Source organism: Nansenia antarctica, assembly GCF_963989245.1.
Source record: "Nansenia antarctica genome assembly, chromosome: 17".
NCBI classification, from domain to species: Eukaryota; Metazoa; Chordata; class Actinopteri; order Argentiniformes; family Microstomatidae; genus Nansenia; species Nansenia antarctica.
The window spans coordinates 8,042,305-8,186,483 of NC_137687.1; the positions used below are offsets into that span (position 1 = coordinate 8,042,305).

A 144,179-nucleotide genomic window follows, 5' to 3' on the forward strand; every position below is an offset into this window, starting at 1 on the left:
TGAGTTTTGCCCTGACAACATAGATGGCTGAAGTAAGCATACTGAGTTATTTATTTTTTTCTATGAAAGTAAACACATTAAATGTATGTCAGTTATGCCTAGGTGTTTTATTACTAACAGAAATTAAACAAAATCGGGCTAGCAGACAATATGCAAAAGCAAATAACATGGATTCAAATTGTTTTTAACGCTTCGTAAAAGAATACTTGGCTAATTCTGCACGTGTGTGTATGTAGGCCACTGAGGAGGTGTCTAAGAGCCTGGTGGCCATGAAGGAGATTCTGTACGGCACGAATGAGAAGGAGCCTCAGACGGAGGCGGTGGCCCAGCTGGCCCAGGAGCTCTACAACAGCGGCCTCCTTAGCACCCTCATAGCAGACCTACAGCTCATCGATTTTGAGGTCTGTCTGTTTGTCTGTCTCTCTGTCTGTTTGTCTTTCTTGCCTAAGTAATGGGACAGTGAAGGAATTATTTGTGCTTCTATACTCCAAAAGTTTTTTTTTTTTTTTTTAAACAATTACTATGAGTTTAAAAGTGGAGATTATCAGCTTTTATTTTAGGGATATTTGTGTACATATTGGTTTCATCATTTAGAAATGACACAACACTTTTTATACAGTCCTCCAGGACTTTCAGGGCACCAAAAGTAATGGTGCGTAGGATCAGGAAGGCTAACTCCAGAGCCACACTGGCTACCTCTACCTCAGCAGCGCATGTGTGCTGCGGAACTGCTGCGGCTCTCAGGCGTGCGGCGTCCACACAAACAGTGTGTATGTTGCGGCGCTGCTACTGCCAGCCCTATCTTTCTACGTTGAGTTTGCCTTTGATAATGGCCATTAATAAAATATCATATACATCAATATTATTTAATTTCATTATACATTTAAAATAAATGTAATTTACATTTAATGTAGACGGGGAAGCGTGTGCTCAATTGTAAACTTACAAAAATATATATAATAAAACATCTAAAATACTGCTAATAAAAAAAAGAAAAAATGTGGGTTTTCTGCTAAGAAAACTACCGTTTCTATGACTACCGTATACGTAGTACCGGTATACATACTATAGTATAATAGTGTCTATACGGATTTGTAATTCGAAACGAATAGCAGAAGTGTTGAGTTAAAACATTTTTTAATAATAATTATGACATTACGAATTGACTCCAAAGCAGTTACATGAATGTATTTTCTATTGGAACATAAATTACCATGACCAGCATTGACTTTTGTGCAAAATCAGACACTACAAAAAGTGCTTTCTTTACTGCAGCCAGTGTAAATAAAGGCGCTACAAACAGAGCCTACCTGTAAACAAGACATCACTTGTCCCTCAGGAAAACATACAATTTGCTGTAGTGTGATTGTCTCAAATAGCACTATTTGCATTAGAAATTAAAATGTGCAAAACACTGAAAATAGTGCAATAGATGAGGGTATTTTGGGGAACCAAAAAAACTCTGGACATTGTAAACCGTAAAGGCCAGGTCAATTTTTTTAACCCAGCGAAAAGCAAGAGGTTCCGCGGTGCATTGTTGAGTGTGTTGCGTGTCTTGAGTATATGTTGAGATACATATATCTTTCCCGTACCTACTGTGGGGATGCTGCACTGAAATGTTATGGAGCTAATAGGCCAGTCTGTTTCAGACCATAACTTGTTGCAATTGCATTCAACCTTGAATAGTAACTTGTAGTAACCAAAACAGGATTCAGAAAACATTGCTTCAGCTTTGAATAATTAGCTTTTTGAAATCTAAAAATCTAAAATCATCCCTCTTCAATTGTGTCATTTTTGTCAACAGGGTAAAAAGGATGTGGCTCAGATCTTCAACAACATCCTGAGGCGTCAGATAGGGACACGGACACCCACGGTGGAGTACCTCTGCACCCAACAGAATATCCTCTTCATGCTGCTCAAGGGGTGAGGGGGGGTGCAAAAACTCAGGGTCCTATCATTATAAACCACTAGTGCTTGTTTCTGTGACTGGTAATAAATGCACAATAAATGATAATCCTATTCCAATGTCCTCACAGGTACGAGGCTCCAGAGGTTGCTCTAAATTGTGGGATCATGCTGAGAGAGTGCATTAGGCATGAGCCGCTGGCCAAAGTCACCCTGTGGTCGGAGCAGTTCTACGACTTCTTTAGATATGTGGAGATGTCCACGTTTGACATTGCCTCAGACGCATTTGCCACTTTTAAAGTAAGTTGTCAAAATGGGCCACCATATCTCAGAACTGAGGATCACAAGGATCTTCAGTGTATTAGATACCGGTACACATTTTTTTACAGGAGTTTTTTTCCAATTGGTTTTATGTGGTATTTACTAGGAAATAATTTGGTAACAAATTTGGTGCCTTTGCGTTGCGTTTTCTGTGCTGCATGTGTTTGTTTATTGCGTTCGAGTTTACCTTGCAGCACTCTGGCGGAAGCTGATTTAAAGTCTGCTTTGACAGTTTATCAATATCTGCCAACCTGAAAATAGTTAAATAGCGCATCAGTATCAGATTTATGTTAGCTCTCTAACATATGGCTCTTTCGTCATTCATCAGTTAACCTCATTGACGTTAGTTATTTGCGGAAAGTAGCTACAAAGGGATGGAAGACCCATTGAAATTAGTGACTCCTTGCTACAGGTCAAAGCAATAAAATACCTCTCAAAAAAACAGAATTCCGTTTTTCCTTCAGGTGTTAAAAAATAATAAAAAATGATGTTGCTAGCTAGCTTAGGCAACAACTCTGTCTCAAATAGTAGTACCTGGAAGTACTAGTAGTATCGGAAAAGTGCTACAGGAATGTGGGAGAGGGTCCTTTAAATTGTGAGCACATTCTTCTATCACTTTGTTTCAATACAAGCCAGACCGGCTAATTAAAAAATTCTCCAGATCTCTAAAGGAGCCGTGAGAACAACGTGATTTGGAGGTATGGCTATTCGTTTCTTTGAACAAGGGAGTGCCAAGCGCCTCCAAAATCATTCAGTTTGGACATCCAGCAGCGGGCTGACATAAACCTTGCATTTTCTATGCAAGGTTTTCAAATGGTGTGATCACAGCATAAGAGTGGAGATTCTAATCTCTACATACTGTATTGTAGAACCATTCCCTGTATTTCTACAACATTTAGGGGCGGAATCACAGGACAGAAGGTTGTGTGGTGAATGGAAATTGTGTGTGAAAAACTTTTTCTAAGAATTGTTGAACAGAAAGTAATGACATTAGGGATGTGCCAACCTCGCTAGACTTGTATCCGTACTTGTATCTGTTAATTAGGACTTGATATTTGTAATCGGATGATACCCATGATCGGACAACCAGGGGCCTGTTCCACTAAGCGAGATTATCTTCTAATCGGCGATAATATTCTAATCGGCGATAATTTAATCTTGCGTTCGGTTCCATCAATGTGGCTCAAATAATTCTCTGCTTGGTTGCTAACCAATCCTTCTGAGTAATTCTGGTCGCGAGCAGGTTTAGAGGTTGGTTTAGGTAATGCGTGCGTCAAAATTGTCTCACAGGTGGAAACTATATCCCGAACGACAGTTCCGTCAAGTGTCTTTTAGGAAATATTAGTTCCCACTTTTTACGAGATGGATAGATAGATAGTTTGACTGTGTGATAGATACATAGATCATTTGATATTTTGAAAGTGTGATCGATCGATCGATAGATAGATAGTTTGATTGTGTGTTAGATAACTTGATATTTTGAAAGTGTGATAGATCGATAGATAAATAAAAAAGTGTAAAAAAGAGGTACGTCTATGACCTTGCACTGCTGTTGTCACAGCAGTCTGGCTGGCGCAGGGGTTAAGGCAGCCAGCTAGAGTTCCAAAGGTTGCGAGTTCAAGACTTGATTTAAGTGATGTTTTTTTTTTTTTTTTTTTACATTTAACCGAAGCCTTCATGCAACTCGATTTACAATAGATATATCTGTCTAAGTGAATCATCTATCCATCAGTAATCATAAGAAAAAATAATCTATCAGTCATCACTCAACGCTTGTGTCAGTCACAGAACAGCATGGGTTGCTTGCACTGTTTTATTGCGTCATCAAAAAAAACGAACACCGAATGTCCTTTCGCTATTTTTGGCCGAATAATTTCGGTGGACGAACTTTCGGTGCATCCCTAATGAGATTTAAATACTTGAACTGAAGGCACAGGTGGTTTTTTGATGCGCAAGTCAATCAGGACGCATATTAGTGAGCTCCTGTCACTATTCCTCCTCACAAAATGCAGCAGGCACATTGCACATATCTCCCATTTGTTTACAGACAGCTCAACAATAAAGTAGTTATTTTGAGATGGAAAGGAGAGTACTTGGCACACCCCTAATTTATATAGTTTTTTTGTTATACCTTTTTGTAGAAAAACCTTTGTCAATTCATGTTCTCCTGATTTGACGTCTTATGAGTGAATGAATGAATCTATGGGATGATGAACATGCAAAATATACATTATTATAAAACATTTAGATTCGATAGCCATAAAACCAGCCCCACATTATTTACGGATAACGTCTGACGACTGACCATACATTTTGTGTAGCCACATCAGGATAGGTGAGCAAAAATAATGCATTGTGCCACATGTGGTTAATGTGAATGGCAGAACTGATTAGAATAAACCTTGATTATTTTTGCAACGTTCATGCATGCAATGTGGGGCTGGTGTAAGTGCCCTATTTAAGCACTTACAAAACACTTCTGAAAGAAGAACAAGTAATCCATAAGTTATTTCTTTGTAATTACCATTTGACCATGTTATTTCTATAACTGTGCTCATTGATTTAAATCACTTTTATGTTACTTTCCAGGATTTGCTCACGAGACACAAAATTCTGAGTGCAGAGTTTCTGGAGCAGCATTATGATAGGGTGAGTCCTCATTGTGCTGAACTAAATAACTGAACTGAACTAAACTGAACCTTTGCACTAACTAAATACAATGAGATGTACACTTTCAGTACTTTTCATTAGTATTCAATAGGGATGTAACAATGCACTCAACTTCACGATACTGGGTTCACGACACGATTTTCACAAAAAAAAATGTTTTATGAAAATGAAATTGCAGACAAATTAGGACTGACAAATATTATTTTATTTATTTCTCAGACAAAAAAATTCTCAGACAAAATACGGTATTTTCTTAAAGAATCGCCTATTTGTACCTCTTCATAACTGACAAAATAAGGAGTTATTATACTGTATTGTTTGTTTTTGTTGACATAATGGGATGTGTTCAGCTTGGCTCAAATCATATTTTCAAAAAGTATTGCTGCTGATATGTAGTTCCACAACTGAAGACAGGTCATAGAAATGATCTATTTGCATGTTATAACGCATTTTTCCCTTAGTTGACATTTTGATGATGACCCTGCATTCAGAATCACTTCTTTAACTGCATTCCCAATGTCAGTGTAGCTAGTTTAGCTGGGGGTACTCCATCAACGTTGCTAAAGGAAAATCCAGGCTTATTCATATTTACCTCCAGGAAAGCCGATGAAGGTTTTGGAATGGCCATCACAGTCCCCAGACTTGAATAGTATTGAAAATATGTGGAGAGATCTCAAACATGCTGTGCATGCAAGAAGGCTGAAGAATATTTCTGAGCTAGAGGTGTTCTGCCAGGAAGAATGGGGAAAATTCCCAAAACAAGAATTGAAAGACTCTTAGCTGGCTACAGGAAGCGTTTGCAAGCTGTTATAGTTGCCTGAGGAGTTACAATACAAAGTACTAGCTGACAGGGTTCCCAAACTTTTGCACAAGGCCTTTTTCCTTGTTTTATTAAGCAGTGAAGCTCTTCCTATTGTCAATAGTATTGAACTCATCATTTAACAATGCTCCATTCTGAATGCAAAGCCTGTGTCCATCACTGTGGGAAGATCACACAAACTTGAGTGAGTTTGCAAACAAGATGCATACTTTTCTGAAACACAATGACATGTTTACTATCCCATGTTCTTTCTTCTTCCTCTCCAGTTCTTCAGCGAATATGAGAAGTTACTCCACTCTGAGAACTACGTGACTAAAAGGCAATCCCTCAAGGTAAGGCTTTGGGTCTCGATCTGGTCATAGTAAACAGGTTTTATGTAGTACAGTAGTTTTATGCTACTTTTAGAGGGCTATAAATAGCTGTGGTCTCTGCTGTTGAGTTCCTGGAAATATCACCCACAAGTTGACCAGTATAGCACCACCTTGTGGATGGAGTGGGTTTTGAATATGCTTTGTATGTCTTGGGTAAACCCTAACAAGCTATTTCAATTGTTGCAAATGTCTGTTTCTTAAAGGGGCGTTGTAGTCGTTATAATTTGAATTTCCAAACATCCCTGCGTATCTAAAAAGTCACTACATTTTGGCTAGTTACTTTGCAAAATGAAACACTGCTAGATAAGATAGATGAGAACTTCATCTCCATAACCTTCTTACATTTTAAATGGACGGTTTCATTTAGTATTGGCTGTCATCTGTACCTACCTGAAGCTGTCACTGTGTGCACTGCTAGTGCTGGCTAAAACAAGAGGGATGTCAAATGTAAACAAATGATACTATTGGTTAAAACAAAAAAGGCTAGAATGCGAGGGACACTTTTTAAACTGCATGTTTAGGGACAGTCAGCATACTTTTCACAATTTCACAGTGTTACTTCAACCTGTGGAAATACTTAAAACTGGAACTTTTGTTTTTACAACATGGCCCCTTTAACTTGCAATCTCTTGTGTTCCAGTTCTGTTATCAAATGTAGCACCCAAACTATGTAATGGCAATTAATGCGTAATGTTGTTTCTCTGAAACCATTTAGTTGCTTGGAGAGCTGCTTCTAGACCGTCACAACTTCATCATCATGACCAAATACATTAGCAAACCAGAGAACCTCAAGCTGATGATGAACCTTCTTCGAGACAAAAGCCGTAACATCCAATTTGAGGCCTTCCACGTCTTCAAGGTAAGCAATTGTGAAAAAGAGTAGATGATGTATTAGTGAATGCGTGTAGTTATATTGTAAGATAAAGTATTACAAAACTTAACTTAAGTGTTATACATTGTACTATATGTGAAGTATTTGATGAATTGCATATGCATTCATTTTAAACATTTAGCAGAGTAACTGACAGCAAGTGCTTTCAACTTTACATTTACATTTGTAAATGTAAGCTGAACCTCTTTCAACTGAAGAGGTTGAAACAACCCCACTTGCAGCATTTCAACTGACCATCCATTTTCCTCTTCCACCAATTAGGTGTTTGTGGCCAATCCAAACAAGACTCAGCCCATCTTGGACATTCTCCTGAAAAACCAGACCAAACTCATCGAGTTCCTCAGCAAGTTCCAGAACGACAGGACGGAGGACGAACAGTTCAACGACGAAAAGACGTATCTGGTCAAACAGATTAGGGATCTCAAGAGGCCGGCCCCACTGGAGGCCTGAGGGGGAGGAGCCTGGAGGCCTGAGGGGGAGGAGCCTGAGGGGGAGGAGCCTGAGGGGGAGGAGCTCCCGGAAAACATTTGGATAATGGACCAATCAGCAGCTGCTGTTCTGGTTTTTGAGCATTTGAGGAAACAAAAAAATAATCATCTCCATATCAACCCATCTCGAAGTCTCCAGCTCCTCTGCTGTTCAACAGACATTTTTTTTTCCTCCAGATTTAAATTTCCTTGAAAAGAAGAAGATAATAGATGCTGTTGTTTTTTCTTGCACATTAAGAAGACATGTGGAACATATTCCTTAACAGCGAAACAAGAGAAGTAATTAAAAACAAATAGTTACAAAGAAATCCATTACATTTGAGTGCTATGCAGACTTCCTTAAACATGCACACCCACACACATTGCTAGAATCAGCATATTACCTTGTGATGGAAAGGTACTGGCAAGTAAACATTGGGGTGGTGGTTGCATGCCTTGTGAAATCTGACAGATCCATCAGAGTACTCTGCGCTGGCTCAGATGACCTGCCCAGTCTGGCCCTATGTTACAGTGCCACAGACATTGAAATGCACATGCCCATGTTCCAGCGACAGCTCTTACCTATGCCTTCATCTAATAAAGCAACAATAATGCATTTTAAAAGGGGATAGGCCCTTAAATGGTATCACATGGAACCATATAGCTACAGCATGTTTTGACACAGCGTTGAGCGTACGTGTATGGGGAAATGCTGAATAGTAATTTGGTACAGCTTGAGTTGGGGTTTCTTTTGTTTCCTGGCACAGGGTGAACATGTACATATGCCTTTTTTTTGCATTGTAGATTTTGTTGAACATTGACATGAATTTATATATATATATATAAACCTTAAACATAGATTCTTGGGTTAATTGCGATCAAATTCATTTTAAAACTGAAAAAATAGAACATTTGCATTTCATTTTACTGCTGTTTTTTTTTTTTTTTGTGTACAGAACTTTCCATCCAGCTCATGTTTAACATACTGTATTAATAATTTGTACAGAGGAGGAATGTCCCGGTATAAGCCTGCGTCTCTTAATCCTCTTTTTTAATTTACATTTGAGTATCTCTTACAGACTGCATAAACATGCTGGGAAGCCAGGACAGTGTGGGCAGAGTGGGAGGGGGAACGAGTGCTAACAGAAACATGAAGACTGTGTTTGTGAACTTTGTGGGGAGCCTAGCAGCGCACATCTCCCAACTGGAATACAGGAGATTGGTGGGCATTTCAGGGAATAAGCATTTTCCCCCACACATTCACTCTGTTATATTCTCATTTCACAGCTTTTCTGGTGAGGTGTGTTGTGTTGCACCATATGTTTCAGGGGTGAATGTCACAATGTTGGCAACTTGGCACGTTCTTCACTTTTTTCTCTTACCGGTTGGTCAGTGAATACATTGGGGGGTTTTGGATTGTTTACACAGTGAAATCTTACATACTGCTTAACTGATATGTTTACTTGCAGTGAAGGGCATGGTCAGAGTTGATCTAAGTGCTTTTACCCAACAGATCCATATCCCAACAGGCGACTTAACAGCCAGTCTCATAGTGCAAACAATGAACAGTACTAAGCAAAATGCCCAGTATTCCTCAATGCACATTTAAATTGCATGTTGTTCTACTGGCTGCATGATACTCTACAAAATATCTTGTACTGGATTTTTTTTCAAATATAAAACAGACATTTTAAGATGAACTAATGTAATGATATGTCTGACATTGACTCCAGTTCCAGCACACATGAGTCTGTGGGCTTTTAGAAGTGTCAAAAGGCATGGGCCCTACAATCAAAACAATTGAAATAAAGGAATAAAACATTTGGAATAAATGAACATATGGTCAATGTTTGTTTTTCCCTCTCTATAGCAGGGGTGGGCAATTCATTTTCACAATGGGCCACATGAGAAACCGGGACTATTGTGGAGGGCCGGACCAGTAGGCTGAACTTAATTCTGCTCAATATTACTTTTATGTCTTTATAAAAATCAGTAAATTATATGATTTTGACTAGCTGCTACTGGTAAGAATACATGTTACGATAAGGCTATAAAAATGGGATGCAAAGAAAATCAAATATTTAGGAATCTACCTCACCGGAGATATAACAACATTATACACCGACAACTATCAAGCCCTTGAAAATAAAATACGAGAAGATCTTAATAGATGGAAGATAACACCTGAATCCTTAATGAGTAGAGTAGAAAGCGTCAAAATTATGATCCTTCCACAGTTTCTGTTTTTATTTCAAACATTACCAGTTCCCATTCCACATGGTAGCTTCAAAAAATGGAATACAATGCTCTCAAATTTCATTTGGAACTACAAAAGTAAACGGAAAAAACGTAGTATACTAACTCAAACCAGAGAAAAAGGAGGGTTTAATTTCCCTGATCTAATGTCCTATTTCCATGCAACTCAAATAGATACAATAATGAAATGGATGAATAACTCGGTTCGAACCAAATGGAAAGACATAGAAAAACAAGTAATATCAATATCAATAGGAACACTACCTTTTCTGAGTCTAAAGGATATTCAAAAATATAGTGGGAATAACAGATGCATAGAAAATACCCTCATAAATTGGAAAACTATTCATAAAATGTATAAATGTGATGACAAATGTATTTATTTGAGAGAGATAGCCAGTGATCCAGACTTTTTACCTAATAAAACAGACAAAATATTAGAAGAATGGGCTAGGAAGGGACTACAGGTGTACTCACAGATGGTTACAAATGACATGATAGACTCATTTGAAACCTTAGTTAATAAATTTAATATAAGTAATAGCCATTTCTTTAAGTACTTACAAATTAGAAGCTACCTTATAACACAGCAGAGGAGACAGGAACAAAGATCACATACTAATGGAATATCTGAGCAAAAATAGAAACAGTGAAAAGACAAAAATCTAAAAACTTTACAATCATGCAAGAAATCAAGACACAAGAAGATAACACTAAAGAAAAATGGGAAAACGAATTAGCAATAACAATTGCGGATGACGATTGGAAAGAAGCATGCAAAAGAATATTTAAGACAACACAATCAAAATTCTGGAAAGAATTTGCTTGGAAAATAAATATGAAGATCTTCCTAACACCGAAAATGTTGTCAAAATATAGGCCAACAGGCAATGCAGAATGCTGGAGGAAATATACGGAACGAGAAGCCAATCACACACACATTTTCTATACATGCCCTAAACTGAAAAGGTTTTGGGAGGCAGTTCAAGTAAAAATAAAAAATACATTTACCTTACAAAATCCTATACATCCAGTCAATATTATACTCGGTCTTATTCCATTAGATATACACAGGGAGGGAGAGAAATACACAATAGGGCAACAGGAGGCAGAGGGTCTTCTCAGCCCCGTTGAGGTTGCATAACAGCCTCCATACTAAAATGGCACAATTGTTCAAAACGGGCTCTGCCACCACCGGTAGAGCAGATTTGGTGACATCATCACCCCTGGAGGAACCCCGACAGGAAGTCAGCTCTGGGGAATGTTCAAAAGTGGAGTCTGAGACCAAGTCTGAGACCTCTATCGGGAGGAGCTCGTCCGGAGAGTCTCTGGTGGCGGGTGTTTTTTGTGGAGGACGCGCTCGCCCAGTTAAGCGTGACCTCTAACAGAAATAAATCATAATCAATTTTAAGTTCAAATTCAAACAAAAAAATGTCCAGCAATTCTTGACGTTCTTCTCCCCGGGGCCGAGGGGGGGGTCCCCGTCTTGCTGCCCTCCGGGAAGAGGTGGTTGCCGCTGCTCTCCACGGCGTTATTGTTCTGGTTGGGCGAGGGGGTGGGCGAGGGCGGGGGAAGCGTGGCGTTGCGGGGGGAGGCGGAGTTGCGCTTGGTAGGGGCGTCTGGTACTGGTGACGGACTCAGAGGACTTAATGAGGACGTCCCTCACAGCATGAGTTCCCCTCCTCTTAAACTCTGTGGTGGACAGATCTCTAATGACCTCATTGGGAGCAAGATTCAAACGCTCCGGTGACGTCGACCGGGTGGAGGAGGTGTCCACTACCTTGCCCAAAATACCCTTGACAAACAGTTCAGCACTGAGTCCAGACGATCTAGAAGAGGATCTAGAAGAGGATCTAGAAGAGGATTCAGAGGGCTGTCCGAGGTTGTCCAGCCCGTTGGACATCCCAGCAGGAGGCAGAGGGTCTTCTCAGCCCCGTTGAGGTTGCATAACAGCCTCCATACTAAAATGGCACAATTGTTCAAAACGGGCTCTGCCACCACCGGTAGAGCAGATTTGGTGACATCATCACCCCTGGAGGAACCCCGACAGGAAGTCAGCTCTGGGGAATGTTCAAAAGTGGAGTCTGAGACCAAGTCTGAGACCTCTATCGGGAGGAGCTCGTCCGGAGAGTCTCTGGCGGCGGGTGTTTTTTGTGGAGGACGCGCTCGCCCAGTTAAGCGTGACCTCTAACAGAAATAAATCATAATCAATTTTAAGTTCAAATTCAAACAAAAAAATGTCCAGCAATTCTTGACGTTCTTCTTCGTCTTCAGTCAGTTTCAATTTAGCCTCTATTTCCTCTCTCTGTATTTTGTCCAATTGAAGAAAAGCAGGCTCCTGGACCTTCCCTTCCAGCCGGTGGGCGTTCTTCTTCATCCACTCCGCTCCCAGGAGGGTGGACTTGCCACGGTCTACAAGACAAAAACATTTTAAAGTCCTCTTACAGTGGTCCATAGAAACAGTTCTACAGCCAGTGGTGTAGTGGCACCGTTTTCATATAAGGTTATAGTAATATACAGTACTGGCAGGGCTCGACAGTGCGACTGTTTTGGTCGCATTTGCGAGTGAATATATTTCTGTGCGACTTGGAAATACATTCAATAGCACCAGTGCGACTAAAAGACTGCTGAACTACTGTCATGCGCAGTCAAACGTATGTGTATAAGCGATGAGGGAATGAAAACAGTGAGCAGAAACGCGTGTCGCAGAAATGCTTCACGCGAGTCCTATATGCGCTTAAAATGCGCATTATGGGTATATGGGATACAGCTCTCATAGTTCGTAGCGCTGTGTTTTGTTAGCCGCTAGCTGCTAGCTGCTAGCAGCGTTTGCTTCCGGTTTCATTACAAAGAGGTTAACCCTATATGTGCCTGACGTCTAACAACATTCAAATGACTCTAACTTCATATTTTTTCGGATTTCAATGTATGACACATCATTTGAAAGCTTATGATCCGTAGTGCCAATCCACAACACGTCACATTTGAAAGTGTTTATGTAATTTTTTTACATTTGAAAGTGTTTTTTGTTTATATATATTTATATTATACAATATACCAGTCATATTCTGGAATGTGTCTAAATGTTAAAGTTCCATAAGTATAAGCAAAATAAAGTAACAGTTAGTACTTTATAGTAGTAGCATAAAAAAAAAAAAAAACACGAACCGTAAACCGTGACCTAAAAACCGAGGTTCATACCGAACCGTGGGCCAACTGAAATTAATATTCTTACTTCCCCTTTACATTGTGTGAGTCTCCATTTTTATTACGGCCAAGAGCCGGTTATGGTAATTTTGATATGTTATGATTATGATAATTTGTTGTCGTTGACGAAAATTGCGCAATTTTCATTGTGCTACTGAAATTCTTGGTGTGCTACTAAATGTTTCAACATGGTAGCACAGTGCTACCTGGGGAAAAGGTAAGCGTCAAGCCCTGGTACTGGTGAAGAGAAACATACCCAAGTTGTCGTCTTCTGTCCTCTTTTTCTTGGCGTCTTCCTCTCGCATTGTTGCGGCATAGCTGTGGTCATTTCTTATGGCATTGCTGCCCACCACACTGTCAGACCGCTCACACTGAAGGAATAAAATGCATGGTGCAATCACAACTATTGAACTAACAAAAAACACTATTATTTACCATTCAGCATCATGCTCACCTCCTGTTCCCTCTTCCGATTCTTGGGGACCCGGCTGCAGTGACCCGTGGAGCAACACTCTGGCCTCATCGGTCCAGTGGGCAAACCTCTGCCCGTGGCTTTGAGTGAGATAGTGACAGAATAAAAAAGTAAGCCAATGTATAACAAATGCGGTTTCGGAAGTTACATTTAAAGTGAAGTCTTACCCCTCAATCTGGAACCGTTCCATTAGAGCGATGCACCACCATCTCCTCAGGTGTCCCATATCCCTCTAAAAAAATTGAGAAAAGAAATGTTAAGTCAAAATGGTTCTGTGCGCTTGGGCAATGGGTGTTTTCAGAGATATATATATATATGCTACAACAGCCAAACCGTTATGGTTTAGAATGTTAATGGTAACAGATTTAGTTTCCTCCTTGACGCTCCTCACCGTCGGAGAAGAGAAACACTGACCTCTGTGAACTGAAGTGGAGCGTCAGTGGTGAGACAGAGTGCATACTGTGAAAGGCAAAGATCTGCTTATTAGGTTATGACCATTTCAAATGAACAACATTTTCAATAGAATAGAAAGGAATTTACCATCAATATGAAGACGCCACAATCAATCCCTGCGTTTTGGCGAGGGAAACCCTGAAAGAATTGGACAAGGTGTTAATAGCAATATAACAGTTATGTGGTCAAAAGGATAATAAAGACATGTGCAAGTGCATGAGATGCAGGACAAAAGTACCTTGATGTCTCTGCCGTACATGGTTGCCCACTGGCCTGGGCCGATGCGATGAGCTAGATCACTGTCAAAATCCAGCATAAGAGTATTTGTGTCAGACAAATTGACTCTTAACTATATGAAAAATGCTACAATACAAGAACACCTAACAATGTCAACTATGACACATAATAAATGTCTCTTTTCCCCCAAATATAGCACCAGAACATGGTATATATCAGCAATTACTCTTGCAATATGACTTAGTGAAAGAATGACAAGAGAATTCATATTACTGGGTTTCCTTACATTCAACATACTATTGCATGCTTTAAGAAAGATGAATGTTACGATAGCCACTGAACATGGTGTAAACAAAATAACTTGAAAACAGCCTTTGAACGAGGCTTTGAACAAGGCTTCTTGGAACAAGCCGAACATTATAATTCATAGTATCCTGTTGCAGACATGTTGTTTGCTAAGAAAATGAGTTATAAATTAAATTGTATTAGTTGACAACCCTGGTCAATAAGCTGTCTTACTGTATTATTAGAATACTATGAATTATGTAGATTTCCCTTATATTATAATAAGCCACAGAACAGGGCTGACTATTGTCGTTATGTTACAAAACCTAAAGATGCCATGGTAACAGCTGTCGCCAAAACCATCGGGGTTTAGCGAGTCCACCAAAAGCAGCTCCTTTGCTTTAGGTTTGATGATCTGTCAACCATTTACAAAGCAGATAACATTACATGCTCTCCTAAAACAGAAGAGAAATGTACAGCACAAGTTGAGTACATTTTTACTTTGACTGTTGAGAGGATTTGGATTACACTCACACAAAGCAAATAGTGATCCGCTTTTCCTGGCTGTCAACTCCAGGCAGGGATGACGATGGCATCCTTGTGCAGGAGGTCCTTCTAGCATTTCAGAAGTTATTTTGCATTTTTTTTTGGCTTGGGTGGTATCTATTTTTTAATTCCTTTTTATCGATTTCCAAATACCATGCTATACATCAATATGTCAATGTCAAGCAACACAGGTCACAAGTAAAAGGAACTTACAGGAAGTCCAGCCATTGGGTCCACAGTCTTGGACTTCCACGTTGGGACTACGTGGAAGTCCACAACGTGGATGTCTTTTCCCTATATTGACAGTTTTTTCCCAAAAAAGAAATGTTGTAATTAATTAGTGCAATATCAAGGGAAAACTGCACTACTTTTTGAAAAAGACGTTACAGGTGTTAATGAATGACGGCATACATCTGCATAATTTATGTTTTAACAAATAACAAAACCTTACATGTTTTTGTGTGGCCTCTTTGATGACTCTAAAACATGCGTTTCCAATCTGCAACAGAGTAATATAAGTAAGTAACTTGTGCCGATAAGTTACTGTGAGGACAAGCAATGACAAGAATTCCAATGTACCTGTTCTGGTTATATATGGCAATTCAACTTTCTATTCTATTCTATACGTACATTGGACTCCATGAGCTGAGGAAGGCCCAAGCTCCAAAAGTCCTCCCGCACCAGGCAGACATTCCCCTCCTTCACAATGATCTCCATTGGAGATCTTTGTGGGTCCAGTACATAATGTAGCTTCAAGTAATAGATATAAAACATACTTTAAATCAATAGCAAACATACAAAAGATGATTGCGTATCAAGTAGACATTTATATCTACCAGCATGTCCTGGCTTGGGGTCCTAGCGCACAGATACGGAGGGACGACTGGTGGCTCAGGCTCTCTGGACTCTGATGGAGAGGATACAGTATTATGCAAGTATCACATACATACAGTTACTGCACATACACACTTAGTGTGTGTCCTTGTATTAACAATAATAATACCTCTCAAATTAGGCCTGATGAACGGCTTCAGCTGGGCAACGTTCACACCCTGCTTTAGCTGAGGCCCTTTGGTGCTGGACAGCATCACCACACCCTTGGGTGAGATGGTGGATATGATGTGCGGCCCAAACCAATTGGCCTCCAGTCGCCCTCCTTTCCGTCCCTCCTTCCGCTTGTTTGCCCGTAGGACCTCATCCCCAACTTTGAAGTCAAAGGATTTGACCCCCTTTTTGTTCCGGGCCTCGTAGGCCTTTTTCTGCCTTGCCTGGGCAATTTGGATGTTCTGGTAAATCTGATTTTTTTTTTATCATTTAATTAATTGTCCCTTAAAACATATTAATATTTTATAGCATATATTGCCATTGTATGCATATTTGTTATTATTAGATATTATTATGCATAAATTGCCATTTTTACATCACCTTTGCATGTAGATCTGTAACTTCGACAGTCTTCGCCTGTACATCCTCCTCTGGCAAATCAACCACAACCACAGCTGAGTCGTCACCCTCCTCAGTCTGTGTTGTGTTGATGACACCTGGGCTGCGAGGGTGCCGTCCGAACAGTGCCAAGTACGGGGTGTACTTGGTTGATCGCTGTAAAACAAAACAAAAGTACAATCAATAGCATTTCACCATCTTTCTATATTGTTTGAATTGTTTTTTGTTTCTTTCTATGTTTGTTTGAATTGTTTACATATGCAGTTGTTACACAATAGTAGGCTACCTGCTTAGAGGTGTTGATGCTCATTACGACGCCCCTCAAATGGGCATCCCAGTCGTTCTGTCCCTCCCCACAGTACTTGGCAAGCGCAGTCTTCACGTTGCGGTTTGTCCGCTCGTCCTGTCCATTGGCCTGGGGGTGGTAGGCTGACGTGATGCAGTGTTTGACACCCAGAGCCTCAAAAACACCACGGTTGACCTGCAGATGCATTAGTGTATGCAATTAAATTAGATTAAATTACAATTATCAAATGTCACACATCACATACACTGTGTCTTATATACATAACTGTACCTCATTCACAAATTCCCGTCCTTGGTCGGTAATGATCCTCTCTACCAGTCCAAAGTCAAGAAGAATGAAGATGTTATCTTCCTGGACACCTCATTGGCTGTTTTGGTGTAGAGGGTTTTTGCCACAACCCACTTGGTGAAGAGGTCGGTTGCAGTCAGAATGTATCTGCAATGAAAAATGATTGTTCTCCATTAGCTACAGCATTGCAGCAGCTATTCCTCATGGGGTCCACCAAAAACTTGCTTCATAACTTTTATTGAGTTATCCAATACATGATGTCAGCTTATCTCACTAGCTTTAACCAAAAGGGGTTACACATACTTCTGCCCAACATTCAAATCAAAATCAAATCAAATGTTATTTGTATAGCGCATTTCTTACAAGATGCAACTCAATGCGCTTCACATAATGAACATTCTCAGTCAATCAATCAATCAATCAATCAATCAATGCTGACAGAGCCGCAAGCAGGCAAAAGTAAAAACCTGTACACTATGTAGCCAGGAAAATTCCCTTGCAGCCCTCTACACATAGAGCGACTACTAGCCAGTTTGCCTACCAGCACCCAGCGGTGGGCCCCCCCCCCCCACGGGGAGCCCCCGCCGCCCCACACACCCAGCCCGCCCCACCACCAGCACACCCAGCCCAGCCAAGCAAGCACAGACCATAAAAGGCCCCGCACAAGGACGGCCAAGCAGGTGCCCCGGCTGCGGAACAGACCAGGCACACGGGGCAGCCGGGGGGCCCCAAGGGGAAGCCAAGGACCACCGCCACAAAGCAAGCAAGCAAGGGCAAAAAACCTGTACACCATGTATCCAGGAAAAGTTCCTTGCATATTATCGGCGTACACACTGTCCATAAATTTAGTGTTATATCTGCATCGTTCTGCATCCAGCATGGGCACAGGTCCTGCCAAAAGAGAATCTTAAGCGCAGTTATGATGCAACAACACAATAAAGATGACAGCAATACAACCTGATGGTGGTCCAGGTACATCCTGGTACCGGTTCCAGTACTGCTCTAGGTGCTACTGGGAGCTGACAGTGCCTCATCAGCACCCAGGTCCTTTTTCCTGTCAACACAAATCTCAAAACACGAGTATGGTGTAATGGCCTAGTGATCCTAGTTCTATAATGTCCAATGTCTCCCTTAGTAGCAAAAGGCGACATTTAATAAGTAGGTTTTGAGGTCTCGCTTAAAAATGTCCTGAGTTTTAGACAACCTCAGGCCCTCAGGTAGGGTGTTCCACAATCTAGGAGCATATATGCTAAAAGCTGATCCTCCAAATCTCTTTGTCCTAGCCTCTGGCACTATTAAAAGTTCCGTGCCACTAGACCTTAGGGGTCTAGCTGGTGTGTATCTTATGAGCATGTCCACCATGTAATTGGGCGCATCGCAGTGGAGTGATTTATAGACTAGTAAAAGGATCTTAAAGTCTATTCTATAACTGACAGGGAGCCAGTGTAGTGATTTTGGATATAGGTCTACAGTTTTTTGGATCAAAGGGATCTAGGTTACTTTTCTTCAGGGTGGGTCTAACCAGGGCAGTTTTAAGAGCCGCTGGAAATATCCCTTTAAGTAGGGAGTGATTTACAATGCCTAGTATGTCATCAGACACAGATTCAAAAATGTCCTTAAAAAAGGTGGTAGGAATTAGGGCTGCACGATATGGACGAAAATGCATATCACGATATTTATGCCAGATATCTCGATATCGATATTAGTACGATATTACTAGTTTTAAATGTAGAAACAATGAAAAATAAGCAATCTTCAAAAAAACTAACAGCATAATACCAAATGGACGTGGAAAAGTGCAATTTTATTGCTCAGAACAGACCACTGTCAAATGCGTCAACATGAACACCATGTTAAACATGCTCCAGTCTGAGTGCAAGTGCTTGGACAACAGTGCAAGGCAGCATCTCTAAAACAGTATAAATATGTACAGTTACACAACATTAGTGCAAAAAAAACTGGGTTCGACAGTAACGACAGTAATTTTACTTGCCCGGACCTAGTAAAACATTCACCGGGTTTGTTTGCGCGAGCCCGAACCCCGAAGACGCTGCTTCAGGTTGGCTGTACGTTTAGGCAAAGCGTAAAAACGTATGTTTTGATTGACTGAGCTGTACATGCTGGGGGAGTTTTATATCGTCAATATTGTTGCCTTTCACAATATTCATATTGCGCATGCGAACATCGCGATGACGATAACGATATATCGTGCAGCCCTAGTAGGAATAGGGTCAAGAGGACACGTAGACGGTTTAAGCTGTGACACAATTTTACCTAATGTTTCAGTACTAATCATGGTGAACATGCTCATAGTCATGTTCTGTGGTGGCGGATCTACAGTGTTACACAAACCTAGTCTTTCCTGAGTAATACACATTCTAATATTTGTTATCTTATCCCTGAAGTGGGCTGCAAATTCCTTTCATTTGGTGACAAAGGCTGCGCCGTCTAGTGTTCTAGGAGCAGGGTTTACAAGGCAATCAATTGTCGAGAACAAGACCCTGGGGTTATTCTTGTTTGTAGATATTATATTTGAGAAGTGATTTTTCCTAGCATTTCGCATTGCCAAGTTAAAGGCAGATAGATGTTCTTTAAAAATATTCTGATCAACCTGTAATTTGCTCTTTCTCCATCTGCGCTCAGCTTTCCTACATGTTCTCTTTAGGAGATTTATTTCACTGTTACGCCATGGTGCTCTCCTCTTGGCTCCAACCTTTTTTAGTTTGGTAGGTGCCAGGGAGTCTAGGGCCATTTTTACTTTATTGTTAAAGGTAATTACTAAGTCGTTTTCATATAACGTGGGAGTTGTGTGATTACTGTTCAATAAAGCTTTGAAATTCTCAGCCACTGCAGGGGTAAGATAACGTTTTTTAACAACACAGCATTCAGCATTGCTTTCAGCTTTACGTGTTACAATGGTAAAGAAAATACAGAAATGGTCAGAGAGGGCCAGGTCGCTGATACCTGATATTGAGACCTCAAGACCCTTTGTAATCACAAGATCAAGGGTATGGCCATGATTGTGAGTGGGTTCATTGACATGTTGGATAAAATCCATAGATTTCAAGAGGTCAATAAAATCCCTAGCCCTCAAGTCAGCCTCATTATCAACATGAAAATTAAAATCTCCAGTGATAATAATCCTATCATAGTTGGGATGGATAATGGATAGGAACTCAGAGAAGTCAGGTAGGAAGGTAGGGGCTGGTTTCGGCGGCCTGTATACAGTTACCGTTAGAATAGGTGGTTGGCATGCCATAACTGTGGCATGATATTCAAAGGAGGAGAATATATCAAAGGATATGCTCTTGCAGTTTAGACTATTTGAAGCTATGGTAGCTGTTCCTCCCCCCTTTTTTCCATTTCTGATTGATTGGAAAAAACTGTAGTTGGGGGGAGATGCTTCAATAAGGGCTGCTGCTCCATTTGTATCTAGCCAGGTTTCTGTGAGTAGCATACAATCGAGTTTTCTATCACAAATGAGCTCATTTATGATAAATGTTTTTTTGTTCGATAGGGACCTGATATTCAAAATGTCCATGGAGATGTCATTTTGACACTGGGACTGACTCGAGGGAATACTTAATGAAATGGGTAATAAGTTTCTCATATTTGCGCCATGTATTACCTTATTTGTGGTGGTGGGAGTCCGGTGGGAGACAATAGTCTGGATGGCATGTTTGGTGTTAGAGGAATGGATCGGACTCATCCCACATCAGGTTCGACTGGGCACCGGCCAGGTCCAGGGCTGGACAGCGAGGTCCATGGACAGGGACAGCAGGCGGGCACCATACCTGTTTGGGTGAAACCTATCTCTCGCAAACAGCTCACTACGGTTAAAGAATGTGGTGAAATTGTCTATAAATGGGATTTGCATACGACAGCAGTATCCCTGTAGCCAAAGGTGAAGACTTCGAATTCTACTGTATTTGGTCTAGGCCAACTCCAGGTCTTAGTGCAGCCTTCTCATCCTCTGCATCGAGAGGTTGCTGGTCATGGCCTTCCTGTTTTTCATAAGCAGGCGGTAAAGCAGCAGACTGCACCTCCGATAGATCCGCATTTCCTATGCGTTCAAGTACTTCCATCATTTCAGTTTCATCGCAACTGTCAAGTTCCATCCCATCATCACATTGATTTTGATTGGAATCAGTTGGTGGGTCTTGTAGCATGTCTTCAACGGTTTCATCAAAGATTGTCTCATCAGCTCTGATTGCAATGTCTCTGTAGTCGGGGTGTGTGTCAATGAGTTTTGACAGACCCGCTACTACATCTCTCATGTTTACAGTGTTCAACTGCTGGTGGGCCTTGTAAATCACGGTCCACCAGCACGGAGGACGTAGCAGGGCTATCTGTGTACAATCTGGAAAATACTTAAAAAACAACTTTACAAGCAGTACAAACAAATTCATTAGGAAACATCATATTAATTGACACACAAGACGAATGGAAACACTTTAAACACCTCCTGCAGGATACCAGAGGCTCTGGTCCTCTCGTCCGGATGGTCCTCCTGCAGATGCAGTGCACACTAACGTCCATAGTGTACACTGACTGGGCCGTGCGTGGACACCGTATGGAGCTGGGGAATGGTTTCAGGTGCCCAACCTGAAAGCAGGAAAAGAGGTGCTCACGCATAGCAGACTGATCAAATTCCATGCTTGCTGGGTCCTCACCTCTGCTGCGTGTGAGACTGTTCGCAATAGCAAACAGCCCACAGTCTGAGCTGCCTCTCTGCTGCTGGACATCAGGCCACTGCAGAAGGACCTTGGGACCTGAAAAAGAGAGGAGACCTGTTATTTGAGAAATGAACTCCTCGGTCGACCCGTGACCAGAGGAGTCATAAACGTTAACAGTACCTACCCTGCAGCCGATGTTACTTACCGTAACCCAGTGATTTGAACAAACATTTAAAATCTGAACAAACCCCTGGGTTGATGCAGGCACGGAGGAGAGGAGGGAGAGGGACGTTGTGGCGTAGAGGCCTCCTACATGGGGATGTTGAGCCTGTAAAAGAGCCTGAGCATGGTCAATGGAGAGATCATTCAGCCAACAATTGGGATTCAGAACGAAAGGCCTAAGCACCTCCAACCTGCTACGTAAAGCTGGACAGGCCCGCCCCAGCTTCCAGAGGGGGGGAGGTTGGAGGGGGGGGGGGGTCGGGAGAATCACAGTGGCCCTTGCCGGGCCTCGTATTTGGCCACAATGTTCTTGGTGCGACCCAGCTCCTTCCGCAAGTCTGCCACCTCCATGCACAGCGCCGAGTTCTCCTTCTCCAGGAAGCTGGCCCGGATGGCGATCTGGTTCTCCTTCAGTCACCGGGCGTCCCGTGACCTCTTGGCTGCCACATTGTTCTTCCTGCGCCTGGCCCAGTACCTGTCGTCCTTGAGGCCCTCCGGGATGAAGATCTTGCGTGCCTTTTTGATCATGGGCTGAGGCTTTAGCTCCTCGTAGGAGAACTTACGTTTGCGGGGGTCAAACATCTCCTGGCCTGGCACGCTGGACAGGGCCAGGTCCGCCGGGTCTGGCTCGTAGCCCACAGGGACCTGGATGGAGTCTGGGTCAATGGGGCTGGGTGTGTTACGAGCTGAGGGCAGTCATGCTCTGGATGGGCTTTGGAGACAGTTCGGGGGGACCATGGGACCTGTGTGAATGAAGGAGGGTTTGGTGGGTGCAAGTTGTGCCTGTTGCAGAGAGGGCTGTGGCTGCTGTTGGTTTTGGTTATTATGAGTGGAGTTTGAAGGGATGCCGTTCTCTGATAGAAACTCCTCCAGGTCCATATACTCCAGCTGAAAGTTGTCGCCGTCATAAGGCAAGGTCTTGTCCCACAGGGTTGGCCCCAGGAAGGCCGACTGTGGAGTGTTGATCCCGCTGCCTTCGTCATCCAGCTTTTTCTCCTTCACCTTCTGTTTTTCAAAACCTTCTTCATGATGAAACGGCAGCTTCATTGGCTTCTCCAACAGGGACTTCAGCACGCCATGGGTCGGAGGTAGGGAGGTTGAGTTTAGAGGTCTGGCCATTTTCTCCATGCGTCTGGAGAGCGGTAAGAGAATGGTTATAATTCCAAAAGGAGACCAACGTCGAAAAATATGTCAACACACCGTCAAATCCTCCAAAAGAGTTTGACCCAACCTGGGAGTTGCCACAGATAAATAAATGATATCCACGCAGACCGAACAGATATGATTTTGCGTTGAACACCGCTTGCAGCTAGAAGGCGGAGTGGACTGGTTGTGTTCTTCTACAGTTTTGACATACAAGCTGTTGCCCTTGTCCAGTATGCTGTCCATGCTGTCCAGTTCAGTTACGACATCTCTCATGTTTACAGTGTTCAACTGCTGGTGGGCCTTGTAAATCACGGCCCACCAGCACGGAGGACGTAGCAGGGCTATCTGTGTACAATCTGGAAAATACTTAAAAAACAACTTTACAAGCAGTACAAACAAATTCATTAGGAAACATCATATTAATTGACACACAAGACGAATGGAAACACTTTAAACACCTCCTGCAGGATACCTGAAGCTCTGGTCCTCTCGTCCGGATGGTCCTCCTGCAGATGCAGTGCACACTAACGTCCATAGTGTACACTGACTGGGCCGTGCGTGGACACCGTATGGAGCTGGGGAATGGTTTCAGGTGCCCAACATGAAAGCAGGAAAAGAGGTGCTCACGCATAGCAGACTGATCAAATTCCATGCTTGCTGGGTCCTCACCTCTGCAGCGTGTGAGACTGTTCGCAATAGCAAACAGCCCACAGTCTGAGCTGCCTCTCTGCTGCTGGACATCAGGCCACTGCAGAAGGACCTTGGGACCTGAAAAAGAGAGGAGACCTGTTATTTGAGAAATGAACTCCTCGGTCGACCCGTGACCAGAGGAGTCATAAACGTTAACAGTACCTACCCTGCAGCCGATGTTACTTACCGTAACCCAGTGATTTGAACAAACATTTAAAATCTGAACAAACCCCTGGGTTGATGCAGGCACGGAGGAGAGGAGGGAGAGGGACGTTGTGGCGTAGAGGCCTCCTACATGGGGATGTTGAGCCTGTAAAAGAGCCTGAGCATGGTCAATGGAGAGATCATTCAGCCAACAATTGGGATTCAGAACGAAAGGCCTAAGCACCTCCAACCTGCTACGTAAAGCTGGACAGGCCCGCCCCAGCTGAACATCTGTGATGATGACATCTAGCAGCTGAGATGGTGCCTAAAAAACATAATGATGTTGGGTTAAAGGGACTGTCATGTTACAGTACTATGCCATTGGAATTTTGATTATTTAAAATGAATGAAGCTAGGATTTTTAAGTGTACCTGAAGTGAGTCCCAGTCCGGCTCAGAGTTTAGCGGTTCAGGGTCATCAGAACACACTGGCTCCGGTGGATGGGACACAGCTTTCTGAGTGGGCGGGCAGGCTCGGAATCCTTAAGTCAATCAACAAAGCTGGGGGTGTTTTGGGGTGGTGCCACCAAAAGGACACATTGTCCTTCAAACTGTTGGGTGAGGGATTGAGATAAGGGGGGGGGGGGGCTGGGTGCTTCCAGAGGGGGGCGAGGTTGGAGGGGGGGGGGGGGGGGGGTCAGGAGAATCACAGTGGCCCTTGCCGGGCCTCGTATTTGGCCACAATGTTCTTGGTGCGACCCAGCTCCTTCCGCAAGTCTGCCACCTCCATGCACAGCGCCGAGTTCTCCTTCTCCAGGAAGCTGGCCCGGATGGCGATCTGGTTCTCCTTCAGTCACCGGGCGTCCCGTGACCTCTTGGCTGCCACATTGTTCTTCCTGCGCCTGGCCCAGTACCTGTCGTCCTTGAGGCCCTCCGGGATGAAGATCTTGCGTGCCTTTTTGATCATGGGCTGAGGCTTTAGCTCCTCGTAGGAGAACTTACGTTTGCGGGGGTCAAACATCTCTTGGCCTGGCACGCTGGACAGGGCCAGGTCCGCCGGGTCTGGCTCGTAGCCCACAGGGACCTGGATGGAGTCTGGGTCAATGGGGCTGGGTGTGTTACGAGCTGAGGGCAGTCATGCTCTGGGTGGGCTTTGGAGACAGTTCGGGGGGACCATGGGACCTGTGTGAATGAAGGAGGGTTTGGTGGGTGCAAGTTGTGCCTGTTGCAGAGAGGGCTGTGGCTGCTGTTGGTTTTGGTTATTATGAGTGGAGTTTGAAGGGATGCCGTTCTCTGATAGAAACTCCTCCAGGTCCATATACTCCAGCTGAAAGTTGTCGCCGTCATAAGGCAAGGTCTTGTCCCACAGGGTTGGCCCCAGGAAGGCCGACTGTGGAGTGTTGATCCCGCTGCCTTCGTCATCCAGCTTTTTCTCCTTCTCCTTCTGTTTTTCAAAACCTTCATCATGATGAAACGGCAGCTTCATTGGCTTCTCCAACAGGGACTTCAGCACGCCATGGGTCGGAGGTAGGGAGGTTGAGTTTAGAGGTCTGGCCATTTTCTCCATGCGTCTGGAGGAGGCTGAAAAAGAGAGGAGACCTGTTATTTGAGAAATGAACTCCTCGGTCGACCCGTGACCAGAGGAGTCATAAACGTTAACAGTACCTACCCTGCAGCCGATGTTACTTACCGTAACCCAGTGATTTGAACAAACATTTAAAATCTGAACAAACCCCTGGGTTGATGCAGGCACGGAGGAGAGGAGGGAGAGGGACGTTGTGGCGTAGAGGCCTCCTACATGGGGATGTTGAGCCTGTAAAAGAGCCTGAGCACGGTCAATGGAGAGATCATTCAGCCAACAATTGGGATTCAGAACGAAAGGCCTAAGCACCTCCAACCTGCTACGTAAAGCTGGACAGGCCCGCCCCAGCTGAACATCTGTGATGATGATATCTAGCAGCTGAGATGGTGCCTAAAAAACATAATGATGTTGGGTTAAAGGGACTGTCATGTTACAGTACTCAGCCATTGGAATTTTGATTATTTAAAATGAATGAAGCTAGGATTTTTAAGTGTACCTGAAGTGAGTCCCACTCCGGCTCAGAGTTTAGCGGTTCAGGGTCATCAGAACACACTGGCTCCGGTGGATGGGACACAGCTTTCTGAGTGGGCGGGCAGGCTCGGAATCCTTAAGTCAATCAACAAAACAATTTTAGAATGACATCTTGTGGTAAAAAAAATACAGTTTCACATTACATTACCGTATTTTCCGCACTATAAGGCGCTCCGGATTATAAGGCGCACCTTCAATGAATGGCCTATTTTAGAATTGTTTTCATATACAAGGCGCACCGGATTATAAGGCGCACTGTCGTTTTTCTTTTTTTGACTGGGGTTGCGTTATGCATCCACTAGATGGAGCTGTGCTAAAGGGAATGTCAACACAACAGTCAAATAAAGTCAAATTTATTTATTTATTAAGCGTTCTTAAACGTTGTTCAACGTTCAAACGTTGTTCAAACGTTAATGTGCATATTACACACAGGAGAGGCAGATGTGCTCACACACCAGTACCAGGTTCTGTCCCTCTCTCACACACAGGAGAGAGTCTCTCTCTGTCTGTCTGAAGGACTTCCGCATTAGCGATGTTAGCATAGCAATCTCGTTGTGTTTTAACTTCAGTTTAACATGACTTCCCCTGGTCGTAACGGGCTGGCTGACGGCTTAAAATGACCATTATGACCTTATGAACCTACTCAGCAACATCTTGTGTTTCTACTCCCGTCATAGCCAATGGTATATGTCCGGTAGTGTGACTCTTAGTGTGATTAGCGGTGTTAGATTAGCAATCTCGTTGTGTTTTAACTTCAGTTTAACATGACTTCCCCTGGTCGTAGCGGGCTGGCTGACGGCTTAAAATGACCATTATGACCTTATGAACCTACTCAGCAACATCTTGTGTTTCTACTCCCGTCATAGCCAATGGTATATGTCCGGTAGTGTGACTCTTAGTGTGATTAGCGGTGTTAGATTAGCAATCTCGTTGTGTTTTAACTTCAGTGTCACAGTGTCACGTTCACCAAATGAGGGACAGACAGTTAGCTAACCCAGACAGTAGTCAGTTGACACACAGTGACAGACAGCAGTCAGTTGACACACAGTGACAGACAGCAGTCAGTTGACACACAGTGACAGACAGTAGTCAGTTGACACACAGTGACAGACAGTAGTCAGTTGACACACAGTGACAGACAGACACTACACACTACACAGACAGTGTAGTCTCACTACACAGACCTCCTCCTCACTACACAGACCTCCTCACTACACAGACCTCCTCACTACACAGACCTGCTCACTACACAGACCTCCTCACTACACAGACCTGCTCACTACACAGACCTGCTCACTACACAGACCTCCTCACTACACAAACGTGGAGGGGAACTCTTTGTCTTTGTAGACCTCAAGCTTCACATTCCAAAGGCATGGGTGTTCTACAATGACATGGAGACAGAGGGATGAGATGTTCATTAATTCAATTCAGTCAAACATTCAAACTTTATTTCAGTAAACACGTAGTAAAAGAAACAGTCTGATACCACTAAATCAAACGTTAGTGCATAACTCAACATTGTTCAGTTATGTATAACACGTAAAGCTCACTTTTTCAGTTCATTCCTCATCCACGAATCCCTTGAATTATTCTTCTTCAGTGTCCGAATTGAACAGTTGGGTGAGTATGGCATCCATTCAGAGCACATGATAGCATAACAATAGCATAGCATTCGCGGAGATTCCAAGATGGCGGCCGTAGTTTACTGATTACCGTAATGCTGCAAGCGGTGCGGCTTTGTAGTTTACCAGTCGTACTGAAACATTTTATTATTATTAAAAAAAAAATATTGGTCATGTAATTTTTACATTTTTATCCATATATAAGGCGCACCGGATTATAAGGCGCACTGTCGTTTTTTTTTTTTTTTGACTTTTAAGTGCGCCTTATAGTGCGGAAAATACGGTAACTTTAAAATGTGAACTGTATGTTACACTTACTCTTCCGCAGAGGCTTCACTGAGGCATAGGGGGTTTTGGTTCCCAGTTGTTGGCCATCCAAGGTCTCCAACTGCACCAAATTGTTGTCCCCAACCTCAGTCACCCTGAAGAAAATATGTATTACAGTGTTTCCTCCAGGAATTTTTACAATGGTGGCGGGTAGTGCTGACCGCGCACGCGCATGAAACGCGCACGCGCGCTCAAAACAACGACGTAATTTCAGCCAAAACTCAAGGATGGCCCAAAAAAATAAAATGTTTTCCTGTACTTCTCCCGTGTGTCTCTTATTGTCTGTGTCTGCATGTTTTTCCAGCATGTAATTCCGTTGTCAATAAAAACAAAAACACTGATCTGACGTTTTTTTTCACAACGTTATTACTTGTCACTTTAAGCCCAGGAGGGAGTTAGCGATTAGCGATGTTTAGCTTAGCTTAGTTTAACAGAAGTATCTTCACTTTTAACATGACTTCCCGTGGTCGTAGAGGGCTGGTCGACGGCTTAAAATGACCGTGTAGACCTTATCCAGCTATAGTCTTGTGTTTCTACCCCGGGCATAGCCGGTGTTATTCACGGACAAACACTCCTGTTAGAGTGGTTCTAGTACACTGGACATAGGTAACACATAGAGAGGCTTCTCCTCTCTCTCTCCATCCTACACTACACTACACTACGCATCCTATACTACACTACACTACGCTAGCTCGCGGTGTTCGGGTGACAGCCAGGGCGCGTTCGTAAATACGCTCTGGAAATCTGATCAGCACTCACGGAATGCCTCTTGTCCAATCAAATGACTTGGTCCCTTTATGACGTTGAACCCAGTGTGCGCTCCGGGGCTCTCAGAGCGAATTTACGAACGCAGCCTCAAGTTCAATACTCGTGACACACACAGACTGGTCCAGTTTCAGCGCTTGTGGGTGTGTCTAGCGCTGTGAAGGTCTGAAAAGCGGCCTAATTTTTTATTTATTTTTTGGGTTGAGAAATCTGAATGGTGGCGGAGGAAATTCCATCGTGGCGATCCGCCACGATGAAATGCATGTAGAGGAAACACTGTATTAATAATGGCAAAATTGGACATCACACATCACCCTCTCATTCTGAATATTCTTAAAAGTCTAACATTTACCGGTACTTAGTTGGCCAGTCTGGGTCCATTGTTGTTTGCTCTCCTCTTGGCTCCAACCTTTTTTAGTTTGGTAGGTGCCAGGGAGTCTAGGGCCATTTTTACTTTATTGTTAAAGGTAATTACTAAGTCGTTTTCATATAACGTGGGAGTTGTGTGATTACTGTTCATTAAAGCTTTGAAATTCTCAGCCACTGCAGGGGTAAGATAACGTTTTTTAACAACACGTTCAGCATTGCTTTCAGCTTTACGTGTTACAATGGTAAAGAAAATACAGAAATGGTCAGAGAGGGCCAGGTCGCTGATACCTGATATTGAGACCTCAAGACCCTTTGTAATCACAAGATCAAGCGTATGGCCATGATTGTGAGTGGGTTCATTGACATGTTGGATAAAATCCATAGATTTCAAGTGGTCAATAAAATCCCTAGCCCTCAAGTCAGCCTCATTATCAACATGAAAATTAAAATCTCCAGTGATAATAATCCTATCATAGTTGGGATGGATAATGGATAGGAACTCAGAGAAGTCAGGTAGGAAGGTAGGGGCTGGTTTCGGCGGCCTGTATACAGTTACCGTTAGAATAGGTAGTTGGCATGCCATAACTGTGGCATGATATTCAAAGGAGGAGAATATATCAAAGGATATGCTCTTGCAGTTTAGACTATTTGAAGCTATGGTAGCTGTTCCTCCCCCCTTTTTTCCATTTCTGATTGATTGGAAAAAACTGTAGTTGGGGGGAGATGCTTCAATAAGGGCTGCTGCTCCATTTGTATCTAGCCAGGTTTCTGTGAGTAGCATACAACAGTTTTCTATCACAAATGAGCTCATTTATGATAAATGTTTTCTTGTTCGATAGGGACCTGATATTCAAAATTGCCATGGAGATGTCATTTTGACACTGGGACTGACTCGAGGGAATACTTAATGAAATGGGTAATAAGTTTCTCATATTTGCGCCATGTATTACCTTATTTGTGGTGGTGGGAGTCCGGTGGGAGACAATAGTCTGGATGGCATGTTTGGTGTTAGAGGAATGGATCGGACTCATCCCACATCAGGTTCGACTGGGCACCGGCCAGGTCCAGGGCTGGACAGCGAGGTCCATGGACAGGGACAGCAGGCGGGCACCATACCTGTTTGGGTGAAACCTATCTCTCGCAAACAGCTCACTACGGTTAAAGAATGTGGTGAAATTGTCTATAAATGGGATTTGCATACGACAGCAGTATCCCTGTAGCCAAAGGTGAAGACTTCGAATTCTACTGTATTTGGTCTAGGCCAACTCCAGGTCTTAGTGCAGCCTTCTCATCCTCTGCATCGAGAGGTTGCTGGTCGTGGCCTTCCTGTTTTTCATAAGCAGGCGGTAAAGCAGCAGACTGCACCTCCGATAGATCCGCATTTCCTATGCGTTCAAGTACTTCCATCATTTCAGTTTCATCGCAACTGTCAAGTTCCATCCCATCATCACATTGATTTTGATTGGAATCAGTTGGTGGGTCTTGTAGCATGTCTTCAACGGTTTCATCAAAGATTGTCTCATCAGCTCTGATTGCAATGTCTCTGTAGTCGGGGTGTGTGTCAATGAGTTTTGACAGACCCGCTACTACATCTCTCATGTTTACAGTGTTCTACTGCTGGTGGGCCTTGTAAATCAGACGTCTTTTCTGCTTCACCCTGTATAACTGGGATGAGCTGCGTGGTCTTGGTAAAGTATTTACCGTGGTTTCCACCTCGGATGACACACACACCACAGCGCCATGTATAGCTGCAAACAGCCAGCAACAACATGTGGATTCTTCTTGTAATTGCTGCGATTGCAATGCTTGACCTGGTTGCTTCACTTTGACACATTCTTTTCATGTAACTGGTGGAATGTTGTAAGTTACATTTTCTGAAAGCAGGATCATTATGATACCTGTGGCGCAAAGTTTGTTTATGCTTACGTCTGAAAGCAGGATCATTATGATACCTGTGGCGCAAAGTTTGTTTATGCTTACGTCTGAAAGCAGGATCATTATGATACCTGTGGCGCAAAGTTTGGTTATGCTTACAGGTCTTTGCACACCAATGCGTGCGTTTACGCATGCGTATTTTTTAATCCGTCATTCGAAAAAAACGTTACGCACAGAGACCTTGCACACCAGTCCGTTGCGGAGTCCGTTGCGTTTTTTTACGTTGCGAACTTTCGCAATACGCAACATGGAGTCTTCAAGCAGTGAGGATGATTTTGTGCTCCTCTCACTTCTTGTAGGATGTGCACCTGTCCCTTGGCTGTGGTTTCGCTAGATAGTAGGTAGACTTTATAGGTGTAGGTATCTACACCCCATACTGGTAGACAGTATAATAAAGGCAACCTAGCTACCCAGAACACAATCACTAGTCTACGAAAGAATGAATGAATCTTTTATTTCGAACATGATTTAAAAATAAAAAAAATAAAACGAAAAACTAATAATGACCACTAGTCTAATCTTTCGTAATCAATACATACCATTCCCGATTCCATAATACTCTGCCATATTCTGTCTTTGTACTCTGAATCTTTGTAATCACGACTCTGTTTTTCATAAAGAGCTTTGTGCTCTGACACAAGTAGGATAAGCTTCTCGGAGGCCATCACTTTCTCTTATTTTAGCTATCTCTTTCTCTTAACTAGTCTCACTTTACTTTACCTCAGTGGTGTCTTTCACTGTTTACCTCAGTGTACATTCGTACGGTGGCCAGAGTTGGCCAGAGTAAAAAAAAACTACTCTCAAAACGCTTTTGACGGACGCGAAAAACGCAGAAAATCGAACCTGTTGCGTTTTTTTTTTTGACGGACGAATTATTACGGATTGGTGTGCAAGCGGGGTTGACACAACATGAGTTCTAATTTATTTTTTTAACGGACGTAAAAAACGCACTTAAAAAACGCATTGGTGTGCAAGGGCCGTAAGTCTGAAAGCAGGATCATTATGATACCTGTGGCGCAAATTTTGTTTATGCTTACGTCTGAAAGCAGGATCAATATGAAAAGTTTGTTTTTGCTTCTGTCTGAATCCCTGGTCAGATGCATATCGTGATGTAATGTAATATGTAACGACACTATATAATAGTTTGCCTAACTGGCCATCGGATTTGGGCTCCTAATATCTAAAAAGCACTACGGTTTTCTTATTTTATCGGATTAAAGTAGCAAAGACCAGAAATTTCCATTGACCGCCAGTCAAACTTCTCCACTTCTATCACCCAAAAAGGGGCGTGGACAAAGTACCCGGATGCGTTTGAATTGCATAGAGAGTTTGAATTTTGTCAGCTGTAAAGCGGTGTGTTTCCTAGAACATGTCAATGCAATTGCGTATCACATTATTGCATTACAATTTGAATATTGACTCAAATTACGCAGGCAAAAGTGGCAAATGAATATGCTATTTTGGGATTGCATAATCATTTGCACATTAGAATGAACTTTTGAATTTTGTCAGCTACAAAGCAGCGCATGACTTTGAAAATTAAATGTCAAATGGCTTTGCATTATAATTGTAATATTGACAGCGAATGTGCACATCAGGTACATGAAAATGAAAATCATTAGAATTGCATTTGAATTTGAATATTGTCTGAAAGAATGCATGCAAAAGTGGAACATGCAATTGCAATCTCATATTGCATTAGCATTTTAGTTAAGTCAGCTATATGCTTCCATATCCACTAAGAATGTCTTCAATACAGCACATAATATATTGCCAAACATATATAGACCATACACAGATCACCCAAAACAGCCTATTTTTTATACTCTTTAAAAATCCCGCACCTTTACCCACCTCTAACACAGAGCCCCCGCCACTTGCACACACACGCATGCGCACACACACACACACACACACACACACACACACACACACACACACACACACACACAAATCGGTAATGTCTTACCTGTCAGGCTGGTGAAAGTGAACGTTTTTGTGACGATCTGTGTAGGACCGACTTCACTGAAATAAAAACAATTTCCAGTATGTCACTACAGGTGGTCAGATACCTGGAGTAAAATACTTTGAACATCCCTGCATGTTTATACATTATACATAGCACATTTATGCTACCAGAGATCATTTCAAAACGGAGATAATCGAGGCTGCGTTCGTAAATAGGCTCAGGAAATCTGATCAGCACTCATGGAATGCCATTTAACAATAACAACAAGAAATCATGAACATCCAAATGCATGGAAAAACAGCGCAACTGGGATACACGTGCTCCACCTGACTGCTAGCTTAGCTGCGAGCGTGGTGCAAACTAGCAGGTGGAAAACCCTACCTTCCTCACACAACACGGTCTACTAACTTTGGCAGAACAACAGACGTACAATAACACAAAAATAATAATATTACCTGTAGAAAACAGTGCAGTTCTGGACACGGGACTTGCAGGATCACCAGGCTAAATTCTAAAATGATGTTACACACGGACATTCACGTTAGTGCCATCAATGTTAACAATAGAAAACTCACATTACCAAACTTGTGATATGTTCCAAACTCAAATACTATAAGTGGGGGAACTCAAAACAGCTATCTTTATCATCAAACATTCAAATAAAACATAGGTACATTAATAATCGCTTAAATGATATGCGATCTCAGACCCTGTAGAAAACATGACCTTACCCAACAGAGTTTCCAGATGGTCTGAGCGAGATCACGTTGTGTCCCGCGCTATTGCACTGTACAGCTGTATTTACATTAAACCCCTAGAGGGCGCAGTTTAGCTCTATTTTAGCTATAATTCTCGCATCAGCCAATAGGATCGCGTATTTTCAAAAAATGCAACCTATCTATTTTAGTGATTGGTTGCTGATACAAGGGGCGTTGTATATTTTTTACCGAGAGAAACAGATCTATCCAACGAGCCCAGGGTTGCCATATTTCAGACAGCAGCCGTTTCGGTAAAGCTGTGCTTAAAGTACTAACTTTTGGCGAATTTATGAGGATTTTACGGACACAAGCACCACAATCAAGTAAAATAAACAACCAAATGTGTTTTTGTCGACGTTTTATTGTCACTAATATGAAAGAAAACATGTTTAGGAGGCAAAAGAGCACCTCATCTCAAAATCGAACGGAAAAAGGGAAAATTGCGTTCTACCGATGCAGTCGATACAGCAGCTCCATAGTGACATCTGCTGGTCAGGTCATGGTATGGCGGCTGTATCGACTGATTCACAAGTCAGGAATTTGGGGCAAAATACAATAAGCCCACCGTTATCTGTGATGTCTTGGTCAATAAAGGTGCTGTGACAAACTGTGTCGATGTGTATGTGGCCATATATGTGGTCTTAAATGTTGGTGTGTCTAGTAGACTATAATAAATACATATGATATGTGACAGGGCATGGTTAAAAAGTCATGGTTAATTTTATTCCAGATTATGAAAGGGTAGATTGTAAGCTTTAAAATGCTGTGTCATACATTGAAATCTGAAACAAGTTGAAGAAGTCATGGATATTTGAATGTTGATATCCCCTGAACCACTGTACTGAGATATCCAGCTTCAAAGTCTGCACATGCATTTATCATTATAGTCCATAAAGCATCTAGTGGGACTTAGTTCGGCATAGTTCCTTCCCATCACATCTGGGCATCAAAGCTGTAATAAAAAAAGGCCTCAGACTTTTCTATCAGGTATTCTTATTGCACAGTGACAAACTATCAATCTAATTAACTCGCAGAACAAGTTGTATACTACTGCAATTTTAAATAGTACAATGTTTGTGTAACATTTGATATGGCAACGTTTTGTCGTATCGTGTTAGTGCATTGTTCTCACTGATCTGGTAGCTAACCAGCAAGCCAAATGTTGTCTCACTCTAATCTAAAAAACGATAGCTTGCTAGCTAGCCAACAATGAATGGCCGGTCGATTTTGTGGATATGAAAAGTCCCGCTAATATCGTTACGTTGAAGTTGCACCAATCAACTAGCTAATCACCTACACAATTGAGTGCATAGAAAACATTACATTCCAAAACGACTCAATTCATTGCTTTCACAGCGGTTTAAGCAGCTATAGCCAGAATAGCGAGAGGGTTGCATAATGGACTAACTAGCCAAGCTATGGGTGGCTAGCGACACCGTGTGCAAATACAATACCAATTGGTATTATTAAAGGGGAGGAATAATCAACAAGAAAAGCATTTCCGAACTTTTTTGAGGGGTTTATATATATATATATATATATAGAGAGAGAGAGAGAGAGAGAGAGAGAGAGAGAGAGAGAGAGAGAGAGAGAGAGAGAGAGAGAGAAAGAGAGAGAGAGAGCACTAGCCAAGAGGATGTTGAAGTAGATTTATTTTAACCATCTGAAAGCATTATTAAAAACACTTATTTCCAATGCTAATTTCTATACTTTTTTTGTATTTGAGGGTATATTCATGCATTCAGACACTTGGACCCGATGGATCCAGATGGTTTTTTAGTGCCTTTGTTATTTAGTTATTTAATTTTAATTTTGCCATTTAGCAGACGCTTTTATCCAAAGCGACTTACAATTACGAATTACAGGGACATTCCCCCTGGAGTAACTGAGGGCTAAGTGCCTTACCCAAGGGCACACTAGTAGTGGTGTGGCTTCAGGCGGGATTTGAACTCACAACCTTCCGATCACAAGTCCAACTCACTATCCACTAGACCACCACTACCCCTGTTATGACAGCAGGTGTGATCACTCAACTTGGAGAAAACAGGAGACTTCGCATGAAGTCATTTCAGAATGTTTGGGCACCCTGAGACAATAACATACTCAATAACATACGTACAGTGCCTTCGGAAAGTATTCAGACCACTTCACTTTTTCCACATTTTGTTGTTATAGACATCACCTGGTATGACTAAATGACTCCTATGCAAATCAGAGACACTATAAAAGCAAAATGTCTTTGCCTGTTCTTCTCTGCTATTTCAGAGTATTTGTTGTTGCTGGTTGTGAACAAAGAAATAAACAATAAATTAGGCCTAGCCTACATCTTTCTTACTCGTCTCTAACATACACACACACTGACTGCCACTTGTCCATGTGTGACTGCCATCATACAAAATAAAGTGCCAAAAGGCCGAACTGCCCAGAAAGCTGGAGTTAAAATGTTTAAGGAAGGACTAGATATCTATTGTATCTATGTGAAGACTGATGTCTGTCCTATTTAGAAAAGATGCTACAGAGCAGCCAGCAGTATCATTATGCTATACATACTGATAATATTAAACTATGCATTTTACTTATTAAAATATATTTTCTGTTGTCTCATTAATTGGAAGAGTAGCTTCATAAAGCCAGCTTGGTGAAAGTGCAAACATGCTAATACTATTTCACTATATTTCAATAAAGAGGTTAATACCATTTAGTGTTCTGGAATGTCTCTGAATAGAAAATATTCAACACATAGAATAGAATACAACGTTATTGTCTATTTGCATGGAAATGTTGAATGTATGATATACACATTGACACACGACACTATATAATAGTTTGCCTAACTGGCCATCGGATTTGGGCTCCTAATATCTAAAAAGCACTACGGTTTTCTTATTTTATCGGATTAAAGTAGCAAAGACCAGAAATTTCCATTGACCTCCAGTCAAACTTCTCCACTTCTATCACCCAAAAAGGGGCGTGGACATGACGGGAGAGCAAAGTACCGGGATGCGTTTGAATTGCATAGAGAGTTTGAATTTTGTCAGCTGTAAAGCGGTGTGTTTCCTAGAACATGTCAATGCAATTGCGTATCACATTATTGCATTACAATTTGAATATTGACTCAAATAACGCAGGCAAAAGTGGCAAATGAATATGCTATTTTGGGATTGCATAATCATTTGCACATTTGAATGAACTTTTTAATTTTGTCAGCTACAAAGCAGCGCATGACTTTGAAAATTAAATGTCAAATGGCTTTGCATTATAATTGTAATATTGACAGCAAATGTGCACATCAGGTACATGAAAATGAAAATGCAAATCATTAGAATTGCATTTGAATTTGAATATTGTCTGAAAGAATGCATGCAAAAGTGGAACATGCAATTGCAATCTCATATTGCATTAGCATTTGAATTTAGTCAGCTATATGCTTCCATATCCACTAAGAATGTCTTCAATACAGCACATTATATTGCCAAACATATATAGACCATACACAGATCACCCAAAACAGCCTATTTTTTATACTCTTTAAAAATCCCGCACCTTTACCCACCTCTAACACAGAGCCCCCGCCACTTGCACACGCACGCACGCACGCACGCACGCACGCACACACACACACACACACACACACACACACACACACACACACACACACACACACACACACACTCAAATCGGTAATGTCTTACCTGTCTGGTGAAAGTGAACGTTTTTGTGACGATCTGTGTAGGACCGACTTCACTGAAATAAAAACAATTTCCAGTATGTCACTACAGGTGGTCAGATACCTGGAGTAAAATACTTTTAACATCCCTGCATGTTTATACATTATACATAGCACATGTATGCTACCAGAGATCATTTCAAAACGGAGATAATCGAGGCTGCGTTCGTAAATAGGCTCAGGAAATCTGATCAGCACTCATGGAATGCCATTTAACAATAACAACAAGAAATCATGAACATCCAAATGCATGGAAAAACAGCGCAACTGGGATACACGTGCTCCACCTGACTGCTAGCTTAGCTGCGAGCGTGGTGCAAACTAGCAGGTGGAAAACCCTACCTTCCTCACACAACACGGTCTACTAACTTTGGCAGAACAACAGACGTACAATAACACAAAAATAATAATATTACCTGTAGAAAACAGTGCAGTTCTGGACACGGGACTTGCAGGATCATCAGGCTAAATTCTAAAATAATGTTACACACGGACATTCACGTTAGTGCCATCAATGTTAACAATAGAAAACTCACATTAACTTGTGATATGTTCCAAACTCAAATACTATAAGTGGGGAAACTCAAAACAGCTATCTTTATTATCAAACATTCAAATAAAACATAGGTACATTATTAAATGATATGCGATCTCAGACCCTGTAGAAAACATGAACTTACCCAACAGAGTTTCCAGATGGACTGAGCGAGATCACGTTGTGTCCCGCGCTATTGCACTGTACAGCTGTATTTACATTAAACCCCTAGAGGGCGCAGTTTAGCTCTATTTTAGCTATAATTCTCGCATCAGCCAATAGGATCGCGTATTTTCAAAAAATGCAACCTATCTATTTTAGTGATTGGTTGCTGATACAAGGGGCGTTGTATATTTTTTTTGCGATCATCATCTGGTTCCTCGCTGCAGCGGCCAAGGACAAGGCCAAGCTGCAGCGGGTGATACGCTCGGCGGAGAGGGTGATTGGCTGCCCTTTGCCCCCCCCTTGAGGCCCTGTTTAAAAGTAGGGCTTTGGGGAGGGCCAGGAAGATCATGGCTGACCCCGCACACCCAGGACACGGTTATATTGCGTTCGTAAATAGGCTCAGGAAATCTGATCAGCACTCATGGAATGCCATTTAACAATAACAACAAGAAATAATGAACATCCAAATGCATTAGAATCTAAAAAACGATTGAACTGTCATTCTACCGCTTTAGTACACTGGTACACTGGAATTTTTATTTGGACCCGGAAATTGCTAAACGTCAGACTTAACAACCAAATTGCTTTTATTACTATTTCTAATGTACGGATCCACAGAGTAACATTCTTAGGTTCAGGTTCTTTAGCCATTGGCATTGCAGCAGGATACAAAATCAACAATAATAGGATAAAGTAAAAAGTAAGGTAATAAATAAAATAAAAAAAGTAGAATAAGGTAATAAAGTGATGAAGTGATGGTAGTTGTACTACAGCAGGACCAGTCGTACTGCAGTAGAACAGTAGTGCAAAATGCTGTCCAGGTTACAATGAGATGAGATGCAGCAATATCATACAATATGCAATAGGCAGGATGCAATATAGTACAGATATGAAGCAGTACAGGAAGTTCAAGCAGTAGTAGTGTTCAAGTAACCAGGTAGTGTGCAGGTGTAACAGAGTTGGGAATGTATGTTTAGCTGTGGTGAATGTAGATGAGTTTCGCCGTGCTTTGAGCAGCCCTGGTTGTTGTTGGAGCCCCCCTTTGGAGTTTGGGTGTACTGCAGGTCTGCACGTTCGTTTGTCCTTCTCTTGTTGCCGTACTTGCGGTGGTGCGTCAGAAAATGGCCGCCAGCTTAATGGGTATGTGCGCATGTAAAACGCTCCTCGTGTTTTGTTGTTTGTATGGAGAATCTTGTAATGTAGGGTGAAAATGTTGGTGTAGTACTGTGCTGTTTGTTTTTACATGTATTGTGATGTATTGTGATGATGTGAAACAGAACATTTATTGTATGTTGTTTTGAACGTGCAGATTCACAAGCAGACCAGAGAAGAATTGTGTTCTATATGTCTTCTCTGCAGGTATGTCGCTCCACATGTTGTTTGTAATTGTTATTTGTAATGTTTGAGGGAAGTTTGTGTTCTTTCTGTGAACAAACTGTCCTGATGTGAAATGTACATAGACGGTGGACCGAGAAAATGGCCGCCAGCTTAATGGATTCACAAGCAGACCAGAGAAGAATTGTGTTCTATATGTCTTCTCTGCAGGTCAAATAAACGAATTAAATGAGAGAAGTTTGGCTGTTTGACCATCGTTACACTGGTGCCGTGACACGTCGATCTCAAGATCAGCTGAACGCCGATCTCCGTGGATGCTGCGTGGATGCCAGGTCTTAGTGTGATAGATCAAGTGTGGTCAGAGTATTATAGTAAATGGTCATTCAGTCTGAGGTCTGTGATTATATCAGTTTAAAAAGTGCTTTGATTGTTTTGGTTTTTATGTCCTGCTGTAACTTTATATTTTTTTTTAAACATTATTATTATTATTATTTTTTTCATTCAGTAATATTACACAACGCAAGTCTGTACCACTATGGCTCAGAGGCCAGGTTTTAATGATGAGATTTTTGCCAGTCCAGTGTTGCCTATGGGGAGGGGTGCATGGGGGGCATGTCAGAGCAGAGCAGACAGTGCTGTCATAGACATTGACAGTGACATCGACATTGACAGTGCTGTCAATAGTAGGGAGGTGGGGTGTTCCCAGTTGTTTACTGACAGTGGTAGAGGCACAGGGTCAGGTCAGGACCCAGGTTGTGCTGCTGTCGGACAGTTTACAGGGGAGGCTCCTCCCACATCCACACCCAGTGTTAATGACACTGAAGCTCTTCATCACCTTTCAGACATGATGGGTCAGCTAGGTGCTCAGATTGGCGAGTCCATTGTAACCAAGTTAATTTCAGCTGGTGTAGTTCACTCAAGTAGTATGAGCAGTGCACACCTCAACTGCACATCGCCTCCAGATCCTGTAACTGATCCTAATGTTGTTAGACAGGAGGTTCCGTGCGTTACTGTGAATGTAACATCAGACAGGGAACCACCAATGTTCCGAGGTGATAGTTCTGATAAGTGTTCAGTCCAGGACTGGATTGACATGTCTAAAGCTTATCTGAGAAAGCAGAAATGTCCAATGCATGAACAGGCTGAGGAGATACTGGCAAGGCTGATGGGTAAGGCAAAGGATGTTGTGAGGGTTGGTTTGCGAAGCGATCAGACACTTGATGTGAAGCAGAACCCTGATCTCATCTATGATATCCTTCTCAAGTACTTCAGTGATGTGTCATCATGCCTCCCGTTGTCAGATTTCTATGCCACTCTACCCAGACCCAATGAGAACCCTGTAGACTACTGGTTGAGGATCAACAAAGCAGCTGATGTAGCTGGTGAGGGCCTTCGCAGACAAGGTAGGAGGATGGAGAACGTGGGTGAAGAGGTAGCACGGATGTTTGTCAGGCATTGCCCGGACTCTGGACTATCCCGTATTCTGGAATGCAAGGCTATTGAGGAGTGGAGCTCACGAGACATACAGTTGAAGATTGATAATTATCAGAGAGAGCTGAGAGCCTCTGGCAGGACCGGTAGTTCTGTGCCATTGAAGAGCCATGCCACCGCCCTCCACACTGTGCAGTCTCATCCAGAGCCTTCGATTCAGTCTGTGTCTGAGCAGTGTTCCACCCAGTACCCCCCTGCTCCTGCCCATAGTCCAGTGTACCACACACAGTGTCCGCCTTCTACCCTCATTCCTTCCCAGGACCATGCTTTAGGCCAGCTTCCGTGCCCCTCCTCCGCGACTGCTGTGGCCCAGAACACTCAGCAATCTGAAGACAGGATTCTTGCTCGCATTATGGAGAGTCTGGAGCAGATGATGGGGAAAGTGCAGCAGCGTGACAGTGCTCCTCGTGGCGGAAGATACCAGGGTGGCGCCCGTGAGAAGGCCTGCCGAGTCTGTGATGACAGTAGACACACTACCATCTCACACTGCATGTCAGAGAGGCTGTGCTTTGTCTGTTTAGCCCCAGGTCACACAAAAGTTGAGTGTCCCACCAGGTCGTCCCGAGCACCTCAGCCTCAGGGAAACTAGGTGGCCTGTATTCAGAGGGAGAAAATATAGGTCGCCAAGTAAACTCCCATTGTGAGGACGAATCTAGTGCTGAGACAGTGTATATAGCTCTCAAAAGCTCAAGTGATAACTCTGAAGATATTGTTTATCAGAATACGCATACAATTAGTGGTAGTGACAGCCTTTTCTACACACCTGTGACAGTTGGTAATACAGTGACTCTAAATGCTATGCTAGACAGTGGGTCTATGGCTTGTACAATGAGTAAGACGGCAGAGGGAAAGCTTAGAGAGGTTGGAGTTGCTACAGAGCATAACCAGTTCAGTTCAAATGTGGTGCTTGTTGGCTGTGGTGGTCGCCGTGTCAAGCCTGAGTCAGCTTTCAACGTGGAAATGGAGGTGTATGGCTGTAGGATTATGGTTCCCACTCTGGTAGTTGAAGGCCAGCATGATGAGTTGATACTAGGCACCAATGTTATTAAATATATCCTCCGGCAGTATAAGCAATGTGATGGCTACTGGAAGGCTGTGTCTACGCCCTGTCCTGCTGGCGATCCAGAATCTGAACAGTTTCTCTCGATGCTCGCTGGTCTGAACCGTTGGCGAGGTGACGTCATACCTGACAAGATAGGCACAGTCAGGTGCAACTCAGCCGTGTGTCTTGAGCCTGGTCGGGAGTACCTGATGTGGGGCAAGCTACCCAAGTCCACTATTGTGTCTCCTGGTAGCGCTGTGATGACAGAGCCCACATCGTGTCGCTCAGCTCCAAGAGGGGTTCTGGTGGCCAGAGTTGTTACTCCTTTGTGGGGAGACGGATGGGTTCCATTGAAGCTGATCAACTCGTCCGACAGGCCCGTCTTGGTAAGACGCAATGCTAAATTGGCCGACGTCTTCTCCTGCATTGCGCTCGAGGACATGGATGAGACCGGACCTGCTGAGGTCCCACTACTCAGTTGCTGTCAAGTAACCCCGTCCAGTGAAAATGCGGCCCGCACTGTTGATGAGGAACTGAAGTACATGGGATTGAGTGGGCTCGACATACACTCTTGTGACGTGTCTGAACAGTGTAGAAGCAAGATGGCTGACCTGGTTGTACGCTACAAGGACATCTTCTCACGCCATCACCTGGATTGTGGAGAGGCAAAGGGCTTCATACATCGCATTCACCTCTCAGATCACAGGCCATTCCGGCTCCCATTCAGACGAGTGCCCCCCAGTCAGTATCAGAAGTTGCGCCAAGTACTGAGTGAGATGGAGGAGAAAGATATAATCAGGAAGTCAACCAGTGAATATGCATCTCCGTTGGTTCTTGTATGGAAAAAGAACGGAGATCTCCGTATCTGTACAGACTTTCGCTGGCTGAACAAGAGGACCCTGAAGGATGCTCACCCTCTCCCTCACCAGGCCGACTGCTTAGCTGCACTTGGAGGTAACTCCTTGTTTAGTACTATGGATCTAACCTCAGGGTTTTATAACATGCCACTACACGAGGATGACAGAAAGTACTCTGCCTTTACAACACCTATGGGCTTGTATGAGTATAATCGCCTCCCGCAGGGCCTCTGTAATAGTCCTGGGAGCTTCATGCGTATGATGACTAGCATTTTCGGAGACCAGAACTATCTGAGCTTACTGGTTTATCTGGATGATTTATTGGTGTACGCCCCTGATGAGAGGACAGCTCTGGAACGCTTGGAGATGGTGTTCAGTAGACTGCGTGGTCATAACCTGAAATTGGCCCCCAAGAAGTGTTTTTTTCTCCGGAAATCCGTCAAATTCCTCGGCCACATAATTAATGACAACGGTGTGTTGACTGATCCCAGCAAAGTTGAGAGCATCGCAAAGATGACAAGTGCTGACCTGATGGAAGCGGACGGTGTAACCCCCTCACAGAAACGAATCAGATCTTTCTTGGGGATGATCAATTATTACCAGCACTTTGTGCCTAGCTTCTCCGCTATTGCAAAGCCTCTCTTCTCTCTGTTGACGGGCCAGAAGAGAAAAGGGAAGGTGAAACAGTCCAAACAAAGGTCACAAAGCAGGAAGTTGAAGGTTACTGACTGGACCCCCGAAACGGAGCAGGCTTTCCAGAAGCTGAAAACGGCGCTGGTTGAGACGGCTGTCCTGGCTCACCCTGATTTCAGCCGTCCCTTCATGCTGTCAACGGACGCGTCCCTTGATGGCATCGGTGCTGTCCTGTCGCAGATCCAAGAGGGTGAAGACCGAGCGAGGCCAATCGCATTCGCCAGCAAGTCCCTCTCTCTGTCTCAGAGAAATTACCCAGCCCATCGGTTGGAATTCCTAGCCTTGAAGTGGAGTGTCTGTGACAAGTTCAGCCATTGGTTGAAGGGGCATGATTTCACTGTTTGGACGGACAATAATCCATTGACTCATATCATGACGAAGCCCAAGCTGGACTGCTGCGAGCAACGATGGGTGGCTAAGTTAGCGAGCTATAACTTCGACATCAAGTACGTGCCAGGCCCACAGAATGTTGTCGCTGATGCCTTGAGTCGTGTGCCTTTCGTCAAGCAGAGAGTCAGTCACAGATTACTTGAAGAGCCCTACAAGAATCTCCTCTCCGAAGTCCAGGATGTGTCGAGTGCTTCTGTACAGGACGCCTTCCGGTCGTCCAATGATAGTGGTGACACTCCACGCCAGGCAGAGAGTTACGCTCAAAGTGTCCCATCACCTCTGCATGTCCACGCTCAGTCTATGGAGATGGATGAAGTGTCTGTTGTTCTACAGTCATATGACGATCTGTGGGAGGTCGGAGCAAGAACGCGCGCTGTAGCAGTCTTGCACCATTTGCCTCAGTTAGTCCCAGGTGGTCAGGACTCACTTCCTGCTTACAGTGAGAAGGAACTCCGGGATGAACAGCTCAGAGACAGGACTCTCTCTCGAGTCTTGTACTATGTGGAGAGACATCGGAGACCCTCCAGGAGAGAGAGAGATAAGGAATCAGTCACAGTCATGAGGTACCTGAAGCACTGGGAGAAACTTGTTGTGAGCAATGGGATACTCTACAGAGTCTCGAGGGATCAAGTCGTGAAGTCAAAACGCCGCCAGTATGTGGTTCCTGAGTCTAAGAAAGTTGAAGTTCTGAGAGGTGTTCATGACCATGCTGGCCATCAAGGTCAGTTCAGGAGTCTTGGCTTGGCCAGACAGAGGTTCTTCTGGCTCAACCTCAACAGAGACGTAAGAGACTACGTCCGTAACTGCCAGCGGTGTATTGTCAGTAAGACTGTTGAACCTGCTGCGAGGGCGCCTTTGCAGAGTATCACATCAACCAGGCCGCTTCAGCTGGTTTGCATTGATTTCTGGTCAGCGGAGGACTCAAGGAACAAGTCAGTTGATGTGTTAGTTGTTACTGACCATTTTACAAGAATGGCCCAGGCATTCCCCTGCAAAGATCAGTCAGCCAAACAGGTGGCGAGAGTTCTATGGGACAAGTTCTTCTGCGTCTTTGGGTTCCCAGAACGTATCCACAGCGACCAGGGAGCTAGCTTCGAGAGTCAACTAGTGAGTGAGCTGCTCAGAGTCTCCGGTGTCAGAAAGTCGCACACAACCCCGTATCACCCGATGGGTAACGGTAGTGTGGAACGTTTCAATAGAACTCTCGGTAACATGATCCGAGCGCTTGAACCAGAGGCAAAAATCAACTGGCCGAGGCGTTTGCAAACTCTGACGTTCATGTACAATAGCACAGCGCATGAGTCAACTGGCTATGCACCTTTCTATCTGATGTTTGGGCGTACTCCTCGTCTCCCTGTCGATATACTCTTCCGGACAGTCCTGAATGATCCAGCTGTGGTCAGCTACGACAAGTATGTGATGTCTCTCACGAAGGATCTGAGAGAAGCTATGGTCATAGCCCAGGAACATGTCATAAAAGAACAGCACCGTCACACAGAGCTCTACAACAGACGAGTAAAAGGGCCCACCATTGACGTCGGAGACCGTGTGCTGTTGGCGAACAAGAGAGAGAGAGGAAAGAGAAAGGTGGCTGATCGTTGGGAGTCTACTGTATACACTGTGGTGGATAGGAACTCTGAGACTCACACATATAGGATACAAGACACTGTCACTGGACGAGAGAAGGTAGTCCACCGTAATCTATTGTTGTTGGTGAACTTTCTGCCGGTGTATGATACGAGTGTGATCTCTGACCCAGTTTCATCCCTGTCTGCTGTTCATACATCAAATGAGCCAAGTGACATGTCCGTGTCGGAAGTGGAACAGGATTCCTTGCCTGGGGAAGTGAGTAGAGGAATCGCGTTCGAGTCGGAGAGAGTGGATTCCTGTCCTGGGAGTGAGGGAGGGGAGGTTGAAGACATGGAGTATGGGGGAAGAGCTGTTCGGGAGAGGGATGTTCCCTTGACTGTTCCAGAGCCCAAGGATCCCAAGGGAAGAACCCTGGAGTGGGTCACCCAGTTACCATTCCCTGACCACTCACGGACAGAGGCTACTAACACTGTAGTGTCTTCAGTCTCGTTTGCCCCTCAGAGGGTTCCCGAGCAGATGGCTGAGGAGCAAATGGTAGATCAGTCCATTAACTCTGATTCTAGATTTGTGGTTAGCGCTGATGATTGTACTGATGTTTCTGGTAACACAAATCAGACAGATGATGCTAGTGACACACAGCGTACTGACACTTTAGCTTCTGTCACACAGTGTGAACATCCTAGTACAGTCACACAGGTCAAGTCCAAGTTTGGTCGCCTTATCAAACCAGTTGACAGATTGATTTATACTATGTCAGGACAAGACATTATTCAAGACACTAAGTCAAACATTCGAGCTGTTTGCAGGTCAGTGTTCCAGGCTTCCCACAGTTAGATAAGCCGAAGCTCAGTTCAGTGCATGTATACACTGTGCACACTGACATCCTATGACATATAGGTTTGTTCGTTATTCTGATTGTTTCATAAGAGGTTGTGGCCTCTTGAAGGCTAGTAATACACAGTGAAAATAGGGTCTTGTGGGGTGTAGAACGCATCCTACCGCCAGTAGTTGGTTGGAGAGGTAGTTTACCTCTCTTTCCACTTCATCCTTATAGGATACTTTTCAAGTTGGCTGTCCTGTCCTTTGGCGGCCCTATGTAATAGTGTAAAAAGTAAAAAGTAGTATTTAAATGTATAGTTGCTGCTCAAGGTTGGCGAAATTCAGGGGAGGTGGGTGTAACAGAGTTGGGAATGTATGTTTAGCTGTGGTGAATGTAGATGAGTTTCGCCGTGCTTTGAGCAGCCCTGGTTGTTGTTGGAGCCCCCCTTTGGAGTTTGGGTGTACTGCAGGTCTGCACGTTCGTTTGTCCTTCTCTTGTTGCCGTACTTGCGGTGGTGCGTCAGAAAATGGCCGCCAGCTTAATGGGTATGTGCGCATGTAAAACGCTCCTCGTGTTTTGTTGTTTGTATGGAGAATCTTGTAATGTAGGGTGAAAATGTTGGTGTAGTACTGTGCTGTTTGTTTTTACATGTATTGTGATGTATTGTGATGATGTGAAACAGAACATTTATTGTATGTTGTTTTGAACGTGCAGATTCACAAGCAGACCAGAGAAGAATTGTGTTCTATATGTCTTCTCTGCAGGTATGTCGCTCCACATGTTGTTTGTAATTGTTATTTGTAATGTTTGAGGGAAGTTTGTGTTCTTTCTGTGAACAAACTGTCCTGATGTGAAATGTACATAGACGGTGGACCGAGAAAATGGCCGCCAGCTTAATGGATTCACAAGCAGACCAGAGAAGAATTGTGTTCTATATGTCTTCTCTGCAGGTCAAATAAACGAATTAAATGAGAGAAGTTTGGCTGTTTGACCATCGTTACACAGGTAGTCATAATATATATTATTTATGCAGTGGGTATATGAATGAATGAATGAATGAATGAATGATCTTTATTGTCATTGTAACAGGTACAACGAAATTTAAATGCAAACCCTCGGTGCTAACAATCAAACACAGTCCTAAGATAATAAAAAACAAGAATGAGACATAAATAGGGGGGATATAAATAGGGGGATAAGTGATCGGTAGGAATCTGAGAATGTATCTATTATGTAAACTTCTATACTTCTATACACTATATGGTCTATTCACAGGGGGGAGTTAGCATGTAACTCTGTACTTTTATAAACATATAAACATATGAACTAGTAACTTATATACAGTATATGAACGTTTGGGGGATAGTTAGATGATATATATGATAGTTTGGGGGAGTTCAGTGAGGCCGGTAGTGTCTCAGTAGGTAGAGCCGGCGTCTAATGACTGGTCGGCAGTTTGGCAGTTCGAATCCCATCGGGGGTTCATGGTATTGTGAGCATATTTGAAAGAAATAGAAGCCGCACACTCAGATTCGAGATGCAAAAAGTTTGGTTTATTAGAAATGTTTTATATACAAAAAAAAACATTTTATTTTGCATCTCGACTGGTGTCTGCATGTACATTCACAACGATATTATCTTTAACACCCGGTATGACCTGAATCATGACGAATTAGAATCTGTTTGGGTTGAAATCATCTTTAACAAAGCAAAACCGGTGCTGGTTGGTACTATCTACAGACCTCCCGATCAGAATGATTTCTATGATATTCTTGAGGGGTGCTTGGATGACGTTGACTGTGTGGAAAAGATTCTTATTGGGCATTGGAACACGGACATGCTAAGAAATGAAGCATCCGTCTTCAAATCCTTCACTAGGTTTTCTGAATTACACGGTCTCCGCCAACAAATTACCAAACCCACTAGGGCAGGGGTCTTCAACCTTTTCAGCCCAAGGACCCCTTGGACGAGAGACAACCAGAACAGGGACCCCCACATGTAATAAATAAAAAAATAAAAAACATTTTAAGGCCTATAATAACTTTATTTACACCTTATTAACCTATTTTGTCACGACCAGAGGTAGGACCCAAACGCAGACACAGGTGAACAGGTAAGAGTTAAATAATAAAGGTTTATTTCTAGTAACAAGGCTGATGGGAATAGGCAGGTGGGTCGTCAGGCAGGCGGGAGGTCAGGCAGGAGGAAGGGTCGGCAGACAGGTGGGGAATCAAGCAGGAAGAATGGTCGGCAGGCAGGTGGAGTAGTCGGCAGACAGGCAGGGGGTCAGACAGGAGGAGTAGTCGGCAGACAGGCAGGGGGTCAGGTCACAAGGGAAAATTAATAAGTAACAGGCTAATTACTGGGTTATTAACCTATATGTGTTTATGATTGATAAAACGTTCATGCATAATTATTATTGGTTATTATTATTATTATTATTGTTGATGAGGCTTATATTTTCTATTATTATTATTATTATTCAACAATTAAACATTTAGCTTCAGGAAGTCAGGTATGCTTACCTCAGTGCGATGACTGGCCCTGGTGGGTGGTACACAGCTTGTCTATTCTGGGGGAGATGGAGGTTGTCAGGCAGAGCATCATGTCATCCTCAGGCTGCAGTCTTGAACGGTATTTGCTCTTCAGGTGGGTGAGGGAGGAGAATCCACTTTCGCAAAGATATGTGGTTGCAAAAGGCAAGAGGCTCACCATGGCCTTTGCTGTCAGTTGTGGGAAGAATTTTTGGCAATGGATCCAGAACTGGATCAGTGGCTTTGACTCGTACACATGCTTGTGTGTACTATCTGTGGACAGGTCGATCAGCTGATCTTCCTCAGCGGCTGTCAGATTTGAGCCGTCGGGTGCATTCTCTTTGAAAGGAAACTGTATCCAGGTCTTGTCCTTTCTCCAGGACTCAGTCTCAGAAAAATATTTTTCGAATTGCCATTCAAGTGCCTCCAAGTGATTACCAATTGCGCGTTTCACGTCAGGCGAGATCACAGCGGAATCCGTCAACTCCTCCACTGATGGAAACATGGAGATGTTATCTCCCCTGACGCGCTCTCTCCATCTTTTCGTTTTTTTCAGGAAGCCTTCCATCTTATCATACAGCTGAATGGCGTGTGTATTGCGGCCCTGCATAGAACTGTTCAGCCGGTTCAACTCTGCGAAAACGTCCGCCAGATATGCCAGTTTAAAGACCCAGGCATTGTCGATGAAATGCGCAGCCAGCTCCGCGCGGTTTTGGCCAATTAGAAATTCGTGGATAGCTGTGCGTAATTCAAATACTCGTGCCAATACGGATCCACGGGAAAGCCATCTGACTTCTGAATGGTAAAGGAGCGCTGTGTGTTCCTCTCCTGTAGCGGCGCATAAAGAAGCGAAGAGGCGAGTTTGTAGGGCACTCTTCTTAATAACATTTACAGCCTTTACAACAGTGTCCATAACATCGGAAAACTCAGCACTCATTTCTTTAGCGGCGAGGGATTCTCTGTGCAGCATGCAGTGAGTCCACATCACTTTGGGGGCGACTTTTCTGACAAGCGCCATCAGTCCACTCTTTTGCCCAGTCATAGCGCGCGCACCGTCGGTACACACCGCGACACACTTTGCCCAACTTACGTCATTTTCACCGAAAAAGTCATCAATCACTTTGAAAATTTCAGCACTTGTTGTGCGTTCAGGAAGCTTCTTACAAAACAAGAACTCTTCACACATTTCGTCTTGGTCAACAAAGCGCACAAATGCCAAGAGCTGTGCGTCTTTGGAGATGTCCACTGATTCATCCAATTGGAGTGCAAATGCCTCCGCCGTTTGTAATTTCTCAATTAACTGCACCCTCACATCCGATGCCATTTCACCAATTCGCCGAGCAATTGTTGTGTCTGACAATGGGATAGTCTTCAACTTTTCTGCATATCCATATCCATCATTCCCAAACATGGTCTTGCACATATCAGTGGCCGCAGGCAATATCAAATCTTCTGCAATTGTGTATGGCTTTTTACACTGGGCAACGCGAAGAGCAACTTGATATGAGGCTTTCAAAGCAAGCTCACCGACTTTCGCAGATTTTCTTATCATTGTCTGTTGGCCTTGGAGAGAGTGCAGACGAGCCTGAAAGTAGTCCAGTGCTTTATCTTGTAAGTGGCCATGATTCGTCTCAAAGTGTCGTTGCAGCTTTGATGGCTTCATGCTTTCGTTTGAGAGCGTCGCCGCACAAACAACACACACCGGCAATTCCACTCCTTCGGTTTCTATGAAAGTAAATCCAAACTTTAGGTACACTTCTGAATATTTTCGGGACTTTTCTCTTTTGCGTTTATCTGCCCCTGGGGCAGGCGCTGCTGGGGCCGAGGTGGAAGGAGTAGGCCTAGCCGTTGGATCTCGAGCTCGAGGTTACTTCTCGTTACTGTTACAAATTTATCCATCCTGCTTCACTAATTAATAGTAGTAACTAATAATGTGAAGTTATAATATCATTATCGGACTCGGACAACTTGCGCAGGTTTAGCTCAACCAGTTTAATCAACACTCAGCTTCAACAGTGCCTCGGGTCATTACCCATAATGCAAATGGTAAATAGTACATTTTTATTGTAAATAGTTTTTTGTCAAAAGTAGCTTATTATTGCCTATTAATGCTTGTAGTTTACTCAATATAACTTTTGTTATATTTTTTAATTGTCACAAATTATTTTGGTGAAAATTGTTAATTATTCTGAAAAATTTTGGCGGACCCCCTGCAGTACCTCTGCGGACCCCCTAGGGGTCGCGGATCCCCGGTTGAAGACCACTGCACTAGGGTGTGTATTTCTACTCAAACCACCATAGATCTCATTCTAACATCGGATGAGTCCAAAATCTCCAAGAGTGGGGTTATTGTATGTGGGCTAAGTGATCATTACATGATCTTTTGCACTCGTAAAAAGCATAAACCCAAGGCTGGCAGTCATAAAACTGTAACCACTAGATCCCTTAAATCCTATTCTAGTGAGGCCTTAAACCATAAACTGGAGAATCAAGACTGGTTAGATGAACTAAAAAGCACACAGGTTGAGGAGGCATGGCTAGGTTTCAAAACCAAATTCCTAAATATTATTGACAGTATAGCCCCCATGAGAACCACCAGGGTTAAAGCCCGATCGGAACCATGGATGAATTCGGACATTCTAAATGCTATGAAAGTCAGAGACCTAAAATGCTCTGAAGTTCAAAAATGCAAATCAAAATTAGTGAAACACTTAAACGAAGATCTCAAAACCCACTTTGAGAAAATTAAAAAACAATGCAACAAACTATGCAATCAGGTAATTACCATGACCAAATCTGCTAAGAAAAAATACCTCGATAACAAAATCGAAGAAAACTTAAACAAACCACGTGACCTTTGGAAGCTACTTAATAGCCAACTAGGTTGCAGTTAAAAACTCAAAACCAGGTCTACAAACATCAGCATAAAATCTGGAGATTCTCTCTTTACAGACAAGCTGGATGTGGCTAAGTGCTTAAACACTTTCTTTACAACCATAGCCACTAAATTAGTTAACAATCTACCACCCCACTCAGGGCGTTATGGTGTAGAGCACATCCGTGCGTTCTACAATAAACTGGGTGTACGCAAAGATGATTTTAAACTCTCCATGGTGTCAAACGATGAGGTGTTTAAAAAACTGGGCGCTCTACACTCAGAAAAGGCCACGGGCCATGACAATATTCCAGCCAGATTTCTAAAAGACTCAGCTGCCTCCATTACCCCAATCATCACCCACATAATAAACCTCTCCATCAAACAGGGACACGTCCCCCTTGACTTTAAAATAGCAAGGGTAACCCCACTGTATAAAAAAGGAAGCAAATTAGACCCAGGCAACTACCGACCTGTTTCTATTCTTAATTCTATCTCGAAACTTATGGAAAAAATAGTTTATGAACAGGTTGATAGGTACCTTACCGAAAAAAATCTGATGTATGAATTTCAATCAGGATTCAGAACATCCCATTCCACTGACACATGCCTTCTCTATTTGAACGACCACATCAACCATGAGGTGGACTCGGGCAAGTACTGCGGCATGGTCATGCTGGACCTCCAGAAGGCCTTCGACACAGTAGATCACCACTTGTTAGATAAACTGAAAGCAATTGGGTTCGATAGAACATTGGTGAGCTGGATGCAATCCTACTTAGAGGGGAGGGAACAGGTGGTTAGTGTGAACGGAACACTGTCCCCCCCCTCCCAGTGACCTGCGGCGTTCCACAAGGAAGCATATTGGGACCTTTACTGTTCCTAATATATGTGAATGACATGTCATCAGCATGTGATTGCAATTTGTTCCTGTTCGCGGATGACTCGGCTCTGCTGGTCTCTGACAGGGACATATTGCAGGTGGAAAAAGCGCTAAGCACTGAACTGAGTAGAATCTGCATCTGGCTAGCTGACAATAAACTATCAATACACCTAGGTAAAACTGAAACCATCCTATACGGATCCCCATCTAAACTCAGAAAGGCTGAACATTTTAAAATAAAAGTGGGTAACATTAATATCACAAGAAAAGAGGATATTACCTACCTGGGCTCCATCTTAGAGGCAAATCTTTCCGGAGATAAAATGGCAGCAAAAGTAATCAAAAAAGTGAACCATAGAACTAGATTCTTGTACAGGATATCCTCACTTGTCAGTAAAAACACACTGAGGACCCTATCAGGAGCTCTCATTCAATGTCACTTCGACTATGCCGTAACATCATGGTACTATAGAACCACAAAGGCCCATAAAACAAGACTCCAGACAGCCCAAAATAAACTGGTTAGGCTTCTGCTAGGCCTCAACCCTAGGACACATCTAACCGCTGCTCATTTTTTGAGCCTTGATTGGCTACGAGTAGTTGACAGAGTGCAGCAGCTTGCACTGGGCCTGGTCTTCAAGATACGCTACACCACAAAGACACCCAAGTACCTGTCAACATACTTCCAAAAAGTGAACAACGTCCACACATACAATACCAGAGGAAGCTCCACGAACCACGTTCAACCGCGTTGCACCACAAACAAGGGGTTAAACTCGTTTGCAAACTATGCAGTAAAAATGTGGAACGCCCTTCCTATAATCTTAAAGGAGTGCAAAACACTGCCCACCTTCAAAACCACTCTCAAAAAACATTTACAGGAGGCTGCAATCCGTAACTGGACCCTCTAAATCAAAAATCAGATTAAAAGACCCGAACTACCCACTGTACATACTTTGTGTTTTGTCCCCCGCCCCCACCTGTGGTGTATGTCCCCACCTGTCCTACACGCTGTACATACCTAATGTTTTGTTGTATTGTTCTTCCCATGATGGATGTATATTTATCTTGTAGATAGTACTAGTTATTTGTCTGTATTATCTTGTAGATAGTACTAGTTTTTTTTTGTCTGTCTTACATGTAACGATGAATTGAGAATCAAGGACCCCAATTGAAATAAGCCAGTGGCTTTCTTGGGTTTTTATCCTGTTAGTTGATCTTGTATGTAATATGTACTTTCATGTACCTACTTCTGCAAATCTTCTAATAAAGTTTTCAATCAATCAATCAAAAACATTCCAGCGCCTGCAGGTGGCAGTGAATGACCAAGCATCAAACGATGAAGAAATGTAACCCATTTAACCACAACTCGTTTAGGGGAGAGTGCGCCCTCTTGTGTCTGGGGCTGTGTTCGGAATGGCATACTAGCATACTACTCATACTAGATATGACGTAGATTTTGAGTATGCAGTGCGTTCACACTGTAGATTATGTGAAATTTGAGTATGCAAGAAATGTATACTAGATTTTCGGTCGGCTGGTATTGGCATACTTATTATGAATTTAGTAGGCAGTATGCAGTATATACTAATTGAGTATGCTAGTATGCAGTATGCTAGTATGCCATTTCGAACACAGCCTCGGTCTTTCCCCTCAAAAGGGGATAAAAAAAAAATACGACAAACTTCCGGTAGCTTTTGACAAAACAGCAACATTGTAGCCATATCAGTAACAACAGAGACCGACATACGACAAGGGTATTATTATAGGGATCCAGTGGAGGAGACTCTTTGATCTTTAACAGCCATGGTGAAGATCACTTTCCAGTCCGTCACGGGACAGAAAGTCGCCAAGGAGCTGCGTGATGATGGCGACAAGACTGAAATCCTTATTCCCCATCCGATGGTAATAAACGACATGTCTGCTGTGTGTCTTGAAACATGAGATCGCCTACCTACACGATGCATGCACATCGAGGGTCCTCAATGCATGTTAATGTCATGTGTGTCACTGCCTGGTGATGTTTTGTCACCCATGCCCATGGTTGTCACACGATGATCTAGTCATATGCATGTCACCCTGAACACTACTGTGTGGTACTAATGCACAGCCATCGCCATTTGGTTGGAAACAAAACGACGATCCTGTGCGGGTTAGACAGCAAAAAGCTATTTGTCGAGATGTCGGCACATTGCCAAATCATGACGTTAGAATTATAAGGTTCTATCTCCATTTTTGCCAAAATTGAGTTTTTTTTTTTTTTTTTACATAATCTGATCCATTAGGTGTTTATTAATGCCTGTGTGGCGTTATTTTAAAAATGTTGACATTTTTGAGTTAGTAATTCATAAAATACAATGGTTCCATCTCACAGAACATAATGGAATGTAAACATTTTGACGCTCAATATCTCTGAACTGCCCTAAACGGAGATAGAACCTTATCATTCTAAACGGAGATAGAACCTTCTCATTCTAAGCTCACGAAATACTGAACAATAGAGCCCAACTGCTCAATCTATCTATTTAAAACTATAGTAGTGGATTGTCTTAGACAACAAAGTCATCAATTCTCACATCAACAACAGCCTGAGATCAATCAAAGATAAGATCAGGCCTAATCAGTGATGCTCATCTGTGATGTATCTCTCTGAAGATATTATTAGATATTCCAAATGAAAACTGCAAAATAAGAATAAATGTTAGGCAGGATGCAGACAAAATGGCAGATGCTATCTGAGTTAATATTTCATAGACATGCTGCACGAGTCCTCAACGTCTGATTGTCTGCTCTAGTAAAACTGAACTACATGCCACTAAAGCAGAGATTTGTATAAATTAGGCTATAGATTACTTCAAAGCGGCAATCTCATTGGTGCATCAAACATTTTTTTCTTTTAAAATAGGTAAGGTAATGATATATAATTGGCTCTGGACATTGCAATCCATGTACTGTAGGCTATGTAGTAGACCTAAATGTGTCACACTTTTTTCAGTCAGTGCAAGTGAGAATGAAGGGTAATTTAAAGGATTATCTTCTCCCTTTCAACACAGGTTATCATAACACCAAGGTTTTTCTTTCCTTTAAAGATGTTCTCTTACAACCTCTCAAATATTGTCTGCCACTAAGTCTGTCATTTACTTTGGCACCCTTCATAGTAATAAGGTAGAAAGGATATTCGCTTTCAGTATGTTCATTCTTATAGTGAAGGCTACTATCATGTGCCTTGTGCCAACGCATCACTCTGCCAATGTCTGTGTGAGTGTGTGGCACAGATCGGGTGTGAGACTGGGGGCGGTGAGCATTAGTCACTATTTTGATAGTCCCACGGGCCACTTAACCAACCATTCCTTTCTTAGAATCCACACATTTTAGCAAGGAAATAGAAACATTCATTGTGATCTCAAGAATTGTAGCAAGTCTTGTCATTTGACAACATTTGGCTGTAACCACAGCTAGTACCTTACAGTCTAAACCCATCCTGATGTGACCTTAGAATATTGAAGTCTGTTGTCAACTGAAGTGTGCGACGACAACGCAGTCTTTGACCTATGCTTCCATTGGTTTGGTTTGTAATGTGTGAACCTGTGTGTTTCTCATTTAGGATGAGGAGGAGTTGGTCCTGCCACTGCGTTCTAAGAGGTCTCCTCTGAACGGGCTGTGCTGTCTGACCTTTGGCCTGGTGGTCTTCATGTCCGGTCTGGTGCTAGCCTCCATCTATGTCTACCGCTACTACTTCATACCTCATGTAAGACAGAACGTCTGTGGCTGTGCTGTGGAATCTCTATCATCTAGATATTGTTTTCTGCCTCACATCTTTGTCATCACTCTTGATTAGCTTAACTTGAACTTTCCAAACTTTCTGCGTAGTATAGTAGTACTGACATAAATACATGAATATATGACAGCACATTGGTGATAAAAAAGAAAGTCAATGATTATGCTGTTCGTGAGCTTAGAATTATACGGTTCTATCTCCGTTTAGGGTAGTTCAGAGATATTGAGCGTCAACGTTTTTACATTCCATTATGTTTTGTGAGATGGAACCTTTGTATTTTATGAATTACTAACTCAAAAATGTCAACATTTTAAAAATAACACCACACAGGCATTAATAAACACCTAATGGATCAGATTATGTAAGAAACTAAATTTTGACAAAAATGGAGATAGAACCGTATAATTCTAACGTCACAAGGTGTGCTGATCTTTCTTCTCTGTGTACCCAGATGCCTGAACAGAACCTGTTCCCGGACTGTCGGGTTCTGTATGAGGACTCTGTGTATGCCCCTCTGCGTGGCCGCCAGGAGCTGGAGGAGACTGTGGCCATCTACATGGATGACAACTATGAGCAGATCAGCGTGCCTGTGCCCCACTTTGGGGGCAGTGACCCAGCTGACATTATCCATGACTTTCACAGGGTGAGGTCAGGATTGGCACCCTGGCTGGTCTCAATCATTATCATAATCAGTACACACACACACACACACACACACACACACACACACACACACACACGCAAGCAAGCAAGCAATACGTTCCCCCAGAATGAGACTGAGCTGGAATCATTTGAACAAGTTGAGTGCTCTGTAATCTAAGTCTCTCTTTGTGTCTTAAGGGACTGACTGCCTACCACGACATCGCCCTTGACAAGTGCTATGTCATCGAGCTCAACACCACCATCGTCATGCCCCCAAGGAACCTCTGGGAACTTCTGATCAATGTTAAGGTGGTGTATAGCCTGGCTCTCTAATCTCTCTCTCTCTCTCTCTCTCTCTCTCTCTCTCTCTCTCTCTCTCTCTCTCTCTCTCTCTCTCTCTCTCTCTCTCTCTCTCTCTCTCTCTCTCTCTCTCTCTCTCTCTCTCTCTCTCTCTCTCTCTCTCTCTCTCTCTCTCTCTCTCTCTCTCTCTCTCTCTCTCTCTCTCTCTCTCTCTCTCTCTCTCTCTCTCTCTCTCTCTCTCTCTCTCTCTCTCTCTCTCTCTCTCTCTCTCTCTCTCTCTCTCTCTCTCTCTCTCTCTCTCTCTCTCTCTCTCTCTCTCTCTCTCTCTCTCTCTCTCTCTCTCTCTCTCTCTCTCTCTCTCTCTCATAGAGGAACAATGTCTTATTTTCCACATTCCTCATCTATTCCCCCACCCACCTATCCCTCCGCAGAAGGGAACCTACCTGCCCCAGACATATCTCATCCAGGAGGAGATGGTGGTGACCGGGAAGGTGCACAACATGCGCCAGCTAGGCCCCTTCATCTACCGCCTCTGTAACAACAAGGACACGTACCGTCTGAAGCGCCGCAATCCGCGCAGACGTGAGTTAAGGGGTTGGGCACGGGGCCAAGATGTCTGGGATTTGGGCTTAGTCGGAGTGTAAGGCCCGAGTCTGCTTGGGCTGCGATTATTTGGAGGGTTTTCTGGAGTTAGAGTAGGAAAGGCGATGGATAAGGTTGGGCAAAAGTCATCTCAGGTTGTATTCAGGAGTTTACAACATAGTGGGCATTACTGATAGAAATGTCATGAATAGAGCTGACATGAACTATTACTCTATGGGTGTCTGTTTATCTAGTATCTGTAAACTATGCTAAACTAAACTGCATTTTGTTGTATAGTACTTGTACTCTGCGATGACAAAGTTGAATCTAATCTAATCAAAATCTCTATATCTCTTTCCCCATGACATATAGGCATCAATAAACGTGCAGCGCAGAACTGCCACCGCATCCGGCACTTTGAGAACACGTTTGTGGTTGAGACGGTCATCTGTGACGCAGCGTAAACCTGGGGCTGTCTCCCTCTGGCACGGCCTCCTCTCTAGCCACTGTAGCCTGTCTGCCCCCATAGATGTACTTTGAATTATATTTGAGTTGCACTTTAAGTATGTTTTTTTCCACTTTCTTTTTTTAAATCTGCTGTTCATTTTTTTGCATGTTGCATTAGACAGACATTATTTTCCTTGTTGCAATAATATATGTTATTCTTGGTTGTTTTGGTTGAATGGATTCACATTTTCCATGTAGCAGAAACGTTCAGCCAATTATGAATTATATTATGAAGACTTTTTAGCCACTTAAGGGAAATGTGTGCCTCTGTTGTCAGGGGAGGTGACCGTTTCCATGTGTTGTCAAGGTGACTCCTTTTTCCTGCTCTTGAAATTACTGCGCCTCCTTGTTCATTCTGTAATACAACCTTGTGCTTAGGTATTGACACCTTCTTATACCTTGTATAGCCCCCCCCCTTCCCTGTGCACACTTCTCTTGCTCTTATGTCTGATGTCAGTGTCTGTCATTGGCCCCCCTTCACTCTTCCCCTTGCTTCTCTCTCTCCCTCGCTTTCTGTCTTTCACTGACCTCTCCATTCTTCTCTTTAGTTCAGTCAATCTATTATGGAACATATGCAAATGAATGCATAGGTTCTTAACAAGTGTCACATCCGAGTGAAGTAGATCAATTAGGCATTAGTCTGTGCACATCTGGGCCTCTGCGAATATGCATGTGTGTTTACAGCGATCATGTGCTCAAGACCTCTGCACTTGTGTATATTAAGTAAAACACTAGCTCCTCAACAATGACATTATTTCCTGGCAAGCTGGACCTTTCTTCTCCCTTTGAAACCTTCAAAGAAAGTTTCCTCATCCTTTTTGATGCCCCCTCATTCTGTCAATCTACCTTCTCTCTTTTTGGGGAGGAGTATCTCCCTTTTTTGTACTCTCTTTATCGACGCTTCTGTGAATCGTTTTAGAATTCTTTATTGTTTTTGCCCCTGCATGTGTGTTTCTCAATAACGAAAAACTGCACTCTTAGAAGATTTTATAAGACCACGTTTAAAGCCTTAGTCCAGAGTCAGAGACTGGACTAAAGTAATTACTACTGAAAGGGATCTTATTATATCATATGTTAATATATACCTTAAATATTTTGTCTGCTGGTGAAGTCTACCTGTGAATAAAGTAGTTAAAACATGCCTGCTTTTATTTATTGTAGTATATCACTTTTATGTCTGAACTGTGGTTATTTACTGTATATGGTTAGTTACTGTATACACTCTAGTTACATTGGACATTATCTATGTCCTTAGTCTCTTTACCTCACCATATGACACCATTCTTGCTTCAGTTGACCTACTGACAGATTATGCCCTCATTTGTTTTAGTCGCCTACACTTTTAAACCAATGTGAAGTACGGTAAAGTGTAATGTCGGGACATTGTGGGCTAAAGTGTCAAACCTATCTCACAATTTGGCTTGTTTTGGAGCTTGTGTCCTGTGGAGCAAATGCCTCAGTGGTGTTCCCCTGTGTGACCTCATTAGACATGAAAAGAGGGGCAGAGGGCACTTTCTACTAACCTGCATTATACTACCCTAAGCCCAGAATAACATGAGGATGCCAGTTCAGACCAGACATACATGAACACAAATCAATATGCTGGAGTGAGTTATTCATAAAATGAAATGGTCATTTGAATACAGCAACTATCAAACATTTTCCAGCCCTAGGCTGTCTGTTTCACATACAAGGCTTAACAGTGAGCTATCCAAACAGCTAGGCTGCTGTCAGTCAGTGTAGAGACTTTGTAACAAAAACAAGAAGGCTATAAGCAACTGGCGAACAAAATATGAACATTTAAGGCTGCGTTCGTAAATTCGCTCTGGAAATCTGATCAGCTCTCATGGAATGCCTCTGGTCCAATCAAATTACTTGGTCCTTTTATGACGTTGAATCCAGTGTGCGCTGCAGCGCTCTCAGAGCGAATTTACGAATGTAGTCTGAGTTAGGTTAGCGACGCGCTTGTGTGTAGTTTGTTTTGTCTTCACGCTTTTTGTAACTTTCAGGCACTGACATGTTGATACCGCCTAAATGCTATTTATTCAGCCCAACCGCCCAAATGCTTTTTTCCCCGGCCCAGTGTGATCAAAAGTAACCCGCCCCATCTGGCAACAGTGGGGGAGGGCGCATGCGTACTGGCGCGTCTCCGGTCACACTACTGCGCCTCATTAATATTAATGAACTTGGCGCAAACGCCTGTGATTGGCTTACATACCCAGTTTCCACGACAACTCAAAACACTAATGTTTATTTCTTCACGAACGGTGACAACTCTGAAGTTTGCATAGGATTTCTTGACCTCATTGTATAGCCTTCTCCAGAACAACACGTGAGCTGTGTTTGATATAATTTTCACCGAAATATTTTTAATAGTGTAGTTTGCCTTGTCAGGTCACTGACATATTCATTCCTAGTTTGTTTTAGCATAGGGATAAAGTCATGGATGGGGAGGTAGACCAGAGAGAAAATTACCATAACACTGGAAATGAAAACAAGAGCGATGACCAACTCCCACAGACACCATCTGAAGAGCCCTCAGAGAACAAGTCATCTAATTCTAAAGACAACCAGGAAGGAGCAGATTGCCCTGCAGACGAATCAGTCATGGCTGAGGAGGGAGGAGCTGATCAGAGTGGACAAGAAGTCACACCGGAGATCACAGAGGTGACCACAAACCCAGCCACATCTGAGCCAGGGGAGGTGTCTGGAGATGAGGTGTCCACTGGAGCCGACCTGCCCTCAAGCAAGACCTTCGAAGAGGGGGAGGCCCCAGAGATAAAACCCCTCATTGGTGAACCTCTATCACGTGAGAGCAGCCTCATGCTCGGAGACCATGTGGATGAAAAAGATAGACCACCTGCGCTGGACCCAGGGACCCCGGAGAGGGAGAGCTGTAGCCCCACGCAGGAAGATAAAGACCCTTCTCCCGTCGAAGAGACGAGCCCCGGCGTCGACTACCAAGAGTACATGGACCTCTTCCGTCAGCTGCAGAGAGAGAAGGAGGAACTGACCCAGAGCGACGCCCAGCTCCAGACCAAGCTGGTGCTGTACTTCCGCAAGAAGACGGGAGACACCACGACGCGTCCGGAGAAGGAGAAGGGGAAGGGTTCGGTGTCCGACCAGGAGCAGCGCTACCACAAGTACATGGCCACCATACAGGACCTGAAGCGGCAGCGCCGGCGCCACTCGGAGGCGGCCCGGCTACAGGCCGACGAGCTCCGGCTACAGACCCAGGAGAAGCTGGCCCAGGTGGAGCGTGAGCGGGGCGCCTTCGCGGCGTCGAAGTGTGACGCGGCGGTGGCGGCGCTGAGCCGAGGTGGCCCGGGCAAGCCAGCGGCCCGGGCCGAGGTGGAGCGGATCCAGGCGCAGGAGCGGCGCGGGGAGGACGAGCTGGCGCGCGTGCGCCTGGAGAACGTCAAGGCGAAGAACGAGATGGGGCGGCTGGAGGCGACCCTGCGCGGCCGGGAGGAACTGGCCGAGGGCCTGCACCTGATCGACTTCGAGCAGCTGAAGATCGAGAACCAGACGTACGGCGAGAAGATCGAGGAGCGCAACGAGGAGCTGCTCAAGCTGCGGAACAAGACCACCGGCACCGTCCAGGTGCTGACCCACGTCAAGGAGAAGCTCCAGTCGGTCCAGACGGAGAACCGGGCCAAACGGGCCCGGCTGGCCGCGGCGGAGGCGGAGGTGGCCGGGAGGAGGGACGTGCTGACGCGGACCAAGCGGGCCAGGGACAACCTGCGGACTGACAACCTGAGGCTGCGTCAGCGCCGCGGCCTGCTGGGGAACGACAGCCTGCTGAGGGACTTCGAGGAGAAGGTGGACGCCTCGGAGGGCCTGGAGGAGAGGCTGGAGGGGCTGAAGCGCAGGAACGCAGAGATCACCCTCAGGTGTGCCGCGGTGAAGAAGAAGCTGCAGCAGGCGGCCAGACCGACAGCTCCATGAATGAGAACGTACACACACACACACACTCACACACACACACACACACTCACACAGACACACACACACACACACACACACACTCACACAGACACTCACACAGACACAGACACAGACACACACACACAGACACACACACACACACACACACACACACACCCACACACACACACACACACACACACACACACACACACACACAGGCATACATAATTATTCACATAATAGTTTTCAATAAAAGTTTTCTTTATTCCTCTGTATGTCCTTAATTATGTCTAAGGAACATAAAACATTCTAACCATTTTATTACAGCTTTGGAGTTCAGTAGATTTCACCTAAAAGTAATGCATGAAAAATCTGGTACCAAATATTAGCACTGGGAGAGAGACTAGTCAGCGGATGGTAATATTGGATAGGGGGGAAAAATCCCTCTGACCACTGTGCTCTGAAATCACCAACTGTTACCGGATCAACTGTTTTACATTGTGGAGCAGTTAATTTACAGAATTCACGAATATAAAATATGTAACCAGGAGAATGCATAAGGTTCACAGTATCTACAGGATATTCAGGATATTATATTCCCCTGGTCCTTTTTAGAAAAACAATAATTCTACCATCCAATGGGTGTGTTCCAGGAAAACCTCTTCACTAGTTTTCAAAGTGATGCTGTGTGCGGGTCGGGACAACAGAAGCAGAAAAGAAACAACCACGATTCACCATAATACCTCAAATACCTCAGATATTTACAACAAACATGTGTGTGCGTTAATGTGTATAGCATGAATAGCATACTATGTTGTGTGTGTGTGGGGGGGGGTTCTGCATATAGACTGTGTGTGTGTGTGTGTGTGTGTGTGTGTGTGTGTGTGTGTGTGTGTGTGTGTGTGTGTATGTGTGTGTGTGTGTGTGTGTGTGTGTGTGTGTGTGTGTGTGTGTGTGTGTGTGTGGTACTCCTTCCACTGTGGTGTGATTGGACCAGGGCACATGGTCACATGGTATTGTGTGTGGATTGATGGCAAATTAGTTTAACTTCAATCAGTTTTAAATTGAGGCTATAACAAAACAAAATGTGGAAAAAGTGAAGGGGACTGAATACTTTCCGAAGGCACTGTATATGATGTGAAAGCAGCTATTTGCTGTGTTCTGTAGTCAAAGGGACTGTGAGTTTAATTCACCAACTAGTTTATATGGTATTTACCTAGCAACAACACTTTGATTGGCTACAAAATGAAGCATCATTATTCATGCTTTTTTGGTGAATAAAGTCACCCTCTAGATAGAACGTTAACTAAACATCCACCGTTGATGCTGAAATAAAGTTGGATGGAATCAAAGCCTGAGTGTGCGCGTGACCCTTGACCCCTGACCTTTCCAAACTACAACCTCAGCCAATCCCTACTTGTACTTTTCGAAAAATTCCCAAAACAAGAATTGAAAGACTCTTAGCTGGCTACAGGAAGCGTTTGCAAACTGTTATAGTTGCCCGAGGAGTTACAAAGCACTAGCTGATCCGCTTTTGCACAAGGCCTTTTTCCTTGTTTTATTATTTTGAAGCTGTAAAAATTAAACAATTTAAATTAATCTTGCTTTAAAATGTGATGACATGTGTCATGTTTAACGTTGTACCATTTAGAGGTTAGGTTTGCTTCTTTTCACTTAGATATTAATTGTAAACGGCATTTTGACTAGGGGTGCCCAAATGTTTGCACCCCACTGCACCACTGGAACATTCTCTAGGAGTGTGTAGTTGGTCGTGGTGCACTGTAGCTCTGTTTGCACAGCTCTGTGCGTGTGAATTGAAAGAAACAACAAAGACCCAGCTTAGGGCTCAAAATGCCACTTCCTACTAGCGGTGAACAGAGGTCGGAATGTGTGTACTTTTCTTCTACAGAGGCACTACAGAGAGTATACTGACTGGGTGCGTCACTGCCTGGCATGGCAACTGCACAGCCCTAAACCGCAAAGCGCTACAGAGGGTGGTATGGACAGCGAGCACATCACCGGATGTAAGCTTCCCTCCACCCGGGATATACGACAAACGATGTGTCAGCAAAGCCCGGATCATCAAAGACCCCAGCCGTCCCAACCACAGCCTGTTCGAACCGATGCCATCCAAAAGACGAGGCCTCTTCCGGAGCCTTAGGGCCAAGACTCAGAGACTAACAAACAGCTACTTCCCCCAGGCAATCAGACTCTTGAACAAGCCCACAGTAGTCAATTGACTATCTTCCCCTTGCTCACAGATGACGAGTCAAAGATGACATTCAAGTACTTTTTTTTATAAATGAGGCCCCAGCAACCCTAATCTCAAGACACCTTACTACTGTGAACTCTATTATCACTAGCAGCACTGCTAGTGCAACCTGTCTTGTCTTACCTGCACAACCTGTCTTACCTGCACTAATGCCACCTTATCTTGTACTATCTTGCCTATTATTTTTGTCTCTTATGTCCTGTACTACTGACACTTTTATCTTGAATTATGCTTGATTTATTACGCCCTATGTCTTGTGCTGTAATGCAATGTCAGGATCCGAAGCCTAAACATTTTACTCTGAAATGGTTTGATATGTAACACCTTGGTGTGATTGTATACCAGTGCAATGGAATGGTTTTACTTGATTAAGTGATGGTGGATTAGAACCCTCACCAGTACAATGTGCCAAAGATTAATCCATTCAGTTGATGAGATCAGATAGTGTTATATCTTATTCCAAGTCATTTAGACGGCGGTATCTTTGATCTCAGACTCCTAAAGGGAAAGGTCTGTGTGACTAGGACCAAAGGTCAGTGGTTCAAGGAGTAAGAATATAAAGAAAACATGTAGATGATTTCCTAATAGTTTTCATCCAAGTGCTTGGCCATGTCTAATCTCGGGGTTTCTTGCTACCCAGGGTTTTCTGTTTCCCTGATAGCATTATCAACTCCTATACCGTCGATTGACTGCTATCTTCACCCTGACGGCTGTAAGATGATACATAAACGTGACACGTCTTGTCTATGTGTACATCCTTGGTGTTTGAACCTGTTTCGCTTGGTTCCTCCCTCATCGTGTGATTGATGTTGCATGATGATGGGTGATCATCATTAGCCTGCATTTCACAAGGCCTCTCTATGTTGTCACCTCTGGTGGAGAGCCTCCGCCTCTCCTGCCGGGCAGACAGCAGGGTCTCCTTCAGGATGAAGTAGTAACATATTCCGTCTGTCAGACAGTTGACGCTACACATGCAGGTGCTGATGTGCACGACATGTCTCAGGGGGTTGATGATGTCATCGGGCGCCGACCTGTTCTTGGCCAGGAAGTAGACCAGCGCCACGATGTGGTAGGGGATGAAGCAGAGCAGGAAGGTCACCAGGTTGCTCAGGACGATCTTCACCGACTTGTTGTCCCGCAGCTTCTCGTCCAGCGGGTTCCGCCGACGCATTTCCCTCAGTATCCGCATCACACCCACTGAGAAGAACACCATGGCAACCGCGCTGACCGAAAACACCGTCTCCATGAGGGTGATGATCCACAACTTCTTCCAGGTGTTATCGGAGAATCCCTGAAAGCAAACAGCGCTGTCGCCGTCATCGCCAGTGCTGTTGGCGCTGCTGTGTAGGTCGTAGACAGGAATGGTTCCGGCAAACACCAGCACCCAAACAGCCAAGCAGACCAAACTGGCGTTGCGAGGTGAGCGCAGGCGCTTCGCATTGAAAGGAAAGCGCAGGGCAACGTAGCGGTCAGCTGATATGCACACTATCAACGTGATACTCCCATAGATGTTGACGAAGACCAGGCTCTCCAGGAAGGTGCAGAATTCCCTGCTCAGGTTCCAGGTGCGGTCGTAGGCGTACATCTTGAAGGGCAGAGAGAAGATGAGCAGGCTGTCGTTGATGACAAGGCTGATGAGGTATACCGTGGACTCGGTCCATCTACGGATTCTGAAGAGGAGGAGCCACAGAGCAGCCAGGTTCAGGGGAAGGCCAACCACGAAGGTGGGGACATAGACAATCCACTGGATGAGGAGGACTGGGCTTTGAGAAAGGGACATCTTCCTGCAGAGAGAGATGAAACTCTTCACAATGGACTCAATCAACTGTAGATTTTGCTTTTTAGATAATGAAAGGACAGACTTCATGACACGTCTGATGACGGACAATAAGAGAAAGATGAATGGAGATGATGTAACTGCAGGATAGAGGTAATAGGCTTACTGCAAAGGTTAAAGGAATACTCCACTCAAAATAGGCCTACCATGTGGCATGATTTCCCTCTTACCTTAGCTGTACCTTAGTGTAGTCTATTCACCAATAGTGAAGGGGAAACATACACAAACATTGTTTAGCTTACCCACTGTTCACCCAACTTTAATAAAAATGTGTGAGTTGTAACAACATGTTCTCCAGTGTCCAGCATTTACCCACCCCTTTTACCACTACATCCCTGCCATTCCCACAGACAGTTTGAGGCCACTATAGGGCACTATGTATCTAGAACTGTCTGGGTTAATCAAAACTACAGCTACGGTCAGTGGACATTGTGTTGGGTTGTGTTTTGAGTGGATAATACTCTTTATTAATAAATACTATAATTCTAAGGATAGCCAGTTGTACAGCACATGTGTTTGATTCCTAATGTATTTGATGGCACATCGTCATAAAGATGACTGTTTGGATGACTACTGCCATCTTGTGGACTTTGCATAGACATGGTTAGGTACACCTAAAACTGATATTATATACAGTACATAAAGCAGACGCCTTTATCCAAAGCGATTTACAAGTACATTTGTCTAAAGTAAGTGAATCATCTATCATCATAAGAAAAACAAATCTATACTGGGACCAGGGGCCACTGGCAGTCACAATGGTCGAAGGAAGGATTTGTTTTTATTTGTTATCTTTTTTATTATTATTATTTATACGAGAGAAACTGTACAGGGGGTAGTGGAGACCATGATATCAGCCCTTGGTTGTGTTCAAGTCTCTTAATATTAGTGTTGATTATGTTTTACTGTCATTAACTTGACTGAGTACTATGTCAATGGTTGACAGAAACACCAATATAATTATAAACTCTTGTCTTACCTGCACTATTGCAACCTTATCTTGTACTGTGCCTATTATTTTTTGTCCTATTTTATTTCCTGTACTACTGACACTTGTATCTTGAATTGTGCTTGATTTACTATGTCTTGTGCTGCAGTGCAATGTCAGGATTCGAAGCCTAATAATTTTACTCTGTTACACTTGTGTAATGTGACGTAAGAAATAAACTTGAAACTTAAAACTTTTACTGTTCTTGTATTATGTGTTGCTTGCTTAAGGCATATTGCAAATGAGCATGCAACAAATAGTGTCTGTTTCCTTCATGCTATATGCATTACGAATAGCACTGTGTTGTTCCCTGGTATGATAAGGCATATTGGAAATGAGCTTGCAATAAATGGTGTTTATATAGTTTACTACGATTTCAGCCAGAATAGTTTCCCACCTGATCCGAACTTGTTTGCTTCTTTCTTCTTGCAAATTGGTTGATTGATTTTGTATCATGCCTCAGGCACAGGTCAAAGACAGTAATGGTGGAGACATAACACTTAACTCATAACAGTTATGACGCCTGGATTGATTTAACGCTCAGCCCAGGGCTTTGACCTGTGTTTGGGGATGTCTCCATAACTGTGTGAGGCCTATCCCTAGACATGTGTGCGTTTGAGAATAGTCTAAAATGTGCCTGTTCATACTAAACCGTTATAGAATTATCGTGGGGGGAAAATAGTAAAGGATTCACGATTTTTTTTTTTTCAATTTTTGAACGTAGGCCTATGATAGCCTAGGACCTAGGTCTTCATTTTAAAAGCACATTTTTGGTCAACTAAAAATGGTGGGGGAATGCTCAAATGCTTAACTGGGGACTCCGTGGTCATGACCCTGTGTATAAGATGTGAAACGACGCAGTAAACACTTACCTAACTCGTTTGGTCCAACTTTCACCGGACCACTTGGCTTTCAATCCCTTTGCTTTATGTAATAATATACTGTTGAATATACTATCGCTCTCACATATCGCTCTCACATACAGCAAGACGAGCAGCGGAAAATATTATTGTGACAAACTTCTTCCACTGACACAGAGAAAAAAAAGCGCTCGACGCTCTCAGACAAACCGCACTGGCACCTGCACTACCGGTAGCCTACTTCATAGACTCATTTTTGCATAGACAAAGCGTGACGTTAGAATTATAAGGTTCTATCTCAATTTTTGTCAACATTTAGTTTTTTACATAATCTGATCCATTAGGTGTTTATTAATGCCTGTGTGGTGTTATTTTAAATCATCATTTTTGAGTTAGTAATTAATAAAATACAAAGGTTCCATCTCACAAAACATAATGGAATGTAAAAACGTTGACGCTCAATATCTCTGAACTGCCCTAAATGGAGATAGAACCTTATAATTCTAACCTCACGAAAGGCCTAGGGCTAAACAATGCACATAGGTTATTTATAAAATAACTGTCTATTTAACTGTCTAATATATATTTTTAAAAAATTTATATATATAAAAGAGCCATGGAAAAGCGTGATCTCTTTAGTGTTGCGAATGATCAACCACTTCTGCTTGGAGGTTACTTCATCCCACACTGACTATGCCATGGTTACTTACACTTCTGTTTTATTCAGTTCTGTCTTTCAAAGACACAAAGACATTTTATCACGAAGGGTTCAACATCCCAAAAAAGAGGTGATGGTTTTAAAAGCTCTGATGTGTACAAATCAGTCATAGTTCGTTAATACATTAATTGCACATACTTACAGTATGTAGTTACACTGCAATTACTCTGTAACAACAGTGTAGCAATACATTATGATAATGATCGCTTAATTGCCCCTGTACCGTTAGTTGTAATTACATTGTGTTAAACTAGAAAAATAAGTTTCAGAAGAAACTTCAGCCCACACTGACTATGCCGTGGTTGCACTTCTGTTTTCTTCAGTTCTTCTCTCTGTCTTTCAAAGAAAACAGAGACATTTTATCACGAAGGGTTCCTTAGCCTATCACGAAAAGAGGAGATGATTTTAAAAGCTCTGCTCTGAACAAATCAGTCATAGTTAGTTGTAAAGCTACCACCAAACTATATTAGCTTCTTCATTTTGTGGCATTTGTTTGTGCTGACTGTCACAGAAGTGTAGTGAAATTTACATTTACATTTGTGTAAATGTAAATTTGTTGTGCAAAATTGGTTGTGCTAAATGTTGTGCATTTAGCAGCGCCTTTATATATATATATATATATTTTTTTTTTTACATTTTTTACATACATTTTTTCTCTCTATATATATATATATATATATATATATACTACTATAAATGTATTTAAAGTAGAGACACTGTACAGGGAGTAGTGGAGATGAGGAAGTCTTTAAAAGACTGAAATGAATGAAATGTAATGTAATAGTGTGGCATGAACCACTAGAGGGCGCCACTGTAACAGTGAGCAGTGACTATCCCAGGTTTCGGTCTCCTCATGACGGATACCAAAGTCATACTATGAGTATTTACCCAATCATTTTTCAATTAGATGTTCAATAAAGACAGGCGATGTAGGCTATGACTGAAATATGACTCAGATTTCTGCACCAGGAATGAAGATATTTGTACATGTTACATGAATTGCACCTACAGTATGTAGTTACGCTGTAATTACTCTGTAACAACATTGTGTACCGATATATTATTGTAACACAGTTAATTGCTTAAAAAGCTAAGCCCACGCCAGCCAGTTTTGCTTGCTGGCTTTTCTTTGAGAAAAGAGTCAAAGAACGGATGCACCGTGTGGTGATGTTAGTCATTCGGGGAGCTATTTAGGAAAGTATTTGTTGTACTCTGGGTGGCTATACTTGACAGATTAGCCACATCACACTTTGCAGCTCTGTAGCTGTATGAAATGTTATAGGTCACAGCACGTGGGAAATGTGGAGGTAAAAAATAGTGTAGGCTACTGCCCAAAATAATTGGACCTAAATTATTTCAATTATTGTGCAATAACATTGTGCAGCACAAGGATGTCATATATCAGCTACAAATGGTCAAAACAGAACATTTGAAAGTGAAATTGAGTTGATTTGGCCATGCAATGTTTGTCTACTGCTCCCATCTTAGAGATAATAACACTTCTATATCTATTCTATCCCATACATTCCCTTACATTTTTTCTTAGCATCAATGACTAAAGTTAGTAGTTGCTATTCGAACAACTCTGAACTAGGATTACAGTGAACTACTTTCAGTGTAAGGACCAATCTGACTATAAGGTGTAACAAAGATAACTATCTCTTTAATGCAAATAGACTGTGAAGGTGCTGCACATACATAACTTCAAGTGTCTTGCAGTGTCTTGCTTTTTGCAAGGCAAAGCACATCTAGCGCTGAAGGCATGTCTCTTTGTTCCACCAGACTGTTTACACCACCAGCCATACACCCTATGCACTGCAGTTAAGGATTTTTTTGGCGTGCATGTCAATGCACAATATTATTGTATATTGTGATATTTCATAATTGTATTATCATGAATAAGAAAATAATAATGTCCAACCTATGCATGCATGCATACATGTGTGAAATCAGTGTACATTTCTGTAAGAAGCAGGCAAGACATTGTTTGTAAAGTATAGTGTTGCTTGGTCTGAAAGTAGACAGGTTACCTGAGGAACATGGGTGTCAAACCCACACAACCACATCCTCACTTTCCACACATCCTGTCTGCACCATGTGGTAATAGACTCAGAATCAGAATTATATGTATTACATGATCCAATGTACAGGTAGGTACACAAGAATACAATTCTTAGGTTAGGCTTAGGTTCTTCCGACATTGGCATTGCAGCAGGATACAAAACCAACAATAATAGAATAAAGTAAAATAAGTAAAGTAAGTAATAATAAAGTAGAATAAGGTAATAAAGTGATAAAGTGATTTGTTCTACAGTGGGACCAGAAATGAAATGCAATATTATACAATATGCAATAATAATAATAATAATAATAATAATAATACAGATATGATACAGTACAGGAAGTCAAGTAGTATAGTCAGGTAGTTTTCAAGTAATCAGGTAGTGTGCAGGTAGTCATAATATATATATCATTTCGTGCCCCGCGGTGGCGTAGCGGTCTAAGCACTAGCCACTAGTGCAAGCTGCCCACCGGGGACTGGGATCGAATCCCGGTCTCGCCAGACCCGGATATGGCCGAGGCACACAGGGAGCGGCATATTGAGCGGCCGCTCCAGAGGGAGGTATAGGACTATTTCCGGACAAGGATCCGTCGCGCAACAGCGCCCCCGGGGTGCCGGAATAACGGTGCTGGGCTCGAGGAGCCAGTCAGCCTGGCGATCTCCTCTGGGGCTGCCGGCCACGGGGTCGTGCGGCGGATCCTACGCAATAGGCAGGAGATAATTGGATGCTAGGTTGGGTTCAATTGGATACCAAATTGGGTGAAAAAGGGATAAAAAAAATAATAAAAAAAAAATATGATATGATACAGTACAGGAAGTCAAGTAGTATAGTCAGGTAGTTTTCAAGTAATTAGGTAGTGTGCAGGTAGTCATAATATATATATATCATTTCTGCAGTGAGGATGGTTTGGGGGAGACAGTATTTTGTTTTCCTTCCAGTGCATTTCCCCAGGAGCCTGATTGCTTGAGGGAAATAGCTGTTTGACATCCTCTGGGTTTTAGCCCTGAGGCTACGGTACTGTTTCCCCCCGACGGCAGTAGCTTGAACAGTTTCTGATTGGGGTGGCTGGGGTTCTAGATAATCCCGAGGGCCTTTCTGACACACTGCTCACTGTAGGGGTCCTGGATGGAGGGAACCTGACAACCGCTGATCTTCTCGGCTGTCCGCATCACCCTTTGCAGTGATTTAGCGCAGTGCAGTTCCCGTACCAGGCAGTGATGCATCCTGTCAGGATGCTCTCGGTCGTGCCTCTGAAGAAGAAGGCCCCTAGTATCTTAGGCCCCGAGCCGAACTTTTTCAGCTGCCTGAGATGGAAGAGGCGAGGTTGTGCTTCATCCCAGAGGCGAGGTTGTGCTTCATGTGAACCCCCAGGAACTTGATGCTGTTTTTACTCTCTCTTTTTTCTAAAAAACCTATACAACTTTTACAATTGTTGTACAGACACTTATGACATTTCAAATTAAATCAGGAAATATATGATGCAGGCACCGGAAATAAAAAAGTCATGCTGATGCTTCAACTGTTTACAGTTGCATTTAAACAAAAATGGGGGGGAAAAGCTAGCAATTCGATGTGAGCAATTCGAAGGGTCTCAATGTGGTTACAGTTGTACTAAGAAAGCTTGGTTCAAGCAATTAGCACCCCTTTGTCTTAACCTATTATGATTATTATAATATAATTAGTTTCATTGTTATTTCATGGTTAGCATGAGTTTCAATTTCATTGAAATTGAAACTCTCTGAAACTCTCTCTCTCTCTCACACATATATACAGTATATACATATAAAAAAGCTATAAAGCTATAAAGACATATATAAAGATATATCTATCCTGGAGCAGAGGTTAATAATTAACCACAGCAAGTGTCATATTATATTATCTGCCTTCAGGTGTGGAATTTTAACAGTGCCATTAAAAAGTAGATAGATCCACTGCTAGGCTCAGATAACCACATGGTTTGAGTTCATAAAATCAACACTCTTGACCTGTGAACTAGACGGGGCTTACCGGTAGTTAGTGAGAGCCCAAAAATATGTTTCACTAGGTTACGCAATTCATCCTCGGTGAGGGACATTTTTGCATTCCACAAATATCTCAGTGGAGCTCAAAAGTAATGCTCAATGAAAAAAAAGCATTACGCCCTGAAACCCATTGTTGTTTTTTTGTCAGTCTCTGTCAGTTCAAAAACCAAGCTGTTCAATATGCTGTTGACAAAAGGTGGATAAGGGCATGAAGTGCTGATAAGGGTACTATGTAAACACATACACCTTCTTTACTTTCTGTCTCTCTGTCTCTCTGTGTCTCTCTCTCTCTCTCTCTCTCTCTCTCTCTCTCTCTCTCTCTCTCTCTCTCCTTTGCAAACACTACTCAGGTAGGCTACATCTATTCAACAACACCTACGCAAGGATGCTGTTCATTGACTTCAGGTCACCATTCAACACCATCATCCCCTCCAAGCTGGTCATCAAACTAAATGACCCTTGGCATCAGCATCGCCCTCTGCAACTGGACCCTGGACTTCCTGACCAACCGACCACAGTTTGTTAGGTTAGACAACCACACCTCCTCCACCCTGTCCCTGAACACCAGTGTCCCACAGGACTGTGTGCTGAGCCCTCTCCTCTACATCCCCCTTCACCCACGACTGTGTGCCTGTGCGGCTCTAACACAATCATCAAGTTCGCAGACAACACCACATTGTAGGACTAATCAGTGACAATGACGAGTCGTTGACCTACAGGGAGGAGATCCAGCGCCTGGCGGTGTGGTGTGCCGGCAACAACCTGGCCCTCAACACCAAGGAGCTCATTGTGGACTATTAGGACAGCTAAGAGCTGCAGACACACCCCAGCTTCATCCATAGGATAGAGGTGGCTTCAAGCTCCTGGGTGTCCACATCTCCAAGGACCTCTCTTGGACCCTCAACTCCTCCACCCTGGTCAAAATGGGGCAGCAGCGTCTAATACTTCCTGAGGAGAATGAAGAAAGCCCATCTGTCTCCTAGGATCTTGGTCAACTTCTATCGGTGCACCGTCGAGAGCATTCTGACCAGCTGCATTAGAGTGTGTGGTATGGCAGCTGCTCTGTCTCTGATTGGAAGGCCCTGCAACGGGTGGTGAAAACCGCCCCAGTACAATGCCCGAACTCCCTGCCATCGAGGTCCTGTGTCCAGGTCCAGGTCTCTGTTTCCCGTTCACCAGCAGGCTCAGGAACAGCTTCTTCCCTCCAGCTGTTACTCTGCTGAACTCAGAATCCCAGTAGTTGGGGCGCTTAGGTGAACGTAGTTAAGCGTAGTGGGTTAAGCGTCAACCATGTTACCGCAGGGTCCCCGGTTCGAATCCGGCCGGGGACATATCCTGCATGTCATCCCTCCTCTCTCTCTCACCCATCCTTCCTGTCTAATTCTCCACTTAATCTATCGATAAAAATGAAAAATATGAGTGGGACTGCACCACTCAAAAAAAATTATAAAAAAAATCCGCCTCCAACCCCCAAACAAGAGGAACTGGCCGGCTGCACACTCAGGACTTCAATTTAGCTTTTGCACTACAGCTTGTTTTACGCATACCATATGTATTATATTGGTCTCTAATTACACTTCTTACTTATAACGTACCTCAAGACCTATTACCTTTCCACTGCACATATCCTATTGCTATTCATCTCATGTATATTCATTTATTTATACTCACCGTAATACCTTATACTGTGATACCATGAACCGTCTACAACATCATGTGTTTCGCACTATGCCACTATTTGCACTGGTGCATTTAGATGCCCGACTACATTTCATTGTGCTTAGTGTAATTGGTCGGCAAGTTCCTGTCAATCAGAAAAGGTATGTGATTCATACCTCAACACCTGTCTGAGAGGAGTGTCGACGGGGCGAGTCTGGGAAAGGTGTGGCTCTGCTTTGCTCAGTCCCATTGTCTTTTTCTCAATGCGACATGAGACGTCAGGATCAACCTACGCAGCACATTGTGTTTCTATTATTACTGTCGAGTGTCTTGTTTTCCCTGTGATATAACAACGATTCTGGCTGGATGATCAAGAAATAACCTGGGGTTATTAATAATAACCAGGGGTTATTTCTACTGTATATGGGGTTATTTCTATGGAGTATCAGGCAGCTTCAGAAAGCTTGTATCCATTCCCAGCCTTCCCCCCTACCTCTTGGATATTGTGTAATTGTATTTGACCCCCTAGCCTCTCTACCCTGTTGCATTAGGGGGAGGGAGTTTGATGGCATGCGCACTGCTGCTGATATGATGAGGCCCTCATTGTGTGCTTTCCCCAGCCTTATGTCATAAAGGAGTGCTAAGGAGTGCTCTCACTTGCTGTGTGGATAAAGAGAGAACGAACTTTGATCTTTACTTCATCAGCTGACTGGAGATAAGGCAGTCGTAGGGAGCGCGGGTCAGAGCCATTGTCCACTCGTCACACACAGGAGGACAACCCGTCACAGTCTCCACGTCAATCTGACAGCAATTCAACAGGATACGAAGAAAAAAAGCAGGGGTACGAGCTTCTGGTGTGATGTTGTGAAGTGAAGTGTCAAATATATATATACAGAAGAATACACCACAGGGTGCACCGGTTGAAGTACATTGAAGATCTTCAGGGGAGGTATCTAGAAAAAACAGGAGCCCTAAAGGAGGGATCACCATGCAGCTGAATTCCCTGGCACAGGTGAGTGGCTTTACTTGATCTCCAGCGGAGCAGAGGGAGGTGGGCAGACAGGTGAAACCAGGCCGGGCTCAGGAATGCCTTTCAGGCCCCAAACAGTACAGGGTGGTGCATACAGAGAGCGAGAGAGAGAGAGAGAGAGAGAGAGAGAGGGAGGGAGGGAGGGAGGGAGGGAGGAAGGGAGAGGTAGAAGGGGGAGAGAGAGAGAGAGAGAGAGAGAGAGAGAGAGAGAGAGAGAGAGAGAGAGAGAGAGGGAGAGTCATAAACACAATAATTACAGCTTAGGGAGAGAGAGAGGGGGCTGACTCTCACTGGCTCCACGGCTGTCTGGGTAACTAACAACAGCCCTAGGCAGAAGGAGGAGGGAGATAGAGAGAGAGAGAGAGAAAGAGGGAGAGAGGGGTATGTTCTCATAGCTACATTAGCTAGCTGCATAGACGCTAACCTGTATGTGAGACACTGTGGTGTGTGTGTTGTTGTATTACCTCAACGAGGATTTCATTATCCCAGATGGATTTTCTCCTGGATTCAGGCTAGTGTGTTTGACTGGATACTTTCCTCTCCTCTGCCCCTAAAGCCACAACCAACTGGAACGCCACCACCTCTAATCTGAAAGGGGTAGACTGAGCTTTTGCGCCATGGCGATGACCGCCCTGTTTAGGGGCAAGTGGGGGCAGAAGACGCGGGAGTGCCCGGAGAAGCGGCCCGCCGCCCAGGTGCAGGCCAGCCACGAGGAGGACGAGGATGAGGACGACCCCTCAGGGGGGGGGCGCACCCCCATCCGTAGGAATTCCCGCTTTTACCGCTCGATGAGGAAGAAGAGGTTCCCCTCGTCAGAACAACCTGAATGTAAGAAGAAGAAACAAACCACTTTCCCCTCCCTCTCAATATCTCCTGAAAATGCTCCTTTCTCTGCCACACACGCCACAAACCAGGTATTCAAATGATGAGAATAAATGGCATTTCTTCTTTTTTCCGGCGATGGAATGTTGAGCCCTTGTTATCCCACTGACAGTCAATGTATCATGCAAGTGTTTTTGTATCCAACTTCACATAAGGCCCTAATTCAGGTTAACACTGCGAGTACTTGGGTATTTTAGTCTCTATGGTCCCATTGTAAGTAAGTAAGTAAGTAAGTAAAGCTTTATTTATATAGCACCTTTCATACAATAAATGCAGCTCAAAGGGCTAAGAACATGAAGTGAATATAATAAAACATAGCATAGAATGAATATAAAAGCAGGGGAAAACAGTAAAAGAAGAGGTAAAGATAAAATACAATAACATGAAGAACATGAAGTGAATATAATAAAACATAGCATAGAATGAATATAAAAGCAGGGGAAAACAGTAAAAGAAGAGGTAAAGATAAAATACAATAAATGGATCTGTAGCCCAACTTGGCTTTGTGGTACCAATGTTATCCCCCCACAGTCTGTGGAGTTAAAGACCATGTGCATTACTGTGTAGAAATATAATAAATAAATAGATAAAACATTTAAAGTGCAGCAGCTGGCAAATGAGCAGTAGGCAGGTGCAGATGAGCTAGTTAAAGGAGTGCAATAGCTGGCAAATGAGCAGTGGGCAGGTGCAGATAAGCTAGTTGAAGGCTATATTGAAGAAGTGCGTTTTTAGCTTTCTTTTAAAAATATTTAGTGTGCTGGCTTCCCTGATTGGTCCATTGGTCCTGTTAAACCCCCTGAGCTCGTTCCTTATATCGCTGAGATAGTGTTGTTATGTGCTGTACCATAGACCAGTGAAGTGATTGTGCTGTGTCACACAGAACACAGGGTTGGCAGCCCACCTACTGTGACTATCAAACCAAATGAAACCTGAGTAACTGGTTCTATTGTTTTGTTTCACCGAGTGAGACCTGTTCTTTTAGTACCAACCTTTGACCTGTACAAAGCTTGAGGTCAGAGAGTATGGAGTTAATTATGTGCCACAATTATTTAGAGAAAAAAATAAATTTGCGCAAAGGAAAATCTATTTTCAGCAAAGGAAAATCGATTTTGAACAAAGGAAAATCGATTTTGTACACAATAAAAGTTGTTTATTTTCATGTCTGCTAAAGTCGATAGTGCACGCAGCACAGCTGATCGTCAACATTTGCTTGACCGGCAACATTTGATTCTTCTCTCTCTCTCGAAACATTTTACCCTGCTAGGATTGTGCCAGAATTCTGATAGGCTGGCTGGCTGGCCAGTTCTTAAATGTGTTAAAATATCTGATTGTCAATCACAACATTTATGGACCAAAGGCGATTGGAGGAGATGAGAAATTTGACGGTTGAAGGTTGAAGAGTGAAGATATACATTACAAAACTTACTAGGCGTTGTGTATGAGCCATCTTTCGGATGTTCAATATTCAATATCTCGTCACTCAAAATCTTATATCTTCACTCTTCAACCTTCAACCATCAATTTTCTCATCTCCTCCAATCGCCTTTGGTGCGTAAATGTTGTGATTGACAATGTTTAAACCAGTTAAGGCTGGTTGTTACTTTTGGTTTCGATACGTTTCAAGTGTTCTATAATATCTCTCATTCTTATTGCAGTTGCATAACAAGTGTTGTTTCACTTTTCTGTTCTGTTTTCAAGTATCTGATCAACAAATCTTGAATCTGAAAAAGTATTGTCATGGCTTGATGATTCTAAAGTGAATACAATGCCCACAAGTATTGGAAAATCTTATCTTTTAGCTCTATAACAGTTTGGATTTGAAATCAAACAATTACTATGGGGTCAAAGTAGAGATGATCAGCTTTAATTCAATCAATGTTTCTTTCAGATTGGTTTCACCGTTTAGAAAGTACACATTCTTTTAAACATTCTCTGCCTATTTCAGAGCTCCAAAAGTATTCGGGAAAAAATGATATAATGTCTAAATGAAGCACTCGTGTTTAGTATTTGGTCGACAATCGTTTGCATGCAATAACTGCCTGAAGTCTGTGACCCATTGACCCCACCAGAGGGTGGGTATGATCTCTGGTGATGCTCTGCCAGGCCTGTACTGCAGCCGTCTTGATTGTTGATTGTAATTGAGGTCTTTTTGCCTTAAGTTCCTTCTTCAGAATATTAAATGAATCTTCAATTACATTTAAATCTGAAGATTGAATTGGCCAGTCAAGAAAACTTCCACTGTTTGTCCCTGAAAAAATCCTGAGTTGCTATGGCAGTATGTTTTTTTTTGTGATCAAGATTTTTTATTGCTTTTAACAACACATAACAATGACAATACAGAACAAGAAAGGAAAGGAGGGAAAAAAGAAAGAAAACAAAAAAGAAAAGGGTAGTGTAGCAGACAAGTCATAGCCAAATATGTTTTTACTGTATTGCCATTGTCTTACTGTATGATGGAGCCCCCGCAGACAAGATGTTTCTGTACACTTCAGAATACATTCTGCTGCCATCTGCAGTTACATCCACAATAAAGGCAAGTTAGTCAGTTCTAGTGGCAGCAATACATGCCCGAACCATATCACTCCCTTCTGCCATGTTTCGCAGATGAGTTGGTATACTGTAAATCATGCTGTAAAAAAGCTTTGTAGGAACCCTTTAGCAAACTGTAACCTGACCATCCTTTTTGAGGATGACTACAGAGGCTTGCAGTGAAGCCACGTTCACGTTCATGCCTCCCTCCTGGAGAGTGTACCTGATCTGTGGGACTGTTTATTTATATACAATATATATATATTTTTGGAATTATGGTCATCTGAGCTCACCAGTGTTTTTATTTTTCATTTAGTGTTTCAAATTGTTGATTTTGGCGAGCCTGAGGTTTTGGTTCTGATGTTTTTTCTGATTTTCCAGCCAAAGGCTTCCTTGACTTTAATTGACACCGCTTTGGTCCTCATGTTGACATACACAAATGGACTGCACTTATATAGCACCTTTATCCAAAGCGCTTTACAACGGCCTCTCATTCACCCATTCACACACACATTCACACACCAATGGCGGCAAGCTGCCATGCAAGGTGCCGGCCCGCTCAATTTGGGGTTCAGTGCCTTGCCCAAGGACACTTTGACATGTGGCCAGCCGGGGCTCGAACCGCCGATCTGCCAACCTTGAGTCATTATACGGCGGCTCTACCTCCTGCGCCACAGCCGCCCCACCATAGCAGAGTCCAAAGGCAAACACAAAGCCTAGAATCAATACTAGCCTGCTCTCTCATGCCTGCATAAAGTATATGACAGAATACACCTGACATACCAGAAACACCTGTCAAGCCAATTTTCCAATACTACTCGTTCCCTGAAATAGAGGAACTATGTATAAAAAGGGTTGTAATTTTGTAAACGTTGAAATAAACCTGAGAATCTCTACTTCAACCTCATATTGTAAGTAAGTAAGTAAAGCTTTATTTATATAGCACCTTTCATACAAGAAATGCAGCTCAAAGTGCTTGTAATTGTAATAGTAAATAGTAATTGTTTGATTTCAAATTGATCCCAAACTATTTAGAGTATAGAGCTTTAAGAAGACAACATTCTTCCTCTTTCCATTACTTATGGAAGGCATAGTAGGTTGATGTTTGCAGTTTGTATAAGCCCTAGAGATGGATCTATATCTATGGTACAACCAAGTAGTTTACATGTGGCTGCTTGGTTGGACTCAGAGTGTATTGTGTGGATTATGTGTCTTGTAAACTAAAGTGCTCATCGCATTTTAGGTAATAGAATGTGGATATGTGCGTTTAGCCAAGGGATTGATGGTTGGAGGTAGAACTCATTGAGGGCGGGCTCATTGTAATGCATGGAATGGAATAAGGAATGGTGTCAAACACGTGTTTTAATGACCATTTCTCATTCCATTCCATTACCGGTAATTACAATAAGCCTGTCCTCCCCTGGCGTTGCGCTGTCTGCTTCTTTGAGTAGAGTTGGCTGTCCGCTTTGTCTGAACCGGCTGTTCTATAGCTTTTGCGGTGAGAATGAGTCAACTAAGCTCTCTGTTCTGTTGGTACGATAAGTGGAACAACTGTTCAATGGGTTATGAGTAAGAGTATGGAGGTGTGTTTGCAGCATTGCATGTTTTTTTTTTGTCCTGGCTGGCATTGCACAACAGCTCAATAGCAGACTTATGGGCCAAGCAAGGCACAATGTACACAGTTAATGCATGAAATCCCCTGCAGTCTGAAGGTACAAAGTCTGTTTAGAAATAAGTGTTTGTTACACATACCTGAACACGCATAGATCCTCATCACAGGGGGACTATAGAACGCTTTTGCCTATGGATCTTAGATCAGCAGAAAATGGTTGCCCTTTGCAACCTACTGTATACCATTAAGTATATCATTACTTAAGTTGTTCTGCAGCAACTATCCCCAAATAAACAGAAAATGTGTTGAAGAACCTTTAGTTAGAAGGCTATGGAATCCAAATGATTTAATCTACCTCTTTGTATTACCATATGCTGCCACACAGTGATCTGAAAGGGGAAAGCAGCATAGCTGAGGCCTATTGGGAGACCTACTAGATGGACTTGTGGTCATGTTGCTCTTACCTATAAATACCTAATCATACTAATATAAGGTCTATAATTATCGTAACCTTCCCTGATATGTTTTCATTTGAAAACAAAATCATTTGACACATATTGTGTAGAGAGACCATGTTGCAACAGAATTGAGTAACTCTCATGAGATTAACTGTATAATAAGTGGTGTACAGCATGTTTATGACTATGGTTATGGTTCCAGACTGCCCGGTTAATCAGTTGCCATCAGGTAGACAGTGTTTATTTGTATTTCTTTTAGGGGTAGCTGGTGTTGCCCAATTGTTTTGTTAACTATTGTTCTTGATTGTCATTTCTGTTCAATTCAATTAGCACAGCTGTTTATAAAGAGCAGACAGCTGACTGGTTCAAATTTCATGGTGCTCACGTCCCCTAACATAACACACCCACTACCAGTTCATGACGTTAGAATTCTAAGGTTCTATCTTCATTTTTGGTCAAAATTTAGTTTTTTACATAATCTGATCCATTAGGTGTTTATTAATGGCTGTGTGGTGTTATTTTTAAAATGTTGACATGTTTGAGTTAGTAATTAATAAAATACAAAGGTTCCATCTCAAAAAACATAATGGAAGGTAAAAACTTTGACGCTCAATATCTCTGAGCTGCCCTAAACGGAGATAGAACCTTATCATTCTAAACGGAGATAGAACCTTATCATTCTAAACGGAGATAGAACCTTATCATTCTAAACGGAGATAGAACCTTATCATTCTAAACGGAGATAGAACCTTATCATTCTAAGCTCACGAGTTGTCCAGACATGAGAGGGACATCAAGTGTTTGCAGGTCGAGGCAGCAGTCAGTGACACAGCTTAAAGAGAGGTGGAGAGGCTAAATAAACAGTATGTTAAGGCTGAGGTAAAGACACTAAAGTAGACTAAGCATTTGGAGGAAAACACAGTTGTTCACATGTCTCTCTATGCAGTAAATTTGCTATAAAATACACCCTCTCAATCCAAGTCAGAAGGCTCGCCTCTAGCAACACATTATTTTGCATAAAGGGGGATTCAAAGTCATTAGGCCTACTACCTGCCAATTTGCCCCCTGTGCTCAAAGGAGGCTCTGTGCGTTTGTGTGTGTGTGTATGTTTGAGTGTGGCTGTGTGTGTGGGTGTGGGTGCGTGTGTCTTAGTGTTGGAGAGAGAGAGGGAATGAGAGATAAAGACACTGCATAGGACTTCTTTCAATTTCCTTGTACTTTCCTCTCTGCCCACTCACCCTTATATGTTCCTCCATATCTTATCCCACTTTTCCTCTCTCTCTTTTTCTAGGCCCTGCAGTCTCTCCCAGGTCTGGCTCAGTGGCCAGCCCAGCGAGCAGGGCAGGTAGCTCCTTAAGTGTCCCTGTGCTGCAGAAACCGCCCCTATCGCCCCTGTCTCGACGGTGAGCCTCTATTGCCCAACCCAACCTGATACTATATATACACACACCCATACACAAACACGTGAACATATGCTCAAAGGCAAGACTGTGTGAAAACACATGCACGCACCCACACACACAGGCACGCACACATACATACAGACACACGCACGCACGCACACATGCCATGCATGCACGCACACATGCACGCGCGCACACACACACACACCATTTTTTTTCTCCACTTTTTGCTTAATGTTTAAGCTGCAGACTGTTTCTTACTGTAATATTTTAGTACACCAACCTATCCACATTCACTCCGTTGCAGAGGTATGTTGCCAAGCAACGGGGAGCCTATGAGCCCACGCGTGCCTCCTAGCGGGGCCTCGTCCCCCGTCGGGGGGAGGAGAGGACAGGGGAGGGGGGCAGATGCATCTCCCGCCAACGGTCAATGCGGAGGATCGTCTGTTTTGGTTGCTGCGGGAGAGGTAGGCTTCTACCGGACGCACGGAAGACACAGCGGAGACATGGAGAGCCTCTCGGAACGCACAGCCACCGCCTGCTCTGTACAGGAGCCTGGAGGGGACAAGCAGCACCAGGCAGAGGTGGCCGACGTGGACGCAGTCAAGCTCAGGTAAAAAATGTTTACTAATGCCAGTAGAAATCACTGGGTTCTGCTTCTTCCTCTTCTCCTGCTATGACTGATGGATAGATGATTCACTTACTTATTCAAATATACTTGTTGTAAGTCACTTTGGATAAAGGCATCTGCTAAATGCCAAAAATGTAAATGTAAATGATGATGATGATGATGATGATGATGATAATGATGAATAGAAAGTCACACGGCACTTTAATGTTGGTACTTAATCCATGACATGCTTTAGAGGAAGAGTGTTTTCAAGTGTGGGCTTTTAAAAGGGAGATACTCAGTGAACATCCTTGGAAGAGAGCAAGTGAGCGGGGCCAAAAATTGTAGAGAGTGTTTCAAAATCTTCATACTGCATTTCAACAAATGTGCCTGCAACATAAGAGACAGTGATTTCTGCGCATTCTATTTAATCCTTCCAAAGACAAACTCAATGTCAACAGTAGTCCCTGGTCTGACCCTTTGGGCTCAAACACATTTGTTTATCCTTATTTAAGCAGGGGAATACTCCATATTGATCTCCAGGACGAAGATCTCTTTTTAAGGAAAATGTACATTTCTTAAAGAACATTTGAAAACAATCTGTTGAAATGTGCAAACTGTGTCTGTTAGTTGTTATGCTCTTCCAGACATCATGCACTGGAGCATTATAATTATGTTCTTGTCCATTTTATTGTCATACAATTCACAGGTTGAGGGGAACAGCGTTGCTTTTGATGTCAAGAAAGTCAATACTTATTTCTCTCCATTTCCTTTGTACAGTACATCTTACTCCTTCTCCTCAATGTCCCTTTTTATTCTCAGGATGGTGAGCAACGAGGAGAGCACTTCCCAGATAAAAATAGAAAGCATCTGCCACAGCCTCAACATCGTCAAAAATATCGGTGAGAAAAAACATAGCCGATATTCTTATGCATTTCACAACACGAATATGTTAGCGAGGTAGAGGTTAACACGGTGGAGGTAACATATGCATTACGCCTACTCTAAAGCCTTCCAGCTTCATTTTGTACAGCTTGCTTGTACATAGTGCTGTTAGACCACACTGATAACTTATCATAAGGCATGAAAAAAAAAAGAAGCTTGATAACATACCCACATTTATACTGGTGTGGTGTTTGTGTGTGTCTGTCAAGGTTGAATTCCTCTGAGAGTTGATTGTACTCTCTTGTTCTCTTGCAGGGCTATTTTCTATAGCCAGTAACTGTAATGGTATGAAGAAGTGCCAATGTTCTGATTGCTGGCATACACATAGATGTACATGTACATAGATGTCCTTGGAAACGCACACATTCATGGAATAACTAGAGAAAGTGCTCCTTGACAACATGTTGGTTCAGGCACTACTCTCTTTCCTCCTGTCTCAATCTCTCTCTCTCTCTCTCTCTCTCTCTCTCTCTCTCTCTCTCTCTCTCTCTCTCTCTCTCTCTCTCTCTCTCTCTCTCTCTCTCTCTCTCCCTCTTATATAAGTCAGTCAGTCCAGACGCCCACCTAACCAAGCTGTTGTTGAATATGACTGAGGCGGCTTATGCAACAGGCTCCAACTGTACAAAATCACCTTGCCATCATTGAGAGGACAGAACACACACATGTACACACACACACACACACACACACACACACACACACACACACACACACACAGGCACACACATACAGAAACACATGTTCTCCTTCAAAGCTAACTACAACGCTTATCAGAATGCAAACATTTTTCTCCTAATACTGACTGAAAGAGAAATGCTAAGTCCTTCAGCAATCCTAGCCCTTTAATTTAGGTGATTTTACCTGGCTATGGCAAGCCTATAGTACTTAAAATACTCATAATGATTGCAAGGATTGCAAACAAAACCCTATCACGTGACAAAACATAACAATAATGCAGAACAGAAAACAGGCATGCCGCTAATACCTTGCACATGCATTAGAGCGATGAATAGCTGTCCAGCCATTTCCAAGTACAATGTTTACCAATAGTCTAGCTATAGACTACCCGAAATCAAGAAAAACAGGGACCAATGAAATGTTTTTACTCACATCAAAACCTGAGGAACACTGCCTGACCTATGGAGGACAGATCGTGCCACAATGAAATACAATACACACATCGAAATATACAATACATGTGTATTGAAATGCAAATGCAGAAATACAGAATATTTGTGCCAAAAAGAAATCATACAGCCGTATTGTATTTCGAGATGTGTACATTGCATTTCGACATGAGTTTTGGCATTATGCAAGCCCCCTTGCCCCGACATCATACGGACCAGGGGGAAAAGCCTGAGATATGCGTCTATCACAAATGTACATCTGATAAGTAAGTAAGTAAGCTAGCAAACTATGATTGGAAATAAAGAAGTATCCAGTTCCAAACAGCCAGTTCCAAACAGCCACTCCCCTAAGGAGGAAACCAGCCTATAACATGACTAGAATTTGCATATAGTGCCAAAACATATCTCGAAATGTAATGCGGCTGTTTTGATCTCATTTTGGCACAAATATTCTGTATTTTAGCATTTGCGTTTCAATGTGTGTATTGTATTTCATTGTGGCACGATCCGTCCTCCATACCTGACACCGTTAGATCCCATCGCGATTTCACCTTTCTGAAACTTAATAGCCATGTCTGCCTCCAATCTCTTCAGCTTCAACTGAAACTCTCACTCTCTTTCTCCTTCCTCCAGAATGCAAAATTCAGCATAATATCTACCATAGAGCCAGGAGATGTAAACACTGCCATTTTTACAAAGAGACCAACAAAACAATAAGGCGTATTCTTACACTAGGAACGTAGCCCTCACAAGGCTAGGCTAAAAACAAATGGCCTAGTATCCCAACTGTAAACACTGACACAGTTGAATGACGTCAGACTCTGCCTGTTCCACACTCAACAGTAATAATAAGTAATAATAATTACTGAACTAGGCCTATATTAATATTTTGCTTGTGTATTGTGTATATTGTTTTTCTGTGCATGATTAATGCAAAAACAACTAACCGACGTTAGTTCTGTCCGTTAATTTGCGTTCTATTATTAATAGATTTATATATAATATATATTATTATATCATTCTATTTATAATATATTATTCTGTCCCATCCTTAATATACAGTATATGTATCTATTCTTGTCATTTTTTATTTTCTTACTATCCTCTTTTTTCTGTATTTTTTCATGCTATATGTAAAGCACTTTGAATTGCACCTGTTGTATGAAAAGTGCTATACAAATCAACTTGCCTTGCCTCTGATCTTTTTGTCCCTCCAGCCTTCCTGTACCAGGAGTACAGGGATACGTCCAAGCAGCAGGAGATTGAGGAGCGACGACAGCTCGAGGGGCTGGCGCCACGGGTCCCAGCAGGGTCAGGGGTCGCAGGGTCCGGGCCGATGTCCCCGCCCTCCCTGCAGCTCCAGCTGAGGAACAGCGCCCGGTCTCTCAGCCTGTGGCAGAACCTGGAGGCTGTACAGCAGAGTGGCCTGCTGACCCAGCTTCCCCCCAGGGAGATCATCATACAGGAGGTGAGGGTTGGGTCACATGTCATACTGGACGGTAAAGGGTTAACACTAGAACAGCCATGAGGGGTCCTTGGGGTCCTTGACCCCTGTGAGGAAAGAAAAATGTTATATCTCACTGCACTCAATCAAATTTCAGGACCCTCCTTTCATGACTTTTCCTAGATATGCGTTCTATCACCCCGTATCCTTACATTTTCAAAATCAGGATAAGCTAGTATAAAGCGATTTTTCAGTTTTTCTGTGTAGGAAGCAGGTTCATTTACAAGCGGCCAACTAGTGGTCGTTGTGTGTAAATAGCAGCTTGAGCATTGTAAAGAGGGGCTCGAGGCGGCTCTTTTAGTAGGTAAAAAAGGCACGGCTGTTCTAGTGTTAAAAGAGGTCACAATGCAGAAAGGTGAGAGTGTTCTAATGTATGCTCTGGGTAAAAAAACGGGATTCTTATTCCTATAGATAGCTCTACGATCAGCTTACCGTCACCAAATCACAAAAGTGTGCTTCAAACCCGATCAAGGGGGCTTGAGGGGTAGTTCAGCAGGAATTGAGGGGGACGGACACATAAATGAATGTTGGGATGTTGGAGGGCAGTGGTCCTATGGAACAGTAGGGGAGATATTATATGTGTTGTGAATCTGTTGAATATGTTTCTCATCTTACCCTTCTAGGCCATGTTTGAGCTGGTATCATCGGAGGCGTCCTACTACAAGAGTCTGGAGGTGCTGGAGACACACTTCCTGCGAAACCCTGTGCTGGTCAACACCCTCAGCCAATCAGACATGCACTTCCTGTTCTCCAACATAGAAGAGGTGATGAAGGCCAGCGAAAGGTACGAGCATTTAAGCATGTTGGTATGTGTGTGTGCGTGTGTGTGTGTGTATGTGTGTGTGCGTATGTGCGTGTGTGTGTGTGTGTGTGTATGTGCGTGTGTGTGTGTGTGTGGAGACTAGACCTTTTCATTTTGCATGATATAATCACACTGTATGATTGTATGGCCACTCTGCTCATGATGTCACACTACTTCTTTAGGTTCCTGATGGACCTGGAGAACCGCATCGAGCAGTCCATCCAGATCTCAGACGTGTGTGACATTGTCCACGACCACGCTGTCGCACACTTCCAGGTGTTCATCACTTACGTCATCAATCAGGTGTACCAGGAGAAGAACTACCGACGCATATTGTGGGTCCCCCTCCTCTTACAATTTACTAAGCTCTCGATGCTGATAGGTCAATAAGGATTGGGGATGTTGTGGTTTATATAGCTGCCATCCAAACACTAAATCATCATCACAAATCAGGGTGTAGATATGATCAGTCTTCCCCCAGATATTCCCTGAATAAGCGATGTAACTATGGATCTAGGGGGGTAGAACGGTGCCAGTGTCTTCTTGCTCTGTAGTCTGTTCAGATTCAGATTCAGATTCATTTATTTATTCAAGGGGACAGTGCATATTAATAAAACAAAAATAAATTGTAAATACACCAGAGTTAGCCCGAAAGCTAGTTTTCATCCGCAGTCCCTATGCCATGATGTTTTATACGGCTCCCTGGAGGAAAAAAGTACATTTAAAAGATAAAATATAGGTAGACCTAGGCACAAAGTATATACTGTATAAGTGGATACATTGGAGATTATCAAATCGTTCAGTACCACAGAAAGTAGCTGCCCAGCAAGCAACAGAACAAAATAGAGCCCTAAGTGAGAACCCTGAGAAGTGATAACAAGTGATAAGAATTGATAAGATAACAAGTGATAAGAAGTGATAACAATAGTCTAGCCACTAGACAGTTGAACAGATTGTTATTTAAAGTGGAAGTGTTGTATTGTTATCTGATGTACTGTATGTACTGTATGTGTCATTCACATACACTAGTGTATGTGAATGACACATACAGTACATCAGCCCTGTGTGTGTGTGTGTGTGTTAGTCTGTATTTGGATTGATTGTGACGGCTAAATTGCGAGATAGGGTGGGGTTGCTAAGCTAGAAGTGCCTCATCACTACATACCTGAGTGAGGCACTGTGACGTTCCCACACATGTACTGGGAGCCCAGCCAGTAACCAACCCTTACTGGAGGAAAGAAAACACCAGCCATTGTTCAAATCATTGCTCATGGTGTATGTTATGTGTGTGTGTGTATGTGTGTGTGTGTGTGTGTGTGTGTGTGTGTGTGTGTGTGCGTATGTGTGTGTATGTGTGTGTGCATATGTGTGTGTGTGTGTGTGTGTGTGTATGTGTGTGTGTATGTGTGTGTGTGTGTGTGTATGTGTGTGTGTGTGTGTGTATGTGTGTGTGTGTGTGTGTGTATGTGTGCGCGTATGTGTGTGTGTGTGTGTGTGTGTGTGTGTGTGTGTCTGTGTGTGTGTGTATGTGTTTGTTTTGAATGGAAGTCACAAGACAACATAATCATTCATGTTCGTCAGTGGTTTGCTCTAGAATATCCTAAGCGCCAACACACCACGTGGATAATCTTTCTCCACCCATCATGAGTGTAGCGTGACATGTGACGAAGAAATACCATAACTTGACATCCGTAGCCCTGCATCATAAGTCGGAAAGTGGACTCTATGACCTTATGCCCTGGTGTTAGGTAACTCCCCCACCACATCATCTAACAATGCTGTATCACATGCTGAGCTGACAAGTTGGTTCTCTCAAATGTTAGATCCGTCATCATCAGAATTATGGTGAAACAACCTAGAACCTTCTATGTCTTCATGCTGTGATATTTGGAAAGGGAGCAGCTGGTTTCCTCTCTGGGAGCAACAAATTTCTCCCCCCTAGGCTGGGAGATCCAGATTCTTAAGAGGTTTTCATTGCTGCTCATTCCTGGGCAGATTATTTTACAGGGCTACACGTAAACCTACGTCAGAAGCAAAGACGATTGTTGCCCCCCCCCCACCCCCCTCTCTATTACCTTTATATGCAAAACGAGAGATTTTTTCTGAATTGATTTGAAAGAGGCTTTAGCAAAACTCACCTCTCATGCTTGGTGACATGGTGAGACAGAACTAAGTTCAGTTCGCTGAACAGTTCGCTGTCAGTCTTGCTCAAGGAAGGAGGATCTCTCTGTCTGTGGTTGACTTGCCAGGACAGAGTGTCTAAACAGGTGTTGTGGTTTCTATTAGGCCAATCATGGCATGACCTAATAGAATAGTATCTTTGGGAACGTTTGATTTTGCCTTATTTACATTGGTTGCTCCAGATAGAAGTTCCCCTTAGGCACAGATCTAGGATCAGTTTACCCTACGTCCCTATCCTCACCTTGCATGTACTATGGTAATAACATGTTAATACAGTGTTGGGTTGTTGTTGTTGTTGTTGTTATCAGAGTAATATCAGCATTACTACAAGGGTATAGTTGCAACTTTAGGTAGAGACGGCGTCTAATGATCGCAAGGTCGCCTGCTCTGTGGTTCGAACCCCGGCTGGCCACTTGTCGAGGTGTCCTTGAGCAAGGCACTGAACCCCTCGTTTTTGGCATGAAGCATAAAATACTAAATTCCAACAATTGACTGACAAGTTGATTGAATGGCAATAAAACAATTATTTAACTTTTGAGTTTGTGTGTCAGGAGCATGCCTGTGGTTTGTGTTGGTCCTGTCTCTCTGTGTTTCTTTGAGCATGTGTTCTGTCCAGACAGGGAAACCAGTCATTCCGTGAGGCCATGGCTCAGCTGGAGAACAATCCCCGCGTCCGAGGCCTCTCCTTCACCTCCTTCCTCATCCTCCCTTTCCAGAGGATCACCCGGCTCAAGCTTCTAGTGCAGGTACAGTAAATACACCAACAGGGTCTGTTCTTTATCCCACTTGTATAATAAAAGCCTTCCACGCCATAATCACGTCAAGCTTGATTTAGTATAATGTTACGGTACATGTGGGAAAACTAGGGTTAGGGTTAGGTGCTAGGGTGCTACGGTTAAGGTTAGGGTTAGGGTTAGGGGTAGGGTTAGGGTTAGGGGTAGGGTTAGGGGTAGGGTTAGGGTTAGGGTTAAGGTTAGGGTTAGGGTTAGACATGCCAGCATGTACCAAGTCACCCTAGCACCTAACCCTAACCCTAGTTTTCCCACATGTACCGTATTCCCACATGTACCGTAATATATACACTTTACAAAGGGAAAACAAATCCAAATTCAAACAGAAGATAGGTAAACAACAAACATAATAGCAGAGATTTGACTTCAGGACATGCAGATGTGGAGTGCTATGGCGCATCCCTGGTTTGATTCCGGCTATCAACCTGTTCTGCATGTCATCCCTCCTCTCTCTCTCTCTCTCTCTCTCACCCATCCTTCCTGTCATCCCTCCTCTCTCTCTCTCTCTCACCCATCCTTCCTGTCATCCCTCCTCTCTCTCTCTCTCTCTCACCCATCCTTCCTGTCATCCCTCCTCTCTCTCTCTCTCACCCATCCTTCCTGTCATCCCTCCTCTCTCTCTCTCTCTCTCTCTCTCTCTCTCTCTCTCTCTCTCACCCATCCTTCCTGTCATCCCTCCTCTCTCTCTCTTTCTCTCTCTCTCTCTCACACCCATCCTTCCTGTCATCCCTCCTCTCTCTCTCTCTCTCTCTCTCTCTCTCACCCATCCTTCCTGTCATCCCTCCACTCTCTCTCTCTCTCACCCATCCGTCCTGTCATCCCTCCTCTCTCTCTCTCTCTCTCTCTCTCTCTCTCTCTCTCTCTCACCCATCCTTCCTGTCATCCCTCCTCTCTCTCTCTCTCTCTCTCTCTCTCTCTCTCTCTCTCACCCATCCTTCCTGTCATCCCTCCTCTCTCTCTCTTTCTCTCTCTCTCTCTCTCTCTCACCCATCCTTCCTGTCATCCCTCCTCTCCCTCACCCATCCTTCCTGTCAGTCTCTACTGTCTCTATCCCAATAAAGCAGAAATGCCCTAAAAATATATATTTTTTTAAAAGAAGAAAAAATAAGACATGGAATGCTAGACAGTAGGGAGGGCAGCGTTGGTAGGCAGTGTGGGGTTCCATCGGGAGGCCTTTTGGGCCAGGAATACAGATGGTAGTGGTTGGACCCTGGACTGGATGGGGGGGCTCATGGGATAGTGAGAGTTAGTGTGGAATTTGTGGGAGTGTGAATGACAATACCGGAATGATGTACACACATAACAGGTTTACTGCTAGTCATAGCTGAGCCTAAATATGTGGGTTTTTAATCTAGATTAAAGACTGATGACCGAACATGTGGCAGGCTGTTCCAAAGGCGGGGGGGGCCCTATAGGAGAAATACCTGCCCCCGGCTGTTTTCTCTATGTAACACTATGTTAGTACAATGTTGTTATGTTGCAATAACAGTGTTACCACTAAAGTACTTTTGGCCCCTAGTCATTGTTTTTGCTTTGTTTGTTTTCTGTTTTGGCTGTCCATTTCATCCCCTTGTACAGGGTCCTTGGGTCTTTGAAAGGCGCTATATAAATTAAAGTTATTATTATTATTATACTTAATGTTAAGTGCTATGAAATAATTTCACACCGTTGCTTCCAGAACATTCTGAAGAGGGCAATGGAGAACTCAGACAGGGAGGCCAGCGCCATCAAAGCACATAAGCAGCTGGAACAGGTACTGTAAAAAAATAAATAAATAAAAATAAACCACACACACATCTAGACCTGGCAGGGATGAGTTGGATCGAGGTCAGTGCTGTGGTGGAGTACAATGAAGAATGTGTTGGAAGTATGGGGCCGCCTACAAATGGTCCAACATGCAGCTGCAAGGCTGTTGACTAGGTCCAGAAAATCACCCCCATCTTAGCATCCCTACTGGCTCCCCATCAAATATAGAATTAACTTCAAGGTTCTGGTCATCACCTACAGAGCCCTCCATGGTCAGGCGCCTGCTTACATCTGTGACCTACTGCGTCCTTACAGCCCCAGTAGGTCTCTCAGGTCCTCTGACCAGGGTTTGTTGGTTGTCCCCTGTACCAGATTGAAGACCAAGGGGTGATAGAGCATTCCAAACCGTGGCTCCCCGGCTCTGGAATGCTCTGCCCTCGGATCTTAGATCAGCTGGCTCGGTCGAGGTTTTCAAAAAACAGCTAAAGACTATCTTGTATAGACAGGCTTTTGGATAGCCCCAAGGGCCTGTCTTTCTGTGTCCTGTTGATGTTGTTGTACACCTGTTGTTACTTTCGCTCTGGTTGTCGCTGTGGCTTTCGCTCTTGTATGATGTTTTATTGTGTTTTATTGTGTGTAAAATGTATTTATACAGCACCTTTCCCAGACCAAGGGTCACAAAGTCCTTTACATAACATGGATGAAACACAATAAAACATAATACAAGAGTGAAAGCCACAGCAGGTTAAAACAGGCAAACAAGTGAAAATAAAAACGTACTTACTATAATGGTTAGAGTTGGGCTCAGGCTCAGGTCATAGAGTGATGAAATATGAAGAAGTAGTGATGTCCTATGGGGTGTCACACCTCTCTTTTGATTGGAGCTGCCCCCATAGCACATGGATACATATAGCGATTAGGTTCTGAAACAGGTTCAGTAGCCATCTACGAATAATTTGCTTTACCTTGTCTCCATGGATTGTATTTATCTGCACACTGATCATCATCTACCTTATCTATGATACAGTATATTGATAGTCGTAACATGTAGTACTAATACCACAGCGAGTTTTCGGAGATGTTTCCTTAGGGTGTGTGTTCATTGTGTGCGTGTGTGTGTGTCTCAGATTGTGAAGGAATGTAATGAGGGGGTGAGGAAAATGAGTCGCACAGAGGAGCTGATCTGCATTGAGAAAACATTGGAGTTCAAATCTAAGGTAAACACAGTCACACATCTCACATGTTACAGTCAGAGTGAGGAGTGAAACTGTCACAAAGACAAAGTGAATTGGTTCAATGGGGTCATATGGATATATCAATGACAGAGTATATTATTACAATTACACCAGTGGCGGGCCGTGTATTTTACACCTAGGCCTTGTATTTTACGCCTAGGTCAGTAATATCCTCCCGCAATTAACCCGCCTTAAAATAACCTCACTATGACACTATATCACCATTCCATTTATATTGTCATTTTATTGACACTATTATTGTCATTTGACATAACCATCCCATATTCACAATACCATGAAAGGTAACGCTGGGGTCATCAAACCAAACAGCAATATCACCTATGGTTTCGGTACTTAATTCCCCAAAACACTTACAACCAGAAACGACTACTAACCATTAACAACATTGAAAAAACAAACATGCATAACACTTGCATAGGACATTTAATAACATAACTCTCTGAAGTCGGAACACAATGCATGCTGGGAAACAGGAAGGCACAATACTAACTGTAGTCCTGTCACTACAATACGTTTTAATGCGTTTTAGGGCTGGAATTGTTGATGCATGCTCCTCAACGGCTTGGCCAGCTAGAAGGTACGGCATGTCAAAGAATACGGCCAACATGGCACACTCTAAATCTGATTGGTTAAAGAATATGACAATCAACAACTTTGTCTGCATTTGCTTCAACGGCAAAGGAGATTCACAACAAATTCTGAAGGCCTCATGGGTAGATTTTTAACCCGGAGACAGCACAAGTGGAAAATCTGATTGGATAAAAGCTCTAATTTATATGAGCTGCACTAGAAGCAGCACAACTGAGGGAGAGAGTAGGTTAATAGATTATTGGGAACGAACTTAGTAAAAAATATATTTAGCATTAATGAAAATATAGATTCGATTCTAAAAAATATAATTTTCGGACAATCTCTTGGCCAGCAGAGAAGGCCTTGCCGCTGGATTATACATATGCTCATTGCTAGTTTCACCAGTCCCTGATGAAAGTCAGTTGACCAAAACTAAACACTGAAACTGTACAAGCAGACATTGTATGGGAACTGTTTCTTTTGGGAGTAAAAAAGCAAACAAAAATATGTAATGACCATATTTGACCTTGATATGACCCCTGACCCCTGGTGACCTGTGAACCCCCAGTCTGTGCCAGTCATTTCCCACTCGCGCTGGCTGTTGAAGAAGGGCGAAGTGCAGCAGATGGCCGGACCCAAGAGCACTAGGACCATGCGAAGCCGCAAGCTCTACCACCCTGTCTACTTGTTTCTCTTTAACAACCTGCTGCTCATCACCAAACGAAGCTCCAGGTCAGCCTCTGCCATCCTCTTTGTGTTACTACTCCACAGGGTATCGTAGGGAACTATACCCTTTCGTGAGCTTAGAATTATACGGTTCTATCTCCGTTTAGGGTAGTTCAGAGATATTGAGCGTCAAAGTTTTTACATTCCATTATGTTTTGTGAGATGGAAGCTTTGTATTTTATGAATTACTAACTCAAAAATGTCAACATTTAATAATAACACCACACAGGCATTAATAAACACCTAATGGATCAGATTATGTAAAAAACTCAATTTTGACAAAAATGGAGATAGAACCTTATAATTCTAACGTCACGTTTTGTGTAAAACTGCTCAATTATATTTTTTGGGAATGTGTGTTTGTGTGTTTTGCATAACCATCAGTGGGGAGAAGTTCCAGGTGCTGGACTCGTGCACTCGGGCCATGTTGAGGACCGAGGACTTGGAGGACCAAGGCCAGATGTTGGCCAACGTGTTCAACCTGAAACTCTTAGAGAACCAGGAGGAGAGGAGCGTCAACTACATGCTCAAGGCCTCCAGCATGTGAGTGTGGTTGAAAACATTCAACATTCAACTATAACACCTATACCTCACACTAGGGTCTTAACCCCACCCCAGTTTTTTGGGACCACACAGTATCATCATTTTTACATTGTACACTGTAATACACAGTAATACAACTACTGCTGTCACATGTCAATGTTTTCCATGTCGCCTATCAGTTGTAAACAGTGTCTTGTGTTTCTGTGTTGTTGGCAGGAGTGATAAGCTGCGCTGGATCTGTGCTCTCACACCAAACCGACGCACACGCTTCATGTCCACTAGCGCGCACCAACCAGGTGAGAAATTGTCGGTCGCAGATGATGTCTTCACACTGGTGGACTCGGGGGGGGGGGGGCAGGGGGGGCGACCGCCCCTCCTGGTGCCCCCACGGTTGAAAAACGTCTCGCTTAAGTGCCCTTTTGAGTGGCAAAAATGCCCTTTTGAGTGGCGAAAATGAGGACGTGCCCTATTGGTGCCCCTCCAATGGTCTAAATTTGACCATGTGCCCCCACCGTTGAAAAACGTCGCACTAAAGTGCCGTTTTGAGTGGCAAAAGTAGAGGATGTGCCCTATTGGCTGCCCTTCCAATGGTCTAAACTTGACCATGTGCACTGATGGGGTCCCATGTTGTGCAGTAGGTGCCCTTTTTTTCTTTTCGCCCCTGCCCTTCAAACAGCCTGAGTCCGCCACTGTGTCTTCACATAGTATTTACTCACAGATGAATGTTATTTACTCACTGCTGAATGCATGGATACCTGTTCTAACAGGTGATCAGTAGAATTGATGTGCTGCTATGCTGCTCTCTGTCTGTGTGTCAGACTCCCCTCAGGTGCAATGCATCCAGTCCTACTCATCTCAGGAACCAGACGAGATGTCCATCGAGATGGCCGACGTCCTCAACATCCTGGAGAGAACAGACGACGGTGAGACAAGACCCCATATCTGCTTGTAAATCTTAGTGAGAAGGAGCTTTGATGAGTTTCACCTGTCTAATGAGTTTCACCAGGCCTATCAGATGTAACGAGCATCTTGCACCACAGCTCCACCTGGTGGGGCATTGCCTTCTGACGTTGTATGCTCTCTCCCTCCCTCCCTTCCTCCCTGTCTTTCTCAGGTTGGATGATGGGTGAGAGGCTCCATGACGGCGAGAAGGGGTGGTTCCTCAGCAGGGTGGTGGAGGAGATCCTGAGCAAGGAAGTCCGGGCCCAGAACTTGCGAGAGTGCCAGCGGATCCACCAGGCTCAGGGAGGGGGGGGGTCTACTTTTGGGCCAAAGGTGGGCTCCAGGGCCAGGCGCACCCAAAAGGTCTCCAACTTCTTCGATACTTGGACCGACCAATCAGAGGAAGTGTGAGGTTGTTTTGAGAGTGTGAGGTTAACCCAGGAGTCACTGAGTGAAGCCCCGTAGGCAATCATCTGTATGGCACCAAATGGATCGGAGAATGTTATGATTCAAGCCTGGGGTTGCATTGGAGGAAAATGACATCATGAGATTGCATAATTTCTTCATTTCTGCGGGTTCAGGTGGTTTGAGTGCACCAGGGCTGGGGATCGATCCCAGGTTGCCCTGTAGAGTCCTGCTAGCTAAGAGCACTTACACAAATTGTTTTCATTCACTACTATAAACTTGCATGTCCTACAATATGAACTTCATGTGAAATTGTTGGCACTGACAGTCAAAGGCAACTGTAGAAGAAGACTCAGGAAGAGGAGTTATGCATGCGAAAAGAGAAGAGAACCACAGAAACAGTTTTCCTGGGGGAGGATCGCATGTGAATGTAACGTAATCACACCTCAACTGCATGGGTGTATTTTGTCTTCAATTTTTTTTAAGCGCTTCGCTAGAGAATCAAATCCCTGTGAACAATGACATGACAATCTACCCGTTTGTAAAACAGCACTCTATTAAAACGCTACATAAGCTACAAAGGAACATTTCTACAAATTTAAACAGTATTGAATGGAAAATTTGAATTTGTACATCAACAATCAAATGACAAAGTGCTCAGTAATGTTGGTCTGTGGCTAATCAAGTGGAGAAGAGCACTAGAGAATTGCAGGCCTAGCATATGCCGTGGACATGTGTTATGGGACTCTGGGAAATCTGCTAAATGACAAAATTATGGGACCAGTTCCTCTGCAAATGTGGATATGCCACACACACTTCAGGCACAACCAGTCCAAAAACCACCATTCACCTGGAGCATCCGCAAAGAATGTTCTAGTGCACCGACAGCCCCAGAATGGCATGCAGTGAAAGAACATTCATGCGTGTGTTTGTGTGTATAAGTATGTGCACATGTGTATATTGTAATGTTTAATGTGTCAAATTATAATTCCTGAATAATTGTCCCATTTCATTTTGTAAGAACTCTATTAAGTAATTTATTGTCGATAAATAAATGCAAAATTAATTTGAAATGCATTGCTTGTTTATTGTAATGATAACTGGTTTGACTGGTATCCCAGTTTAAGCACTGACATGGTTTATCATGGTATTGCATAACTGATAATGTGATATGATTTTGAGGTAGTCTTGAAAAGTAGTACCTCATAACCTTGTCTTGGAGACATGATTAAACCATATTATCTCATAACATGTCCAGGACTCTATTTATTATATATAGGCCTATAGGAGGGCATGCAACACTACATGAAATATATTCAACGTCTAGGCCCCCAAATGCCTTGGTATGATATTTTCTATAAACAATCACTTTGAATAATAAGAGTCATGCCAGACATTACAGTAACAAGTCCAATGATCTTTGAGAAACACTACAGCTCACCCTACTGTCCTGTTAATGTAAGTGCAGGTCTCAACTACAGCAACGTTCAACTCACTCTTAATTCTAATTCCATGTGTAAGCTTTAAATCAAGCCAATGAGTTAGAGTCATCAATATCTGAAAAGTCCAATCAATGTCTGTAGTATAGATCGAAATCAATGAATGCCATTACGTTATATCAAAACAATAAAACATATTAATTCTGATTCTGATTCTGATTCAGCCAACCCAACAATCACCCTATGTAATGTGGAGTGTCCCCACAGGGGCAAAACAGAATAACACACTATGACTCAACACACCGTCCGAAATCCAGAGCCTTAATGGACACATAAAAGGGACCATTTTATTATTTTATCATTTCATTTAGTGCATTTTATTCATGTCCATAATAATACACTACACTGCACAGGTCCACTACGCACCAGTATTTCACCCAGTGAGGGAGCTCTACTGTTACCAGAGCGTTAGACCCCCGTAATCGTCCTGCCAATGCCATTCACTTTCTATTTTAGCCTACTGCTTAAAATAGCCTTTGCATAACCAACACATCTCACCACAGGGAAGACTGTTTGTGTGTGGGAGCATACAAGAGTGCATTTTCGCATAAGTGAGTGTGAATGTTTATTTGTAGGAGGGTAGGAGGTAGGCGGTCCTTCAGGAGTGTTGTCTGAAGGTAGTGTCAGGGTTGGATCTGGCACAGTGGTAGGATGGCCACAGAGGGGACCTTCGTTAAAGGCTTCTGTGGAACATTGAGCAGGTGATATGGAGTTTGTGTGACTTAAAGTTTTAGTTTTTACTTTTTTTACACCTTATAGTAAGAAAGTAGTCAATGCGTCAGATAAAACTATAATCCATGGGTCAGATTTGTTTAAATAGCAACTACTAACTAGCATGTCCCGGGACATGCCAGCATGTACCAAGTCGACGGTTTATGCTGGCATGTCCCGGGAAATGCCGACATAAACCGTCAGGATGGTTCACGTGGGAAATCCATTCTTACTTAGTTTTAGCACCATGGACAGTGCCATGGACAGCGCCAGCGGCACCATGCAGCGCCAGCGGAACGGACGGGATTTGCTTCACACTGTATTTAACTAAATAGCCTACGACTAAAGCAGCCTATATTACATCAATCAAAACATATGTCTAGCCTACATGCAGTGAACTCTAAAAGTAGGACCAACACATTTGTAAATGGGGAATGTGGAGTCTACTTACCAACGACATAAATAATTAATCTTGTAAGAGGCGACATGGGGGCTGCTCTCCGTGTCAGATGAATCTTCTCGACGTCTGACCGTCTGACCATCATTATCAAAGCTAATATCTCCTCATATCCTTCTCTGTATCATACATGTTCTTTGCAATGGTGGAAATAAATAAAAAGAAAGAATCAAGCTCAACAGCTCAACTGTGAGTCAACAAGTTCCCGAAATCGATAGATAGATAGATAGATAGATAGATAGATAGATAGATAGATAGATAGATAGATAGATAGATAGATAGATAGGTAGATAGATAGATAGATAGATAGATAGATAGATGGACAGCCAGGTAGTAGAGTTAGTAGGTAGTAGTGTTAGCTAGTCTCCACACTATCAGAGTGTTTATATAAGGGGGTACTAGAGAGTTAGCCACGCTGCTGTGAAGTCTTTGTCCGTGTTATCTGTTGTCAAAACAGTGTGTCTCTGTGTGTGTGTGTGTGTGTGTGTGTGTGTGTGTGTGTGAGAGAGTTCACTAGCCATTGTCCTGAGAGAGAGGCCAAGGGCAGCTGGTGTGTGTGTCTACTGTTTACTGTCTCTAAACACACACACTCTCACACTCTCACACTCTCACTCTCTCTCTCACACACACACACACACCCCTAGTTGAACTGTGCCTGTCATTGCTGTACACACACACACACACACACACACACACACACACAACAGAGAGAAGTACGGAGAGAGAGAGAGAGAAAGAGTGGGTTGTGGGTAGAGCGAGAGAAGGAGGGAGAGAGAGACAGAAAGAGAGATGGAGAGAGAGAGAGAGGGAAGATTGCGTATGTCATAGGCTCTCTCCAATAGCTGCAATTTACCTTCAGTATCCCAGGGTCCCTTGGGTCATGTGCTCCTCAGCTGAGAGGTGGCTTAGGGTTCCCATGGTAATGAGGTCACAAGTACAACGTAAGGTAACCCTATATATATATACATTTAAATGTTTTTCCTTTTCACTCATAACAATGTAGTAATAATGCATGGCGGTTGTGACATCAAAAGGGGGAAGCTGTGCATTGCAGTCAGTGGTTTGCTCGCTAGATGGAATAAGCTATAAAACCTTGCTTGTAATTGAAATATACAGTATTCTGGAGAACATCAGTAATGAAGGGTGAAGAAGAAGCCTTGATTAGTTGATTAGTTGAATCAGGTGTGCTGGTGGTGGAACAGATCAAATGTGGAGCGGCTGGGGGTCCCCGAGGAGAGGTGTGAGAACCACTGCCATAGACAAACCTCAAGCATCCACACAACATCCATCTGGGCACATTCAATCTAAACCCACTAGATGGCGCTCTTCCCCTGACTATACGGGTCTAAATAAAGCATTGAGCTGAAAGCACCACGAACAGCATCGGCCAACCTGTCTCCGCCTGCGGATGACAGTATCACCCTGCTGGGACTGATGTGTTTCCGGTACAACACCACAGCTCAACGACTCACCTGTCGCCTTGAACATCCATATGATCCAACAAGCCCTGACATCAAATAGACACTGTGCGTTCAGTGGGGTTTTACGCGCGATGGTGATGTCAGTGTTGTTTATCATCTCTAGGCAAATATAGAATAGAAGTATGGAGATAAGGAGAATGGAGAAAATGATATATTTTCTTACAATTACCTCATTCCTGATCTGCAATTAGGACAGTACCGTTCGCTGAGAGACTTGTAGAGAGCTGTCCAGGTCAGAGTGGTTCTGAAACGTGGCAGCGCTGATGCACTAAACACCGATATACGGTTTTGGAGTTTTTACTGCTATTATAAAATGTGTTCTCATTGAAGGTGTTGATCTTGTTTATGTTTTAGACTGGAGTGGTATAACACTATTTGGAGGTGTTAGGGTTAGGGTTAGGACAGACTGGGACACCACGGCCCTGGACGTCTTTCAGCCGACGGCGGACGGTCACTCACCGGCCTCGCAATTTTTTATTTTCATTAAAAATATATATATATATATATATATATAATTGGGGGGGGGGGGGGGGTTCAGCAGATCCAATCGAATGTACTGAATTGAAGCAAACAATAAAAAATTAAACTTACTTCAATTTATTGGCTTTTTAAAAAAAAAAAAAAAAATGTTTCCTATATTTAGCTGCATCCAGTGAAGATCAGACGTGGGGGGGGAAAAACACTATCCTTGAAAGAGATCAAATAGAGGGGCTTTTTTATTGGGGAGGTTTGCACAGTGTCATTGGGCACGGACTAACCATGTGTCACATTAGCATAGAAGACGCGCGCCTGGTGAGGAACCACTGGGGGGCCCAGCAAGGAGTGCGTCACAGCACTTCAAGAAGAGGGAGGGAGGGAGGGAGGGAGGGAGGGAGGGGGGGGACACCTTGAGTCAACAAGCACGGGAGTGTATCCCCAACCACGGGCAACAAAACCAGTTCAGCTGATGCGAGATGATGACATGACCAGGCTGCGTTACAGGTGGCTGGAGACGGCGGAGAGGTGCGAGGGACTGATGAAGAAGAAGGCTTTGGAGACGCGCCACTGACACTGAAACTGTCGCTGGATGGAAGCGGTGTGAGCGGCAGGTGAAACCCTAAACCGAGGAAGAGAGAGAGGGGAGAGAGAGAGCGAGAGTGTGTGTGTCTGGGACGTCACCTGAATGACGGAATATGAGACAATGAACCAACAACGGACGACAGGGATAAAACGCGTCAAAGTCACGAGAGAGGAAACGGGAGCGCAATGACGGACTGCGCCGAGGAGGAAAGGTAAAGCAGGGATAAAAAAAAAAAAAAAGACGAAACACCCATGTACCCAGTGTGTGATCTGAGAGACGTTATCATTCTTGTTGTTCAGTTTTGAAGAGAGTAGCCTTTGAGAAAGAGGAGAGAATCATGGAGACGGAGGGAACGCCGGAGGCAGGTTTGGCACAAGCCGCCGCTCTGAAACTGTCCGAGATGGGCGAAAGAACTAAACAGTTAGGCACCGCGATACAAAACCCCGACCGACAGAGACGGATCATCTTAGTGATCGTCTGCACGGCCCTTTTATTAGACAACATGCTTTACATGGTCATTGTTCCAATTATACCTGACTACCTGGCACAATTACAGAAGGAGGCAGATCATGCCCATGCAGCCGTAATAATACACACAAACTCCTCCAACCACACCACCTCCAGTCACCAAGGCACTTCTTCCAACAGCAACTTCGACCTACAAATAGGTGTGCTTTTCGCGTCGAAAGCCATACTGCAGCTCTTAGTGAACCCCCTGACCGGCACGTTCATAGACCGGGTGGGCTACGACCTCCCGCTGCTCATCGGACTGACCATCATGTTTCTGTCCACCTGCATATTCGCCATCGCGGACGACTACGGGACCATGTTCGCGGCGCGCAGCCTGCAGGGCTTGGGCTCGGCCTTCGCCGACACCGCGGGCATCGCCATGATCGCCGACAAGTACACGGAGGAGGGGGAGAGGAGCAAAGCCCTGGGCATCGCGCTGGCGTTCATCTCCTTCGGCAGCCTGGTGGCGCCCCCCTTCGGGGGCATCCTGTACGAGTTCGCCGGCAAGCGGGTGCCCTTCATCGTGCTGGCCTGCGTGTGCCTGGTGGACGGCGTGCTGTGCCTGGCCGTGCTGAAGCCCTTCTCCAACCGCAGCCGGGAGAACATGCCCGTGGGCACGCCGATCTACAAGCTCATGGTCGACCCGTACATCATGGTGGTGGCGGGCGCCCTGACGTGCTGCAACATCCCCCTGGCCTTCCTGGAGCCCACCATCGCCCAGTGGATGGAGGAGACCATGGACGCCTCCCAGTGGCAGATAGGCCTCACGTGGCTGCCGGCCTTTTTCCCCCACGTGCTGGGCGTGTTCCTCACCGTCAAGCTGGCGGCCAAGTACCCGCACCTGCAGTGGTTCTACGGGGCCATCGGCATGGTGATCATCGGCGCCAGCTCTTGCACCGTGCCGGCCTGTAAGAACTTCGGCCAGCTGATGATCCCGCTGTGCGGCATCTGCTTCGGGATCGCCCTGGTGGACACGGCGCTGTTGCCCACGCTCGCCTTCGTGGTGGACGTGCGTCACGTGTCGGTGTACGGCAGCGTGTACGCCATCGCCGACATCTCCTACTGCGTGGCCTACGCCCTGGGTCCCGTGGTGGCCGGGCAGATAGTCCACGACCTGGGCTTCGTGCAGCTCAACCTGGGCATGGGCCTCGCCAACGTGCTTTACGCGCCGGCGCTCCTCCTGCTGAAGAACGTGTGCCAGATGAAACCGTCCTACTCCGAGAGGGACAACCTGCTGGAGGACGGCCCCACGGGCCTCTACGATACCATAAAGATGGAGGACCGTCAGAGGAAGAGGAAGGGTTTGAGCACCGCGGTGGACGAGAACGGTGTCGACACCTTCGCCCAGCGCGTGTACTCCGAGGAGGACTCCGAGGAGTACGCGTAAACTTTTGGGGGGGGGGAAAACGGTTCTGAAAAAGTAATAAGTGCCCATAAAGCGATGTAGCTACTCTCAATGTCATACTACCCAACGATTCATCCATTTACATAATAATCTCACAAGGATTGTGTAACAAGATAACTCCAGATCAATGTCCTGCCTCTGAAGACGAATGCCTTCGGACACTGTCATCTCAAGTAGCATTCATAGACTTCGCTCTGTGTCCACCGTGGAGACGTTTATTCATCCCAGGGTTTATTCATCTAAGGGTGTCGTAAAAGATTTTGTCAAAGCTGAAAGTCTGTGCATAACCTTATTATGTGTATCATTGTATCAAAAATGGATTCCACACATCATATTCAGGGGTCCTTATGTAAATGGTACATACTTTGTCATTTAAAAGAGAACAAATTAAATGTATGCTTCATTCCATATAATATACTCTATATCTATTTTGCCAGAGTTGTGCTGCTAAAATCAATATGCAATATGTCACAAGACACTTTTAGGGGGATGGTAATAGATGGTATTGAGTTTAAACCTGCGTCTTATTGTCTGCGTTCTGTATTCCATTATTTTTGGATGATGTACTTTTGGAATGCATAGCCTAAATGTATGATATGGAATTGTAAAATGTATATATGTGTATATATATGTGTATATTAATGTACATAATTAAAGAGTATAGGAAATTACTATTGCGTCGTGTGTTGTTCTTGTCTAAAGTAAATATGTTTATGTTATAACTGACTTTAGATCGACGGTGTGTTCCCTCGCTGTTTTCACTATTCTGATAAATCATTTACCGAATTATGCATTTTGAGAGGTTTGCAAGAGGGATTATTCACATCAAAGACGGTTAAATTATAGAACAATATTCACATAAAATCTGAATAGGTAACATAACATGTGAAACCGTACAACTCAAGACATACTCTAACAAACCAATCGAATTATTTACTAATAAACAGGTGAATTCGTTCTCTTTTTACATCAGATAATTATGCAAATTAACTCAATAATCGAATATCAATAAACCCATTTAAATCAGTCTAAAACCGAGAGGCCCTGTGTTAGGCAATTCTGCATAGGCTAAATAAAGATTAATCTGTCCCATAATCACATAGACGTAATTACATTATTCATTTCACAGTGCTAGAAACTCAAGGGACAATTTAGTTTGGAAGCGTATACCAGATACAACAAATCTGTAAAAAGATAAATCCTCTAGGCTATACCTAAAAGTAACATTCATTAAAAGCTCAGAACACCATTTCCTCGGCAAAACATTTGAATGTTTAATGCCTGTATCTACTACAAGCATCGCACAATCATAATTAACAACCTAATCCAGCAGTAATCCGGCGGCTCCATCAGTGCGCAATTCAATCTCAACCAACACTCTTTTGCGCGCAGCGCTGGGGGCAACAATTCAGTGAAGCAAAGAGATCCCAGAGCTCTACCTGCCCACTGTGCTTGCTCTGGGCCTGATCTCTGGTCGCCCGTTTCTGAATAACATTGGGATATATGAGGTGTCTGAAAGACGCACGGAGCCAAATAAACTTCTCCGCGAATGACTCGCGATGGGAGGAGCCTCGTTGGCGACGGGACTGGTACCTTAGGCAGCATCTCTCCTGAGCTGAGGGGAGGGGACTGTGGATATCTCTCCTGAGCTAAGGTTTAGGGTTAGGGGACTGTGGATATCTCTCCTGAGCTAAGGGGGGGGGGGGACTGTGGATATCTCTCCTGAGCTAAGGTTTAGGGTTATGGGACTGTGGATATCTCTCCCGAGCTAAGGTTTAGGGTTAGGGGACTGTGGATATCTCTCCTGAGCTAAGGTTTAGGGTTATGGGACTGTGGATATCTCTCCTGAGCTAAGGTTTAGGGTTAGGGGACTGTGGACATCTCTCCTGAGCTAAGGAGGGAGGGGGGGACTGTGGATATCTCTCCTGAGCTAAGGTTTAGGGTTAGGGGACTGTGGAATATCTCTCCTGAGCTAAGGTTTAGGGTTAGGGGACTGTGGAACATCTCTCCTGAGCTGAGGGGGGGGACTGTGGATATCTCTCCTGAGCTAAGGTTTAGGGTTAGGGGACTGTGGACATCTCTCCTGAGCTAAGGAGGGGGGGGGGGGGGGGGACTGTGGACTTGCAATGCTGGGAAACAAGCACGCTGAAGCTGAGACTGGATGATAGAGGTGTGCTTTTTGGGAGATCATGGTAGAACCATCCACGGTGTCTTCTCATCAGAGGCAGGACAGCAGACACACTGCGGTGATCACACCTGAACTGTTCGCTCCTTTTTCTTCTTGGTGAGTGAAGTTACGACTATTTACTATGCACGGTTTACTATCGTTTGAAGTTTTGTTGTTGTTGTTGTATGTTTGTTTACCAACACTACGTTTTATATTAAAAGCTATTAAGTTGATAAGCAATATAGACAGTACATTGTAAAACGTTTAATAGAGGCTATACACAGTGGTTAGATTAGAAAGCTTGTTTTACGCAGCTTCCAAATTCTAGTTGATCCAATTACTATAGAGTTAACTGTTTTATGAGAGCCACAAAGAGATCATGCCTACTGCTAAAACAAAACATAGTCATAGCAATAGCATGCGATATGACACCAATACATAATCCGATCTTATTACCCTAATCAGTTTTCTGTACCACTATAGCTTAGAGAAGGTGTCTATTACAAGAGAGCAAAGTCCGACATTCAAGTCATGGCTACTTAATTTATACAATGTCATGGCTACTTCATTTATACAATGTCATACTTCGTTTATACAATGTCATACTTCATTTATACAATGTCATACTTCATTTATACAATGTCATACTTCATTTATACAATGTCATGGGGAATTCATTCATACATGCACAGAGTGGAGCGTCTCTGAGGAGTTGTCTGCTTCACTGCGCCTCCAAACCGCGCCAGCATGCCAACTCTGGAAGGAGACCCGTCGACAGATCCCGGGGATAGCAATGTAAATACAACCTCTCCTCTCATATGACTATAATGCGTTGGAAACATTTTCACAGATAACACGGTTGAAGACAAATGTGTTCTGCTCCCTGAATTCTAATTGTGTATATATTTTTGGCGTAAAGGTGCATGTTTTGGAACGTCATCATCACCCTCGGCACATTAAGCAGATTAAACAACATTTAGCTGACATGGGGGAGTTGTAGTGAATTTGTGAATAACTAAATCTTAAAACAGAAACGTGTCTTTCAAAAAAGGCAATTTCAAAGCACTATTTCATTTCTATGCTTCTCCAAACTAAGCATTCTTCTTAGCTATTATTAATCAGATGTCTTCTCTATCCCTCATGGCAACAGCCGCGAATCTTATACTGCATGTGTCTTAAAGCAATTTGCATGTATAATTAACACCGAAAAAAATATATTAATTAAATAATAATAATTAAACTCAGGAAACAGGAAATGAACGGTAAAGTCATTAGTGTGAACAAACACCATGGGACTCCATGGGGTTGATGCGGTCCTAATTATCTGGCCAGGGCCTCCCCAAACTGCCCCTGCCCGACCTGCGGGAGACCCTGGACACCTACCTCAGGTGTGTGGGACACCTGGTGCCAGAGGAGCAGCTCAGGAGGACGCGGGGCATCGTGGACAAGTTCGCTGCCCCCGGTGGCGTAGGAGAGCAACTGCAGACGAAACTCAAGGAGAGGAGGGAAAGCAAAGCCAACTGGGTAAGTAGATAGTAGTAGACACATAATACGTTTGAGAAAACCTTCGATACTAACCCTAACCCTAACCTCCTTAACCCTAACCCTTACCTAACCCTAACCCTAATCGCTACCTAACCCTAACCCTAACCTCCTTAACCCTAACCCTTACCTAACTGTAACCTCCCTAACACTAAGCCTTCTCACCCTAACCCCATAACTCTAAACCTTGCCTAACCCTAACCCTTATCTGACCCTAACCTTCCTAACCCTAACCTCCTTAACCCTAACCCAAGTATACCCTGACCATAGCCTACATATAGGTTATATTGTAATTGTGACAGTTACATATGGATATAAAAGCGTAAAAGGTCTGACCTAATTAAGTGCAGCTCAGGGAGCGTCAATTATTTATTGGCGTGCATTAGAAATTATTGCTTGTCATGTTGGCTCCCATATAGAAAATGCTATCTGAGGCCTTAGGGATAGTGGAGGCCTATTGAGTTGGACTGGTGATCAGAAGGTCATGAGTTCAAATCCCACCTGGGAACACCACCACTAGCGTGCTCGTGAGTAATTCATTTGAGTAATTAATTGTATGTCGCTTTGGATAGTGAAAATACCACCGCTCATCCGTGATCAGACTTAGCAGGGCTCTACGCTAACCTTTTTCACTAGGAGCACATGTGCTCCTAAATGAAAAATGTTAGGGGCACACAAAGAAATTTAGGAGCACAGTGAAAAATGTAATTATAACACATTTTTATTAGTGATTTTGCAATTTTTGCACCCAAATCACACATTGGCCCATGCCTACAGCCCTACTAGACGCAGAGTTGATGGCATTGTATTATGGTAACTAGCTGTGTCAAGTTCTCCTGGTTAGCAGCATGTTCATTCATTCATCCATGTCATGCCTGTCAGCTAGCAGCTAGCAGCCCAGCCAGGCTTTAGGGCTAGGTCTGTCAGCTAGCAGCCCAGCCAGGCCATGCAGAGGTCTGTCTCCATGCTGCCCACCTCCCTGCTGCTGGGTCAGGCTACATCAGTCACACACGGTGGCCAGACAACTCCACATCTAGGGGTATTAAACTACCCCACATCCAGATGACCAGTCCCCAGCCCCATGCTGCCCGGGGTGGTGACATGTGGAGGTGGCCAGCCCAGCACGGTGCCTCTGCGGCGGCTAGCTGTTAGCACACCACCATCCCCGGGGGTCCCACCTCTCTGTCACACTCAAGTACAACATGTTGCATTTTCATGCCATTAGGCAACTTGCTTCCTAGGGTTTCCTAGGATTAGAGATGCATTTGGACTTCTGGAGTACCTCCACTACTTTCAATGGGTTCTGAAGGTCTGAGAGCTTTCTACTTTCTACCCTGGGTAGTTAACCCTGGTTGTAACCTTGGGTTCAAATCTGGAGTGTGTGGGACCAAATCTGTAGATGTGGTGAGCTAATGAAGCTAATGAAGCTTGAGATGAGAAAAGGGCGCTTGTCTCTTTAAGGCCCAAAAGGGAGTTAGCGATTAGCGATGTTAGCTTAGCGCCAGTTTAACAGAAGTAACTTCACTTTTAACATGACTTCCCGTGGTCGTAGCGGGCTGGCTGACGGCTTAAAATGTGGCCACACGGTTCGCGCAGATTTATTTTTAGAATTAAAAAAAAAAAAAAAAAAAAAATGTACGTGTGCTCGCACGTGTGCTCGTGAATTTATTTCTCTAGTCGCACAGATGTATTTTTAGTCGCAAATGCGAGTGAAATGGTCGCACTGTAGAGCCCTGCTTAGCTGAGGTGCTGGAACTGAAGAGTATCAAATAGAGTGCAAAAAAGCAGCATCCGCACACTCAAAATCTGTGCAAAAAACGTTGTTTATTGCGAGCTTTCGGTCATAGACCTTCTTCAGGCAATGTCACTTTGGATAAAAACTTCTGCTAAATGGTTAAAAATGTATTAAAAATATTGGATATGAGGATATTGTGGCAGATTCTGGATGACATCATTATCATTTACACAGAATGGTAGAGGTGAAGATACAGTGACTGCGGCTGTGTCGCTGAAGGGCAGTCCTTTTCTGATTACAAGCACATAAGCTTCCTTGAGTAGAAGACAGACAGAACAAATGAATGCCTTCATTGATCCTTTGTCTACGGAGCCCCCCTGGGGTCACATGGTAGAAAAAAAAATATTTGATGTGTGAATCCGTTCCCTCGATTTAGTAAATCTGTTCCCTCGGTTTAGTAATCCGTTCCCTCGGTTTAGTAATTTGTTAGTGTTAGGGTTAGGGTTAGGGTCAGGGTTAGGCCCTACGAGCCAGAACGATCGCAAGGATTCTAACCCTAACCCTAACCCTAATCCTTGCGATCGTTCTGGCTCATAGGGCCTAACCCTACTTTTTTCTCTCCGTTTACGTGAGTGAAAACGCTGTGGTGGTATGGTTGAGAGGCCCAATTGTACAAAAGAAATTGTGTTTAGAAAAATATCCATATACGTGTAGTCCAGGCCTTTAGTGACTATTTCCGTTCCTCAGGTGTACGACTACTGGCTGGAGGACATGTACCTGGACAACAGGCTGGCCCTCCCCGTCCACTCCAGCCCCGTCATGGTCTTCCCAAAGCAGGACTTCAGGGCCCCCATCGACTCTCTCAGGTAAACACACCTGACGTACCATTTAGGTTGCGTTCCGAAAAAAATCCGCTTTGGAAAAATCGGAACAGCACTCATGGAACGCCATTTTGTCCAATCAAATCGCTTGGTCCCTTTATGACGTCGAACCCAGTGTGCGCTCCAACGGCGCTCTCAGAGCGAATTTACGAACGCAGCCTTAAAAAAAAAAAAGCATCTTGTTAAAACTCCTAATGATGTGAAGCAACACATCCTACGCACTAGATGTGTGTAGTTACCACCGGTACTCCTAACTGAGTGTTTTTTGAATTCTATTTCTGTCGTTTATCGTTGTGCGCAGATGATTCTTCTTGGTTATTGTGTTTTTGTGATGCTCACCAAAAGCTGAGGCTGTGAGCATTGCTGATGATTATTTTTATTTTTTTATTTTTTTTGTCATTGGTTGTTATATTAGTTGATGCTTTTTGTTTCTCCTTTGTTATATGTTTTTGTGAGGACTTCTTATATGTTCTGTGTGGACCCCAGGAAGAGTAGGTGATGCTTTGCATGAGCTAATAGGGATCCTAATAAATGAAATCAAATCAAATGATCTGTATTCACATTGCTGAGCGCAGTACACACACAGTACACACGCAGTACACACGCAGTACACACGCAGTACACACGCAGTACACACGCAGTACACACACAGTACACACACAGTACACACGTACAAACAAAGCAATGTCCTTTCCTCTGTTTCCCTCCACTAGGTTTGCTGCCCACCTTATTTCAGGAGTGTTGGAATACAAGACTCTTCTCGATGCGTAAGTCAACGATATTCACCAAACCAAAAGTTGATTGTCTCCCAGAAGCTGAAAATTGTGTTTCACTGTGCGCCTGCGTTTGCTTGTGTGTGTGTGTGTGTGTGTGTGTGTGTGTGTGTGTGTGTGTGTGTGTGTGTGTGTGTGGGTGTGTCGCATGCACGTTTGTGTGTGTATGACATTTACATTACATTTTTGGTATTTCGCAGACGCCTTTATCCAAAGCGAGTTACAACAAATACATTTATAAGTAATAAGTCGAAGTAAGTGAATCATTAATCCACCAGTCGTCGCAAGAACAAGTAATCTATGTTCGGGCCAGGGGCCATTGGCAGTCATAATGCTAGAAGAAGGAGGAATTAACTTTTGTGTGTGCGTGTGCGTGCGTGCGTTTGTGTGCGTGTGTGTGTGCGTGTGTCTGTGTGTGTGTGTCTGTGTGTGTGTGTGCGTGTGTCTGTCTGTGTGTGTGTGTGTGTGTGTAGGCATGCCCTGCCTGTGGACTATGCCCGGGGCCAGCTGGCCGGCACCCCTCTCTGCATGCAGCAGTACTACAGGCTGTTCACCTCCTACCGCCTCCCGGGGGCAGAGAGGGACACGCTGGTGGCCCAGGAGAGCAGCCTGATGCCGGAGCCCGAGCACATCATCGTGGCCTGCAAGAACCAGGTCAGAACCAGGTCAGAACCAGGTCAGAACCAGGTCAGAACCAGGACAGAACCAGGTCAGACAGAACCAGGTCAGAACCAGGACAGAACCAGGTCAGACAGAACCAGGTCAGACAGAACCAGGTCAGACAGAACCAGGTCAGAACCAGGTCAGATACAGAGAAAAAATTAAGTGAAATTAAACTATTAGCCACGCAATCAATTCTTGGAATGGGGTAATTTTTGCACACACACACACACACACACACACCCGAGACAACACACACACACACACACACACCCCCCTAGGGAGATAGACAAATGGTGCGTCAGCAAAGCCCGGAGGATCATCAAAGATCCCAGCCATCCCAACCACAGCCTGTTTGAACCGATGCCGTCGAAAAGGCGAGGCCTCTTCCGGAGCCGCAAGGCCAAAACTCAGAGACTAACCAACAGCTACTTCCCCCAGGCCATCAGGCTCATGAACAAGCCTTATCTAGACAATTGACTATCCTCCCCAAGCACACCCCATGTACTGTATACAGACTACGGAAACCTTAATCTCACAGCCACTTTACTACAGAACTCTCTATTATCACTAGTGGCACCACTAGTGTATCCTGTCTTACCTGTACTATTGTCACCTTTATCTTGTATTATGCCTATTCTTTTTTGTCACTTATGTCCTGTACTACTGTCACTTTTTATATCTTGAATTATGCTTATTGCCTTATATCTTGTGCTGCAATGCAATATCAGGAACTGGAACCTAAGGATTTGACTCTCTTACACTTGAGTGTAATGTGACGTAACAATGAACTTGAAACTTGAAAACAGAGCTCAGAGCTCCGGGCACAGGGGTCATACCATAGTCAGCACCCCTGGAGCACTTAGGGGTCAACAGCAAATAGCAGTGCTAGGCACCATAGATAGGACGCCAGCAGCCCTCCAGTCACCAGCTCACATCCGGCTCCCTCCTGGGGTGGGAATCGAACCAGCGACCTACCGTCTGCTGGCCGGCCTCTCTGACCTCTACCACTACCTGCCTTCCCCTGGCCTTCACTACCTCTATTCCAGTGGTTCTCAACCCTCTCCTCGGGGACCACCAGCCGTTCCACATATTCGATCTGTTCCACCACCAGCACACCTGATGAGCAATTATGGTTTGTACTTGATTAGTTGAATCAGGTGTGCTGGTGGTGGAACAGATCAAATATGTGGAACGGTTGGTGATCCCCGAGGAGAAGTTTGAGAACCACTGCTCTATTCAGATGCTAGTCACCTGCAATTCACCAAGGACTTGTTTAGACAGTGCACACTTCTCTAGGAGAACCAGCCTTTGCCTTCGACGCGAGGATTCAATACAATTGATTACTACTTAGTGTCAACCGGTGCACGGTTCTGCTGCTTGTCTCGGTGGATGCCACTGTGATTACTTATTTATCACTAATTGTCATCTTTCTATGTAACTTATATATACGAGTGGAGACCATCTGTGATCTGCATGTCACGGCATGGATTACCTGACATAAAATAAAAATAAACGAATTACACAGACACATCCCTATCGTGAGAAGATGTATTGTAATTCCATCAATGTCGCTAAAGGAAAATCCAGGCTTATTATAATATAATAATAATAAATATAATTTATATTAATTGATTAATTAATTGATTAATTATGAATTATAATAAGTCAGGATTTTAAAAAAATAAATCTCGCGGGATTCATCGAAATAAGCCTGGATTGTCCTTTAGCGACGTTGATGGAATACCTCCCAGGAACACTGTTTACTAAGTCGTCAGTCTCATTAACAACCACAGCGCGATGACAACAGTTCTCTGTTAAGTTAACCGTACGTACGGCTGTTTGCTTTAGATCACACCGCCTCCGCCCCTCCCCAGTTCTCAAGCGTTGTCATTAAATTGGAATTCCCCAGGAGGAGTAACTGGTACAATGCTCACATCATAAACATAAACACTAACAGGCCTCGTAGTTTTAAGACGCTAATTATCTATCTTAAACAGACTTTCTCCCATTGGTGGATCCATCACACACAGGCATGATAAAAAGGCCAACATCACCAATCCAGAACGGGATAGTGACAGTAGTCGTTTATATGGAAAGACCGAGCAACAGTATCAAAGCCAGACCCCCCATCTGGTGGAACAGAAGCCCCTGAAGCTGTCAACGTGCCGCCCAGCTGACGACACACAACGTCCCACACGTAGGAACAGCTGCTGACATCAAAGACAAGAATTGGAATATTATATTACTACAGACTTGACTGATGTTTAGATGGGGGAGAGGGGGGAGAGGGGGGGGGGGGTGTTTTGCATCTATCTGGTCCACTGGGAAACACACAACTCTGGTACATGAAAATACCACATTGCAAACAGTGATTGGTTGATTGACTGATTGATTAATGGTTGATTGGCAAATGAAACATTGTTCGTTTCCAAGGGTAGATGGGATGGAAACAACAGCCCTGTAACAGCCTCCTATGTTCTTTTTTTTTTTTTTTTACCATTTAGCAGATGCTTTTATCTAAAGCGACTTACAATTAGAGATTACAGGGACAGTCTCCCTGGAGTAACTTAGGGTTAAGGTTAGACAGTCTCTCTGGAATGACCTAGCACTAAATGCCTTATTCAAGAGCACACTAGTAATGGTTGATTTGAACTCATGACCTTGTGATCACCAGTCCAACTCACTATCCACTAGGCCACCCCCCAATCATAGCCTGTATTTCCTGTTTACACCCCTCTGTAGTTCTTTGTGTTGGACGTGGTGATCAACTTCCGCCGGCTGAACGAGAGAGATCTGTTGGGTCAACTGCAGAAGATCGCCAAGATGGCCGACAGCGAGGCGGAGCGCCTTCCTCCCATTGGTCTGCTCACCTCAGACGGGCGGACAGAATGGGCGGAGTCTCGGAGGGTCCTTATGAAAGGTTGGTTATTCAGATGAGCGGAATGGGGCAATTAATCAATCAGTATCAGTATAAACTGCAGAAGCTTCCAGGAAAGGTTGTGAGATCCAAAGCCTGGCCGAGTCGTACCAAAGACTATAAACATGGTACCCGATGCCTTAAGGGTTGGATTGGGGGATAAGACCCTGCGACATACCAGCGTCATGTCCAGGGGGGTGTACTTGTGCATCAAGCCGACTCACGCTATGGAAACAGCAGATAGGCTCCTGCCCCCTATGGGCCATGAGGCACGAGAACCATAGGTTCTCAAGACTTACTTACTCACTGTGTGTCTTCTGGCTTAGACTCCACAAACAGGGATTCTCTGGACATGATCGAGCGGTGTCTGTGTCTCGTGTGTCTGGATGGGTCCAGCGGGGCGGACCTGACCGACACCAGCCGCGCCATGCTGATGCTGCACGGGGGGGGAGGAGCCAAGAACGGGGGCAACCGCTGGTACGACAAACCCATGCAGGTAAAGGTGTCCAGATGCTAGGTAGAAGGGAGGGAGGGAGGGAGGAAGGAAGGAAGGAAAGAAGGAAGGGAGGGAGGGAGATAGGGAGGAAGGAATGAGAGAAGGAAGGAAGGGAGGGAGGAAGGAAGGAAGGGAGGGAGGAAGGAAGGAAGGAAGGAAGGAAGGGAGGGAGGGAGGAAGGAAGGAAGGAATGAGAGAAGGAAGGAAGGCAGGGAGGGAGGAAGGAAGGAAGGAAGGGAGGGAGGAAGGAAGGAAGGAAGGAAGGGAGGGAGGGAGGGAGGAAGGAAGGGAGGGAGGGAGGAAGGGAGGGAGCCAGGTCTGGTCCATGGTTTACCGTAGGACAAATAGCACACTGAAACAAATCCAACCTTTAATTGAAGCATATTTATTCTGAGGGGGAAAAAAAGCCCATCATCAAGAAATAACTATTTCTAACCAAACCTTTTGAGCTTGGTCCATCGAGATGGTCCATTGTCATGCTGCATTAAGTGAAGCAGGAGGGCACAGACGGATGCTCTTTGGCTTCTCCATGAGCGGTCTGCAGCTTTCGTGAATTCAAGAACAAACCGAAGTAGCTACTACGTGAGCTACAAAGTGTTTTGGGAAACCTGCTTGAATCGCCAAAGACTCATAAGCGTGATTTCAAGAAGTGCTTAACACTAGGAAGCTTCGGGGAAACCCCACATTTAAAACAGTGTGTCTGCCAGTTTGTCGTAGGCTCTGACGGCTGCTGTGGGGTGGTGTGTGAGCATTCCCCGTTCGAAGGGATCGTTCTGGTCCAATGCACAGAGTACCTGCTGAAGTACATGTAAGTTCTTTATCTTCAAATACAGTACAAAAATGCCCTTATTGGGGTATCAGACCTGAGCAAAATGCACATCTAAATACTTTACTTCTTTTTTTTTTTAAACATGAAGTGTCTTCCACCTCTCCGGGATAGACAGCCTGACTAACCTTAACCACTCTATATGCTAGGCAGGCTGACTAACCTTAACCACTCTCCTCCTGACTAACCTTAACCTTTCTCTAGGATAGGCAGCGTGACTAACCTTAACCACTCTCTAGGATAGGCAGCGTGACTAACCTTAACCACTCTCTAGGATAGGCAGCGTGACTAACCTTAACCACTCTCTAGGACAGGCAGCGTGACTAACCTTAACCACTCTCTAGGATAGGCAGCGTGACTAACCTTAACCACTCTCTAGGACAGGCAGCATGACTAACCTTAACCACTCTCTAGGATAGGCAGCGTGACTAACCTTAACCACTCTCTAGGACAGGCAGCGTGACTAACCTTAACCACTCTCTAGGATAGGCAGCGTGACTAACCGTAACCACTCTCTAGGATAGGCAGCGTGACTAACCGTAACCACTCTCTAGGATAGGCAGCCCCACTAAGCTGCTGAGGGCGGACAGTGTGAGTGAGCTCACCGCCCCTAGAAGACTACGCTGGAAATGCTCTCCAGACATCCACAGGCTCCTCTCCTCCTCCTCCGACAAACTGCACAGGTACGTGAAGCCTCTGTCTCTATAACCTGTCTCTATAACCTGTCTCTATAACCTCTCTATAACCTCTCTATAACCTCTCTCTATAACCTGTCTCTATAACCTGTCTCTATAACCTCTCTCTACTACCTGTCTCGTTAGGTTTACAGGGTTTTTGTCATTTTGTTTTCAGTTGAAAATCGGCCAGCCTGGATTGTAAATGTCCAACGCTATGTAATGATATGAGGTCATATTTCCTTCAGGCTTGTGAAAAACCTGGACATGAATGTCTACAAGTTCGACGCGTATGGGAAAGAGTTTATCAAGAAGCAGAAGATGAGTCCAGATGCTTTCATCCAGGTGGCTCTGCAGCTGGCCTACTACAGGTGGGTCGCTATATCCCGCGTCATTATATCATGGCTGTCAATCAAAGTGTTGTTGCTAGGTGAACACCACATAGAACAGTTGGCAGTTGGTGAGTTAAAGATGACAGTTGGGGTTTCATTTCTCTCTGGCTGCGTTCGTCAATTCACTCTGAGAGCGCCGGAGCGCGCACTGGGTTCAACGTCATAAAGGGACCAAGTAAATTGAATGGACAAGAGGGTTTCCGTGAGTGCTGATCAGATTTCCAGATCGAATTTAAGAACGCAGCAGCCCATGTCTGATGACCCACCAGCAGTCATGGGAAGGATGAAAAGTAGCCCGGCTGAAATATATACGGTACACTGTCAAAAACGTTACCATGGTTACGATGTGATATATGAGCAAGATCACAAAGACCCTCAGGAAAACCACTCAATGACTGACTTCACTGGTCCAACCTTGCTTGGGTAATAGAAAAAGGAAATTGGTTAGGCTATTTGCGACCACTGTTCAAATCCCTGAGATGACCCGGTGAAACTATACTTCTGAATTGCTTTCAGTAACTAGGAAGTCTATCTCGGGTGCATATATCATATGGATGTAGATTAAACACAATGTGGATATGGCTCAGAAATAACTGCTTGAAGTCTGTGACCCATTGACCCCATCAGACACTGGGTGATGCAAGCCTGTATTCCATCTTCCATCTTCATGATTTTTAAGTGGATTTAAATCAGAAGACTGACTTGGCCAGTCAAGACAGATAGATGGTAGTGGTACAGTTGGTTAGTTAACGCATGACTCTAAAATGGCCCGACAATCACAAACTCGGCTGGCGAGTGACTTGACCGAAAGCCAGTGGAGGGTGATGTGGGGTGAAGTTTCAAAACAGCAAAATCCTCCCTAATAAGAACCTTTCGACCCCTCGAAATGGACTCGCAGTGTCAGATATTATCTGCTGTGCTTTTGCATGCGCGCACAATTGGAAGAGGCAGCCGGCGGAGACAGAGAAACGATGAGTCCACTGCCCAGGCTAGAACACCCCTGGGGGGTATTCCATCAATGTCGCTAAAGGAAAATCTAGGCTTCTTTTGATAAGTCTTGCGAGATGGTTGTGTGTGTGTGTGTGTGTGTGGGGGGGGTGTGGTGGGGGTTTGTGGGTGTGGTGGGGATCCCGATATTATTTGTTTTGGGCCACATAGGAGAGAGCAGAACATGGGGGCAGGGCTATAGGGTTAGACATGGGGTGTATTTCAGAGGACAAAACATTCACAACGTTGCAGATAGAAATAGATAGTATACGACGGACACTCATTGTACTCGTACTGTTCGATATGATATATTTCTGTCTATCATTGTACACGTACTGTTCGATATTATATATTTCTGTCTATCATTGTACACGTACTGTTCGATATGATATATTTCTGTCTATCGTTGTACACATACTGTTCTATATGACATATTTCTATCTGGACGACATGGCGTATATATCCCTGCAGGAGACATGGGAGAGCTGTATCGACCTATGAGAGTGCTTCCATCCGCCGCTTCCAGGAAGGCAGGGTGGACAACATCCGCTCGGCCACACCTGAAGCCCTGGCCTTCGCCAAAGCAATGGCTGATGGGAAATCAACCATCAATGTAAGGTTATTTATTTTATCACTCACTTCCCCAGTGGTCCTGTCTACTTGATAAAATTCCCGATATTGGATTGATATTGATTGCAGGGTTAATTATTCTCTGTATTGAGGTAATTATCCTGGTATTGATGTGCTGTGGAGTACACTTAACTAATCTAATGGGCAACTGTTAGGCTAAACAGCCTGTCAATTGGCTTAATGCCTCATGATTAATGACCCTCATTGACTTCTCTAGGACACAGAGAAGATGGAGAAGCTTCGAGGTGCCATCGCAGCCCAGACCAAATACACTATCCTGGTAAGACCAAATACACTATCCTGGTAAGACCAGATACACTATCCTGGTAAGACCAACTGGATCTGCCAAGAGACCCGTTTTCTTATTTTTGAACCAATCAAATCGTATCAAAGTTTATTTATCATATGCACAGGATACAGCTGTAAACGTTCAATGACATGCTTAAAACCTGACATGCTTAAAACCAAAGTGATGCTTACTGAACAAGGTGTTGTTGGAATTGTTGGATAGCTTGCTGGATGTGTGTGAAGGTACAACATCACCAAAAAATGTACAATACAACAATGTTCAAAGCGTCTTCCTTTTCTTAGGCCATCACCGGTATGGGGATTGACAATCACCTGTTAGGACTGCGCAGAATCTCACAGGAGCTGAACACAGAGAAGCCGGAGATATTCACTGACGAGACCTACCGCATTAGCAACCATTTTGTTCTCTCCACCAGTCAGGTACTATCAGCATTACACTCAAAGCCATTAGATTATGTGAGCATATCTCGACCCCCTTTACAACCAATCACTAGACAAGATAAGACGGGAGGGTTTTAGAACTCTCCAGTCCTAAACTAAGACATTCCACAAATATCCTACAAACTGTCTTGTCTAGTGAAAGAGATGTCAAGTTGAACTTGAGGCGTGAGTTTACCATCTGAACTTGGTTACACTAGTCTCCTACCATCATTTGATATCCTTTCAATCTGCTGCTATTTAAAAGCACAACAATGAAACACTTTATCTGGTGAATCTAAATATACCTAAACACGTTATCTGGTAAGTCTAAATATACCTGAACACATTATCTGGTAAGTCTAAATATACCTGAACACGTTATCTGGTCAATCTAAAATGTTCCTCAACATGTTATCTACTACTACTACTACTACTACTAGGTCGTCCTCGGACGAACCCTCCATTGGTGCTTCCAGTCATCCCGATCCTCCATACATCTGGCTAGCTCCCTGGTCCTCCATACATCTGGCTAGCTCCCCGATCCTCCCTACATCTGGCTAGCTCCCCGATCCTCCATACATCTGGCTAGCTCCCAGATCCTCCATACATCTGGCTAGCTCCCTGGTCCTCCATACATCTGGCTAGCTCCCCGATCCTCCATACATCTGGCTAGCTCCCTGGTCTCGCTTATCTTTGGTGACCCCCCATACAGATGCTTGTTGGTAACATGCTCGCTCCTGTCGAAATACTGCATGCACCATTCTGGTGACCTATCTAGGAACTTCTGAAGGGTAGGCTTCAGGGTCCAGCATTCACAGCCATTTAGGAGAACGGACTCTACCGTTGCATAGAAGAAGCTGAGTTTGATTTGTCGTGGGAGGTTGGAGTGCCACACACTGGCCATGCCGTTCAGGGCCCTCCATGCAAGCATCTTCCTCACATTATCTGGTCAATCTAAAGAGTTCCGGAACACATTATCTGGTCAATCTAAAGAGTTCCTGAACTCCCCCCCCCCCCCCCCACTAGGTCCCGACCACGGTGGAGATGTTCTGCTGCTACGGCCCCGTGGTCCCCGACGGCTACGGCGCGTGCTACAACCCCCAGTCGGACCACGTCCTCTTCTGCGTGTCCAGCTTCCGGGAGAGCCCCGACACTTCCTCCGCGGTGTTCGTGGCGGTCCTGGAGGACGTCCTGCTGGAGATGAGGGACCTGTGCAGCCGCCGCACCGCAGCAGCAGCGGCTAAGCCGGCGAGTCACGCTCACAGCCAGACGCAGACGCCGGAGACGCGCGTGCAGACGACAGCGGCGACGACAGCGGCGACGACAGCGGCGACGACAGCGGCGACGACAGCGGCGACGACAGCGGCGACGACAGCGGCGACGACGGAGGAAGAGGCGAACGCGGAAAGCAGAACGCAGACGGCGGAGAAACCGACGGACCCGAGCGCGAGGCATAAGGTGCCGCTGGTTCAGGTGAGGTCGCCGGATGAGGTGAAGGTGGAGGCCCAGACACAGACTCCTGCGCGGGGGGTGTCCAGAGCAGTGGGGAACGGGGGCGAGGCGCAGTGAGGGGCTGACCGCACCACCGATCCGCTCTGGTTGGTGTGAACCATCGCTGTGTGAGGCTTGATGTAATGTTATCGTCTGGGTGTTGTGTTAAAGAATTGCACTAGGGATATACTGCACTGTAGATAGATAGTAGTATCTGTAAAATACGGATTGTGATTCAGTTGAATATAATATTCGTGATGTAATCTGATTTTACAAAAAAAGAAAAAAAAAGAACGACATTCGAAATATGTGTATCGTGCAATTTAGTCAGGGGTGTAAACATTGGCTACCAAAGAAGTGTGTATACAGTATGTGTACTGTTGTCATGGTGATGGGGAAAACGCAAATAAGGGAATGTATCTGTACAAGGCGACCCTTGTGACTTAAAGTGACAGTTTCAGATTTCAAACATTCCCAATTCTGGGAATGTTTGTTTTTATTGTGTTATACTGTAGGTGTTTCGTGGCCTATTGTTCAGTGGTGTGGTATGTTGGACTGAATCCAGCACTGGTCAATCAGCCAATGAAAATCTGTCACTGATGCTCAGGTATCACTGACAGAGGTGAGGTGAAATATGTGACCGCGGCTGGTGAAAGGGGGTTCAGACTTTTATTCTGAAAAGTGTAAATAAATGTCAACGTTGAATGACACATTCGCTAGTCGAGCCAAAATATTGCAATGCAATGGATTGGGTGAGTAATCCCCACTACTACCTAGTTAATTATAGCACTACTTTTTAAAAAAAGCAGGCTCACAAAACAAGATTATCTTGCATGCCAACTTCAATTTAAACATCATCTAGCGAGTGTGTCATTGATTTTCAACAACATTGAACAATTTATTGAACATTTTTCAGAATAAAAGTCTCATCATTTGGATCCGTTGCCGACTTGTTCCCCCTTTCACCAGCTGCCGTCACATATGCTGATCCGTGGCAGTACTGGATAGACCAAACAAAGTGTTGATGTGTGAGTTATGTGTGTGTGTTTCCTGTGTGTAGCATGGCTGTGAAGGAGCGCTACTGTGGCATGCTTCCTCCTGAGCATTTGTGTTTGTTGTTAAAACAAAAATAATATTCTATGCAATTCCGAGTTTTACACTCTCACAAAATGAGTTGTTTGCCAAGGCATTGCCCTTGTCTAATGTAAGTGAATCATCTATCCATCAGTCATCATGAGAACAAATAAATGTATGCCAGGACCAGGGTTAAACCAGGGTTAGACCAGGGTTAGGACCAGGGTTAGACCAGGGTTAGGAGAAAGAAGGATTAGTTTAAAAGAAAACGACAACAATGTTTCCATCAGCTTTTATTATACTTATGTTTACTTTCCTTTCCTTCCTGTAGAGTATCAGACGATATTTAGTTTCATATGATATTTAGAATGTATTAAAGAAGCAATGCAGTAAAAATTTGATGCTGCTAGTTGGGAATTAATATCAAATTAGTAAGTAACTACTGTAGTACAATTATACAACGTAACACACCTACCAGGTAACTACAGTACAACGTAACGTAATATGGCAACAACGTTGGTAGCAATACACAACGAAACAGTGGCAAACACGTTTTCATTGCACTTTATTTCTTGCATTTTAATTATTGATTATGTGAAGGTGGGTCAATTGTTTGCTGTAGTGCTAATTATACTGACCACTACAGTTCACACCAGGTGTCTCAGAGGCTCTGGTTAAAACACTGTTGTGAAATGTGGTGTTTCATTCTGTGATCTGTGTAAAGTGTTACATGCGAAAACTGTAAAAAGTCTGTAAAATACATCCACATCCAAAATACATCCAAATACATGTATGTAAAATAGAGCTATGTTTCAAAATACTTAGATAGTAGGATAAAGAGAGTGATGTGCTGTAGTGTACAGTGATAAGCTTTGTTGAATACTTTGCACTGCATACAAATAAGAGCGGGAGATAAGCTAATGAAAGAGATGGACCATAGTGCTGTGTTACGGGTGTGTTGTTGTGCTGTAGGTATGCTATGCTACAGGCCATGTGAAAAAACGTCTACATTGGGAATCATCTAAATAAAAAAGGCATTGCTATATGTGGAAAAGCAAGTGATGAGTTTCTCAAAGAATGTAACATGTGTTCTTGTTCAAGCTTAAAAGTAGGCTATACAAAAGCCAATGTGTTGATATTGACCTTTAAAATTATTTATTTTTGTATTATCAATGTTGTGTTCATAATGTAAAACTGGCAGTATTATTTTAAAAAGTAACAGGTCAAAAGTGTTTATTATATGCCATGATAATTGTAATTATAATTGAGAAAAAGAGAGTCTATTATGTACAGTAAATAACAGAAATAAAGATCTTATGTGAAACAGCTAATAGAGGGATCCTTGGATCAGTTTTTGACAGTCATTGTCCAACACAGAACTTTGTTTTACTGAAATACATTGCATGGCAGATGGAGATAGTGCAGTGCTAATGCAATCATAACATTCATCCTCCAAATTTGGTGTTCACTCTTAGAGTGAAAAGGTTCAAAGGTCAACCTCAGATGATCTTAGGGATCGAGCAGGTTCATTAGGCACTAACATGTCAAACATGTCTTTTGGCCCTAAACCATTGAGTGATTTGTAGACAAGGAGCATGATGTTTGTCTGTTCTGTGAGATACAGGGAGCCAGTGAAATGATCAAAGAATGGGAGAAATATCATCAAACCCAAGACTCTTGCAGCGACATTTTGAATACATTGTAATCGTCTAAGTGCCTGTTTGGAGAGCCCTGGAAAAAAAGGCCATTGCAGTAGTCTGACCTGCTAGAAATAAAAGTGTGGATAGGTTTATCAAAATCATGCTTGGACCCCTAATTCTCGCTATATTTTTGAGATGATAATAAGCTGTTTTTGTTATTGATTTGAGTTAAAACTTAAGTCCAAATCTATGAGACTGTGATTTCTAACCTGATCTTTACATTGTAGGGAAAGAGTTTTTAGGTGAACACCAACCACTAGCCTCTTCTTTTTGGCTCCAAAGATAACAGTCTCAGTATTGTCTTCATTTAATTGTAAGAAAATCTGACGCATCCAGTTATTGATTCCATCAATGCAGTCCATTAGGGATTCTATTGGTACAATAGAATCGTGAGAAAGGCCTACATAGATGTGTGTGTCAGTAGCACACATGTGATAAGCAACTTTGTTATTTGAATAAGTTTGTCTAATGGGAGCATGTATAGGTTGAATCAAACCTGCCAGGGTGCCTGCCAAGGTGAAGGTGCTTGAAGGAGCGCGTCAGACAACGCCAGCTGTGGTGACTCCTCCAAGCGGCACGGTGGTTCCTGAGGCCCACGATGGCCACCTCTAATGGACTGAAGAGCGCTGAGTTCATGGACTATAGAGCAGTGGTTCTCAAACCTCTCCTCGGGGGACCCCCAGCTGCTCCACATATTTGATCTGTTCCACCACCAGCACAATCATTTGTATCATTTGTACTTGATTAGTTGAATCAGGGGCCTCATTAATAGAAAGTACTTTGGATCAAACTTGATCGTACCCGTGGCGTACGTAGAAAACCACGTCAAAGTAGTGATTAATACAATTTCAACATGAGTCAATTTGACAGTGGAAACGATCGTAGCTCTAAGTCAGGTCTTCACTTGACGTACGCACAATACCTACTGGCAGTGGTGTGCCGTCAGGGCCAGCAAGGCCTTCTCTGCTGGCCTAAACATCATCAGAATATACATTTTATTTTAATATATTTTTTCCACAAATATGTATTAATGATTCCCCATAGTCTATTCTCTTCATTTCATAGCTTTCCTCTTGGTTGCGCTGCTTCCAGTCTCCGATTGAGATTTGGAGGGCTGGCCTTTATGTTAGAGCTTTTATCCAATCAAAATGTGTTGCTAGGGGGCTCCAAAATCTGCCCAGCCTGCACGATAAACGGGGCCGCGGATACAACCTGTAACTTAACGTTGGAACGAGAAAACCTGTGGCGTTCCTAGTAAACCTACGTAGATGCGAGCAAAAGCAACAACGGCGCCTGCTGTAAGGCTCAATGATGTCAGCACCTAGCACGTCTTTTGATTGGATACGCACTATTGATACGCACTATTGATATTCACTATTGAGATGCGTAACTATGCCGGTAGATGTGAAACTTTTGAAAGTGCCAGGGAAACGGAGCGCCACAACGAAAGCTTTCGTTGACTGATCGATAATACTGATCGATTGTGTCCTGTTTTTGGGTAAACAATAACTTTCATTTAGGGGACACGATAAAAGCGCCGAGTCCACAAACAGGAAACTACGTTGAGCTTCTTTCTTTTCTGGCTGAAAACAACCCAGATTTACATTACCACCTGTCCACAAACAAAGTGTTTACTGGGACGTCAGGCAAAATACAAAACGACCTGATTTTTGCTATTGCTGAAGTGGGAGAAGAGATCAAAATGGAGATTAAAAAGGCACCCTTTGTCGCTATTATGGTGGACGAGACGACAGACGTGGGTAATGTAGCGATCTTAAAGATGTTAGTTTAACACTCTTCATTGTAAATGCGGATTTATTGATTAAAAATGCTTCGGAAATATTAATATAACTCTGTTGTACTTGTCTGACTATGTTAAGGTGATGCAACGCCCGGTTATACTGTGTTTCTGTCTAGTTTCTAGAGCCATGGCGTCATAACGATGGTATTAAGAGGTAGAATAATTCAGGTAGGAATGTGTCGGACATCACTGAAGGCCTAGGTGTGAAATGCACCGCCCGCCACTGCCTACTGGTTATGCAGAGTTAGTAGGCATGTGAGCCGCACTCAAACACGTTAATGCTTACTGTAATTCATGCGAAGTGAAAGTGGCTCGTAATAAAATTAACAATGTTGTTGTTGCCGAGAAAGGGGAACTGATGTTTATGATTGTATTTTGGTCTTCCTTTATATCCCTCCGGAGCTGTCAAGGCAACGCCATCTCCCCTTCAACATGCCTAGTGCGCTCCACAACGGACCTTGGCCGGCCATGCACTAAGTTATATTGGATTTCCTCCGGTGTCTGGGGGTTCGCAAAGGGAGTGAGCAGCCATGTTTTCAATGTCACCTGATAAGAATAAGACCATTATATTATTACAGTATAAGCAGCACTCGAGTTGAGGGGGGATGGCACCCCCCTGAAATAAAAACTGTCAAAATCGTCCCCCTTCTAAAACGGCCATCCCCTCTTTCCATACTTTATGTCATTTTATCATTATATTATTACAGTATAAGCATTTGCCTGGTTAGTTGTCATGATCAAACGTTACAAATGCAACTTACCGAGAAGCCACCTTTCTCTGCCCTCTCCCGCTTCCAGACGAATGCCTACCCTATATTATAGCACATGGCTTAATTCAGCCGCTATAATTGAGCCGCTATCACAGGGCGCAAATACAAAGCTCATTCACCTGCGTTCAATTTCAAGTATATTGGGTATTTATAGACGGAAGTACGTATGCAATCTTAAACAAGCGCAGCCCGTTTCATAAATAATGCTTAAGTCCATTTTTTAAAACGTGCTTACGTGCAAGTTAAAGATGACGTTCAAGTACATTTTTACAAATGAGGCCACTGGTGGTGGAACAGATCAAATATGTGGTGCGGCTGGGGGTCCCCGAGGAGAGGTTTGAGAACCACTGCTAGAGAGCCCTCATTCTGACCTCACACTGACTGTAACATCTTTAAATGCGTAGCTGTCTTTCTCTGTTAGTCTGTAGCGCACTGTTGTGTCCACTCTATTTATTCCCCATTTGTATTCATTATCTATTGTGTGTGTATTTTTATCCCCCATACTCTTTTAATCTTGCTGCTGTGAGAAAGTAGTTTCCCCTCTGGGATAAATAAAGAACTTCAACTTCAAAGAGGCCCCCAAAAATGAACCTTAATGAACCTCATGCTTGTGCATCAGATATATAGTTACTGACTGAGACAAAGTAGTCCCTGTCCTGTAGATAGGACCTGAACCATGGTAAGACTGTGTCAGAGAAGCCAACCCAGTGTTCTAGCTTGTCTAGGAGTATATCATGATCAACAGTATCAAACGCTGCACTTAGGTCCAATAGCACTAGGACTGAGACTTTTCCTGCATCAGTGTTAAGGTTAATGTCATTTAGAACCTTAATAAGAGCTGTCCCAGTGCTGTGGTTAGGCCTAAACCCAGATTAAAAGTGATGGAGAAGGCTACACGAGGTCAGGAATCCATTAAGCTGTTTATATAACTTTTATCTCAATTATTTTACCTTGAGATCTGCCTTGAGATCAATGGTTTTAAAGTATGACATTTTAGTGATACCGTGTGTGTGGGCTTCTGGTGAGGGAAGCCTGTTTCTGTTTGTCGTAATAGATTGTTTTAATTGATTTAATTTTATTACCAAAAAGGAAATTCATTGCATTTTCCGGTGGAGGGGTGTGGCGCTAATTGACCATTTAGTTTGTTTAGCCTAGCAATGGTGGCATTTGCTCTTTCTTTATCAGAGATTAATTAGATTTTGGCAGAAGCAATGTCGTTAAGTATAGATGTAGTTTATATAGCACATTCTATACAACAGGGGCTCAAAGTGCTTTACATACAGCATTAAAAAATACAGCAAGGGGAGAATATATATATATATAGAGAGAGAGAGAGAGAGAGAGAGAGAGAGAGAGAGAGAGAGAGAGAGAGAGAGAGAGAGAGAGAGAGAGAATAAATAGTAGTTTAAGTAAGATGACAGGGAGACTCACTCATACACTCACTCATTGTTGCTGGAACACTTTACACATTATACACTTTATGCTATTGTTTTGCTATTATTTATGTTTACTCATTTTGTTATTATTATGATATTACACTGCAAATTGACGTTGGTGTCTGACGGTTGCGTTGTTGACGAGGTGCTTACCCTAAAGCATTTCATTACGGTCTCCTGTATATTGTGTTAATAACCATTACATTATGATTTGATTGGAGTGCCAAGACTGGCATATCACACTCACATAGGCGTACAGGTAAAAACAACATCATTATAATGATCAGAATCAGAATCAGAACCAGAATTGCTTTCATTACATCCCATGTACGGGTACGCAGAGTAAAGTTCTTGGGTTCAGGTTCATTCGAATTGCAGCAGAATACAACATCAGTAATAAAATACAGGCACAGCGTTTTATGTTGTTTTATGAACATGTTTTATGATGTTTCTCATGCCCTGCCAACATGTAAAGGGAGACTGTGTGTGTGTGTGTGTGTGTGTGTGTGTGTGTGTGTGTGTGTGTGTGTGTGTGTGTGTGTGTGTGTGTGTGTGTGTGTGTGTGTGTGTGTGTGTGTGTGTGTGTGTGTGTGTGTGTGTGTGTGTGTGTGTGTGTGTGTGTGTGTGTGTGTGTGTGTGTGTGTGTGTGTGTGTGTGTGTGTGTGTGTGTGTGTGTGTGTGTGTGTGTGTGTGTGTGTGTGTGTGTGTGTGTGTGTGTGTGTGTGTGTGTGTGTGTGTGTGTGTGTGTGTGTGTGTGTGTGTGTGTGTGTGTGTGTGTGTGTGTGTGTGTGTGTGTGTGTGTGTGTGTGTGTGTGTGTGTGTGTGTGTGTGTGTGTGTGTGTGTGTGTGTGTGTGTGTGTGTGTGTGTGTGTGTGTGTGTGTGTGTGTGTGTGTGTGTGTGTGTGTGTGTGTGTGTGTGTGTGTGTGTGTGTGTGTGTGTGTGTGTGTGTGTGTGTGTGTGTGTGTGTGTGTGTGTGTGTGTGTGTGTGTGTGTGTGTGTGTGTGTGTGTGTGTGTGTGTGTGTGTGTGTGTGTGTGTGTGTGTGTGTGTGTGTGTGTGTGTGTGTGTGTGTGTGTGTGTGTGTGTGTGTGTGTGTGTGTGTGTGTGTGTGGGGGGGGGGGGGGGGGGGTAAGGGGGTGTGATGGGGTGTGAGGGGAGGGTGAGTTGGGGCCTGGGGCAAGTGTAGCGAAGCTAGAGAGAGTAGGAAGTACTGAGAGGGTAAATATTACCCTCCTAGCGTGTCAGAGACCATTAGACACAACCAGAGAGAGATAAAAGGGGGGGGGGGAGAAAGAGAGAGGGAGAAAGTGAGACAGAGAGAGGGAGAGAGAGAGAGAGGGAGAGAGAGAAAGTGAGAGACAGAGAGAGAGATGAAAGAGGGGGAGGAGAGAGAAAGAGAGAGAGAAAGAGGGAGAGGGAGAGAGAAAGAGGGAGAGGGAGAAAGTGAGAGACAGAGAGAGAGATGAAAGAGGGGGAGGAGAGAGAAAGAGAGAGAGCGAGACAGAGAGAGAGCACATTAGACCTGTGCCTGTTCCAGTTCCTAGAGAGTAGCCTACAGCAGAGCATGCTGGGAGTATTCATCCTCTTGGATGAACAAAAACGCTGGAGACCTAACAAGATCCTGTAGGAAAGCTGAAATAACATGGAGGAACACTAAGCCACAGGCTCACCGTGTTACGAGTGATTCTAATGTTGGACCCAGATGTTGTGCAGAACACAGGAGGCCGAATGCGAAAGTAGAATTCAAAAATTAAGGTACTCTTTATTGAGCAGTCGGGCAATAATCCATCCGAACTACAAACGGTACAAACAAAAGTAGGAGAAGGCTTTTAGTCTCCAAAAATCCAAGTGTGCAATGCAGTTACACAATCTCTGCAACAGTCAAAAGATACTTAGCTTCCTATACGGCGAGGAACGATAAGGCTCTGCTGACACATAAGACACAAGTGAACAACCGACACAGAGGGAAAACACAGGGGGACATAAATAGACCAAGACTAATCACTCACAGCTGTTATCAATCACAGACATTAGGACAGACAGAGAAACAATTACACATCAAAGGGGGCGCCAAAGGGTCGCTCAACAGTAGAGCGATCCCCAACCTGACACACCGTGCCATTCTAATATCTATCTATCTATCTATCTATCTATCTATCTATCTTCCATTAGGTCATTTCATTAGTCAACATAATGTTAATTTCAATGGCTACACAGATGACACCCAACTATACATCTCTGTTGAGCCAACAAACCCAGACAGCCCTTCCTCCCTGACTGCCTGTTTGGCCTCCATAAATCAGTGGATGAGTGACAAGCTGAACGAGAATAAAACAGAGATACTTTCACTTGGACTGAAGTCAAAGAGACACAGCCTTTGCAGTAAGCTCAGGAGCCTGGCTCAACAGAGCAGATCACAAGTTAAACGTCTAGGTGTCATATTAGATTCAGATTTCAGTTTTAAACCCCCATATTAGTAATGTAGGTTAGACTACTGCAATGCACTTTTTACTGGTCTATAAAGCAATTGGAACTCATACAGAATTCTGCCACTAGACTTTTAACTAAGACCAAGAAGAGACAGCACTTCACTCCTGTTTTAGCTGAACTGCACTGGCTCCCTGTTTCTTTTGTAGTTGATTTTGAATTACCTACAAACCTTTTAATGGCATAGCACCTTCATACATCTCTGACTTTTTAATATCCTATCAACCGCAAAAAGCCCTTAGATCCTCCAATGCTGATCTTCTAATCGTCCCCAGAGTACTCCACAAACAAAGTAGCGGAAACTAATTATATGTATTATGCATCAAAGTTGTGAAATTCCTGCCCATCAAACAGGCATTAAAAAAGAGATTAAAACATACGTTACTGGAAGGCTTTTAGCTACCCCATTTAGCTTGTGATTTATCCCCTAAACAAGTTTTTCTTTTATTAAGTTTATTTCTGCTGATTTGTTTTAATTTAATCTAGGCTGTTGTGTTTATATGTGCTTGCCATATGTATTTGTTCTTTTTTCTTTTTAATGCTTCAAATGTAAAGTACTTTGAGCTGCATTTTATGTATGAATTATTATTATTATTATTATTATTATTATTATTATCAGCTAGATTACTTTCTGTTTTATGTGATTTATATAACATTTCCACCACTAGGTATACAGCCCAATTCAAGTGATCTTCGTTTATTTCAAATGGACAATTCATTAGAAACCACTGGGAACGCTTCCCCCACACTGCACCTAAGATGTCTACTTCAGAGTAAGGATGTGAATCCCATGGTGCATATCGTCTGTCCGCAGACATTGGCATGCAGCCTACAGTAGCAGACTAACAGGTTGTGGAAGACCTATGCCCCAAGCACTTAAAATAATTTAAAATAATGACTGAGAATGTATTTTTCTCTTTAGTAGATTAATATAAAACTGCAGTTGCAGAGAAAGTACAATCAATACAACGTTTACAGCAAAAAAACCAAACCATTGGCTCACCTTGGTGAAATACACTCCACCGACCAACATTATTGACAAATTGGCTCTATTCCAAAATGCGTTCTTGCACTTTATGGAGAGTCTATAGTACCATAGTACGCGCTGTAGATAGAGTGCAAGGACGCATTTTGGAGCTCAGCCACTGTCTTCAGTGAAGGGTCACTGTTGGCATTAGGAGTAGGGTTGTCCCAAGGATCCTCCACCGTCCTTCACACTCCGCCACCATTATTACAGCACTGTGACGTCAACAATGGAGAAAGACTTCCACGTCCTTGGAGACGATGACGCGCGCTCTTACGCAAACGGCAGTGCGCACTTCACGGTTTAGACAGCGAGGGTGACTTTAATCATTTGTTACTTTGATTATTATTAGTGTAACACAATGCCTCGAAATGCGACTGTGTTCGTGCGCTACGGGCCGTACGAGTCATGTGGCGTGGTTGACCACAGGACGTTCCGGCTAGAGGGTCTCCAAGGTATTTCTTATACTGCGCAACATGCGCATGCTCCTGTATTGTATTGCGCACGCTCTTGTACTTGTACTTGTATTGTATTGCGCGTATGATGACGAGGTGATGTTGAAGTGCACAGATGCGTAGGTGTGACTTTAGACTTTGAATCACAGTAGGGCCTCTCTGCTAACTTTCCCCAGCTGCCTTGAAAGAGAGCAGGCATCAGTGTGTCCTGCAGGAAACGTGCGACTGGAACGTAGTGGAGCTCGTGGTCAACGGGGAGAGTGTCTACACGTGCAACATAAAGAAGCTGGAGTTCGGTGGGTTTTGTGTTACACAGCCACACCACACACACCCTTGATACACTGCAGAGATTGTACCTCAACGTGTAATTATGATCGAATGTTCGACCAGTGACCATTTTTAAACATTGTTAAAACATAACCATTGTTAATAGCTTGCATAGGCGATGTCATAATGGAAGGGCATTAAGAATTTGTAATGATGTCACACTGGGTACTGTACTGTGACGTCATTACAAATTCTAAATGCCCTCCCATTATGACATCACCTATGCAAGCTATTATGGTTACCATGTGAATATAGCCTTCTATTAGGATTATAATCTGATTATTATTATTATTATTATTATTATTATTATTATTATTATTATTATTATTATGACAAGGAGATGTGTGTAGGCCCTGACGCATTGGATTGTCACACGCATCACATATGACACACATCACATTATCAAACGAATTATCAAATGAATCAATGAATCATGAATGAGTCAGATTGTCACAGTGCAGTTGTCTATTAAAAAATGCACTTTGAGCTGCAATGCAGGAAAAGTGCTATACAAATAAAGTTTATTATTATTATTATTATTACCTAACAGTCCCTGTGCTCTACCTCACCCAGGGGGAGATGGCAAATTGGACCCCCTCTGTAAGGAGGCCGTCACTGCTGTGAACAACGCATACTGACAGCTCATTAGCACTGCTATAGGTCAAGACACTGAACCTGGACATTAAAAACCTGAAAAAAATGATATAACCAGCAGGCTTTCTTTTGTTTTTTTTAATGAGAAGCAATTACAATGCAATGCAATATTATTATCTAGAATCAAGTCAAGTACTGTTTGTATTCATTGCTACATGTAGTCGTCATGGGTTGTATTGCGTGGCGATTGTGCGATTACAGTCATGTGAAAGATAATCTGAGGGTGTGAAAGTGCCTGGTCCCTGTTAGTGCCGTGCTCTACCAACTCAGAGTCACAGAGGGCCACGCGGCCGTCTACGCATTCCCCTTTTGAAATAAGTATCACAATCAGCAGACGCTGATGAAGACATGTCTGTGGGAACGCGCCGCCGGTGGTCAGCTGACCCAACTAAAGGCTTTTACTTTGTTTCTCCAGAGGAGTGGCGTGCTATTTGACACAGCCTAGGCTTATTATCCCAGCTTGTTTTCTATTCAAGCCACAACATTGTCCTTCAGCGCTCAAGTGTGGTCTCCGATCCTCCGACACTCACGTCCTCGTCATACCCATATTGCACTAGGCGACTCACACATGGCGCACACATGGCCTTTTCTGTTGCTGCACCCAAGCTGGGGAACACCCTTCCACCAGCCCTCCAAGCTGTGGAACAGCCTTCCAGCAGCCCTCCATGTGGAACACCCTTCCACCAGCCCTCCAAGCTGTGGAACAGCCTTCCAGCAGCCCTCCAAGCTGTGGAACACCCTTCCACCAGCCCTCCAAGCTGTGGAACAGCCTTCCAGCAGCCCTCCATGTGGAACACCCTTCCACCAGACCTCCAAGCTGTGGAACACCCTTCCACCATCAGACCACCAACAAACACACTACATTGACAAATTTGATAAAACTCACAAATGAAGCCTTATAGTTGACCACCGATCTATAACATAGCCTCTCTAACCCTAACCCTAAAAAAATATTTAGGTGAAAATGATCGTTTACTTCAGTGTGTTCAAACCATAGACCATCCATAGACCATCCATGCCTGTGTGTGTGTGTGTGTGTGTGTGTGTGTGTGTGAACATCACTGCCTGCCTGCCTGTGTGTGTGTGTGTGTGTGTGTGTGTGTGTGTGAACATCACTGCCTGCCTGTGTGTGTGTGTGTGTGTGTGTGTGTGTGTGTGTGTGTGTGAACATCACTACCTGCCTGTCTCTCAGCCAGCTGGCTACGTCCCCTGACTAAGTGAGGTGTGACAGTACCTCAACAACCACTCAGTAAAAGACATTTATTAGTATTCATATTTTTAAACGGCAATGTCCACTTGCTTTGGCAATGTAAATGTATGTTTCCAATGCCATTTATTTGAAATTGAAATGACAGAGAGAAAGAGGGTGGTGGAGAGAGAGAGAGGGGGGGGAGAGACAGAGAGAGCCAAGATAGCTACTCCAACCTACTACTAATGATATGATTAGTAAAAACAAGTAAAATAAAACAAGTAAAATATATCTTAAAACTAGTGCAGTCAGACAAAAAACAAACATATATTGCCTAGAGTGTGGGGTGGGGGCATGTGTGTGTGTGTGTGTGTGTTCGTGTGTGTGTGTGTGTGTGTGTGTGAACATCACTACCTGCCTGTGTGTGTGTGTGTGTGTGTGTGTGTGTGTGAACATCACTGCCTGCCTGTGTGTGTGTGTGTGTGTGTGTGAACATCACTGCCTGCCTGTGTGTGTGTGTGTGTGTGTGTGTGTGTGTGTGTGTGTGTGAACATCACTACCTGCCTGTCTCTCAACCAGCTGGCTACGTCCCCTGACGTAGTGAGGTGTGACAGTACCTCAACAACCACTCAGTAAAATACATTTATTAGTATTCATATTTTTAAACGGCAATGTCCACACTTTTCTATTCCTTTTTAAAGTTATCTTTATCTCCCTGTATACTAGCTCTGTTTAATCATCTCTTTATTCTAGTCGTACATTACATTCTTTTTGTTTTTATCTTCACACTTGCTTTGGCAATGTACATGTATATTTCCCATGCCAATAAAGCCCTTTACATTTATTTATTTGAAATTGAATTGACAGAAAGAAAAAGGGTGGTGGAGAGAGAGAGAGAGAGAGAGAGGAGGGGGGGGAGAGACAGAGAGAAACAAAGAGAGAGAGAGAGAGAGAGAGAGAGAGAGCCAAGATAGCTACTCCAACCTTTTTTGTTTGAATCAAAGTTTGAATCCTTCAACATACAGTATAATAATACACACTAAATCACATTCATTATAAACACGTTGTTGGCTTGTTGTGTGTCCCCTGTGGCACAGAATTCTAGTCTAAAGCAAAACTAGCAAAAATACATTTTAATGTAGCTAATTCATGTTAGTCGTATAGGTGTCTAAGGTGTCTGAGGTACCTGGACAGTCACTAAAATGCTGCAGATTGTGAAGATTCCAGACTTTGCTGAAGGTTCTTCAGTGGCTGAAATGACGTCAGGTAGCTACAGAGGGTAACCTCTACAACATCCGAGATCTGAACTATAATAGGTGGTTAGCATAGCAAAGCATAGCATATTGCTACAGTACACATCTACACTCCGAAAAGTCTGCTCTCAAAAACAAGGAGAAAAAAAAGCAATAAAATGGGGGAAGTATTGCTTAAAATAAGCTAAATGTTATGATATTCGCCCACATTTTCTTAAAACAAGTCAAATATATCTTAAAACTAGTGCAGTCAGACAAAAAACAAACATATATTGCCTAGAGTGTGGGGTGGGGGGGGGGCATGTGTGTGTGTGCGTTCGTGTGTGTCTGTGTGTGTGTGTGTGTGTGTGTGTGTGTGTGTGTGTGTGTGTGTTCTTCAGAAGTTCCTCCCCTGGAAGGCGCGGAGGTTGAAGGCCGTGTCCATGAACTTCCTCAGCTCGTTCAGGTGTGTGAACTTACTGCCCGTAGCCGGGGCTGCCGCGGGGCCACGCCCCACGTACCTGGAACACAGGATACAGACGGATAGCATTAGCATAGCTAATAATATAATATAATATACCTGGAACACAGGACACAGACGGATAGCATTAGCATAGCTAATAATATAATATAATATACCTGGAACACAGGACACGGACGGATAGCATTAGCATAGCTAATAATATAATATAATATACCTGGAACACAGGACACAGACGGATAGCATTAGCATAGCTAATAATATAATATAATATACCTGGAACCTAGAGTCACTGATTGGCTGTAGGAACACCACCTACCATATGGGTTTCTGATTGGCCACCACGGTGAGGAAGCGCGGTCGTACGTAGTCGTAGTAACCCATATTCTTGTGTTCCTCCTGGCACCAGATCAGCTCAGCGCTGGGGAACTTCTCCACCTCGGCCCTGACCAGGTCGAAGGGGAACGGAGAGATCTGAAGAAGAAGAAGTGAGTGTGAGTGAGTGAATGAATATGAGGAGAGAGAGAGAGAGAGAGAGAGAGAGAGAGAGAGAGAGAGAGAGAGAGAGAGAGACACCCTGCACTGGCTCCCGATAGCAGCTCGCATCAGAGTCAAGACCCTGGTGCTCGCTTACCGGCCGGAGAAATAAGAGAACAGATCCTCCCTGCTTTTGCAAGCGATGGTTAGCGACCCAAACCCCTGCCAGATCAATCCGCCCTTCCACCTCGGCTGGCTGCCTGGCACCGCCGCCTCTACGTGGATGTAGCGGTCGCGCTATTCAGTCACAGATTTTCACTGTCCTGGAGGCCTGGTGGTGGAACGAGTTTCCCACCGCTGTCAGGACTGCAGAGTCACTCCCTGTCTTCCACTGGAGATTGAAGACCTCCATCTCTTCAGGCTACATCTCTTTGGGGCGGCTGTGGCGCAGGAGGTAGAGTCGCCGTATAATGATCACAAGGTTGGCAGATCAGCGGTTCGAGCCCCGGCTGGCCACATTTCGAAGTGTCTTTGGGCAAGACACTGAACCCCAAAATTGCTAGTGAGCGGGCCAGCGCCTTGCATGGCAGCTTGCCACCATTGGTGTGTGAATGTGTGTGTGAATGGGTGAATGAGAGGCTGTTGTAAAGCGCTTTGGAGCAGCTTTGGAGCAGCAAAAAAGGTGTGACATAATGGAAATGACATAATGGATGGAAAGGGGTTCCCCCTCAACTCGAGTGCTGCTTATACTGTAATAATATAATGGTCTTATTCTTATCAGGTGACATTGAAAACATGACTCCCTTTGCGAACTCCCAGACACCGGAGAAAATCCAGTATAATTTAGCACATGGCCAGGCAAGGTCCGTTGTGGAACGCACTAGGCATGTTGAAGGGGAGATAGACAGCTCCGGAGGGATATAAAGGAAGACTGAAATACAATCATAAACATCAGTTCCCTTTAAATCTTGAATTAAACTCATTTTCTCGGCTGATAACAACATCGTTAATTTTATTACGAGCCACTTGCATGAATTACAGTAGGCAGTGCAGCTCACATGCCTGTAATAACTCCGCATAACCAGTAGGTAATGTGCGTACGCAAGGTCAATACTCGACGTAGAGCTAAGATCGTTTCCACGGTCAAATTGACTCACGTTGAAATTGTATAAATCACTACGTTGACGTGGTTTTCTACGTACGACACGGGTAAGATCAACATTTTATCTAAGTACTTTCTATAAATGAGGCCCCAGGTCTTCGGCCTCTAGTTTAGTTGTTTTGTTTGCCTGACTGCTTGCCTGACTGTTTGTCTGTTTTTTTTTTTTTTCTTGTATCTCTGTAAAGCGACATTGGGTCCCCTGAAAGGTGCTATATAAACTTAAGTTATTATTGTAATTATTATTATAATAATTATAATAATTATATTATTATCCAATTATTATTGGATAAAAGCGTCTGCAAAATGTAAAAAAATGTCCAAATGTAACCATGTGAATCACCTGTTCTAGCCTGACTATGGCCACTTCCCTGTCGAGGCCCAGCTGCTTCCTCTCCCTGGCCAGCTCGTAGTAGACCTTCCCCGTGCAGAAGATGACCCTCTGCACCCCCCCGGGGTTCTCACCGGCCGGACCCTCGTCCACCATCACCCGCTGGAACCTGGTGCCTGCAGGGAAGATGTAAACATGAACATGACCATGAACATGAACATGAACATGAACATGAACATGAACATGAACAGGAACACAACCCAACCTCAGAAAAGGAGCAAAGCATGAATGTACTGTACATGTCACCAAGTTGAGATGGTAAACTCACTCCAAATACATAATATACCAAATATTAAAATACCTCCCCCCACCACCACCCGTGTTGTCGAATAGCTAGCGTAGCTGGTTTACATCAGGCTTGGTTCAAGCCAAGTGGGGGTGGGGCTACTGTTTGCAACGACTTGACGTCTGTCTCATATATCAGATAGTATACAGATCACTGAGTAAGACAATACTTTGACTTTGGCCCTGACCTTTAGCAATAGTTAGATTCAAGATTATAATAATAATAATACTTCTATGAGGTCATCCTTACCTGTGTATATCCTTACCTGTGTATATCCTTACCTGTGTGTATCCTTACCTGTGTATATCCTTACCTTTGGCGAGGTCATCAAAGCTGGACCGAGCGTCGGGGTGCCTCAGCAGAGATTTGGGAGTGAAAATGATCAACTGTGAGGAAGAAAAAAAAACAGACGTGTAAAACCGTTTAGCACCATACGTTGTAAACAACAGATTGATTCTGTCATCCATCCTGTCATCCGTGCTTCATAGCATGCTTCACAACACTCCAGAGATGAACAACTTTCTATCTTTTAGGGTCTTTTTTTTGTTGATACCTTGATGCTATCATATAACAACAATAACACTGTTGGGAGAAAAAAAAACAAATTCTTTAACAAATAAATAAACCCCTCTCCTGTTCAGCCATCCGAGCCTATAATTTCAGACTCCTTTCATAGGAAAAACAAACAACATTATCCCCCATTGGGCTCCCACTCTAATTTGCTCAGGAAGCAATTTTCTCATGCTTGACAAAGCGTCGCATTTATCTGCGGCTGGGGATCGGTTAGACGATCGCTGTAGCAGAGAACTGTAAGGGAGAGAGCGAGGAGGGGAGGACTGTGTGGGTATTATGCTGTGAGGAGGGAACCGCTTCTGTGTCTCAATAAGAGAACCATCAATTAGAGAAAAACTCCAGCAAACTTTAAGCACAAACATCTCAGACCTCGTCTCCGTGTTATGAAACCCATCGAGAGACCGACACAGTGAAGTTGTTCTTCTGAGTGGGGCAGTCAAGAGATCGAGTCAGTATCAAGAGACCTACACAGTATCCCCCCCCACCACCCCACCTCAACTGACACTACCATACCACACCCACCCCACCCGTTCATCAGCGTACTGTATCTCACTGTGACGCCTCCCACTCTGCTTGCCTATTGGCTGTTGCTGGTTCCCGTGGGAGCCTTGGCAGAGTGGGTAGGTCGTCAGGCTAAGTGGGGTCACCTGGGTTTGGGGAGCCGAGGAGGTGTATATAAGGTGGGTGTGTCCTCAGCTCACCCTCTCTTCCTTCCTTCCGCTTGGGTTCAGTTAGGGGTTTTGGTAAGGTCTCATGGTACCAAGTTCTGGGACCTTTTGTAGTTTCACACTACATACATCCATACACCCCTTACACATACAACATACATTCTACAACCATTCACTCATGGCATACATAACACCACTGATTCTTATCCATATTCATATCCATATGTTATTTAGTTTATTTTGCTTATTTACCCAAATAAATTACTTAATTTGTATAATTTAAATACATGTGTGGACTCCCTCATTTGCCAATACCTTCGGGTCATCATTATGACGTCGCTCTGCAAACTGAGGTTGACGCAACGCTCGAGTGTCGTGTTGTTGACGAGCTGTCGACCCTTCAGCAGTAAGGTCGTGTTAACTACCGTTCAGACATGATTAGAAATGACAGGTTTCCCCTTCTTACAGGTTTCCTGAAGGGCAGGAGGATCTGTCTGCGCAGTACGTGGCAGTAGTTGGCGGGAGTGGAGCAGTTCACCACCATCCAGTTGCAGTCGTGAAGCTGCTGGACCTCGAAGTCTCCGCTGTATCCCTTTAAGTACGGGGAGATAAAAAAAATACATTCCTTTAACAAGCTGTCCTGTTAACAGTCTGCACCTGACAGGGTGGTCTGTTAACAGTCTGCGTCTGTCAAGGTGGTCTGTTAACAGTCTGTGAGCAATTAGGGGTTAAGTGCCTTGCTCAAGGGCACATGCAGCTCCCTCCTGAGGCGGGGATCGCACCAGCGACCTTCCAATATGCTAGCCGGCCTCTCTAACCTCTAGGCTACGGCCGCCACCCCCCCCATACACATTGGGGCGACGCGTGTAGTACACGTAGGCCTACTGTGTGCAGTGCATCGTGGGTCATCCAGGTGCTGGTTTCAGACCAACCTACTCACAACAATTCACCCTCTCCCTTTGGGGAACAAATGACTTCCACCCACAGACACTCAAACACACAGGCACACACACATGCACACACACAGGCACGCACACACACACAGGTACACATAGGCACACACACATACACACACACACACACAGGCATGCACACACACACACGCACGCGCACACACACACACGCACGCACACAGGCACGCACACACACACACAGGCACGCACGCACACAGGCACGCACACACACACACAGGCACACACAGATGCACACACACACACAGACACACATGCACGCACACATGCACACACCCACACACACAGGCATGCACACACACGCACGCACGCGCACACACACACGCACGCACACACACAGGCACGCACACACACACACACAGGCACGCACGCACACACAGTGTGTGGAAAAATGTTAATCTCCTATATGTGCTCTCTCTAATAGTTTGATCAATATCCCATTTGGAGAGGAGTCTCCCCAGCGTCTGTGCTGACTCAGGCTGATGTGGCGAGGCTCTCCCCAGGCCTCTGGTGTGTCCTCCAGCCCCCTGACCCTCCAACCCCCCCGGGGGACCGAAGCCCTGATGGATGCTGTGGCCTTGGAGGCCGTAATGAAGAGGCCTTTCAGCCCGAACCTAATGGGCTATCATGAGACACACCGGAGTGGTAAATGGTAAGATGGTTAAATGGACTGACTTATGTATATAGCGCCTTATTCCAATGCGCCTTACTCACGAATGGCCTCTCATTCATTCACCCGTTCAACACACACATTCACACACCAATGGCGGGCAGGCTATTGAAAAACCCATGCAAGGAGCCGGCGAGCTTGTCGGGAGCAATTTGGGGTTTGGGGGCTTGCCCAAGAACACCTCGACCGACGTGTGGCCAGCCGGGGTTCGAACCGCCGACCTGCTGACCTTTGCTGACCTTTGCGATCATTATGGGACACACTGGAGTGCTCACAGGCCAGAAGTACCCATCGGGGAAGTGGATTCTAAGTAAGATACCTTGGAAGATAGTGTACGTTTTTTACTTGTTATGTATTGGAACGTTGGTATGTTGAGCCATGCGAGTTTCCGTAGCTGTAGCCTGATGGGTAACACAGTCCCTATGCAGTGTGACATGGGACTCCCGAACGTAACATGTCAGGTCTTTCAGTAAACTTTCTCATTCATCGATATATTGTTTTATCGTATTATTGACCTAATCTGTCTTGTTATTTCCAGTATAATAATGAGGCTGGATGAATTCCGATCAGACGAGATATAGTAGTGGTCCTCTGTGGCTCAGATATATTATATATATTATCATTATCATCATCATTATTAATATTATTATTATAGCAGTGTTCCAGGAGAGTGACGTTGTTAGCCCTGGGCATCCGGGGCTCTTGCAGAAAAAAACGAACGTCACCATCTACTGCGTCGCCATAGATTTAGCGCAAGCCCCCGCTCCTCAACCAGAACCTCAGCTAACATCCCCCCCGCCCCCCCCCCCCCCCAATGTTACAAGACACTAACAACGCCTCTGTTCCAGGATACTCTAGTGGTTTTATATCATGTTATACTGAGAAATGTAAGTCTCTCTACAGTTTGGCGAAGCTAGCACTCAAGGAAGGCCCATTTCCTTCCTGTAAGGGATGTGCCAAGACGCAGTGAATAATTCTGACTATGGACAGGGCCCATAATTTATGTAATCACAGATTTGTATAACATGATTGGTTCCCAAGAATGGTGACCTCATGACCAAGGACAGTTCTATAAATATGAGTCCCACCCATCCTTGGGGGCTTTTTGCTTTCCTGCTTGCTTCTTGCTATGTAAACTTGGCTTAATAAAAGGCCTCTTTGGAGACAATTGATCTAAGCTCTTTGTGCTTTGTAAGTTCGACTAAATCTATTAAGAATCAATTATATCCCACAACAATACCTACCGGGAAGAGGTCAGGGTCGTCTTTGCTCATCTGGAGGAAGCGCTCGGGCCGGGCTGAGGAGTGTTCTGGACCCTGGTGATTAAAGAGACGTGTCATTGATTTTCAACAACGCAAAATGGAAATGGACACAGGTTGTCTACAATGTGTAAGTGTCTCTCTCTCTATGTGTGTGTGTGTGTGTGTGTGTGTGTGTGTACCATGCCTTCCATGCCCTGGTGTGTGTGTGTGTGTGTGTGTGTGTGTGTGTGTGTGTGTGTGTGTGTGTGCGTGTGTAGCATGCCCTCCATGCCGTGGTGTGTGTGTGTGTGTGTGCATGTTTGTGTGTGTGTGTGTGTGTGTGTGTGTGTGTGTGTGTGTGTGTGTACCATGCCCTCCATGCCGTGGGGCAGCAGCAGGACGATGCCGTTGTGTCGGACCCACTTGGCCTGGCCGGGGCAGATGAACTGGTCGATGATGCACTGGGCCGTGTTGTGGAAGTCCCCGAACTGGGCCTCCCACAGGACCAGGGCGCTGGGGCTCGCCATGGCGAAGCCCAGCTCAAACCCTGGAGGGGGGGGGGGGGGGGGCAGGCGTTAAGGTAATGTGTGGCAGGGTTGACAGGTGTGTGTGTGTGTGTGTGTGTGTGTGTATGTGTGTGTGTGGTGTGTGTGTGTGGTGTGTCCCTGCAAGGAAACACACAAGCGCCCAGTTGTTCAAAACGTTTAACGTGGATCAGAATGAATCCCCATTTATTTATTTATAATTTTTATTTTTTTAAGTTATTTTTTCTGAGTGGGGCAGTCCCACTCATATTTTTCTTTTTTATTGTGATAGAGACAGTAGAGATTTGACAGGAAGGATGGGTGAGAGAGAGAGAAGGGATGACATGCAGGATATGTCCGCGGCCGGGAATCTAACCGGGAACCCTGCGGTTACGTGGTCAACGGTTAGTCCGCTACACCACCTAAGCGCCCCGATCCCCATTTATTTTGTGCTATCCAGGATCAGATCTATCTGGCTATGATATGACATAGTGTTAAACAGGAAGCTGGGACAGTCTCACCCAGGACTCCGTACTCAGACAAGGAGCTGTTGCAGACGGTGTAGGGCGCCTGGTTCGGCCACAGGTGGTTCATGGGAACACAGAAGCGCTTGTCCACTTCCTGGTCGTGGAGGACGTGGTGACGATGACTGTAGAGAGAGATGGGGGGGGGGGGGGGGGGGGGGAGAGAGGGGGGGTGAGAGAGGGAGAGAGAGAGAGAGAGGAGAGAGGGGGGGTGGAGGAGAGAGAGGGGTGGGAGGTAGAAAGAGAAAGAGAGGGGGGGGGGAAAGAGGGGGAGATAAAGAGAGAGGGGGAGATGAAAGAGAGAGGGGGCGAGAGTGTAAAAGAGAGAGAGAGTGAATAAAGTCGCCCAAGTTGTCAACATTCTAGAGCGCCACAAGGGTCACTTGACTCAAGCAGAAAAACGTAAGTGACAATGCTTCATTTTGTAGCCAATCAGAGTGTTGTCGCTAGGTAAACACGTAGAACACTTTATGGCACTCTAGGTGGTGAATGGTGCGGAATTATGGTCTGATTGGAGAGAGAGCTTTGACATGGCAACAACACCAAGTCTGATTGGAGCGTAGTGGAGTGATGGTGAAAACGAGAGGCTTACTGACGCAAGGGTGATCTGTCAAAGAGTCATCACACACACAGTCTCTCTCTATCTCTCACACACACACACACACACACACACACAGTCTCTCTCTATCTCACACCGAAGCCTAGCTTCCAGCCCAGACAGTCAGCCAATCCGTGAAGAGGAGTCGTGCTCTCTCTCTTCTCATGTCCAGTTAGAGTGTGAGAACCTGATATGACTTGATGGGAGCGAAGAGCCAAGGTTTAACAGGGTTTAACAAGGTTTAACAAGCTGGGCCAGAACTGATGGTTCTCGAGCCTAATGGCCCTTAGGGCAGGAGCCTATCTCCTATTTCCGTAGTGTGAGGCGTCTTGATGTAGAAGTACACCCCCTGGACATGACCCTGGTATGTCGCAGGGTCTTAACCCTTAATGCTGAGTGCCAAGCAGGGAGGCATCGGGGTACCATTTTCAGAGTCTTTGGTACGACTCGGCCGGGGATCGAACTCACGACCTCCCAGTCTCAGGGCGGACAGACTAACTCTGAGGAAGGTATCGATGTAAACACGAGAGGCAGAAGTTGCATAGACCACGCCTCCTCCGCCCACGATTAACAGTAAAGTCCAGACAAAGCTAACCGCGAGGACAGC

At 44.0% G+C, this 144,179-nt stretch overlaps 9 protein-coding genes and 2 pseudogenes across 15 annotated transcripts in view; 7 read left to right on the forward strand and 4 right to left on the reverse strand.

Moving 5' to 3' along the window:
* The window catches only part of cab39 (calcium binding protein 39), a gene marked incomplete at its 3' end in the record, with an annotated part of 21,332 nt that extends 13,903 nt beyond the window's left edge, over positions 1-7,429 (forward strand). For both annotated transcript variants that reach the window (XM_080547822.1, XM_080547823.1), the window contains exons 3-9: positions 237-401; positions 1,805-1,923; positions 2,037-2,205; positions 4,816-4,875; positions 5,983-6,048; positions 6,803-6,946; positions 7,241-7,429. In XM_080547822.1, the coding sequence (XP_080403948.1) occupies positions 237-401; positions 1,805-1,923; positions 2,037-2,205; positions 4,816-4,875; positions 5,983-6,048; positions 6,803-6,946; positions 7,241-7,429 (912 nt within the window). The remainder of the gene's footprint in view (positions 1-236; positions 402-1,804; positions 1,924-2,036; positions 2,206-4,815; positions 4,876-5,982; positions 6,049-6,802; positions 6,947-7,240) is intronic.
* A 14,676-nt stretch (positions 7,430-22,105) lies between these two features.
* Positions 22,106-22,966, reverse strand: LOC308172875 (hepatic leukemia factor-like; annotated as a pseudogene). Its single transcript has one exon. The product of its transcript is annotated as a hepatic leukemia factor-like (transcript).
* A 1,557-nt stretch (positions 22,967-24,523) lies between these two features.
* Positions 24,524-25,384, reverse strand: LOC308172897 (hepatic leukemia factor-like; annotated as a pseudogene). The gene has a single exon. The product of its transcript is annotated as a hepatic leukemia factor-like (transcript).
* Positions 25,385-54,413: 29,029 nt separating this feature from the next.
* itm2ca (integral membrane protein 2Ca) lies at positions 54,414-59,526 on the forward strand. Its single transcript, XM_080547519.1, has 6 exons — positions 54,414-54,520; positions 56,220-56,363; positions 56,845-57,036; positions 57,234-57,344; positions 57,767-57,917; positions 58,290-59,526. The coding sequence occupies exons 1-6, from the start codon at positions 54,422-54,424 to the stop codon at positions 58,379-58,381; spliced, it is 789 nt and encodes a 262-aa protein (XP_080403645.1). The 5' UTR covers positions 54,414-54,421; the 3' UTR covers positions 58,382-59,526.
* A 1,505-nt stretch (positions 59,527-61,031) lies between these two features.
* On the forward strand, positions 61,032-62,372 carry cfap184 (cilia and flagella associated protein 184; the record flags this gene model as incomplete). Its single annotated transcript, XM_080547259.1, has 1 exon — positions 61,032-62,372. One exon carries the CDS (start codon positions 61,032-61,034, stop codon positions 62,370-62,372), a length of 1,341 nt encoding a protein of 446 aa, XP_080403385.1.
* A 2,920-nt stretch (positions 62,373-65,292) lies between these two features.
* gpr55a (G protein-coupled receptor 55a) lies at positions 65,293-66,406 on the reverse strand (the record flags this gene model as incomplete). The annotated part of the gene is made up of 2 exons (XM_080547260.1): positions 65,293-65,336; positions 65,497-66,406. The coding sequence occupies 2 exons, from the start codon at positions 66,404-66,406 to the stop codon at positions 65,293-65,295; spliced, it is 954 nt and encodes a 317-aa protein (XP_080403386.1).
* Positions 66,407-75,641: 9,235 nt separating this feature from the next.
* Positions 75,642-96,840, forward strand: ngef (neuronal guanine nucleotide exchange factor; the record flags this gene model as incomplete). The annotated part of the gene is made up of 16 exons (XM_080547261.1): positions 75,642-75,784; positions 76,359-76,630; positions 82,575-82,686; positions 82,994-83,299; positions 84,119-84,198; positions 86,586-86,836; positions 87,496-87,656; positions 87,857-88,009; positions 90,472-90,601; positions 92,325-92,399; positions 93,520-93,609; positions 94,787-94,950; positions 95,329-95,487; positions 95,704-95,783; positions 96,306-96,410; positions 96,602-96,840. Exons 2-16 carry the CDS (start codon positions 76,420-76,422, stop codon positions 96,838-96,840), a joined length of 2,316 nt encoding a protein of 771 aa, XP_080403387.1. The 5' UTR covers positions 75,642-75,784; positions 76,359-76,419.
* A 5,539-nt stretch (positions 96,841-102,379) lies between these two features.
* Positions 102,380-103,939, forward strand: slc18a3a (solute carrier family 18 member 3a; the record flags this gene model as incomplete). The annotated part of the gene is made up of 1 exon (XM_080547431.1): positions 102,380-103,939. One exon carries the CDS (start codon positions 102,380-102,382, stop codon positions 103,937-103,939), a length of 1,560 nt encoding a protein of 519 aa, XP_080403557.1.
* Positions 103,940-106,871: 2,932 nt separating this feature from the next.
* On the forward strand, positions 106,872-120,938 carry LOC308172350 (choline O-acetyltransferase-like; the record flags this gene model as incomplete). The annotated part of the gene is made up of 14 exons (XM_080547262.1): positions 106,872-106,919; positions 107,457-107,648; positions 110,149-110,267; positions 110,996-111,049; positions 111,529-111,709; positions 114,461-114,638; positions 114,962-115,131; positions 115,839-115,939; positions 116,512-116,640; positions 116,880-117,002; positions 118,482-118,623; positions 118,858-118,920; positions 119,232-119,369; positions 120,396-120,938. 14 exons carry the CDS (start codon positions 106,872-106,874, stop codon positions 120,936-120,938), a joined length of 2,181 nt encoding a protein of 726 aa, XP_080403388.1.
* A 10,575-nt stretch (positions 120,939-131,513) lies between these two features.
* On the forward strand, positions 131,514-132,572 carry cUnh10orf53 (chromosome Un C10orf53 homolog; the record flags this gene model as incomplete). The annotated part of the gene is made up of 3 exons (XM_080547178.1): positions 131,514-131,607; positions 131,784-131,903; positions 132,508-132,572. 3 exons carry the CDS (start codon positions 131,514-131,516, stop codon positions 132,570-132,572), a joined length of 279 nt encoding a protein of 92 aa, XP_080403304.1.
* A 2,834-nt stretch (positions 132,573-135,406) lies between these two features.
* ogdhl (oxoglutarate dehydrogenase L) overlaps positions 135,407-144,179 on the reverse strand; it is a gene marked incomplete at both ends in the record, with an annotated part of 30,733 nt that continues 21,960 nt past the window's right edge. For all 4 annotated transcript variants that reach the window (XM_080547538.1, XM_080547540.1, XM_080547541.1 and 1 more), the window contains 8 exons: positions 135,407-135,530; positions 135,810-135,964; positions 137,470-137,633; positions 138,117-138,189; positions 139,511-139,636; positions 141,930-142,001; positions 142,295-142,473; positions 142,972-143,099. In XM_080547538.1, coding sequence (XP_080403664.1) covers positions 135,407-135,530; positions 135,810-135,964; positions 137,470-137,633; positions 138,117-138,189; positions 139,511-139,636; positions 141,930-142,001; positions 142,295-142,473; positions 142,972-143,099 — 1,021 coding nt within the window. The remainder of the gene's footprint in view (positions 135,531-135,809; positions 135,965-137,469; positions 137,634-138,116; positions 138,190-139,510; positions 139,637-141,929; positions 142,002-142,294; positions 142,474-142,971; positions 143,100-144,179) is intronic.

Bases quoted from the DNA above. Each gene is read 5' to 3' on its own strand.
- itm2ca (XM_080547519.1), top strand. From the start codon at position 54,422: ATGGTGAAGATCACTTTCCAGTCCGTCACGGGACAGAAAGTCGCCAAG. The intron at 54,521-56,219 runs GTAATAAACGAC...TTTCTCATTTAG, and splicing joins TCCTTATTCCCCATCCGATG to GATGAGGAGGAGTTGGTCCT. The intron at 56,364-56,844 runs GTAAGACAGAAC...CTGTGTACCCAG, and splicing joins GCTACTACTTCATACCTCAT to ATGCCTGAACAGAACCTGTT.